This window comes from Eptesicus fuscus, chromosome 1 (assembly GCF_027574615.1).
Source record: "Eptesicus fuscus isolate TK198812 chromosome 1, DD_ASM_mEF_20220401, whole genome shotgun sequence".
NCBI classification, from domain to species: Eukaryota; Metazoa; Chordata; class Mammalia; order Chiroptera; family Vespertilionidae; genus Eptesicus; species Eptesicus fuscus.
In genome coordinates, this window is record NC_072473.1 from 43346227 (window position 1) to 43490405 (window position 144179).

A 144179-nucleotide genomic window follows, 5' to 3' on the forward strand; every position below is an offset into this window, starting at 1 on the left:
AATTCTGCCTTACTTGGTGAAAATAATTTCATAAAGGACAAAAATAGCAACAGACCTCTAGATAAAAGATATTCACAAAGTTACAATTAAAATATTGCGTTCCCTTAATGTTTCATTAAAAATGAGACCCAAAGCAAAAGTACACAAAGTATAATGCTTCTATAAGAAAATTATGATTTATAATTTAAAATATTAGCAAGGAAGAAAGTTTTGACTGAAGTACTTAACAACATATTCCTATAGCACAGCCTAAAGAGATGCATGCACATCAGTGGTTATCATCACAATGTGCATATGAACACATCCACACACACCCCTCACATGAACAAGTCCTGATGTCCATTTCTGAGATAGTTCAATAACTCCATGTCCAAGATGCCTCTTTTCTAACAATTATAACAAAAATATATTTACAAATTGGTTAATTCACTAGCTCTACTTTTTTAAAAAATATATTTTATTGCTTTTTTACAGAGAGGAAGAGAGAGGAATCGAGAGTCAGAAACATCGATGAGAGAGAAACATCGATCAGCTGCCTCCTGCACACCCCCCACTGGGGATGTGCCCGCAACCAAGGTACATGCCCTTGACAGGAATTGAACCTGGGACCCTTCAGTCCGCAGGCTGACGCTCTATCCATTGAGCCAAACCGTTTTCGGCTAGCTCTACTTTTTATCAGACATTGTCACGTCAGGACATCTAAAAAGCTCCAAAGTTGCAAAAATAAAGAGAAGAACCTTGTCCACAATAAACACAGGTACTTTACAAAAATATATATAGACCTACTAGAGGCCCGGTGCACGAAATTTGTGCACTGGGGAGGGTGTCCCTCAGCCCAGCTTGCACCCTCTCTAATATGGGACCCCTCGGGGGATGTCCACAGGAATCAGGCCTAATTCTGCAGTTGGACATCCCTCTCACAATCCGGGACCGCTGGGTCCTAACCGCTCACCTACCTGCCTGATTGCCCCCTAACTGCTTCCTTGCTGGCCTGATTGCCCCCTAACTGCTCCTCTTCGGGCCTGATTGCCCCCAAATACCCTCCCCTGCTGGCCTGATCACCCCCAAGGCTTTTATTAGTATAGATATGACCCTGCACAGAAAATTTTACTAACCCTGCTTTACAATAAGGGCTTGACGATTGAATCATTAGGACCAAACACCAAGATTTCCTTTCTTTGAATGGTGGAGGGAATACTTATCTTGTCTTTAAGTTGTCCGGAAATTAAAATGAGATAATGACTTAGAAAAGTATAAAAGCACCATATAAAGACAACTGTCTTTTTAATGAAGTGGCAAAATGAAAAACACTTTTTATTCTCCCCTTCCTTCCTTTACAGCTTTTATTTAAACTTTGAAATTTATAAAAATTTCACTCCAATTTTCATTTCTTTACATTCAACATTATTTTGTATTGGTTTCAGGTTTTATATTAGTTACAGAATAGTGGTTAGACAATCATATACTTTACAAAGTGTTCCCCGATATTTCTAGTACCCACCTGGCATCGTACCATCATTACAACACTATTGACTATATTCCCTATTTAAGTGACAATGGGTTTACAGGTTCCTTTCAGTCTTTCTTTTGTGTTTCTTGTCCTTCCTTTTCTTTCTCACTTCTTCCCTCATTTTCTTTATATAGTATCTCAATTGGCCATCAAAGCTCAGTGAAGGCACTGGGACACGCTTCATATATTTTACAGACCAGAAAACTGAGGCCAATTCCAGTTGAGCCATGCTCTTTGCGCTTCCTAAGGGGTAGCGGCCCAGCAAACAGAACAAACCTTCCAGTCAGGCTTCCAAGCCTCTTTCTCAAGCACCTCTTCATTGCGGATGCTCCACATTCTTTCCTCTCCCCCCATTCTTTACTGCCCCCCCTTCTCCGAAGCAGGTGGAAGGCTTCCCACTCACTGCCTAGGCATGCTCTGCTTGCTTTCGGGTCAAGGCAGGAGCAGTAGTCACTGCCTCTGAAGTGTGAAGGCCGCCTGAGCGAGGCCCATTAGCACTGGGAGCTTCTCTGAATCATGTCAGTCAGTCCAGTATCCTGCAGTGCAGCACCCCTTCACTGAGGTGGCTCCACCCCTCAACCCCCGCCTCAGGGGTGAGGGTCCTTGCCCCTCTGCCAGGAGTCCTTCCATGCCCCTTGATCCCTGGCTGGGCCCACCCACATCTTGGGGGCACTGCAGAACCTCTGTCTCTCTGCAGATGAGGCAGATCCCTTCCCTAGGTCTCTGCAAAGCTATGAATCTGTGGCCAGAGGCCTGGTCTGGGTCTCAGCAACCACATGCCTGCAATGTTCCCAGAGACCCCCGGGAGCGGCTGGGCGGGCCCTGCCACGCCCCCCCCAGGGTGGCGATCACCCGGGACCCCTGGGAGAGGCTAGCTGGGTCCGGCCACGCCCCCCCCCCAGGGTGGCAATGGCCCCCGGGACCCTTGGAACTAAGAGGATTGGGCACCACCATCTTGGTCTTCTCAATGGCCCGATAGGCCACCCAGAGTCCCGCCCCCAGCCTCTCGCAGGCCCAATCATGGGCATAGCAGAGGTGCGGTCAATTTGCATGTTTCTCTATTATAAGGTAGGATAGTTATAACCTAAAACTTTCTTCTATGTATGGAGATATTAGCAAAGAGCCCTTCCCTTCACCCTTCTTCTTCTCCCTCCTCCACCACTTCAGTGACTAAATACAGAACACCTGGCTCCAAGAGGTGAATTAACAGACACTCCCAGAAGACAGTCCTTCCTAAAAACTAATAAGAGTGCTTTTATAAAGGGACTACTGACCCGGTGCATGAAATTCGTGCAAGGAGGGGGGGTTCCCTCAGGCAGCCTGTACCCTCTCCAATCGGGGACCCCTTGGGGGATGTCCGACTGCCCAATTAGGCCCAATCCAGCAGTCAGACATCCCTCTCGCAATCTGGGACTGCTGATTCTTAACCACTCACCTGCCTGCCTACCTGATTGCCCCTAACTGCCTCTGCCTGCCTGCCTAATTGCCCCTAACTGCCCTCCCCTGCCGGCCTGATCTTGCCCCCAACTGCCCTCCCCTGCAGGCCTGATTGCCCCCAACTGTCCTCCCCTGCCAGCCTGATCTCGCCCCCAACTGTCCTCCTCTGCCAGCCTGATCTCACCCCCAACTGCCCTCCCCTGCCAGCCTGATCTCGCCCCAACTGTCCTCCTCTGCCAGCCTGATCTTGCCCCCAATGACCCTCCCCTACTGGCCTGATTTCGCCCCCAATGGCCCTCCTCTGCTGGCCAATTTGGTTCTGATTGGTCGGTTTCTATGCCAATCAGCGTCAAAAGCTCTGCCTCCTAGGCAGCCACTGGCTCCTCACAGTTGACCCAGATTTGGTCTTGATTGGTCAGTTTCTATGCCAACCAGTGCCTCTGGGACTATCAACGGGGCCTGATCAGAAAAGCAGGGCTGATCAGCAGCCCCAGTGCAGGCCTGGAGAGAAATGGAGGTGCGGCTACTGTCCCAGCCTAGAGAGAAAGAAAGAGGCAAGTGCTGATCAACAGCTACAACACAGGCTATGGATCAGACCCTGCTTCTCTCTTCAGGCTTCTCTCTGGGCCTGATTCGCAGCCCCCTCAACAGTCAGTGCTGGGTCGCCACGGCAACCCAGCGCTGACTGCAGGACTGACTTCCATTGGTCGAGCCTCCGGTTGTGATGGACCCAGGGTTTTTATATATTAGGATTATTTTACTGCCTCTACTTTTAATATACTTTGGGCATTAAAAGACTTGTTTATACTTGAATACATAGCAATATTAACTAATATGCACATATTTAACAATGGTTAGATAATTTAAATTTCTCTAAATACTCATAGGCACAGAACCCCTTTTTTCTATACTTCCTTCCCTCCCCTTCCTTCCCTTGTGAACAGTCAGCATACTCTCCAAGACATCAACCTTAACAATTCCATTCCTCAAATACCACCATTCCTATAAATTAACAGAAAAAATACTTAAAGGGTGTCATTTTAACTCTTTTAACATATGTTGTGCACTTTCAAACATCTAGAAAGACTATCCATCTCAAATAAGGATTTAAGTTTGATTAAACTGCACATAGAGGCTATAATCTGAAAGTGTCTTCTGAATAGGAAGGAACTTTCTATCCTAGAACCATTCCCCTTCTAATCTCCATCAACACAGTGGACAGTACAATAACCATCTGTATGCTTAGAGGGTATTTTTAACAATTTTACTTCTCATGTTTTCAGAACAGCCCTTCTTAGGAATTTAACACAAACTATACACCATGTATTTGTTCACTTACTACTTCTGTCATACATTGGTAACCTCTGTAACATCTAGAAAGACTAGATGTTTTAAAGTAGAACAGTTTGTCCTTTATATACAATATATACACAGTTAAGTAAAACACTGTGCACAGGCACAAGGGAAGATGGTTAATCTTGCCTAACTATAAACATACTAGTATAAAGCCCTTTGCACTTTCTTCTCCTTCATCCCTGAACCAGTAGAAATATAATAACGTGTACTGCTCAGAGAGGTGGTTTGATCATCCCATTTCTAAAACATAGTATTTGAAATGAATTTTAACAAAAGGATATCTACAAAATGTGTTATTTTACTACCTCTACTTTTAACATACTTTGTGCATTTCTAAACATCTAGAAAGACTAGATGTTTCAAATAAGGACTTAAGTTTGTCCACTATATACACAGTAGTGTTGAATAAACTACACACATGTAACAATGGTTATATCTGGAAGTGTCTTCCATATAGGAACAGTGTAGTCTGGAACCCTTCATATTTCTCAATTACTCCTGACCACCATCAACTCAATGGGTTGAATGGGCAGATGTGTCACTTATATTTCACAATTTGATTTCCAAAGTCCTTTTCAGAAGACAGCCTTTCGATGAATTTAACACAAAGTATACAAAATGTGTCAGTTTACTAACTCTACTTTTGTCATACACTGGCAACCTCTTTAATATCTAGAGACTAGATATTATAAAATTAGGACCTATTTGTCCAGTATATTCACAATATATACAGTAAAGTTAAATGACATGCATGTAACATATAGGGTGGCAAAGGATAAGCTAAAATTTTCTATTACACACTAGCAAAACATCTTTTTGCAATTTATTCCCTCCCACCTCCCTCAACCTAGTAGTGAACAACTGCATAGAGTACACTGTTCGGAGAGCTGGTTTAACAATTCCATTTCTAAAGACAATGTTTTCTATAAGGTTTTAAAAGCTATTTACAAGAAGCATTATTCTACTACTTCTACTTTTAAGTACATCAAGCACTTATAAATGTCTAGAAAGACTAGATATTTTATATAAAAACTTGTCATACTAAATTGAAAATAATTATACATACTTTTATATATCTTTTCAGATATTCTAAACATGTGTAAATATACACCCCACAATTTAAAAGCATGTTAAAAAAAAGAACTTGTCTACTATGTGCACAGCACTGTTACAATTGCACATATTAACAATGGTTATAACCTGAGGTATCTTCTAAATAAGACCATGTTGGCCTGAACCATTCCCTCTCACTCCCTTCTCTTCACCACCAATCCAGTGAACAAGTACAGGTGTGTGTAATATTTAGAGGTGGTTGAACAAATTCATATCCAAGTCATTTACACAAGACAAGCTTTCCTATGAATTCCAACATAAAGTATATAAAATATGATAATTTTACTACTTTGTCATATACTGGCAACCTCTTTAACATCTAAAGATCAGCTATTGCAATTTTAGGACTTATTTGTCCATTATATACACAGCAAAACAAAATGCACATAACATATAAAAATGGTTTTATCTGAAAATGTGCAAATATGAACACACTAGCATATTACCTTTGGCAATTCTTTCTCTCCCACCTCCTCCAAACTACTGAACAAGTATAGGCTATAATATATTGCTCACAGAGGTGGTTTAACAATTCCATTCCCAAAAGATATTATTTCCTATGAATTTTAGTAAGAAGATAGTGATATTTTACTACCTCTACATTTAACATACGTTGGGCACTTCTAAACATTAGATAGACTAGATCTTTCAAAAAAGGACTTAATTTTTCCACTATATATATAGCAGTTTTGAATAAATTGCACACATTTAACAGTTATAATCTGAAAGTGTCTTTGAAATATGGACATTGTAGCCTAAGACCATCTTTCCCTTCTCCCCTCCTCCACCAACTATCCTATATAATAAAGAGGTAATATGCAAATTGACCGTCTCGCCCTCGCACAAGATGGCCACCCCCATGTGGTCACAAGATGGCCACCACAAGATGGCCGGCAGGGGAGAGCAGTTGTGGGTGATCAGGCCAGCAGGGGAGGGCACTTAGGGCCAACCAGGCTAGCAGGGGAGGGCAGTTGGGGGCGACCAGGCCAGCAGGGGAGGGCAGTTGGGGGCAATTGGGCCTGCAGGGAGGGCAGTTAGGGGCCATCAGGCTGGTAGGGGAGCAGTTAGGCATCGATCAGGCTGGCAGGAGAGTGGTTAGGGAGTGATCAGGCTGGCAGGCAGAAGCGGTTAGGGGCAATCAGGCAGGCAGGCAGGTGAGTGGTTGAGAGCCAGCAGTCCCAGATTGTGAGAGGGATGTCCAACTGCCAGTTTAGGCCCGATCCCTGTCTGGCAGTCGGACATCCCCCGAGGGGTCCCAGATTGGAGAGAGTGCAGGCTGGGCTGAGGGACACCCCCCTCCAGTGCACAAATTTCATGCACCGGGCCTCTAGTGTAGGCTATAATGCTCAAATATTCAGAAGACAATCTTTCTTAGAAATTTTAACAGAAATGTACAAAATGCATTAGTTTACTAATTGTATTTTTGTCATACACTGGCAACCTCTTTAACATCTAGAAAGACTAGATGTTGTAAATTAAGACTCATTTGTCCATTATATACACTATACACACAGCTAAGTAAAACACAATGCATGAACATAAAGGACAATGGTTAATCTGCCTCTTTTTGAAACACACTGGCATCCAGCTCTTTGCCTTTCCTTCTGCCTTGAACCAGTGCACAAATGTGTACTGTCAAAGAGGTGGTTTGGCCATTCCCAAAATAACAGTATTTGAATTTTAACAAGATGTTGACTAAAATGTCTTTTTTTACTACCTCTACTTTTATGAGGCACTTCAGAACATATAGAAAGATAGATATTTTTAAAAAGTACTTAGCATTGTCAACTATTATACAATAGTGAGGAATCAAATGCACACATAAAACAATGGTTATAATATGAAAATGTCTTCTAAATATGACCTCTTTTCTTCCTCCTTAAGGTCTTCTCCTCCATGACCTCTAACCCACAGGGCAAATGTGGACACGTGTCATTCCTGATGTCACATGCCCTTTCTAGAGGTAGTCTGACAATTCCATCTCAAAGTCATTTCCAGAAGACATTTCTTTTGATGCATATTTTTAAAATGGGCATTTGCAAGACGTGTGATTTCCTAACTCTACTTTATCATATGTCAGCAACCTCTTTACATCTAGAAGGCCTGGATGTAGCAAAGTTCTCCTTTAGAAGGTTAGGGGGAAAGTTGAGAGCAACTTTTTCATATTATATACACAGGCGCTTATAAAAGGCCAGTAAATCTTCACAAAGGGTGGTGGACAGTTCCTATAAGCCAATGTGGCATGTGCTTCTGCCATTTCTCTTTGGAAACCAAGTTTTACAGTAGAATGAAGACCGCCTGCCTGATGGCCTGGCCGTGGATGGGGCTCCGCTCACCTTCAGCCCATTAAGGCCTTGTCCATCGTGGTCAGGACGAGGTGAGGTCTACTCCAACTGGAACAGAAGAGTCACCCATGCACCCATCCCCACAGCTTCAAGCCCTGAGGGTGGGTGCTGTATCCACGCAGACCCGACTCTCAGACCCGACTCTCGGTCTGTGGCTCTCATGGCCTCTCTCTGCACATCCCAGCCCCTACCATTCTTCTCACCCTGCAACGCCTGCCCGTCGCTCAAGGCAGCCGGCCTTGTCCTAGGGCTTGTGGTGGTAGCTTGGCAGGAGCTCCGCTTCGGCCCCAGAGGGTTAGGCCTGGAGACCCTTCAGTCCACAGGATGCTCCTGGGGGAGGCCACCACCATCAGGTAGCAGAGATGGAGGTGAGGTGGGGAGAGAGGTTCACTGCTGCTTCCAAGACTGGGCCTGGCCAGTGGGCAACCGCATGGTAGGCTCTGGGTCTGCAGGACCCCCCAATTCACCCGCCGGCCAGGCAGAAGGGCTCTGGAGGGGCCTGGAGGAGCCCAGAGGAGAAGGCTGCGCTCCACTTCTCACTGCACTCTCTTCAAAAGCTGTGATTAAAACAGATTACTGGGCTCCACCTCCAGAACCTCTGATTCAGTTGGCCAAAGTAGAGCCTGAGAATTTGCCTTTCTAACAAGTTCCCAAGGGCTACTGATGCTTCTGTTCCATTGACCACACTGGGAAAACCACTGCTCTAGAGTATAGAGTAGACCAACACTTTCCTGGTACAGATGGAGTCTCAGAGAAAGAAGGGACTTATCTAAGGTTACACAAGCAGTTAGGCAGATATGGGTCTAGAACTTGCTTCCTGATTTTTCTATGGGCCTTCTCTGCTATCCAGGAGTTGTGCTCCCTTATCTGCTTTCCTATATTCCTTAATTATGAGCACTTAACAGGAAGGACCAGAAGAGATTTCTGGTTTTAATCCTTCCTCCTCATTTAATAGAGTGAGACATTGAGGCCCAAGAATCAAAGGCACTTGTCCACAGTCACAATGGCAGGACTTGACCATGAACTGTTTCCTACCTCTGCCTCAAACCAATACATGGGAGCCTTAACAAGAGAATGAAGACCCGAAGAAGTGACCAGAGCAGAAAGCTGTTTTATATTTTAGATAAAGAAACAATCAATTTGTGAAGAATTGACAAACAAAGGGGTTCAGCTGGGGGTAGTGAATGGTGAGGAAGTAACTAAAAAGATAAGGGTTAGTTTAACAAGGTTTGTTTATACAGATCTCCAGGTCCCAAATTCTCTGTCTCTGGTGATAAGACTGTCTTCTTTCCCTCTGATACAAGGAGGGTACCTTTTGCTTGGGAGTTTTATGACTTGCTTCAGGGAAGAAGAAGGAGGATATCAGAGTGAATTTTCTGCATCTGCCATTAAAAAAAAACCTGTCAGTTTAATATCTCTAATATGCCATGGCACCATATTTAGGGATAGCATGTCTGAACCCCATCAATTCCAACAACTAATATTCTAGGACCAGCTTCAGTTTCACTTTTCTTCAGGAGTTTTCTGCCTGCCCTCCCCTCCTCCCTCCTGTACTATATTGTTTGCTCCTCTCCTGACTCCAGTTCATGACTGATGTTACATTTAGTGGCCCTTGTTTACTGTCTGGAGTAATTTTCTTTCAGCATGGATAACTTTCTTTAGTATTTCTTGTAAGACAAACCCATTTAGTATACGTTTTCTAAGATTTTAATTATAGGAGGATAACTTTATTTCACCTCTTTAAAAATATTTTATTTTTTAGAGCAGTTGTAGCTTTATGACAAAATTGTCAGGAAGGTACAGATATTTCTAATATACCACTGTCCCCACACATGCATAACCTCTCTCATTATCAATATCACTCACCAGAATATTCTATTATTTACCAAGAATAAACATACAGTGACACATCATTATCACCCAAAGTACTTTGTTTACCCTGGAATACACTCGAAATGTTTTACATTCTATGATTTTAGATGAAAGTATAGCAGCATGTATACATTCTTATCATACAGAGCATTTTTCACTGCCTACAAATCTTCTATGGTTTGCCTATTTTTTTAAATTTATTTTCCATTTTTTATTAGGGTATTATATGTGTACATATCTTACCATTGCCCTCTCCCCCCCCATCTTTGATGGTTTAACGTGTATATTTGCTTCTGATTGGCTGGTGGGCGTGGCTGGTGGGCGTGGCTGGTGGGCGTGGCTTATGGGTGTAGCAAAAGTGCGGTCAATTTGCATATTACTGTTTTATTAGGTAAGACTAGAGGCCCAGTGCTCAAAAATTCATGCACTCGGGGGGGTCCCTCAGCCCAGCCTGCACCCTCTCACAATCTGGGACCCCTCAGGTAGGGTCCCTAGGCCTGGCCTGATCCAGGGCCTATCGGGGCTTTCCTTCCCTGGGCTGCAGGCAGCTGGCCCCACCCACGCCGCTGCCACTACTTGCCATCTGTGCAGCACTGCCCCAACCCCTGCCACTGGTGGCCTCCCTCTGCAGGCAACAGGCTGGGGTGCAATGGCTTGGCTAGCCTAGGCCTCCCTCTTTCTTTTCTGAGGGGTGTGGACAGCTCTGTGAGGTGCTGTCTGCCTACCTGATCAACCCTAACCGCTTGCCTACCTATCTGATCACCCCTAACCGCTAGTCTGCCTACCTGATCACTCCTAACCACTCTGCCTGCCTGCCTGATTGCCCCTAACTGCTTGCTTAGGGGCAGATCCAGCCCAGCGATGGGCTGTCTGCCTACCTGATCACCCCTAACCTCTGGCCTGCCTACCTGATCACCCCTAACTGCTGGTCTGCCTACCTGATCAACCCTAACCACTCTGCTTGATTGCCCCTAACTGCTTGCTTGGGGTCAGGGCCAGCCCAGGGAGGGGCCATCAGCCTACCTGATCACCCCTAACCACTGGTCTGCATACCTTATCACCCCTAACCACTGGTCTGCCTACAAGATCACTCCTAACCACTGGTCTGCCTGCCTGATTGCCCCTAATCACTTGCTTGGGGGTGGGGCCAGCCCAGCAAGGGGCCGTTTTGCCTACCTGATCACCCCTAACCACTTGCCTGCCTGATTGCCCCTATCTGTTTGCTTGGGGACGGGGCCAGCCCAGTGAGGGCCCATCTGCCTACCTAATCACCCCTAACCACTCTGTCTGCCTGCCTGATTTCCCCTAATCACTTGCTTGGGGGCGGGGCCAACCCGGCAAGGGGCCGTTTGCCTACTTGATCTACCCTAACCACTTGCCTGCCTACTTGATCACCCCTAACCACTGGCCTGCCTACCTGATCTCCTCTAACTATTTGCCTGCCTGCCTGATCAACCCTAACTGCTGGTCTGCCTATCTGATCACCCCTAACCACTCTGCCTGCTTGCCTGATTGCCCCTATCCTCTTGCTTGGGGGCAGGGCCAGCACTGACTTCCGGTTGGTTGGACAGCCTCCAGTGTTACTGGTCGTTACAACCCAGGGTTTTTATATATTAGGATAATGTGATCCCCTAATAAGCCTAGTACCCCCCTGACAGCATACATAGTTATTACAATGTTAGTTTCTATATTTCCTATGTTGTATTTTACATATCCGTGATTATTTGGTAACTGCTGGTTTGTATTTCTTAATAATTGTTTTTACTCCGCCCCCACACCCATTCCCCTGGCCACCCTCTGTTTGTTATCTATAAATTTGTTTATGATTTTGTTATTTATGTTTCATATATAAGTAAAACCATATGGTATTTGTCTTTCTCTGACTTATTGCACTTAGCTTCATACTTTCTAGGCCCATCCATGTTGTTGCAAATGGTAAGATGTCATCTTTTTTTTATAGCCAAATAATATTCCATTGTATATACACTGAGTGGCCAGATTATTATGATCTCTGAACGCATAATAATCTGGCCACTCTCTCCCTCTCTCTCTATATATATATATCCCAATGCATGAATTCGTGCATGGGTGGGGTCCAGCCAGCCTGGCCAGGAGGAGGGGACATGGGCAGTTGGCCGGCCTGCCTGCTGGTCGAATTCCTGGTCGAGGGGACAATTTGCATATTAGCCTTTTATTATGTAAGATTATATAGGATATACACTGAGTGGCCAGATTATTATGCATTCAGATATCATAATAATCTGGCTACTCAGTGTATATATCATATCTTCTCTATCCAGTCATCTATTGATATCTCTTGAGTCTTGTTTTCTGATCTATTCAACCACCTTATATATTTTTATTGGAGCATTTAATCCATTTAAATTTAAAATAATTATTGATAAGTATATAGTTATTGCTATTTTATAATTATTACTTTACACATGATCACATTTCTTTAATTCTAGACTTAAAGTTAACTTTAACAGTGGTTCCCAGCACCAATTTACCAGAGAAGGCATGGGCATGGACCAAGCACACAAATGACAAGTATGCATGTGCACAGGCCTTCATGCTTGGGCCCAACACCAGGTCCTCAGGGGGCACCAGAGACCGCTTAAGTGTCTGAAGATCCACTAACGACTAGACAGGTATCTGACCTTTGCCCCAATTACATATATAAATAGAAATAAATTGAACCCTACAAAATCTATACTTCATTCTAACAAAGCTCAAAGGTCGGCTAGGCTCCCTCAGCAGATCGGTCATGATTCCAGAACAAAAAGTGTCCCCCTTCTGTGGCCTCTAACCATGGCAGCACATGGAGGCAGTTCCATGTAAATTTACAGAGAGAAGTAGAGATGTGCCCACACAGCTGACTTGGGAAGTGACACTGGTAAGAAAGAACAAACCTTAAAAAGTTAAACACACCAACTGCCAGTGTGCAGGTCATAAAAGTTTCTAATTAGCAATAGAAGATGTTTATAGAAAAAAATATACTTTTAAGGAAATAGCTAAAAAAAATCTAAAGAGATAAAAATATAAAAAGTTTACAAAATATATTTTAAGCCAAAATGTTTCCCCAAACATATAAAGCTTAATTTTTAAAAATTCACCTATTTAAAGTTAAATGAGGCTGATGCAGCTGGTGGCCCACCTCCTCCACGGAGCTGTGTTGGGACTCAGAGTAGATGAGAGCCCAGGGCTTGTGGCATCTGAGGCAGGCCTGGGCAACCAACCAGTAGGAAACTGCCCAGTCCCTGGGGGAAGGAGGGAGGGCGAGCAGTGGGGGAACTGGGTGCTGTTCCTGGACTTCCCTGTAATCACGACAAAGCAGGGCTGACACCATGGTCAGATGGTGCTCTGGGCGTGTTTGTGGCCTGACAAGGGCAAGGCAGACAGGTCTCCACCATGATCTCCACCACATGGTCCAGCTCACCCAGGACCCGCTTGCAGCTGGAGCCAGGGGTAGGGTGCCCGCAGAGGCCAAGGTCTCAACCTGTCTCCAGGGACTGACTTGCTGCCCACCATGCTTATCAGCATGGAGTCCAAGTTGTGGTAGGGACTGTCAATGTCCGCAAATAACCCTTCCACTGAGCTGGGGACTTTACTCACTAGTGTTTCAAATATTTGATCAGCAACTTCTGAAAGCTTCGCCTATTTCCTTGAGGGCTGTCCACTTCCCAAACACAGCTCTGCACGCTCCTCGGAGCCTGCACACTTGGGGCAATGGACAATTTGGAGATCAGGTCTGGTTCAGGGTCACTGGCTGAATCAGGAGAAGGGAACTCCCCCTGCTGCTCTCATGCTGTTTGACACAGGATTTTGGTGGAAATGAGGCAGATCAGAGGCACCCGCCCTGCACTCTGGGACAGATGCCAGCACCTGCCAAGTCGCATCCTGGGTCATCATTTCTTCTTGAATCTGCTGGACAGTGTTGGTTATCAGAATCGAGGGGCAGAGAGTGGGTTCAGCTAGCATGTGGCACAGCTGCAGCTTGTCCAGGGACATATCCAGGAGCCACTGCTGCTGCAGGCTGTAGGAGGGCGTGGCCAGGGCACCCTCAGTGTCCTCCTAGCTGTGGGAAAACTTTCTCTAACCCTCAGGCAAACATCATTTTATTCCTCCTCCTCCTCTTGCTCCTCCTCATCTTCCTCTTCCTCTTCCTTATCAAGAAGTCACTTTTTAAAAATATATTTTTATTGATTTCAGAGAGGGAGAGGAGAGGGAGAGGGAGAGAGAGATAGAAACATCAATGATGAGAGAGAATCATTGATAGGCTGACTCCTGCATGTCCCCTACTGGGGATTGAGCCCCCAACCCAGGCATGTGCCCTTGACTGGAATCAAACCTGGGACCCTTAAGTCTGCAGACTGACACTCTATCCACTGAGCCAAACCAGCCAGGGCAAGAAGTCACTTTAACATTTCTTGAAAAACCAAGATGGCGGCATAGGTTAAACACCTAACCTGCAGCCGGGCACAACAATTTCAAAAATACAACTAGAGGTTAGAACGGACATCGTCCAGAACCACAGGAAAGCTGGCGGACTGAAATGCCCAGAGCTGGGGGGAAGGAGAAGGCCACGGGGATAGTCGGGGGGACCGTAAAAGCCTGAGGTATGGAGAAATGGGCGGAGACACGAGCACACGCGCCTGCGGGGAGGATGGAGCCGGAGAGGAAGGGGCGGCGTTCACTGGCAGGAAGGAGATAAAGGCTCCGGATTGCGCTGAGCACCGGCTCCGACTGCACTGAACGCCAGTTCCGGGCGAAACCCTGGGCAGCCAGGCGCAGGCTGGGGGAATGAATCTGGGCTGTGGGGCGCAGGCACAGAGGAGCGGCGGAAGGCAGAGCTCCAGAGGTGCGCACGGGAAGGGGCGCAAAGGACGGACTGTTGCCTGCGCCACTGAACTGCCCTAGCGGGAAGGAGACAAGGGCTCCGGACCGTGCTGAACCCCAGTTCCGACTGCACTGAACCCCAGTTCCGGGCGAAACCCTGGGAAGCCAGGCGCATGCTGGGGGAATGAATTTGGGTTGTGGGGCGGAGGCACAGAGGAGCGGCGGCTCCAGAGGCGCGCACAGGAAGGCGCGCAGAGGACGGAGTGTTGCCTGCGCCACTGAATGGACCTGCTGGGAAGGAGACAAAGGCGCCAGACTGCGCTGAGACCCAGTTCCAACTACACTGAAACCCAGTTCCAGGCGAGAATCTGGGAATCCAGATTCATTAGGGGAGAGACTGGACTGTTTGGCAGTGGGCGAAACTCCAGGGCGCGTTTCTCTCAGAGGTGTTTGCAAGGAGTACAGAGGGACACAGACACAGGAGCCTCATAGGGCGGGGCTGACGGGAAGACAAGGTTGTAGGCTCCACCCTGTGACCCCACCACATCCAAGCTGAGCACAGAAGCTTTTCCCTGCTGAGTGCCTCAGGCAGTAGCTGACCTACACTCCATCGGAGACCCAGAAACCAGGTCTTGGTTGGTGTGAGATGACACCAGATTTCAACCACTCGCATAAGGGATACATTCGAGAGGCAGACTCAGTGAGCGCCAAAGCATTGCTGCATCAAGACCCGGCCCATAAACATGTCTCCTGCACAGCAACTCTTCCTATATAGTCAAAGAGGGTCCTCACGGCCAATTGGCCTGGAGGACAATTCCTCCCAGTGACACCAACAACAATCAAGACTTAACTATACAAAGGAGGACCAAGATGGAGACATAGAGCGGCAGCCTGATCGTTGCCTACCACAACAATATTGAGACTACGATGGGAGAGCAGAGCAGACACCATCCAGAACCACCGGAGGGCTGGCTGAGCAGATGCTCTACAACTAGAATAAAAGAGAGGGGTACGCGGGATGATGCTGATGCCGGTGACCCAAAGTCCACACTTTAAGAACTACGGCTCAGGCGACACAATGGCGGCCTGGAACGTGCTTGGCGCAGTTCCCCTGGTGGTCTCCGGCTGAGGGGATGGCTCCACTCGCTGCTGAGCACGGACAGATGAGCCCCTGGGAGACATGGGGTGGGAGACTCCGCGCTTGCTGACCTCCGAGTCCTTCAAGAATCTCAACACCCCGGTAGCGGCCAGGTGCGCACGCTCGGCGACCGGCCACCGCTGCAGACCCAAGGGCCGACGCAGTGACACCGGACCAGCCCGCCGCCACGCACCAGGCACACCGGAGCTTTGCCGAGCCCGCCGCCCAATGAGTTCTGCGGCAGCCGTCCTGGAGCTCTGAGAAAATGACCGAAGGAATTGCTGAGAGGGAATTGACCAACAGGAATTGGGATCAAGAAGACGAAATCCCGCTGAGACCCGAGTCCAGACGAGGCTGCGAGCCTCTGGGCTCAGGTATGGTCACACGTCCTTGGGTCCAGGTGAAGCCGGATTCCGGGTTCGGGTGAGGCCATGTGCCCCTGGGTCCGGGTGAAGTTGAATCCTGGGTCTGGGTGAGGCCGTGCGCCCCTGGATCCAGGTGAGACCACGCGACCAGGGATCTGGGAGAGGTCACGCGCCCCTGGGTCCGGGTGAGGCCACGTGCCCCTGGGTCTAGGTGAAGCTAGATCCCGGGTCCGGGTGAGGCCGTGTGCCCCTGGATCCAGGTGAGGCTGGGTCCCGGGCCCGGGTGGGGCCATGTGCCCTGGGTCCGGGTGAGGCCACGCGCCCCAGGGTCTGGGTGAGGCTGGAGCCCGGGTCCGGGTGAAGCCATATGTCCCTGAATCCGGGTGAGGCCTCGTGCACCTAGGTCTGGGTGAGGCCACGTGCCCCTGGGTCTGGGAGAGGCCACGTGCCCCCGGGTCCAAGTGAGGCCATGTGTCCCTGGATCCGGGTGAGGCTGGGTCCCGGGTCCAGGTGAGGCCACGCGCCCCTGGGTCTGGGAGAGGCCATGCGCCCCAGGGTCCAGGTGAGGCCATGTGTCCCTGGATCCGGGTGACGCCTCGCGCATTTAGGTCCGGGTGAGGCCACGTGCCCCTGGGTCTGGGAGAGGCCATGCGCCCCCGGGTCCGGGTGAGGCCATGTGTCCCCGGATCCGGGTGAGGCCTCACGCACCTAGGTCTGGGTGAGGCCACGCTCCCCTGGGTCTGGGAGAGGCCGCGCACCCCTGGGTCTGGGTGAGGCCATGTGTCCCCGGACCCGGGTGAGGCCTCGCCCCTAGGTCCGGGTGAGGCCACGCGCCCCTGGGTCTGGGAGAGGCCATGTGTCCCTAGATCCGGGTGAGGCCTTGAGCACCTAGGTCCGGGTGAGGCCATGCGCCCCTTGGTCTGGGAGAGGCCACGCGCCCCTGGGTCCAGGTGAGGCCACGTGTCCCTGGATCCGGGTGAGGCTGGGTCCCGGGTCTGGGTGAGGCCACGCGCCCCTGGGTCTGGGAGAGCCCACGCGCCCCTGGGTCCGGGTGAGGCCATGTGTCCCCGGATCTGGGTGAGGCCTTGCGCACCTAGGCCCGGGTGAGGCTAAGCGCCCCTGGGTCTGTGAGAGGCCACACGCCCCAGGGTCCGGGTGAGGCCATGTGTCCCTGGATCCGGGTGAGGCCTCGTGCACGTAGGTCCAGGTGAGGCCACGCGCCCCTGGGTCTGGGAGAGGCCACGCGCCCCGGGGTCCGGGTGAGGCCATGTGTCCCTGGATCCGGGTGAGGCCTCGCGCACCTAGGTCCGGGTGAGCCCATGCGCCCCTGGGTCTGGGAGAGGCCATGCGCCCCCGGGGTCCGGGTGAGGCCATGTGTCCCTGGATCCGGGTGAGGCCTCGCACACCTAGGTCCAGATGAGGCCACGCGCCCCTGGGTCTCGGAGAGGCCACGCGCCCCCGGGTCCGGGTGAGGCCATGTGTCCCTGGATCCGGGTGAGGCCTCGAGCACCTAGGTCCGGGTGAGGCCACGCGCCCCTGGGTCTGGGAGAGGCCACGCACCCCTGGGTCCAGGTGAGGCCATGTGTCCCTGGATCCGGGTGAGGCCTCGCGCACCTAGGTCCGGGTGAGCCCACGCGCCCCTGGGTCTGGGAGAGGCCACGCACCCCTGGGTCCAGGTGAGGCCATGTGTCCCTGGATCCGTGTGAGGCTGGGTCCCGGGTCCAGGTGAGGCCACGCGCCCCTGGGTCTGGGAGAGGCCACGCGCCCCTGGGTCCGGGTGAGGCCATGTGTCCCTGGATCCGGGTGAGGCCTCGCGCACCTAGGTCCGGGTGAGCCCACGCGCCCCTGGGTCTGGGAGAGGCCACGCACCCCTGGGTCCAGGTGAGGCCATGTGTCCCTGGATCCGGGTGAGGCTGGGTCCCGGGTCCAGGTGAGGCCACGCGCCCCTGGGTCCGGGTGAGGCCATGTGTCCCTGGATCCGGGTGAGGCCTCGCGCACCTAGGTCCGGGTGAGGCCACATGCCCCTGAGTCCGGGTTAAGCCGTGCCCCTGGGTCCGGCCGAGACCAAACCAGAGGGAGTTGGACCTATGTTACCACCATTTGTCCACCATCCAGAGCTGAGGGGTCAGTGCTGACATGTACACATAAGGAACTGGTGGACATTGAAATTGGGTCTCTAAAGAACTGTTGGTCCAGAAAGAAACTCACTACAGACTGATTCATTTGCCTGTCAGCATAACTATTATTGCTCGTCTCACATTCAGTTCTTATAAGTATATCTCTAGGGACACATGATCTCGCTCATCTAGGGGAAATGATGAACAACATAGACTGATGAACAAGAACAGAACCAGAAACAAGGAGGCATCGATCGGACTAGCGGGCCTCAGAGGGAGGATAGGGGAGGTTGGGGGGAGGGGGGAGGGATCAACCAAAGGACTTGTGTGCATGCATATGAGCCTATCCAATGGTTAAGTTCAACAGGGGGTTGGGGCATCCGTGGGGAGGGGTGTGGGATGGGAATGGGGGGATAAGGACAAATATGTGACACCTTAATCAATAAAGAAATTAAAAAAAAAAAACATTTCTTGTAACACTTGTATGGTGGTAATGAACTCCTTCAGCTTTATCTCGTATGATAAGTTTTTTTTTTTAAATATTTTTATTGAGGTATTATATGTGTACATATCTTACTGTTACCCCCCCCACCCCACATCCACACATGCCCTCCCCCCCCAGAGTTTTGCGTCCATTGTTTATGCTTATATGCATGCATACAAGTCCTTCGTTTGATTTCATAACTCCCCCACCTTTCCCAAACTTTCCCCCTGTACTTTGAAAGTCTGTTTGATGCTTTACTGTCTCTGTATCTATCTTTTTGTTCACCACTTTATAATGTTCTTTACTATTCCTAAATGAGTGAGATCATGTGGTATTTTTCTTTCATTGACTGGCTTATTTCACTTAGCATAATGTTCTCCAATTCCATCCAGGTTGCTGCAAATGATGAGAATTCCTTCTTTTTTATGGCAGCATAGTATTCCATTGTGTAGATGTACCACAGTTTTCCGATCCAGTCATCTACTGATGGGCACCTAGGCTGTTTCCAAATCTTAGCTATTGTAAATTGTGCTGCTATGAACATAGTGGTGCATATATCCTTTCTGATAGGTGTTTCTAGTTTCTTTGGATATATTCCCAGGAGTGGGATTACTGGGTCAAATGGGAGTTCCATTTTCAGTTTTTTGAGGAAACTCCATACTGTTCTCCACAGTGGCTGCACCAGTCTGCATTCCCACCAGCAGTGCACGAGGGTTCCTGTTTCTCCGCATCCTCGCCAACACTTGTTGTTTGTTGATTTGTTGATGATAGCCATTCTGACAGGTGTGAGATGGTACCTCATTGTTGTTTTGATTTGCATCTCTCGGATAATAAGTGACTTTGAACATGTTTTCATGTGTCTCTTGGCCTTCCTTCTGTCTTCTTTTGAAAATATTCTGTTTAGGTCTGTTGCCCATTTTTTTATTGGATCATTTATCTTCCTCTTATTGAGTTGCATAAGCTGGCTGTAGATGTTGGAGATTAAACCTTTATCAGTGATAGCATTTGCAAATATGTTTTCCCATGCAGTGGGCTTTCTTGTTGTTTTGTTGATGGTTTCTTTTGCTGTAAAAAAGCTTTTTATTTTGATGTAGTCCCATTTGTTAATTTTCTCTTTAGCTTCCATTGCCCTAGGGGCAGTGTCAGTGAAGAAGTTCTTGTGGCATATGTCTGAGATTTTGTTGCCTGTGGATTCCTCTAGTATTTTTATGGTTTCCCGTCTTATGTTTAAGTCCTGTATCCATTTTGAGTTTATTTTTGTGTATGGTGTAAGTTGGTGATCTAGTTTCATTTTTTTGCATGTATCTGTCCAGTTTTCCCAACACCATTTATTGAAGAGACTGTCTTGACTCCATTGTATGTTCATGCCTCCTTTGTCAAATATTAATTGAGCATAGTGGTTTGGGTCGATATCTGGGTTCTCTATTCTGTTCCATTGATCAATATGTCTGTTCTTGTGCCAGTACCAGGCTGTTTTGAGAACAGTGGCTTTGTAATACAGCTTGAAATCTGGTATTGAGATCCCACCTACTTTATTCTTCTTTCTGAGGATTGCTGAGGCTAGTCGGGGTCTTTTTTTATTCCAGATGAATTTTTGGAGAGTTCTTTCTAGGTCTGTGAAATATGCTGTTGGTATTTTGATGGGGAGTGCATTGAATCTGTAGATTGCTTTGGGTAGTATGGACATTTTAATGATGTTGATTCTACCAATCCAGGAACATGGTATGTTCTTCCATCTGTTTACGTCTTCCTCTATCTCTTTTTTTCAGTGTCCTGTAGTTTTCCGTGTATAGGTCTTTTACCTCCTTAGTTAAGTTTATTCCTAGGTATCTTAATTTTTTTGGTGTGATTGTAAATGGGATTGCTTTTTTAGTCTCTCTTTCTGTAAGTTCATTATTGGTGTATAGAAAAGCCATAGATTTCTTGGCGTTAATTTTGTATCCCGCTACATTGCCGAATTCATTTATTAAGTCTATTAGTTTTTTGATGGAATCTTTTGGGTTTTTTATGTACAATATCATGTCATCTGCAAATAAGGACAGCTTCACTTCTTCTTTTCCAATTTGGATGCCTCTTATTTCTTCTTCTTGCCTAATTGCGATAGCTAATACTTCCAGTACTATGTCAAACAGGAGTGGTGAGAGTGGGCATCCCTGTCTTGTTCCTGTTCTTAGGGGAAATGGTTTTAGTTTTTGCCCATTGAGTATGATGTTTGCTGTGGGTTTATCATAAATAGCTTTTATTATGTTGAGGTATGAGCCTTCTATTCCCACCTTGTTGAGAGTTTTTATCAAGAAAGGGTGTTGGATTTTGTCAAATGCTTTTTCTGCATCTATTGATATGACTATGTGATTTTTATCTCTCAATTTGTTTATGTGATGTATCACGTTTATTGATTTGCGGATATTGTACCATCCTTGCATTCCTGGAATAAATCCTACTTGGTCATGGTGTATGATCTTTCTGGTGTATTGCTGGAGCCGATTTGCTAGAATTTCGTTGAGGATTTTGGCATCAATGTTCATGAGGGATATTGGCCTGTAATTCTCTTTCATTGAGTTGTCTTTATCTGGTTTTGGTATTAGGGTGATGCTGGCTTCATAGAAGGAGCCTGGAAGTGTTCCTTCCTCTTGAATTTTTTGGAATAGTCTGAGGAGGATAGGTTTTAGTTCTTCCTTGAAAGTTTGATAAAACTCTCCTGTGAAGCCATCTGGCCCCGGGCTTTTGTTTGCCGGAAGCTTTTTGATGACTGCTTCAATTTCTTCCATAGTTACTGGCATGTTGAGCTGTTTAGAATCTTCCTGATTGAGTTTTGGAAGGTTGTATTTTTCTAGGAATATGTCGATTTCCTCTAGGTTGTCCAGTTTGTTGGAATAGAGTTGTTCGTAGTATTTTGTAACAATCCTTTGTATTTCATCGGGGTCTGTTTTTATTTCACCTCTTTCATTTCTGATTTTGTTTATTTGGGTCCTCTCTCTTTGCTTCTTGGTGAGCCTGGCGAGAGGTCCATCAATCTTGTTTATCCTTTCAAAGAACCAGCTCTTGGTTTTGTTGATCTTTTGTATTGTTTCTTTGGTCTCTATGTCGTTTATCTCCGCTCTGATCTTTATTATTTCTTTCCTTCTGCTTACACTGGGCTTATCTTGTTGCTCTCTCTCTAACTCTTTGAGTTGTTGGGTTAGGTAATTTATTACCATTGTTTCTTGTTTTTTGAAGTAGGCTTGTAGAGCTATGAACTTCCCTCTCAGGACTGCTTTCATTGTGTCCCATAGATTTTGGATTGTTGTGTTTTCATTGTTGTTTGTTGCCATGATGTTTTTTATTTCTTCCTTGATGTCTTTGGTAACCCAGTCATGGTTTAATAACATGCTGTTTAGTCTCCAAGTGTTTGATTTCTTTGGGTTGTTTTTATTGTAGTTGATTTCCAGTTTTATGCCACTGTGATCTGAGAAGATACTTGATATGATGTCTATCTTCTTGAATTTGGAGAGACATTGCCTATGTCCTAACATATGGTCTATCTTTGAAAATGACCCATGTGCACTTGAGAAGAATGTATATTCTGTGGCTTTGGGGTAAAATGTTCTGAAGATGTCGATTAATTCCATCTGTTCTAGTGAGTCATTTAGGATTGATGTTTCTTTGCTGATTTTTTGTTTAGAGGATTTGTCCAATGGTGATAGTGGGGTATTGAAGTCTCCTACTATGATTGTATTACTGTCAATCTCTCCTTTGATATCTTCCAGGAGTTTTTTAATGTATCTTGGTGCTCCTGTATTGGGTGCATATATGTTTACCAGAGTTATTTCTTCTTGTTGGATTTCTCCCTTTAGTATTATGAAGTGGCCTTCATTATCTCTTGTTATGTCCTTCACTTTGAGATCTAATTTGTCAGATATAAGTATTGCAACCCCAGCTTTTTTTTCATTTCCATTTGCCTGGAAAACCTTTTTCCATCCCTTTACTCTCAGTCTGTATGCATCCTTTTTTTTGAGGTGGGTTTCCTGTAGACAGCAGATATCTGGGTTTTGTTTTCTTATCCAGTCTGTTACCCTGTGTCTTTTGATTGGGGCATTCAATCCATTTACATTTAAAGTTATTATTGATAGGTACTTATTTGACGCCATTTTTATTCTATACCCCTGTGTACCTTCTTTGCTTCCTATTTCTTTCTTTTTCTTTTTTTTTTTTTTTTACAGCAGACCCTTTAGCATTTCTTTCATTGCTGGTTTGGTGGTGATAAACTCCCTTAGTCCTTTTTTGTCTGTGAAGCTCCTGATTTCACCTTCAATTTTGATTGATAGCCTTGCTGGGTACAGTATTCTTGGATTTAGACCCTTCCTTTGCATGACTTGGTATATTTCATTCCATTCCCTTCTGGCCTGATGAGTTTCTGTTGAGAAATCAGTTGCTAGTCTGATGGGGGTTCCTTTGTATGTAACTGTCTGTCTCTCTCTGGCCGCTTGTAAGATTCTTACTTTGTCGTTGGTGTTTGCCAACTTAACTATAATGTGCCTTGGCGTCGGTCTTTTGGGGTTCATTTTGCTTGGAACTCTGTGAGCTTCTTGGATTTGTGTGGGTTTTTTCTTCCCTATATCAGGGAAGTTTTCTGTTATTATTTCTTCAAACAGGTTTTCTATTCCTTGCTCAGTTTCCTTTCCTTCTGGCACCCCTATTATCCTGATGTTGTTTTGTTTTGTATTGTCCCGAAGTTTCCTTACGCTTTCCTCAATCTTTCTAATTTTTTTTTCTAGAAGCTGTTGTAATTGGGTATTTTTTTCCATCTTGTCTTCTAGCTCACTTATGCGGTCCTCTGCTTCATCTAGTCTACTCTTGATGCTTTCTATTGAGTTCTTTACAGCAGCGATGTCATTTTTCATTTCTTCTTGGTTCTTCTTCATTTCTTCTTTGTTCTTACTCATATTGTCGAATTTGTCTTCCATCCTTTTCAGCCACTTTGTGACCATGTCTCTGAATTCTTTCTCTGATAGGTTGTTTGCCTCTAAATCGTTTACTTCCTTTTCTGGTGATGCCTGCTTCTCTTTCCTGTGGGGGCTGTTTCTTTGTCTCCTCAAGGTCTCTCTTCTCCGGATGTCTGGTTATATAGATTTCTCTCTCTGGCGTTGATTTAAAGGTATAAAATACAACACAACCAGGCACAACAGACAAGGCACTGAACAGAATTGTATTCACGATATTAATAACCTCCAATAAAGGTAACCACCAGAGAAAGACAAATTAGGGAATAGGAGTGGAAGAGGGAGAGTAAAAAGAAAGAACAACAACGAAGAAAAAAAAAAACAACAAAGAGTGTGAATCTGAACTTGGGAAAAGAGCAGAAAGAAAGAAAAGAAATAACAGAAAAGAAAAAGAAAAGAAAAAAAAGTAAGAGAGACAAGAATGATACTAAGAGAGAAAAGGGGAACAAACTATATATATGGGGAGTAAACTCCACTAGAACAACCACTATTCCCAGCAAATTCCAGCAACACGAGCCTGGAGATTAATACAAACTGCAACAGCAGCTAATATCAAGTGAGGCAAGGGAAAACAAAAGTAAAAAACAAACAAAAACAAAGCAAACAAAAGAACCAACCAAACCAACAAAAAGAATAATCAAAACAATCTCATAAAAAAGCATAAAAATTCAATCTAATCAACATTCAAGCAAACAACAACAAAAGGCCCAAGAGAAAAATAATTTTTTAAAGGTAGCGTAGAGAGAGGTTTGTATGGATTTGGAGCAGGGGGTTGGGAATTAGATATATAAGTAGGGTGAAGTTTTAGCAGGGAGTAAACTGAAAAAGTAGGGAAAATCTAAAGCCAGAAAGGGTTAAGATAAACTGGGGACCAAAAGGGGAAAGGTTAGGAGGAGAGTGATGGCATAATGTTAGCTTTGAGATAGGGTAAAGCGATTGTAAGGGAAAGATGCAAATCGAATGTAGGACACTAATCCAAAAATAAAAGAAAGAGAAAATCAAATGACATTTAAAAAAAAAAGTAAAATAATAGTAATAATAATGTTGATTGAAAATAAAAATGTAATAATTAAAAAGGTGAAAATCAAGTGAGGAAAAAGAAAAAAATATTAGTTTCTTAAGTAAAAGATGCAAAAAATGAAAATAAAAAAATATGAGAATAAAAATTTAAAAAATTGAAAAAAGAATTGAAAATTAAAAAATAGGAAGACTAAAATGTGCAGTAGCGGCTGTCATTCACTTCCTCTATTATTCTGTTTGGTACGCCTTTTTCCCAGTCTGGGCGGTATTTCAGTTCAGCTTCATTCCAGGGCTCCTCAGTGTTGGAAGCCAGTCCTGCTTTTTAAGCCAGCCCTGTCTTAATTTCTCGTATTTATTTTTGATTATACCAGAGACAATTAGCGTTTCAGCCCCTGGGTGGCAGTGTTTCTGAATTGACTTCCGGGCCTCTCTAGCTCTTTTTTCTTTTTTTTTTCCCCTTCTATGGCACTCACTACCGGTTTGTGGAGGTGTGCGCCTCAGAGCTGCCTCTCTGATGGTCACACGCAGCTCTGGCCCCAGGTTCCGAAAAAACACCTTCCCCCTGCAGTCTTTCAGGGTTTCCACCTGGGTTTTTCTATGTGTTGGGCTTAGCAATCAGAGTCGGAAAGAGCCCAGGTGTGCGGACCGTGGGTCTGTGCCCCAGACTAAGGAGCCTGCACTCCTTTGAAAATTCTTAGTCTGACCCTCCTCGTCAGATTAAAATGAGTTGCTTTCAAGAGGTCACTTCTGTTAGCAGCTCAGAAGACCCCCCTCCTCATTCACGGATCAAGGCAGTTCCAACTGCCGCCGACTTTTCTAGGCACAGACCTCCCGGCTCCTGCCGGTCCTGCGGCTGCCGCGCTTCCCTCACCCAGCGCTTCCCTCACCCACCACGGGGATTAGAAACCGCAGCTTATTTCAGACAAAATCTGACCTTTCCGTGGTGCAGTGAAGAGTTTCTTTGAATCCAACTGTTTGCGCTGATAGGGGACCGGTGGTCTGGTGCTCCCAGCAGTTCAGTGTTTGCAGTTGTCGCGGAAAGTCAGGTTTCCACTAAAATCCTCCTTTCCTTGCAAGATGGCGAGGCGCCCGGCGAGCCTGCAGCTCCAGGAGGGGACCCAGCCCCTGTGGGTGCTGCGCGGTCAGAGGAACACTGCCCAGCACTCCCCCGCCTTCTCCTGGAGTTTAGCTGTCCCTTGGCTTGCCCACATACACTCCCTCTGCGAGCCTCTGCTGCTCCGACTCTCCGCCCCAGGAACAGACTCCAAACCCGACTCTATTCCGTCGCCATTTTTTGTCCTCTCTGTAAGTTTTTTTTATCTCTCCTTTGTTTCTGAATGATAGCCTTGCTTTAGGGGATTCTCTGAGCTTCCTGGACTTGTGTGTCTATTTTCTTTTAAAAAATATTTTTATTGATTTCAGAGAGGAAGAGAGAGGGAGAGAGACACAGAAACATCAATGATGAGAAAGAGTCATTGATAAGCTGCCTCTTGCACTCCCCACACTGGGGATCAGAGCCCACAACTCCAGAATATACTCCCACCAGAATTATTAAACCATGACCTCCTGGTTCATAGGTCAATGCTCAACCATGGAGCCACGGCCGGCCAGGCTTCTATGTGTATTCTCTTTGCCAGGTTAGGGAAATTTCCAGTCATTATTTCTTCAAATACGTTTTCAACATCTTGCCTCTCTCTTCTCTTTCTGGTACCCCTATGATGCTAATAGTGTTATGATTGAAGTCTCAGAGGTCCCTTAAACTATCCTCATTTTTAAAAAATATTTTTTTTCTCTTCCGATAGTGTGTTTTTCACTACCTTGTCTTTCAAATATCTGATTTGATTCTCTGCTTCATCTAATCTGTTGATTCTATCTAATGTATTCTTCATTTCAGTTCATCTATTCTTCAGTTCTGACTGGTTCTTTTTAATGGTTTCTATGCCCTTTTTTATGTTTACTAGCTCTTTGTTGAAGTTCTTCCTGAGTTAATCTATTCTTCCAGTAAGGTCTTTGCACATCGTGTTTTGAACTCTGCATCTGGTAGATTGCTTCCCTTCATTTTCTTTTGTTCTTTTTCTGAAGTTTCTCCTGTTCTTTCAATTAGGACATGTTTCTTTGTCTACTCATTTGGCTGCCTCCCTGTGTTTGTTTCTATATATTAGATAGATCTGCTATATCTCCCACTCTTGGTAGAGCAATCTTAATTAGTAGGTGTCCTATGGTGCCCAGTGGAGCAGTCTCCCTGGTCATCAAAGCTGGGTGTTCCAGGGGTATCCAGTGTGGGTTGCGTTTGCCTTACTGTCGTAGTTGAGCCTTGATTACTTTTGGCACGTCAGAGGGTAAAATTGACCCTCAGGCTGACTGCCTGTGAGAACTAAAGGTGAATACAGTGGACAAGCTGTTGTGTGGGGGCTAATGCAATGGAGTGGGATTTGCAAGATCAGGGCTCTGGTGTCACCTGAGTCCACCCTATGGGTATGTCATTTTTGGAGCTAATTGAGTGGTCCTCTGGTATGGTTTGAAGCCAATCACTGGGTGCGTTGGTTCTGGGGCCACTTGGCAGGGTCTCTAGAGAAGGTCTAAGTCAGCCCCTGCCTGAACCTGCTCTGGTGCCACCTGATGAGAATTACAAATAATGTGCTGTTGGTAGCTGCCTGTGCTAGATTTGGGGGTGCTTGGGTGAAGCTATGCTCTGAATGGAGGCTGGCTGCCACTAGTGCCAACTGGGGGCTGCTAAGCATTTGGTACAGGGAACACTGAGGCCAGCTGCTATTATATGGGGTTTGAAAATTTTTCACAGATTTTATGGAAATCCACAGCATGGGCTGAGTCCAGCTACTTGTGAGTAGCAGCTGTTGTGTGTGAGCTGGCTAGGAGTAGTTCTCAGGAAATAATATGGGTGGGGCAAGTTTAATGATTCACACTCTTCTGCCCCTGCCAGCTCTGTTTGGGGAGGGCACAACAGAGGAACAAAATGGCTGACAAAGCTTCCCCTCTAATCCTCTCCATGAAACCAGACAGTTTTCTTCTTTCCCATATGTCACTGGTATTACTCAAGCTCAGTGTTGGAATGCAGAGTGAGTGCATCCATTAATGAGTAAGTCTGAGCACAGGCCTTTTAATAGGAATGCCTGGGATTCCAGCAGCCCTCTGTCTCACCTGAATGGACTTCCCATTTTCACATATGTTGTGGGCAATCACCTTCCCAGCAGTGGTGGTCTATGCTGAGAAGCATGGTGTGGGGCTGGGAACATTTACTCCTTAGGGGAGACCTTCTAGGCAAGATATACCTCCTGATTCTTAACTACCTCATGGATGTATGGGACTAACCTGTTTTGCACGTCTACCCCTCCCATTAGTCTTTTTTTTAAATTAATTTATTGGGGTGACATGGGTCGACATGATCATATAGGTTGCAGGTGTGGGTTTCTGAGTTACAAGATATGTATATTCCACCAAGTGCCCACCACCCAAAGTCAAATTTTCTCTTGTCATCATATATTAGACTTCCTTCTCCCCTCACCTCTCCCTCTGTCAACCACCACACTGCTGTTTCTGTTAACAAGTTTCAGCTTTATATCCCAGATATGAGTGAAATCATATGGTTCTTAGCTTTTTCTGACTGACTTATTTCACTTAGCATAATATTCTCAAGATCCATCTATGTTGTTGCAAATAGCACTATTTCATCCTTTCTTATGGCCGAGTAGTATTCCATTGTGTATATGTACCACATCTTCTTTATCCAGTTCTCTATCGCAGGATACTTTAATTGTTTCCAATTCTTGGCCACCATGAATAATGATGCATATATCTTGGGCAGATACATGTTTTTGAGTTTTTCAGGTATATACCAAGGAGAGGGATTGCTGGTTAGTATGGTTGCTCTATTCTTAATTTTTGAGGAATCACCGGACTGCTTTCCACAGTGGTTGTACCAGTCTACATTCCCACCAGCAGTGAATGAGGGTTTCCTTTTTTTCACAACCTCTCTAAAACTTGTTATTGCTTGTCTTGTTGATAATGGCCATTCTAACAGGTATAAGGTGGTATCTTATTGTAGTTTTTATTTGCATTTCCCTAATTGCTAGTGAGGTTGAACATCTTTCCATATATCTATTGGTTGTTCACATCTTCTTGGGAGAGGTATATTTTCAGGTCTGCCTACTTTTTGATTGGGTTGTTTGTTAGGTGTTGATTTTTATGAGTTCTTTATATATTTTGGAAATTAAACTTTTGTCAGAGCTACTGTTTGCAAATATCCCCATCTGGTTGGCTGTCTGTTTGCTTTGTTGTTCATTTCTTTTGCTGTGCAGAAGCTTTTTATTTTGATATAGTCCTATTCATTTATGTTTGCCTTTACTTCTCTTGCCTTTGGGGTCAAGTTCATAAAATGTTCTCTATACCAAGGTCCATAAGTTTGGTGCCTATTTTTTATTTATGTAACTTATTATTTCTGGTCTTAGAGTTAAGTCTTTGATCCATTTTGAATTAATTTTTGTACATGGGGACAAACTGTAATCCAGTTTCATATGACTTCCCAGTTTTCCCAGCAAAGAGGAAACTATCTTTACTCCATTGTGTGTTTCTGGCCCCTTTGTTGAAAATTATCTGTCCATATACATATGGTTTTATGGCTGGGCTTTCAATTCTGTTCCATTGATCTGTGTGTCTGTTTCTCTGCCAATACTATGCTGTTTTTATTATCGTAGCTCTGTAGTATAATTTGAAGTCAGGTAGCATGGTACCTCCAGCTTCATTCTTTGTTCTCAGGATTACTTTGGTTACTAGGGGTCTTTTGTGGCTCCATACAAATCTGATGATTTCTCATTTGATTTATTTTTTAAAAAGACACTGGGATTGCATTAAATTTATATATTGCTTTGGGTAATATGACCATTTGAACTATGCTGATTCTTCCAATCCATGAGCACAGGATATTTTTCCATTTTGTTGTGTCTTTTTCAATCTCTTATAATAATGCTTTATAATTTTTAGTACATAGTTCTTTCACATTGTTTGTTAAGTTCATTCCTAGGTATTATATTCTTTTGGTTGCAATTGCAAAGGGAATTGTGGGTTTTTTTTTCATTTCTTTTTCTGAAGTTTTGTTGTTAGTATATAGAAAGGCAATGTGTTTTGTTCACATTGATTTTGTATCCTCAACTTGACTGTATTTGTTTATTTTTTCTAATAGTTTTTATTTATTTATTTATTTTGCCGAGTCTGTAGGGTGTTCTATATATAGAATCATGTCATCTGCAAAAAGGTACAGTTTTACTTCTCCCTTCCCTATTTGGATGCCTTTCCCCCCCCCCTTGCCTTATTTCTCTGTATAGGATTTCCAACATTATGATGAATAATAGTGGTGTGAGTGGACATCCTTGTCTTATTTATAATCTCAGAAGAAAAGCTTTCAGTTTTTCAACATTGAGTATGATATTATCTGAGGGTTTATCATAGATGGCCTTTATTATGTTTCCTTCTAGTTCTATTTTATTGACTATTTTAACCATAAATGGATATTGTATCATATCAAATGCTTTTCTATATTTACTGATAAGATTTATGATTTTTATTCTTTCTTTTGTTATTATGGTTATTATGTTGATCAATTTCTGTATGTTAAGCCATCCTTGTGTCCCTGGAATGAACCCCACTTGATTGTGACGTATTATATTTTGGATGTACTGTTGTATTCGATTTGCTCATATTTTCTTCAGGATTTTTGCTTCTGTTTTCATCAGAGATATTGGTCTGTAGTTTTCTTTTCTTTTTTAAATTCTTTATTGTTGAAAGTATTACATATGTCTCCTTTTTCCCCCATTGACCTCTCCAAGCTGACTCCCGCCTCCCAACAGAGACCCTCACCCTTCTATTGTCGGTGTACATTTGTTATGCTTATATGTATGCATACAAGTCTTTTGGTTGATCTCTTGCCTGCCCCCCGCTCCCCTGCCTTCCCTCTGAGGTTTAATGGTCTGTTCAATGATTCTATGTCTCTAAATCTATTTCTGTTCATCAGTTTATATTGTTCTTTATATTCCACAAATGGAATCATGTGATACTTATCTTTCTCCAACTGACTTATTTTGCTTAGCATACTGCTCTCCAGGTCCATCCATGCTTTTGCAAATGGTAAGAGTTGTTTCTTTTTTATAGCAGCACTAGAGGCCTGGTGCATGAGATTTGTGTACAGAGGCAGGGGTGGTCCCTCAGCCCAGCCTGCACCCTCTTCAATCCAGGGCACCTCGGGGGATGTCTGACTACAGGTTTAGGGCCTAAACTAGCAGTTGGACATCCCTCTCGCAATCTGGGACGGCTGGCTCTAATCACTCACCTGGCTGCCTGTCTGATCGCCCCTAACCACCTTTGCCTGCTGGCCTGATGCTCCTAACTGCTCCCCTGCTGGCCTGATTGCCCCTAACCATCTCTGCCTGCTGGCCTGATCACCTCTAACCGCCTCTGCTTGCCAGCCTGATTGCCCGCTAACTGCTCTCCCCTGCAGGCCTGATTGCCTCCTAACTGCTCCCCCTGCTGGTCTGATCACTCCCTAACTGCTCCTCCCTGCCAGCCTGATCGCCCCTAACTGCCTCTGCCTCGGCCTCTGCCACCGTGTCTTTGTCCAGAAGGATGTCTGGAAGGATGTCAGAAGATGTCCTGTCTAATTAGCATATTACCCTTTTATTAGTATAGATAGTATTTCATTCTGTAGGCGTGCCACAGTTTTTAATCCACTCATCTGCTGATGGGCACTTAGGCTGTTTCCAAATCTTAACTATTATAAATTGTGCTGTTATGAACATAGAGGTGCATATATTCTTTCTGATTGGTGTTTCTGATTTCTTGGGATATATTCCTAGAAGTGGGATTACTGGGTCAAATTGTAGTTCCATTTTTAATTTTTTGAGGAAACTCTACTGTTTTCCTCAATGGCTGCACCAGTCTGCATTCCTACAAGCAGTGTACAAGGGTTCCTTTTTCTCCACATCCTCACCAGCACTTGTCATTTGTTGATTTGTTGATGATAACCATTTTGACATGGTAACTTATTGCCATTTTGATATGGACTTATGCAGGTTATTAATTTTTTCTTGAGTAAGCTTGGTAGTTTTGTCTCTTAAGAAATTGTTCCATTTCATTTAAGTGCACAAAGTTGTTCATAATATTCTTTTAAAAGTTAATTAATTATTGAGGTTACATTAGTTATTGACATTATATGTTTCAGGTTTACAACATTATAATTTGTTATCTGTATACACCAGCAATTTTCAACCAGTGTTCCAGAGCACACTGGTGTGCCACAGTAATTTTTAAATCATGCAATACCTCACTATTTAGTTAGGGGCACTGATCTCTTTTCCCTTAGATCAGTGATGGCGAACCTATGACATGCGTGTCAGCACTGACACAAGTAGCCATTTCTGATTACAGGCGGCCGCTGAGGTGGCCGCATGCCGAGGATGAAACATTTGCTGCTCCTGAGGATGAAACATTTGTGAAATAATGTTTTTTCCTCAAAGTGACACACTACCCGAGTTATGCTCAGTTTTTTGGTGAAGTTTGACACACCAAGCTCAAAAGGTTGCCCATCACTGCCTTAGATTGTCAAATTTTAAAAAATGCAACAGCCAATACAGTAATAGTTGTCTGGTGTGAATTAATCAAAATTACATGTGTGGGTGTTTTTTTGTTTTTTTTTTGTCATATCGCCAAAAATATATATTTTTTGGTGTGCAGCCGAATTTTAGTAATTAGTTTATGTGTGTCATGAGATGAAAAAGGGTGAAAATCACTGGTACACACTACAGCAAAAGTATTTCTTGTTTCTATCAACATAGAATTGACACATTTTAGCCATTTTCTCTTCCCCCACCCACCTTCCCCTCTGGCAACCATCAAGCTGTTGTCTATATAAGTGTGTTTTTGCTTTGTTTCTTCATTTGTTTATTTTTTAACTAGAGGCCTGGTGCATAAAATTCATGCATGGGGGGGTGTCCCTTAGCCCAGCCTGCACCCTCTCCAACCCGGGACCCTTTGGGGGATGTCTGACTGCTGGTTCAGAGCCTAAACCAGCAATTGGATATCCCTCTCACGATCTGGGACCACTGGCTCCTAACCACTCACCTGTCAGCTGGCCTGATAACCCCTAACTGCTCTCCCCTACCAGCCTTATCACCCTAACTGCTTTCCCCTGCTGGCCTGATCACACTATCTGCTCTCCCCTGCAGGCCTGATCACCCTTAACCACCTCTGCCTCAGCCCCGCCAAAATGACTTTGTCCAGAAGGATGTCCAGAAGGTTGCCCAGAAGATGTCTGGTCTAATTAACATATTACCCTTTTATTAGTATAGATAATCTGTATATGAGTGAAGTCATTCAGTTTTTTGTCTTTTTCTTGGCACCTATTTCAATTAGGATAATCGCCTCAAGTTCCATCCATGTTGTGGCAAATAACAATATTTCATCTTTTTAATGTCTGAATAGTATTTCATTGTATGGAATCCGTAGTGCTATCCTCTCCCTCTTTTTCATTTTTAATATTGGTAAATTGTGTTATCTCTTTCTTTTCTGTGAAACTTACTGTAAGTTCATCAAAGATATTGATGAATTTGTTTTCATTGATTTTATCAATCTTTTGAATATTATTGATTTTTACACTTATGTTTATTATTTTATTGCTTTTGCTTGTTTATTATTTATAGTTGAACCTTGAGCAACACAGGGGTTAAGGGTCAAACCCAGTACAGTTAACAATTCTCTATAACTAGAATCAGCCCACTGCAGCCAATCCACTGATTCCTAAGACTGGATTGAAAACACAGTTGACCCTTGCATTTCTTTCTTTTTTAAGGTGGAAATATATATTATTGATTTGATATTATTTTTCTAATAATTCCACTTAGTGCTAAAAATTACCCTCTAAACACAGGTTTTGCAATATTTCACAACTTCATGTTGTGTTTTTCTTTTATTTCTTTTTATTATGATGTATTGGTTTTGGGTGTGCAGTTTAGTGGTTAGACAATCATATATTTGATGGCAAAGGTTAAAAAGAAAGAGAGAATATTAAAAGGTGCATGAGAAAGACAGTTACCTACAACCGAGCTCATAGAAGGTTGCCAGCTGATTTCTCAACAGAAACACTTCAGCCAAGAAGGGATTGGCATGAAGTATTAAAAGTTATGAAAAACAAGGACCTAATTCAAGACTACTCTATCCATCAAAGCTGTCATTTAAAATTAAAGGAGAAATAGAAACTCTAAGACAAAAAAAAAAGAAGGAAAACAGAAAGAATGGTGAAGGAGTTCATTACCACCAAACCAGTGTTGCAAGAAATGTTAAAGAGTCTTCTTTAAGAAGAAGAAATAAGAAAATAAATAGATAGAAAGGAACATAGGTATAAAGAATACAATGGCAATAAATAAGTACCTATCAATAATAACTTTAAATGCTTTAAACAAAAGACAGGATAGCTGAATGAATAAGGAAACATGACCCATATATATGCTGAATACAAGAGACCCACCTCAGAACAAATGATGCACACAGACTGAAAGTAAGGGGATGGGAAAAATATTCCATGCAAGTGGAAATGACAGAAAAAGCTGGGGTAGCAACACATATATCAGACAAAATAGACTTCAAAACAGAGGCCACAGAAAGAAACTAAGAATAATATTACATCATGCTAAAAGGATTGATACAACAAGAATATGCAACCCAAAGATATATATATATATATCCCAACATAGGAGCACCTAAATATATAAAGAAAATTTTGGTGGATATTAAGGGAGAGATTAACAGCAACATAGTCATACTTGGCGATTTTAACACCCCTGTTGATATCAGTGAATAGATCTTCTAGACAAAAAATCAGCAATGACCTTAACATACCAGACCAGATGAATTTAATTGATATTTGCATTACATTTAATCCCAAAGCAACAGAATATATTCTTTTCAAGTGTACATGGAACATTCTCTAAGATAAACCACATGCTAGGACACAAGATAAGCCTTAATAAATTCAAGAAGTTTGAAAGCATATCAAGCATCTTCTCTGACCACAATGCTATAAACTAGAAATCAATTATAAGAAAAATAAACCAAGAACACTCAAACACATGAAGACTACATCACATGTTATTAAATAATGAATGAGTTAACAATGAGATCAATAAAGAAGTCAAAAGATGCCTTGAAACAAATGAAAATAACAGCAAAAGCAGACATGAGAGGGAAATGCATAGTATTACAAGCCTATCTCAAGAAACAAGAAAACTCTCAAATAAATAATCTAACCTTACAATTTAAAAAAAAAAAAAGAAAAAAGAAAAACAAACAAAGCCCAGAGTAAGTAGAAGGAAAGAAATAATAAAGATAAAAACAGAGCCCTGGCTGGTTTGTCTCAGTGGATAGAGCATTGGCCTGTGGACTGAAGGTTCCCAGGTTCGATTCTGGTCAAGGGCACATGCCTGGGTTCCGGGCTTGGTCCCCAGTGTGGGGCATGCAGGAGGCAGCTGATCAATGATTCTCTCTCATCACTGATGTTTCTCTCTCTCTCTCTCCCTCTCCCTTCCTCTCTGAAATGAATAAAAATACATTTCTTAAAAAGGATAACAGCAACACTGCTGGTGGGAATGCAGACTGGTGCAGCCACTGTGGAGAACAGTATGGAATTTCCTCAAAAAACTGAAAATGGAACTCCTATTTGACCCAGTAATCCCACTCTTAGGAATATATCCTAAGAAACTGGGAACACCAATAAGAAAGGATATATGCACCCCTATGTTCATAGCAGCACAATTTACAATAGCTAAGATCTGGAAACAGCCTAGGTGCCCATCAGCAGATGACTGGATCAGAAAACTATGGTACATCTACACAATGGAATATTATGCTGCCATAAAAAGAAGGGATTCTTACCATTTGCAGCAACCTGGATGGAATTGGAGAACATTATGTTAAGTGAAATAAGCCAGTCAATGAAAGAAAAATACCACATGATCTCACTCATTTATGGATAATAAAGAACATTATAAACTTGAACAAAAAGATAGATACAGAGGCAGTAAAGCATCAAACAATCTGTCAAATTACAGCAGGAAGGTTAGGAGAGGTGGGGAAGATAAGAGATCAATCAAAGGACTTGTATGCATGCATATAAGCATAACCAATGGACGCAAAACTCTGGGGGGTGAAGGCATATATGGGAGTGGGGTGGGGGAGCAATGGTAAGATATGTACACATATAATACCTTAATAAAAAAAATTGAAAATAAAAAAAGGATAACAGCATAAATAAGTGACATAGAGACTAAGAAAATGATACAAAAGATCAGGTTATTTGAAAAGATAAACAAAATTGGCCAACCTTTAACCAGACTCATTAAGAAAAAAATGATAGAAGACCCAAATAAATAAAATCAGAGAAGTAACAACTGACACCACGGAAATACAAAAGATTGTAAGAAAATATAAACAACTATATGTCAACAAAAAGATCACATAATATATTAGATAAAAGACCTACACTTGGAAAATTATAGGATACTAAAGAAAGAAATTGAGAAGGATAAAAATAAGTGTAAGCATAAACTGTGTTCATAGATAGGAAGAATTGACACCATTAAAATGTCCATATTACCCAAAGCAATCTATAGATTCAATACAATTCCTATTAAAATACCAGTGGCATACCTCAAAGAACTAGAACAAATGTTTCAAAAATTTTTATGGTACCATAAAAGACCCTGAATAGCATCAGCAATGTTGAGAAAGAAGAACAGAGTCAGAGTTATCACACTACCACATATTAAACTCCACTACAAGGCCATAGTAATAAAAACAGCATGGTACTGGCAAAGGAACACACAGAGAGATCAATGGGACAGAATAGAGAGCCCAGAAATAAACCCACACCTTTTTGGTCAATTAATATTTGAGAAAGGAGGTAGAGCATATAATGGGGTAAAGACAGTCTCTTCAATAAAAGGTGTGGGGAAATTGGACATATCCATGCAAAAAAAATATGAATCTAGACTACCAACTTACACAATACACAATTATAAACTCAAATGGATTAAAGACTAAATGGAAGTCATGAAACCATAAAAATCCTAGAAGAAAACTTAGGCATTAAAGTCTCAGACATTTCTTGAAATAGTGTTGTTGTTTTTTTAATTGATTAAGGTATTATAGGATGCTAAATTATGGGATACTAAATTTTTGTCCTTTTGCCCACCCCCCTTGCTCATGTCCTTGATCAGATACTCAAACCTCAGAGGGAAGGTAGGGGAGGGTGGGGGTAAGGGGGAGAGATCAACCAAAGGAGTTGTATGCATGCATATAAGCATAACCAATGGACATAGACACCAGAGGGTAAGGGCATGAAGTACTGTTTTTGGTGATATATCTCCTTGGGCAAGAAAAACAAATGAAAACAACAACAACAACAATGCACACACACACACGCACACAAAAATGAGACTATATCAAACTAAAAAGACTTTGCACAGCAATAGAAACCATCAGTGAAATGAAACATACTGAGTGGAAGAATATATTTACCAAAGATACATCTGATAAGGGTTTAATATCCAAAAAAATATAAAGAACTTATGCAACTGAACATGGAGAAAATGAGCAATCCAAGTAAACAATGGGCAAAAGACCTTATTCAAAGAGGACATAAGATAGCCAATAGACACATGAAAAGATGCTCAATGTCACTAATCATCAGAGGGATGCAAATTAAATCCACAATGAGATATCACCTCACACCTATCAGAATAATTATCATCAATAAATCAACTAACAAGTAATAGCAAGGATGTGGAGAAAAGAAAACCCTCATGCACTGTGGTTGGGAATGCAGACTAGTGCAGCCACTGTGGAAAACAGTATGGAATTCCTAAAAAAAATAAAAATGGAACTGCCTGTTGACCCAGATATTCCACTTCTGGGACTATATCTGAAGAATCTCAAAATATGAATTTGAAAGAATATATACACCCCTATGTTTATTGTAGCATTATTTACAATTGCCAAGATCTGGAAACAGATCAATTGCCTGTCAGTAGATGAGTTGATAAAAAAGCAGTGGCACATTTACACAGTGGGATATTACTCAGCTGTAAAATAAAGAAGGAAATCGTACCTTTTGTGACAGCATGGATGGACCTGGAAATTATTATGCTAAGTGAAATAAGCCAGTCAGAAAAAGACAAATACCATATGATCTCACTTACATGTGGAATCTAATGAACAAAATAGTTTAACAAGCAAAATAGAAACCGAAAAATAGATACATAGAACAGACTGACAGCTTCAGAGGGGAGATGGCTTGGGGGCCCAATGAGAAAAAGATGAAGGACTTAAGCAAAAACAAAAAATTATAGATATATATCACATAGAAATAGACAATGGTATGATGATAGCTAGAAGGAAATGAAGGTGGGTAGATGTGGAAGAGGGCAAAGGGGGCATAAATGGGGATGTAAAGATACTTTACTTTGAGTGATGGCCACACGATGCAGTGTTCAGATGATATTTTGTTGATTTGTACACTTGAAACCTGTATGGTTTGTTAACCAATGTCATCCCAGTAAACTCAATAAAAATGAAGAACTTGTGCATATATACAATGGAATATGACTCAGCCATAAAAACGAATGAAATCTTATCATCTTCAACAACATGGATGGGCCTAGAGTGTATTATGCTAGTTGAAATAAGTTAGACAGAGAAGGACAAATACCAAATAATTTCACTTATATGTGGAATCTGAAAAGCAAAACAAGCAAGCAGAACAGAAACAGACTCATAGATACAGAGAAAATTTTGACAGTTGCTTGATGGGGGAGGGGGTGGTGGGTGGGTGAGAATGGTGAAGAGATTTAAAAGTGCAAATTGATAGTTACAGAATAGTCATAGTGATGTTAAGTATAGCATAGGGAATATAATCAATAATATTGTAATAACTATGTATGGTGTCAGAGTGGTACTAGATTTATCAGGTGATCACTTTGTTATATATAAACTAGAGGCCTGGTGCATGAATTCATGCATGCATGGGGTCCGGCTGCCCACCACAATGGGGGCCGGGCTAGTGGGGGGAAGGGGCCATGGGTGGTTGGCTGGCTGGCCCCACCCCTGATCTGGTTGGGGGGTAACTGGGGGTGGGGCCGACTGGGGGGAGGAACCATGGGCGGTTGGCTGGCAGTGGGGAGGGGCCAGGGGTGGTTGGCTGGCCAGCCCCTCCCCTAATCAGGGTGGGGGGGCCAGTCAGGGGCTGGGCTGGCTGGGGGAGGTTCAGCAGGAGGTTGGGGGCGTTGATTGGGGCCCCGATCAGGCCGGTTGGCCACTGCAGTGTGCATCATAGTGACCAGGTCACTTGGCTTTTATATATATAGATGTCTAATCTGGGGTTGTACACCTGTAACTAATATAATAGTATACAACTGCTGTAATTTTAAAAAATTAACAATATATAATTGCATCTAGTGATAGAGAAGACATTTATGATGCCAGTTTCTATAGTGACCACTCCCCATTTAGGCTGGCAAGTCAGACAGCTCTGCATGTCAATTTCAGCTCTTGTACTTACTAGTACTGTGTGATCTTAGATAGATCATTTCATCACACAGAACCTCCATTTCTTCTTCTGTGTCATGAGACCAATAATAATCCTAACCAATAAACTACCCACCATATTGTAAGTATCCAAAAGGCATTATTATTTATCATCTTTGCCCCATTCCCCTTCCCTAAAAACCACAGGATGGTGAAGTTCAATTTGTTTCTAGATGTAGCCAAAGGAGAAAAACAAAACTAGCTAGTGTTCTGAAGCAGGGGTTAGACATCTTTTTCTGAAATCTAGGAAATTTTCATTAAATTAGAAACTGAGAGGTTAAGAAATTTGCCTCAAAGTCACCTAGCATGTTTATGGTCTCTTAGCAGAACTATAAACTAGATCTCCTGCTACTTCCTCCTGTAAAGACTGGAGGCCATTAAAGGCCCACACTTTCCCATTCCCTCTTACACCTGAGTTCTCAAAGTGTGTGAACTCCCTTCACCTTCAATAAGAATTCCAGATTTCCTGAAGCTTATGCAGGCTGTTGGGAGCTAGAGGGCTGAGGATGGTATTCCTCCATCCTTTGGGTGGATTCAATAAAACTTCAAATCTGAAACTACCATTTAAGTTTACTCCATCTTCCCAAGACAGGCACCTAGAGAATGGGATGAAGGGATATGAGGAAGAGTATTGAGACAGGGGCGGAAGGAGGGACTGAGAGGATGGAGAGAGGTGATTGGCTTTTATAGTTCTTCACACAAGACTGCAGAAGTTGCTGTCAGTTAAGGAATAAGGAATTTTAACCAAAAAAATTAAAGGAGAGAGAGAAATGGAAGGAAGGAAGGAAGGAAGGAAGGAAGGAAGGAAGGAAGGAAGAGGGGAAGGAGGGAGGAGAGGGAGGGAGGGAGGGAGGGTGGGCGGGAGGGAGGAGGGAAGGAAAGAGGGAACCTGTTAGGTTGATTGCAAATAGAAGCTGGTTATGATACAGTGTTACATTGCTAGCAACCAAAGAGAGCTGTGATCTTCAGTGTGGAAACGATTGTCTAAGGTCAGACCATTCTCCTGTTGGGAGATAAGATTTAAGCCAGTCAAACCAGCCAGGGAAGAATGGCTTCTGATTACAAAGGCTTTGACTGTTTCTTTTTATCTCCTCCCCTTAATCCACTGCAATGACAGACAACCCTGAGCTACCAGTAAATTCTTCCTTAAGTATGGCTTAAATACTTCTCGCTGCAGGAGCAATTTATTTCTATCCCAATTAAAACCTATGTTTGAACAAGTTGAAAACCAGTGTGACCTCTTTATATCCCACGATATTCTTCACAGTCCAGTAAAATTAGTATCATTGTGCTATATAATAGCTGTGGAAACAGGCCTGCAGAGATTAGGGTCCTACCTTGTCAGAAGTGGCATCAGGGTCAAGGCTGATGCTCTTTTTCTCTTCTTTCCTCTACTCTCTAGTCAGGTATGGATTATTTGCCCATGAGAAAATGTGGTAGATGCTGCCAAGACAGGATGTTAAATCTTTCCTTGTGGGATGATATTTTGCCACTCCTAAGACCTAGAAAAAATAAATCTATCCCTCTTGGGTTGAGAGGTCATATCTTCCTTAAAATAGCATTCCGTCTTCCGATACCCCTCAAGTTCTAAAACATAGCTTCAACATATTAAATCCCACTTGCTATAATATTGATGATGATAATAGCTGATATAATGCATTAGATACCTACTTAGATTAGCACATGTAACCATCTCGTCAATCCAGTGAAGTCATATCATTACTATTTTCATTTTACTGTTAAGGATGCTGAGGAACAGAAGGGTCAAGTAGCTGGGGTGAGGTGTAGGACAACAGGACTGGCCTTGGTGTCAAATTGTTGTGGAAAAGGCCAAGGAAGGGCAATCCTATATAATAAAAGTCTAATATGCTAAGTGTCTGGTCGACCTGTCAGCCATTCAACCAATCAAAGCATAATATGCTAATGATATGCTAAGGCTGCTCAACTGCTTGCTTTGATATGCACTGACCACCAGGGGGCAGACGCTATGACTGGTAGGTTAGCTTGCTGCTGGGATCTGGCTGATCAGGACTGAGCGAGATGGGCCAGACACACCCTGGACCCCTCCTGTAGTCCTTCCTTGGCTAGCCAACCTCCTGCATCACTCCCCAGTCCTGATTGTGCACCAGTGGGGTCCCTCGGCCTGGCCTGTGCCCTCTCGCAATCTGGGACCTCTCAGGGGATGTTGGAGAGCTGGTTTCGGCCTGATCCCGCAGGCCAGGCCAAGGGACCCCACTGGTGCATGAATTTGTGCACTGGGCCTCTAGTAATATTATAATAGCTATGTAAGGTGACAGATGGTTACTAGACTTATTATGTTGATCACATTGTAAGGTATATAAATGAACCACTAGGTTGTATACCTGAAACTAACACAATATTGTATGTTAACCATTTTCAATATAAATTTATCCTGGCTGGAGTGGTTCAGTTGGTTGAACATGATGCTGTGCACTGAAGGGTTGGCTGTTCGATTCCCAGTCAGTGCACATACCTAGGTTGTAGGTTTGATTTCCTGTCAGGGAGTGTGCAAAAGGCAACCAATCAATGTATGCTTATTCCAAAAAATATAAAAGTAAGAATTATTAAGTACCAATGCTTAAACACAATCACTATTTATATGTTGTTGAATTACCTGATCAGTGTATATATTGTTGAATTCCCTGTCCAGAATTTTCTTTTTTATACATAGGTCTTTGTTTTATAGGTCAATCTTACCTTTCCTTACTCCGAAAATCCCATGATGCAATAAAACTGAAACATGCATTTCTTCAGTGTGTCTTGTATTTTCCAGCTCTGTCCTTTTGCCTATGGGATTCCTTCAATCTATTACACTTCTGCCTGTCTTTATCTGCCTATCTTTTAAGACCTGTCTTTAATGCTGAATTTTCCATGACACAGTTTGATTTTTTTCTTTAAAAATATGTTCTTATTGATTTTTTAGAGAGAGGAAGGGAGAGGGAGAGAGATAAACATTAATGAGAGAGAAATGTGATCATCTGCCTTCTTCGTGCCCCTTACTAGGCATTGAACCCGCAACCCGGGCATGTGTCCTGACCAGGAATCAAACTGGTGACCTCTTGGTATATGGGACAACGCTCAACCAACTGAGTTACACTGGCCAGGTTTATTTTTTCTTATGATATTGATTAATTACATTTTGTTTTATACTCTGTAATGCCCTACCCCACAAAGTGTGAGCTATTTAAAGGTTAGTCTTATGGCCTGGCTGGTGTGGCTCAGTGATTGAGGGTCAACTTATGAACCAGGAGGTCATGGTTCAATTCCCTGTTAGGGCACATGCTCAGGTTGTGGGCTTGATCCCCAGTGGGGGGAGTGCAGGAGGCAGCCGATCAATAATTCTCATCATTGATGTTTCTAGTTCTCTCTCCTTCTCCCTTCCTCTCTGAAATCAATGAAAATATATTTAAAAAAATAAAGTTTAGTTCCATGTCTGAATTTTTCTTTCCTGACAGTATACCCTATCACTGTGGCTGGCATAGTGTAAGTGCTCTATAAAGGCTGCATTGGCTAAGTTATGGTTTAAATGATCTTTACAACCAAGATTACCCTATCCAGCAAAGTTATCATTTAGAATTGAAGGGCAGATAAAAGAGCTTCCCAGACAAGAAAAAGCTGAAATAGTTCATTATCACCAAAACAGTATTACTAGAAATGTTAAAGGGTCTTCTTTAAGAAGAAGGAAAACAAAGATAAAAATATGAAATTTAAAATGGCAATAAATACATATCTATCAATACTTGCGTTAAATACAAATGGATTAAATACTCCAATCAAAAGATATCTGGTAGAGAAACCAAGATGGCGGCAAACACCTGAACTGCAGCCTCTCACAACAATTTCAAAACTAGAACTAAAAGACAAAATGGACATCATCTAGAACCATAGGAAGGCTGGCTGAGTGGAAATTCTACAACTACAAAGAAAGAGAAAAGCACACTGAGACTCACAGGAGCTGCGGAATGCAGAGGTACAGAGGCGCGCGCGTGGAGAGGGCTGGCAACTGAGTATGCGGCTGGCTTTCTCGATCAGGAGGGAGACAAAAGCTCCCGACTGCTCTGAACTTCAGTTCTGGGTGAGACTCTGGGGACCCAAACTCCTACGGGGAGAAACTGGACTGTCAGGAAAGACAAAAGCACACTGAGACTCAGAGGAACTGCGGAAGGCAGAGGCATGGAGGCACGCACGCAGAGAGGGCTGACAACTGAGTACACGGCTGGCTTTCTCAATAGGGAGGGAGACAAATGCTCCTGACTGCTCTGAACTCCAGTTCCAGGCGAGACTCTGGGGACCCAGACTCATTCGGGGAGAAACTGGACTGTCTGGCAGTGGGTGAAACTCGAGGGCGGCTTTCTCTCAGAAGTGCTTGCAGTGATTACCGCAGGACACTGAGACCCAGGGACCTCTTAGGGCAGTGCTGACGGGAAGTCATTGCTGTCTGCTCTGCCCTGAGACTCCACCCCATCCAAGCTGAGCACAGAGGCTTTTGCAAGTCTTGTCTCATAAGGGTGTCTCTAGCACAGAAGTTCTCCCAGCATAGACACAGCTGATCCTCACAGCCAATTGACCTGGAGGTCAATTCCTCCCAGTGATACCAACTACAATCAAGGCTTAACTACAACAAGACTGTGCACACAGCCCACAAAGGGGTGCACCAAGAATGTCCACCTCAGGTAACTGGGGAGGCTGAGCAACTGGGCCCTATAGGACACCTAACACACAAAGCCACTCTATCAACTCAGGGAAGCAGCCAAAATGTGGAGACAAAGAAACAGGTCACAAATGAAAGAAATGGAGGAAAGCAAACGACTGGATATAGAGTTCAAAACCACGGTTATAAGGTTTTCAAGAATTTTCTAGAAAAGGCCGATAAATTTAGTGAGATCCTCAAGGATATGAAAAAGGACCAACTAGAAATTAAGCATACACTGACTGAAATAAAAAATAATATACAGAGATCCAACAGCAGACTAGGGGATCGCAAGAATCAAGTCAAAGATTTGAAATACAAAGAAGCAAAAAAATACCCAACCGGAAAAGCGAAAAGAAAAAAGAATCCAAAAATATGAAGATAGTGTAAGGAGCCTCTGGGACAATTTCAAGCGTACCAACATCCAAATTATGGGGGTGCCAGAAGAAGAGAGAGAGCAAGATACTGAAAACCTATTTGAAGAAATAATGACAGAAAACTTCCCCAACCTCGTGAAAAAAAATAGACTTACAAGTCCAGGAAACACAGACAACCCCAAACAAAAGGAATCCAAAGAGGAACACACCAAGACACATCATAATTAAAATGCCAAGAGCAAAAGACAAAGAGATAATATTAAAAGCAGCAAGAGAAAAACAGTTAGTTACCTACAAGGAGCACCCATAGGATTGTCAGCTGATTTCTCAACAGAAACTATGCAGGCCAGACGGGAGTGGCAAGAAATATTCAAAGTGGTGAATAACAAGAACCTACAACCAAGATTACTCTACCCAGCAAAGCTATCATTCAGAATTGAAGGTCAGATAAAGAGCTTCACAGTTAAGAAAAAGCTAAAGGAGTTCATCACTGCCAAACCAGTATTATATGAAATGCTGAAAGGTATTCTTTAAGAAGTGGAAGAAGAAGAAAAAGGTAAAGATAAAAATTATGAACAACAAATACATATCTATCAACAAGTGAATCTAAAAATCAAGTGAATAAAAAATCTGATGAACAGAATAAACTGGTGAATATAATAGAATCAGGGGCATAGAAAGGGAGTGGACTGACAATTCTCAGGGGGAAAAGGGTGTGGGAGTGCAGGAAGAGACTGAACAAAAATCGTAAACTTATGGATGAGGACAGTCAGAGGGGGGTAAGGGTAGAGGGTGGCGTGGGAACCAGGTGGAGAGTAGCTATGGGGGGAAAAAAAGAGGAACAATTGTAATAATCTGAAAATAAAGATTTATTAAAAAAAGATATCTGGTGACTAAATGGATAACAATACAATACCCTTACACATGCTATCTACAAGAACCTCACTTCATATTGAAACACACACAGACTGAAAGTAAAGATATGGAAAAATATATTTCATAAAATTTGAAACAAAACAAAACAAAAATGGTGGGGTAGCAATACTTATATCAGACAAAATAGACTTTAAAACAAAGGCTATAACAAGAGACAAGGACTCAGCAACTCTACTTCTGGGTATTTATCTGAAGAAACCTAAAACACTAAATTGAAAAGACATATGCATTCATATATTTATTGCAGCATTATTTACAAAAGCCAAGATATGGAAGCAACCTCAGTGTCCATCAATAGATAGATAATAAAGAGGTAATATGCAAATTGACTGCCACACCCTTTCACAAGATGACCGCCCCCCTGTAGTCACAAGATGGCCTCTACAAGATGGCCAGCAGGGGAGGGCACTTGGGGGCGACTGGGTCTGAAGGGGAGAGAGGGCAGTTGTGGGGGACCAGGCCTGCAGGGGAAGGCAGTTAGGGGCAAGCAGGCTTGCAGGGGAGGGAAGTTGGGGGCAATTGGGCTGGCAGGGGAGCAGTTAGGTATCAATCAGGCTGGCAGGGGCATGGTTAGGGGGTGATCAGGCTGGAAGGCAGAAGCAGTTAGGGGCAATCAGGCAGGCAGACACACGAGTGGTTGGGAGCCAGCAGTCTTGGATTGTGAGAGGGATGTCCGACTACTGGTTTAGGCCCAATTCCTAAACCGGCAGTGGGACATCCCCCGAGGGGTCCCAGATTGGAGAGGGAGCAGGCTGGGCTGAGGGACACCCCCCACCCCACAGTGCACAAATTTTGTGCACCGGGCATCTAGTGGATAGATAAAGAAGTGATGCATATATACAATGGAATATGATTCAGCCATAAAAACGAATGAAATCTTGCCATCTGCAATAACATGGATGGACTAAGAGGGTATTATGTTGGGTGAAATAGGTCATACAGAGAAGAACAAATGCCAGATGATTTCACTTATACTTGGAATCTAAAAAAACAAAATAAGTACCTCGCTGGCATGGCTCAATGGTTGAGCATCAACCTATGAACCTGGAAGTTACTGGTTTGATTCCTCGTCAGGGCACATGCCCCAGTTGCAGGCCTGATCCCCAGTGTGGGGCATGCAGGAGGCAGCTGATCAGTGATTTTCTCTTATTATTGACTAGAGGCCCGGTGCACAGCCTGTACCCTCTCCAATCTGGGACCCCTCAGGGGATGTCCAACTGCCCGTTTAGGCCCAATCCCTGGGATAAACGGGCCTAAACGGGCAGTCAGACATCCCTCTCAAAATCCAGGACTGCTGGCTCCCAACTGCTTGCCTGCCTGCCTTCCTGATTGCCCCTAACCGCTTCTGCCTGCCAGCCTGATCAGCCCCTAACCACTCTGCTGCCAGCCTGTTTGCCACCAACTTCCCTCCTCTGCCAGCCTGGTCACCCCTAACTGCCCTCTCCCGCAGGGTTGATCACCTCCAACTGCCCTCCCTTGCAGGCTTGGTCCCTCTCAACTGCCCTCCCTTGCAGGCCAGGTGCCTCCCAACTGCCCTCTCCTGCTGGCCATCTTGTGGTGGCCATATTGTGTCCACATGGGGGCAGGATCTTTGACCACATGGGGGAAGCTATATTGTGTGTTGCAGTGATGATCAATCGGCATAGTACTCTTTTATTAGATAGGATAGAGGCCTGGTACAGGGGTGGGGGCCAGCTGGTTTTCCTTGAAGGGTGTCCCTGATCAGGGTGGGGTTCCCTTGGGGTGTGGGGCGGCCTGAGCGAGGGGCCTGTGGTGGTTTGCAGGCCGGCCATGCCCCCTGGCAATGCAAGTGGAGGCCCTGGTATCTGGAATTTATTTTCCTTCTACAATTGAAACTTTGTAGCCTGGAGTGGAGCCAAGCATGGGGCTCCCTCTGAGGCTGGAAGCCATTTGTGTTGGGGTTATAATTGAATCTTTGTTGCCTTAAGCGGGTGGGCCTGGCCAGGGTGTGTGGAAAGCTTTGCTTCCCCTGTTGCTGGCGGCAACCCTGGCCTGCTCTCTCAAGCTCCATTCTGCCGCCATTTGTTTGAATTTGTTTACCTTCTATAATTAAAACTTTGTAGCTTGAGTGGAGGCTTAGACCTGCAACGGCTGGCAGAAAGCTTGGCTTCCTCTGTTACCTAGGAAACCTTGCTCTCTGTGGCTGTAGCCATCTTGGTTTGGGTTAATTTGCATACTCGCTCTGATTGGATGGTGGGCGTGGCTTGTGGGCGTGTCTTGTGGGTGTGTCGGAGGTATGGTCAATTTGCATATTTGTCTATTATAAAATAGGATGTTTCTCTCTCTTCCTCTCCCTTCTTCAAAATTAATGAAAAAATACATATTTAAAAAACAAAATAAGCAAATAAGCAGAATAGAGAGAGACTCAGATACATAGAACATTTTGATGGCTGTTGGATAGGAGAGTGGTTAGGGAGATGGGTGAGAAAGGTGAAGGGATTTAGCAGTACAAATTGGTACTTACAGAAGAGCCACAGTATTTAAAGTACAACATAGGGAATATAGTCAATAATATTGTAGTAACTGTGTATGGTGTCAGAAAGGTACTAGATTTATTGAGGTGATCACTTCATAAGTTATATAAATGTTTTATCTTTGGGTTGTACATCTAAAACTAATATAATATACATTGACTGAAATTTTAAAATAGTAAAATATTTATTAGGCACATATTATGTGCCAAGCACTGTGTTAAACACTTTATATGCACTAGCTCATTGGTTTCTTACAATGGTCTTATGTGATAGGTACTATTATTAGTTCTGTTTTATAAATGAGAAAACATAATGAGAAATGGTAATTAATTTTCCCAAGGTCGTATTATATTTATAGTATTATAGTATTCAAATTCAGACTCTTTGACATCAGGACTCACACTATTAACCATTGTGCTCAGCTGCCCAGGAAATAATTGTCATATTGGGATATATCTATATCTATATCTATATCTATATCTATATCTATATCTATATCTATATCTATATCTATCTATATCTATATCTATATCTATATCTATATCTATACCTAAACCATGTATATATATATATATATCTAATCTATACAAGATGTCCTAAAAATGTATATACATTTTAACAGCTGATAACTCAATTTTGAAAATTAAATGTATTTTAATAAACACTGCCTTTATATATATCAAGGAAAATGGTCAGGTGCTAAAGGATGTACAAATTGGCAGGATAAACACCTAATGTCTTCATGAGACACATTTTAGTTATATATTTGGAGAGAATAAAATAAACAATTTAAAATAGCAATGCTTTTATCTTAAAACATGGCTTTTTGAGAGAAAACAAAAATTGCATGAATATTTAATACACAACAAAATTTCAAATAAATTTTGGCTTGTTTTGGGTTGCACCCCCAGGAACGCCTAGAAGAACAGAACATTTCCCTTAGCCTCTTGGGATATTAGAGAAACACTGGTTTAGAGAGCTATGGCAAGAGGGACAGTGGGTGTCAATGGTGAAGGGCATGAGTGATGTAATGGTTTATTGGAACAGTGGCAATTAGGGTGACACCTCATGGAACAATGACAGTCCTGACATCTGTGATAATGCCAGCATTGATTGTGTTGGTGACAGGTGAGTTGAGAATGGTGAGGTTGAACAGTGCTAATCACAGAGGCTATGATGATTAATCATGGTTCAGCTTTTGCCAAACTCTGATTCACCTTCAAATCAAACTGAATTGTGAATGATTATTTGCTCCTCCATCCAAATTGTGGGTTCCCATTTAGCCCATTTAGGCAGCCTTAGTCATTTTGCAAACTTCTGCCATTTCTCATGAATGCATAGTCAGGACCCATGAAGTTCCCTCTCTCTGGACTGCCTTCCACCTTTACATCAACTCCTTCAACTTCACTAATTTTTGAAGCTCCTTTATTTTTCAATACTAAGCATTATTTTTATTTTAGTTTATTTTTTATTCATGTACTGTAGAGGGCCGCCTGGGAGGCACCTGGGCATTTCCTTAATTTCATCAGCTGAACCCAGGGTGTAGGCAGAACGCCCTGGGAACATGCTTCCCAATAAGGCTGGACATGTTAATCAGTTCTGACTTCATAGCAGCAGGGGCGGGTCTAGATATGTAAATCCAGTAATACTAGGGCCTAGTTAAGAATGCAAATAAGCTCCTTTGATCCTAAGTTTTGGTGTTACTTCCTGGATTTTGGGGATATAAAATAAACCTGCTAGGTGGCTCAGGGTCGTGTCGTCATGCTGCCTTTCCATCAGAGAGGAAAGATGGCGTCCCACCCAGCCCCAGCTTCATGAATCTATTTTTGCGTCTTGTTTTCTTTATTTCTATTATTTCTCAATCCCTGTCCGCCTCCACTTAGAACCGGTTCGTTCATCTCTCTTTCCACCCGGGACGTGGAAAAGGGAGATCCCCGCCATGTCTGGCCCCCGCCACTTCAGGCCTCCGCATAATGGCGACCAACGTGGGCCATGAAAGAGGCAACAAGAGGTATGAGGCAAGGGATCGCTCCCAAGAATTGCGTGCGCCACAGATTTAAGAAATGTAAGGTATTGGAGAGTGTATTGTATTGAACTGAATTGAAATAGCCGAGTGTAAAACGTGGGTAATCCTCAAAAATGCTTTAACTATGCTCAGATCTCAAAGATTTTCTGTTAAGCATAGTCAAATTCTTGATTTCTTTCTTAATTTTTGTTGTTAAAATGTGGGAAAAGGTCAGAAAGCAGTTGCATGCTTGATTCAGCACAGGAGAGTTTAAGAATGTCTAAGTGGGGTGCAGCCATGGCCTTACAGCCTGCAGTGGAAGGGTGCAAGACTCTAAGACCATCTGCACCTCCTCCGCCTCCACGTGTAAACTACTTGTAACCAAGTAGAAAAAGGTTAAAGGAATTTCTCAGCAACTGCCAATCTTTTTCTTTCCTTAAAAATAAATAATAAATAAATAAATAAATAAATAAATAAATAAATAAAAAAAATAAAAATTGAAAAAAAAAATAAAATAAAAACAACAGATGCCAGACCATTACTGAATCTTCCCCCTTAAAAACAGGGAGGTGGGGGAAGGGAGACTCGTGGCGTCCAATATGGATGTCACTCCCCAAGAAAGCCACTTTGAAAGGCCTCATCTTCGCCATCTTTATTTATTTTCCAGCTAATGACTTAAAGCTTTTACAAATTCATAAATGCATCCGGGATTTCTGTGCACAAGTAAAGGGAAAAGGCCAGTTTAAAAACGAGTGCGCATAGTTTTGAGCTGAACTTAACTCTTTGCTGTGTACAGAATAAAAACCCGAGACTGTTTTGGCCTTAAAAATGGCGGAGATGAACTGGAGAAAGAAATACAGACTTGTTCCCCAAGGCGATCTAAGGTAGGCTCTTTTGAAATTTCCCGCCCAGAGCCAGGTAACCACCAGCAAGTAAACAGTCAAGTTTACATATGAATGGCTGAGAGTTTCCTTCTTGACTTCCCCAGCAGGAAAATTGTGACCTTTTGAAATTTAGTGGCTGGGCCAAGCCTATCGGCTGGAAATTTAAAAGAACTTGGAAGTTTACTAAAGCAAATGATAAATTTAAATTATCTAAATGTATTGAAATTGATAATACTGAAATGTTGATTTAAGTATGCCTAGTATGAAGTTTAGATGTTATAAGTTAATCTATTAATTGAATATGCCTTATATTTTATTTGAAATGTATCCTTAAAAATGTAAAAGTATTATTGATTTGAGAAATGCTAAGTATTTGATTTGCTACCTGAAAAATTGAAGCTCTGAAAGTTTAAGTCTCTTTTCTCATCATGAAAAGGCTACAAAAATGAAAAACCCAGAACCTTTTTTCCTAAGAAAAATGGCGGATTTGACCAATAGGAAAAAACAGGCTAGTTCCAGCAGCAGATTGGCATTTCCATAATAAAGAGTAGTTTTTAAAATGCTAATAAAAGTGTTAAAAATTTAACCTTAAGGTCTTCAAGACAAAATGTATCCAAAGTAAATGCCTTAAAACAATTGGAATTGGATTTGAAACTCAAAAATTGTTAAAAAACATATAAAAATAAAGTAGCCCAGATAAAGACTGGCTATGCCCCTTGTTAATGCAGGAAGGCTTAGTCGCCCTTCCCCCAGCATTCTGGGAGGCAAGTTCCCACCAATAGCCATTTTTAAGAATGTCATTTACATTTGAATAGACCAAACCTGTTTCGCCATATTTAAATAGGTTTGGCTTTGGCGCTTAAAAATCTTAAAAGTTCGCTTAATTATATAAATAATAAAAGTTTATTAAATATCTAGATATTTTGGAATGGAAAAATGCTAAAATATTAATCTAAATTTGCTTCATGAAAGATTTAGAAGACAATTGAATCTATTTGATTATGTCTTGTGTTTTAGAAATTTATTATTAAGAATATAAAAGAGTTGTTAATCAAAGAACTACTAATATTTGACTTGCAAGCTCTGAAAAATTTAGAGTGCAAATTGAATTGAAAAAAAAATTATATAAATGTGGTATAATACCTAAAATATAAAAACGTGTTTTGAGAAAATGAAATGTTTTCTCCTGAATAATTAGAAATTCAAAATATGTTACTTCTTGGTCTGTTTTTAAAAGAGAATTCTGTGATACAGTTTAAATTTAATTGATATTCTTTAAGATAATTTAAGTATATAATCTTTAAATCATATATGTTATATGTTTGATCTTTCCAAGTGTATTTCAAGGTTTTGAGAGTAGCTTTTGGATATTTCATTGGGCCCTTGAAATGTATTTTAAAAGTCTATTCTCTATTTTTTATTTATTTATTTATTTATTTATTATTTATTTATTTATTTATTTTTTATTTCTTTATTGATTAAGGTGTCACATATTTGTCCTCATCCCCCCATTCCCATCCCACACCCCTCCCCACGGATGCCCCAACCCCCTGTTGAACTTAACCATTGGATAGGCTCATATGCATGCACACAAGTCCTTTGGTTGATCTCTCCCCCCTCCTCCCAACCTCCCCTATCCTCCCTCTGAGGCCCCATAGTCCGATCGATGCCTCCTTGTTTCTGGTTCTGTTCTTGTTCCTCAGTCTATGTTGTTCATCATTTCCCCTAGATGAGTGCGATCATATGTCACTAGATATATACTTATAAGAACTGAATGTGAGACGAGCAATATTGTTATGCTGACAGGCAAATGAATCAGTCTGTAGTGAGTTTCTTTCTGGACCAACAGTTCTTTTTTTTTTTTTTTAATATTTTTTTATTGAGGTATTATATGTGTACATATCTTACCATTACCCCCCCACCCCACACCCACACATGCCCTCCCCCCCCAGAGTTTTGCGTCCATTGTTTATGCTTATATGCATGCATACAAGTCCTTCGTTTGATTTCATAACTCCCCCACCTCTCCCTAACTTTCCCCCTGTAACTTGAAAGTCTGTTTGATGCTTTACTGTCTCTGTATCTATCTTTTTGTTCACCACTTTATAATGTTCTTTACTATCCCTAAATGAGTGAGATCATGTGGTATTTTTCTTTCATTGACTGGCTTATTTCACTTAGCATAATGTTCTCCAATTCCATCCAGGTTGCTGCAAATGATGAGAATTCCTTCTTTTTTATGGCAGCATAGTATTCCATTGTGTAGATGTACCACAGTTTTTCGATCCAATCATCTGCTGATGGGCACCTAGGCTGTTTCCAAATCTTTGCTATTGTAAATTGTGCTGCTATGAACATAGTGGTGCATATGTCCTTTCTGATTGGTGTTTCTAGTTTCTTCGGATATATTCCCAGGAGTGGGATTACTGGGTCAAATGGGAGTTCCATTTTCAGTTTTTTAAGGAAACTCCATACTGTTCTCCACAGTGGCTGCACCAGTCTGCATTCCCACCAGCAGTGCACGAGGGTTCCTTTTTCTCCGCATCCTCGCCAACACTTGTCGTTTGTTGATTTGTTGATGATAGCCATTCTGACAGGTGTGAGATGGTACCTCATTGTTGTTTTGATTTGCATCTCTCGGATAATAAGTGACTTTGAACATGTTTTCATGTGTCTCTTGGCCTTCCTTCTGTCTTCTTTTGAAAATATTCTGTTTAGGTCTGTTGCCCATTTTTTTATTGGATCATTTATCTTTCTTTTATTAAGTTGCATAAGCTGGCTGTAGATGTTGGAGATTAAACCTTTATCAGTGATAGCATTTGCAAATATGTTTTCCCATGCAGTGGGCTTTCTTGTTGTTTTGTTGATGGTTTCTTTTGCTGTAAAAAAGCTTTTTATTTTGATGTAGTCCCATTTGTTAATTTTCTCTTTAGCTTCCATTGCCCTAGGGGCAGTGTCAGTGAAGAAGTTCTTGTGGCATATGTCTGAGATTTTGTTGCCTGTGGATTCCTCTAGTATTTTTATGGTTTCCCGTCTTATGTTTAAGTCCTGTATCCATTTTGAGTTTATTTTTGTGTATGGTGTAAGTTGGTGATCTAGTTTCATTTTTTTGCATGTGTCTGTCCAGTTTTCCCAACACCATTTATTGAAGAGACTGTCTTGACTCCATTGTATGTTCATGCCTCCTTTGTCAAATATTAATTGAGCATAGTGGTTTGGGTCGATATCTGGGTTCTCTATTCTGTTCCATTGATCAATATGTCTGTTCTTGTGCCAGTACCAGGCTGTTTTGAGAACAGTGGCTTTGTAATACAGCTTGAAATCTGGTATTGAGATCCCACCTACTTTATTCTTCTTTCTCAGGATTGCTGTGGCTTTTCAGGGTCTTTTTTTATTCCAGATGAATTTTTGGAGAGTTCTCTCTAGGTCTGTGAAATATGCTGTTGGTATTTTGATGGGGAGTGCATTGAATCTGTAGATTGCTTTGGGTAGTATGGACATTTTAATGATGTTGATTCTACCAATCCATGAACAAGGTATGTTCTTCCATCTGTTTACGTCTTCCTCTATCTCTTTATTCAGTGTCCTGTAGTTTTCTGCATATAGGTCTTTTACCTCCTTAGTTAAGTTTATTCCTAGGTATCTTAATTTTTTTGGTGCGATGGTAAATGGGATTGCTTTTTTAGTCTCTCTTTCTGTAAGTTCATTATTGGTGTATAGAAAAGCTATAGATTTCTTGGCGTTAATTTTGTATCCCGCTACATTGCCGAATTCATTTATTAAGTCTATTAGTTTTTTTATGGAATCTTTTGGGTTTTTTATGTACAATATCATGTAATCTGCAAATAAGGACAGCTTCACTTCTTTTCCAATTTGCATGCCTCTTATTTCTTCTTCTTGCCTAATTGCGATAGCTAATACTTCCAGTACTATGTCAAACAGGAGTGGTGAGAGTGGGCATCCCTGTCCTGTTCCTGTTCTTAGAGGAAATGGTTTTAGTTTTTGCCCATTGAGTCTGATGTTTGCTGTGGGTTTATCATATATAGCTTTTATTATGTTGAGGTATGATCCTTCTATTCCCACCTTGTTGAGAGTTTTTATCAAGAAAGGGTGTTGGATTTTGTCAAATGCTTTTTCTGCATCTATTGATATGACTATGTGATTTTTATCTCTCAGCTTGTTTATGTGATGTATCACGTTTATTGATTTGCGGATATTGTACCATCCTTGCATTCCTGGGATAAATCCTACTTGGTCATGGTGTATGATCTTTCTGATGTGCTGCTGGAGCCGATTTGCTAGAATTTTGTTGAGGATTTTGGCATCTATGTTCATGAGGGATATTGGCCTGTAATTCTCTTTCATTGAGTTGTCTTTATCTGGTTTTGGTATTAGGGTGATGCTGGCTTCATAGAAGGAGCCTGGAAGTGTTCCTTCCTCTTGAATTTTTTGGAATAGTCTGAGGAGGATAGGTTTTAGTTCTTCCTTGAAAGTTTGGTAAAACTCTCCTGTGAAGCCGTCTGGCCCCAGGCTTTTGTTTGCCGGAAGCTTTTTGATGACTGCTTCAATTTCTTCCATAGTTACTGGCATGTTGAGCTGTTTAGATTCTTCCTGATTGAGTTTTGGAAGGTTGTATTTTTCTAGGAATATGTCGATTTCCTCTAGGTTGTCCAGTTTGTTGGAATAGAGTTGTTCGTAGTATTTTGTAACAATCCTTTGTATTTCGTCGGGGTCTGTTGTTATATCTCCTCTTTCATTTCTGATTTTGTTTATTTGGGTCCTCTCTCTTTGCTTCTTGGTGAGCCTGGCTAGAGGTCCATCAATCTTGTTTATCCTTTCAAAGAACCAGCTCTTGGTTTTGTTGATCTTTTGTATTGTTTCTTTGGTCTCTATGTCGTTTATCTCCGCTCTGATCTTTATTATTTCTTTCCTTCTGCTTACACTGGGCTTATCTTGTTGCTCTCTCTCTAACTCTTTGAGTTGTTGGGTTAGGTAATTTATTACCATTGTTTCTTGTTTTTTGCAGTAGGCTTGTAGAGCTATGAACTTCCCTCTCAGGACTGCTTTCGCTGTGTCCCATAGATTTTGGATTGTTGTGTTTTCATTGTCATTTGTTGCCATGATGTTTTTTATTTCTTCCTTGATGTCTTTGGTAGCCCAGTCATGGTTTAATAGCATGCTGTTTAGTCTCCAAGTGTTTGATTTCTTTGGGTTGTTTTTATTGTAGTTGATTTCCAGTTTTATGCCACTGTGATCTGAGAAGATACTTGATATGATTTCTATCTTCTTGAATTTGGAGAGACTTTGCCTATGTCCTAACATATGGTCTATCTTTGAAAATGACCCATGTGCACTTGAGAAGAATGTATATTCTGTGGCTTTGGGGTGAAATGTTCTGAAGATGTCGATGAATTCCATCTGTTCTAGTGAGTCATTTAGGATTGATGTTTCTTTGCTGATTTTTTGTTTAGAGGATTTGTCCAATGGTGATAGTGGGGTATTGAAGTCTCCTACTATGATTGTATTGCTGTCAATCTCTCCTTTGATATCTTCCAGGAGTTTTTTAATGTATCTTGGTGCTCCTGTATTGGGTGCATATATGTTTACCAGAGTTATTTCTTCTTGTTGGATTTCTCCCTTTAGTATTATGAAGTGGCCTTCATTATCTCTTGTTATGTCCTTCACTTTGAGATCTAATTTGTCAGATATAAGTATTGCTACCCCAGCTTTTTTTTCATTTCCATTCGCCTGGAAAACCTTTTTCCATCCCTTTACTCTCAGTCTGTATGCATCCTTTTTTTTGAGGTGGGTTTCCTGTAGACAGCAGATATCTGGGTTTTGTTTTCTTATCCAGTCTGTTACCCTGTGTCTTTTGATTGGGGCATTCAATCCATTTACATTTAAAGTTATTATTGATAGGTACTTATTTGATGCCATTTTTATTCTATACCCCTGTGTTCCTTCTTTGCTTCCTATTTCTTTCTTTTTTTCTTTTTTTTTTTTTACAGCAGACCCTTTAGCATTTCTTTCATTGCTGGTTTGGTGGTGATAAACTCCCTTAGTCCTTTTTTGTCTGTGAAGCTCCTGATTTCACCTTCAATTTTGATTGATAGCCTTGCTGGGTACAGTATTCTTGGATTTAGACCCTTCCTTTGCATGACTTTATATATTTCATTCCATTCCCTTCTGGCCTGATGAGTTTCTGTTGAGAAATCAGTTGCTAGTCTGATGGGGGTTCCTTTGTATGTAACTGTCTGTCTCTCTCTGGCCGCTTGTAAGATTCTTACTTTGTCGTTGGTGTTTGCCAACTTAACTATAATGTGCCTTGGCGTCGGTCTTTTGGGGTTCATTTTGCTTGGAACTCTGTGAGCTTCTTGGATTTGTGTGGGTTTTTTCTTCCCTATATCAGGGAAGTTTTCTGTTATTATTTCTTCAAACAGGTTTTCTATTCCTTGCTCAGTTTCCTTTCCTTCTGGCACCCCTATTATCCTGATGTTGTTTTGTTTTGTATTGTCCCGAAGTTCCCTTAGGCTCTCCTCAATCTTTCTAATTTTTGATTCTAGAAGCTGTTGTAATTGGGTATTTTTTTCCATCTTGTCTTCTAGCTCACTTATGCAGTCCTCTGCTTCGTCTAGTCTACTCTTGATGCTTTCTATTGAGTTCTTTACAGCAGCGATGTCATTTTTCATTTCTTCTTGGTTCTTCTTCATTTCTTCTTGGTTCTTACTCATATTGTCGAATTTGTCTTCCATCCTTTTCAGCCACTTTATGACCATTTCTCTGAATTCTCTGATAGGTTGTTTGCCTCTAAATCATTTACTTCCTTTTCTGGTGATGCCTGCTTCTCTTTGCTGTGGGGGCTATTTCTTTGTCTCCTCATGGTCTCTCTTCTCTGGATGTCTGGTTATATAGATTTCTCTCTCTGGCGTTGATTTAAAGGTATAAAATAGAACACAACCAGGCACAACAGACAAGGCACTGAACAGAATTGTATTCAGGATATTAATAACCTCCAATAAAGGTAACCACCAGAGAAAGACAAATTAGGGAAGAGGGAAAGTAAAAAGAAAGAACAACAACAACAACAAAAAAAACACCAAAGAGTGTGAATCTGAACTTGGGAAAAGAGCAGAAAGAAAGAAAAGAAAGAGAAAAAAAAAGAAAAGAAAAAGAAAAAAAAAGTAAGAGAGACAAAAACGATACTAAGAGAGAAAAGGGGAACAAACTATATATATGGGGAGTAAACTCCACTAGAACAACCACTATTCCCAGCAAATTCCAGCAACACGAGCCTGGAGATTAATACAAACTGCAACACCTGCTAATATCAAGTGAGGCAAGGGAAAACAAAAGTAAAAAACAAACAAAACAAAGCAAACAAAAGAACCAACCAAACCAACAAAAAGAATAATCAAAACAATCTCATAAAAAAGCATAAAAATTCAATCTAATCAACATTCAAGCAAACAACAGCAAAAGGCCAGAGAGAAAAATAATTTTTTTAAGGTAGCGTAGAGAGAGGTTTGTATGGATTTGGAGCAGGGGGTTGGGAATTAGATATATATGTAGGGTGAAGTTTTAGCAGAGAGTAAACTGAAAAAGTAGGGAAAATCTAAAGCCAGAAAGGGTTAAGATAAACTGGGGACCAAAAGGGGAAAGGTTAGGAGGAGAGTGATGGCATAATGTTAGCTTTGAGGTAGGGTAAAACGATTGTAAGGGAAAGATGCAAATCGAATGTAGGACACTAATCCAAAAATAAAAGAAAGAGAAAATCAAATGACATTAAAAAAAAAAGTAAAATAATAGTAATAATAATGTTGATTGAAAATAAAAATGTAATAATTAAAAAGGTGAAAATCGAGTGAGGAAAAAGAAAAAAATTTAGTTTCTTAAGTAAAAGATGCAAAAAATGAAAATAAAAAATATGAGAATAAAAAATTTAAAAAGTTGAAAAAAGAATTGAAAATTAAAAAATAGGAAGACTAAAATGTGCAGTAGCGGCTGTCATTCACTTCATCTATTATTCTGTTTGGTACGCCTGATTCCCAGTCTGTGCGGTATTTCAGTTCAGCTTCATTCCAGGGCTCCTCAGTGTTGGAAGCCAGTCCTGCTTTTTACGCCGGCCGTTTCTTAATTTCTTGTATTTATTTTTGATTACACCAGAGACAATTAGCGTTTCAGATCCTGGGTTGCAGTGTTTCTGAATTGACTTCCGGGCCTCTCTAGCTCTTTTTTTTTTTTTCCCCCCTCTATGGCACTCACTACCGGTTTGTGGAGGTGTGTGCCTCAGAGCTTGTGGAGGTTTGCGCCTCAGAGCTGCCTCTCTGATGGTCACACGCAGCTCTGGTCCCCAGGTTCCGAAAAAACACCTTCCCCCTGCAGTCTTTCAGGGCCCCTCCACCTGGGTTTTTCTATGTATTGGGCTTAGCAATCAGAGTCGGAAAGAGCCCAAGTGTGCGGACAGTGGGTCTGTGCGCCAGACTGAGGATACTGCACTCCTTTGAAAATTCTTAGTCTGACCCTCCTCGTCAGATTAAAATGAGTTGCTTTCAAGAGGTCACTTCTGTTAGCAGCTCAGAAGACCCCCCTCCACATTCACGGATCACGGCAGTTCCTACTGCCGCTGATTTTTCTAGGCACAGACCTCCCGGTTTCTGCCGGTCCTGCGGCTGCCGCGCTTCCCTCGCCCAGCGCTTCCCTCACCCACCGCGGGGATTAGAAACCGCACCCTATTTCAGGCGAAATCTGACCTTTCCGTGGTGCAGTGAAGAGTTCCTTTGAATCCGAATGTTTGCGCTGATAGGGGACAGGTGGTCTGGTGATCGCAGCAGTTCAGTGTTTGCAGTTGTCGCAGAAAGTCAGGTTTCCAATAAAATCCTCCTTTCCTTGCAAGATGGCGAGGCGCCCGGTGAGCCCGCAGCTCCGGGATGGGACCCCCCAACAGTTCTTTTGAGACCCAATTTCAATGTCCACCAGTTCCTTATGTGTACATGTCAGCACTGACCCCTCAGCTCTGGTATTCTCTCTTAAAAGAAATATTTTTTAATTACACTGATTAATACTTGAAATCTCATGGAAAGCTTTATCAAATAAAAATTAATTAATATATTTTACTTATATACATATATATTAAATGTTATGGAGGTTTTCACCTGTAAGAAAGGCAAAAACAATATATTTCTTAAATATAGCCAAAATTTTCAAAAGCAGTAGAATTTCAAGAAAGACAAAAGCCTCAAGCAGCCTGTATTTTTTAATCGGCTGGAGGTGGGACACTGTTTATGCTTTTGGATCAGACCAATAAAGTATCAAACCTATAAGTTTTACTGAATAGGTTTCTTTGCTTTTTAAATTAAAGATACCTACTTAAGTTACCTTATAAATTGGATTTTTAAAATATAATCAAGGTCTCATATAAATTAAGTTACATGAGAAGCCAATGTTTTTATAAGTAATTGAATCCTGACTCCTAGCCGCCTGCATTCTTAATTAAGCTAGAGGCGGGCAACATTTGCCGATTGTGAGACAGCCGCCATCTTGCCTGCCCCTCTGGCCACGTGGTTACTGCCCGCCATCTTGAAATAACAAAGGCCAACCCCTTTCTTTAAATAAGCCAATGTCTTTGTAAGCAATTTAAATAAATCTTCTAAGAAAGTTACTGAAGCCTTCCCATGATCCCTCTGTATATGCAAATAAGCCTAAGAGGATACTTTAAAAATATAATTATAAATTTAATAAAAAGGAGAAATTTAAAATGTTAAATTCTCTTTCACTAATATTTACAGTGTAAACTAAGATTATTGTTAAAATGATAAATCTGAAAGTAAATTAGTAGTCAGCCTTACTGTAAAAGTACTTGTAATATAGCTAGCTAGTCGCCTGAGGCTTGCCTTTCAAGCTGTAACTATACAGATTGCTTGTTATAAAAAGAAAGATAAAGAATCTTAAATGAAACTCTCTGTAACCTGAAAATTATTTTGAAAGGAAGTAAAGAGAGGCCTCCTTCAAATATCATAGAGATTGTAATTGATAACCAATGTATTAGGCCTCAGAAGGTGTAGATAAGAAAAGGTTAAATGACTTTTAGAAATTATTAGGAGACTTTAACTGGTTAAAACCTTTTCTATACAAAAAGAAATTGATAGCCAGTTTGAGATTGAATTGCCATGGCCTAGAACAAAGAATATTCTTACATGATATTCTACAATTTCATTATAATTTTTGATATTTTACAACAGCATATTGTACAATTATCCCAAACTTACAAATTAATTCTTTGAATGTTTGGCAGCAATTTATAAGGATATGAAAGGATTTAATCCCTTCCACTCTGTGGAAGGCCCCCTGGGAAGGCAGTTGAGCATTCTATATTGGCCTCTCTTGCCCTTTTTGCCAAGAGGACCCTCTTCTCACAATCCAATTGCCCACAGCTGTTGCCTGAGGTTTCAGTTCATGCTGAGGTTGAAGCCTCATAGTGGCTGGTACCATGGATCTGTCTCTTGCACAATGGCATGAGCTGGGTCCTCCCTGGAGAAGAAACCTGCGTACCCCAAGATCTGTGATCAATGCCGGGGCCCCGCCAGCAGGCGAGGGGATCCCAAGGCAGGTGCTGGGCATGGAGGCCATAGGGGGCATAGGCTACCAAGGAGACAGAACTGAACCTCACATCACCCTGCTTGGCCCCGGAGGATGGCTGGTTAGTCAAAGACGGGTAAGATTCCTCAAGGGAGGAACAACCTAAGACAGGCACAGTCGCAGAGGGGCCATCAGGAGAGAACTTGGGGGTCAACAGAGGTGGAGCACAGAACCTCACCCCCCAACATTGCAGGGGCTTGAACACTCGCCCCTTCTGTGGGAGGTCTCCTGCCCCATGGCTGCTTCGCGCTTCCCATGCCCAGCTCAGATCGGGACCCAGGCAACATACAGAGACTTGGCCCAGATCAGATCAGGAAGAGACCCAGATAACAGAAAGAGACTTGGCCCGGCAAGATTGGGACCCAGGCAACAGAGAGTTGGCCAATGGCAGCTGCCCTATGTCTAAATCTAGCCTAGCACCAGGAATGATCAGGGCTTTCTCAAGGATGCAAAATAATCCTTTCCATTAATATTTACAGAGTAAACTAAGATGGTTGTTAGAGTATTAAATTTGCCAGTAAAATAGTCAAGTTTTCAGATTAATTTAATTAGCTAAATGAAATAAGTAAATATTCAAGAAAATTTAATTGTACAAAAGCTGTTCCTAAAGTATTAACCAAAATTTTCTATTGATAGTTCATTTCATGGTAAAATTACTTAACATGCAATGACCCTAAAGCAGTCACATTTTTGTGCAAAAAAATTAAAATTTAAAGTTATCAAGACTGCATTATAAAATTTTTCCAAAAGCCTCCTAATAATTAAATAAAAATAAGGGGGGATAGTGGAGTAATATTCTGTAAGGAAAAATATCCTGAAAGTAAATTACATCTAGAAATTTTTTACTTTGAAAATTAATTTTTATTTGTAATGCAAACAGCAAAGACACCCATGAAAAACACATGGTGTCAAAATAAACCAAAGGAAAATTGCTTGGGCAAAAATCAAAAGGATTGCAAGTCTAATTTATAGAAAAGAATTCTTTATTAACCTTTGGTCGAGAATATGTTTATATTTCCAGAAAACTCCATGGATTCCTGCAACAACGATCCCAGAGAGGACCTGATAGGACTACTGCAGCCGCAGAATAAGCAGTGGCCCCCGAAAACAGGAGAAATAGTCCAGAAATAAAAATAGTGAAGATGCCTTGCCATGCTAGCAGTCAGCACCTGTGCATTGCTGCAGGTTGACCAAGGGCAAGGAAGGTCGGTGTGCGTGCTTACAGACCATGTGTGCACACCCTTCTGCATAGAAGTCAATGTTTGATGTTTTGTGTTTTTACCAGGACCCCTGACTTGGGCTCTTGCCTTATTTCTAACTCAGGGAATGGTATTAACTGCCACATTAAAAGAAATGTTATACCTCAGGCATTAACCATGTTTACAGATGGATCCAGTTCTGAAAGGCTGGGTCTACTGCAGCTGGAGAGCAAAGATCCTTCAAACATTTTATATTTCAGTAGAAATACAAGCTCTTATTTGTGCCTTAACAGATTTTGCTACAGAGCCCATCAACCTATAGTAATAGTGCTTATGTGGTAAGTATGGCCAAAATTATTGTAACAGCTACTACAGGGCACACAATTCAGAGGAAACTTTTCATTTAATTTTCAGCCTTTAAAATGTTATTAGAGAAGGATAATTTCCATGTTTTATTGGAAGCAATGTCCTCAGTGTGTTATCCACCTCTCTGCCAACTTTAGGAGGTAAATCCCCGAGGACTTAAACCTAATCAAATTGACAAAATAGATGTTACTCAATTGTGGAAAGAGCCAATCGTACTCTTAAAATCATTTATTAAAACAAAAAGGGGGAGATAGGTGTTATGTGTCACCTCTAAAGAGGCTCAGTCAAGCCTTTTATACTTTAAACATTTTTTAATTGTAATACAAAGGATTGTAAAGCAGGTGAAAGGCATCAGGCTTCCTGTACAATAGCCTCCACTGAGTCAGCTAGGTGAAAGGAAGCATAAACCAGATAAGAGTTTTATCAGATTCAGTAATAATGTGGGGAAGAGGTTGTGTTTTATATCTTTCCAGAAGGAGCAATGCAGCCAATTTGGGTGCCATAGCGTTACATCCGTCACCACAATAGACCCAGAGAAGCTCCTGTGTCCTTCACTCAAAAGGACTGAAAGCTGCCCTGATGACAGCAAAGCGGAGGAAGAAGAAAACTGAAAGCTACACTAGGGACTGAGGTGCCAACATGGAGTCATCTGAAGAAAATGACTGAAGCACAGCAGATTGTGGAAAAGCAAGAAGTTGAGGCTACTTCTTCAACCATGTTCCTGCTCATGCTAGCATCTGTTAGCTGCCAGTCTAATGCAAAGTCTTCTGCAGCCAAGTCCAAGGACTCTGAGTAAATATACACCAGCGGCAAGAGAGACTTTCTTTCATTTAGTAGCAAAAAATGTTAACATGTCCATGGTTCTGATTTCTCTTATTGTTGTTTTGTTATTATTTAATAGCCAGATATTTGCTCTTGACATTCAAGTTTTGAAAATGATAACATGTATGTAGTTTAGTTTTGCATTAGCATTGTTTGCAATTGTGTTGATGTTAGAGCTTTATTCTTAATGTTTAAATTTTACTTTTCTTATAAGTAGCTTAAAAACAAAAGAAAGGGTGAGATGTAGAGGGCCGCCTGGGAGGCACCTGGGCATTTCCTTAATTTCATCAGCTGAACTCAGGGTGTAGGCAGAATGCCCTGGGAACATGCTTCCCAATAAGGCTGGACATGTTAATCAGTTCTGACTTCATAGCAGCAGGGGCGGGTCTAGATATGTAAATCCAGTAATGCTAGGGCCTAGTTAAGAATGCAAATAAGCTCCTTTGATCCTAAGTTTTGGTGTTACTTCCTGGATTTTGGGGATATAAAATAAACCTGCTAGGTGGCTCAGGGTCGTCATCATCGTCATGCTGCCTCTCCATCAGAGAGGAAAGATGGCGTCCCATCCAGCTCCCAGGTTCATGAATCTATTTTTGCTTCTTGTTTTCTTTATTTCTATTATTTCTCAATCCCTGTCCGCCTCCACTTAGAACCGGTTCGTTCATCTCTCTTTCCGCGTGGGACGTGGAAAAGGGAGATCCCCGCCATGTCTGGCCCCCGCCACTTCAGGCCCCCGCAATGTACTAACTTTATTTTTTGCAATAACCATTAAAATTTCAAGAAAAACAATTTTAAATATATTACAAGCAATAAACATTAATATTTCAAGAAAAATATTTTAAATCCTACCTAATAAAATAGTAATATGCAAATTGACCCTAACTCTGCCACGCCCACAAGGTAATCAGGAGAAAATATGCAAACAAACCCAACCAAGATGGCTACAGAAACAGAGAGCAGGAGGGAGGCTTGGGTTTCCCCGGCAATGGAAGAAGCCAAGCTTTCCGCCTGCCATTGCCTGGCTTAAGCCTCCACTCAAGGCTACAAAGTTTCAATTATAGAAGGTAAAGAAATCCAAACAAATGGTGGCAGCCACGGAGCTGGAAAGAGGCTAGGGTTGCCCCAGGCAATGGAGGAAGCAAAGCTTCTGCAGCCCTGGCTGGCCTAGGCCTCTGCTCCAGGCTGCAAAGTTTCAATTATAGAAGGTAAATAAATCCTAAACAGAAATGTCTGCTGCCTCAGAGCAAGCAGGAGACTTGGCTCTGCTCCAGGCTACAAAGTTTCAATTGTAGAAGATATATAAATCCCAGATACCAGGGCCTCTGCTTGGGTCATCAGGGGGCGTGGCCGGCCTGCAAACCACCACAGGCCCTTCACCCAGGCTGCCCCACACCCTAAGGAACCCCCCACTCTGATCTGGGATACCCTTCAGAGCAAACCAGCTGGCCCCCACACATGCACCAGGCCTCTATCCTATCTAATAAAAGAGTAATATGCAGATTGACCATCACTCCAACACACAAGATGGCTGCCCCCATGTGGTCAAAGATCCTGCCTCCATGTGGACACAAGATGGCCGGCACAAGATGGCCACCAGGGGAGGGCAGTTGGGAGGGACCAGGCCTGCAAGGGAGGCAGTTGGGGGCAATCAAGCCTGCAGGGGAGGGCAGTTAGGGGTGACCAGGACAGCAGAGGAGGGAATTTGGGGGTGATTGGGCCTGCAGGGAAGGGCAGTAGGGTGGGACCCAGGCCTGCAGGGGAGAGCAGTTAGGGGTGACCAGGCCTAAAGGGGAGAGCAGTTAGGGGCAAACACGCTGGCAGGGGAGTAGTTAGGCATCAATCAAGCTGGCAGGGATCAGGCTGGCAGGCAGAAGCAGTTAGGGGCAATCAGGAAGGCAGGCAGGCGAGCAGTTGGGAGCCAGCAGTCCTGGATTGTGAGAGGGATGTCTGACTGCCCATTTAAACCCGATCCTGGTGGGATCGGGTCTAAACGGGCAGTTGTACATCCCTTGAGGGGTCCCAGATTGGAGAGGGTGCAGGCTGGCCTGAGGGACACCCCCTACCCCACCCCCATGCACGAATTTCATGCACCGGGCCTCTAGTATAATAATATTATAAAAACTGTACTAACATAGTATAATATCACAAAAGTTGTAGGAAATATTAAAAATCTGCAAATAACAGGATTACTTCTATTATATTCTAAAATAGATTGTTCCTCCAGCTCTATTTTTGTTCATCAGTTTATTTTGTTCATTATATTACACAAATGAGTGAGATAATGTGATATTTATCTTTCTCTGACTGGCTTATTTCGCTTAGCATAATGCTCTCCAGGTCCATCCATGCTGTTGCAATTGGTAAGAGTTCCTTCTTTTTTACAGCAGTGTAGTATTCCATTGTGTAGATATGCCACAATTTTAAATTCCACTCATCTGCTGATGGGCACTTAGGCTGTTTCCAAATCTTAGCTATTGTAATTTGTGCTGCTATGAACATAGGGGTGTATATATCCTTTCTGATTGTTGTTTCTGGTTTCTTGGGTTATATTCCTAGAAGTGGGATTACTGGGTCAATGGGTGTTCCATTTTTAACTTTTTGAGGATACTCCATTCTGTTTTTCACAGTGGTTGCACCAGTCTGCATTCCCACCAGCAGTGCAAGAGGGTTCCTTTTTCTCTACATCCTTGCCAGCATTTGTCATTTGTTGATGATAGCCATTCTGGCAAGTGTGAGATGGTACCTCATTGTTGTTTTGATTTACATCTCTCAAATGACATCCCTCATGTAATCCTGGACCCCTTGCTCCTAACCACCTGCCTGCTTGCTCCTTACCACTTGGCTCACTGCTCCTTAGTGCTGCCACAGAGGCGGGGGAGGCACCCACCAACGCTGCTGCGCTTGCCAGCCATGCGCTTGGCGTCTGGCTGAGCGGCATTCCCTCTGTGGGAGCACACTGAACACCAGGGGGCAACTCCTGCGTTAACCATCTGTCCCCTGTTGGTCGGTGTGTGTCATAGCAACCAGTTATTCTGGTCTTCCGGTCATTCTGCCATAATGGTCACTGGGCTTTTATTATAAAGATGGGTGTTGGATTTTGTCAAATGCCTTCTCTGCATCTATTGATATGATCATGTGATTTTTGTCTTTCAATTTGTTTATGTGATGTATCACGTTTATTTATTTGAGAATATTATACCAGCTTGGCATCCCTGGAATGAATTCCACTTGATCATTGTGCGTGATCTTTGTAATATATTGCTGGATGCAATATGCTAATATTTTGTTGAATATTTTAGCATCTATATTCATCAGGGATATTGGTCTGTAATTCTCTTTCTTTGTAATCTCTTTATCTGATTTTGAAATTAGGATAAAGCTGGCCTCAAAGAAAGAGTTTGGAAGTATTCCTCCTTCTTGGATTTTCTGAAATAGTTTTGAGGAGTATAGGTGTTAGTTCTTATTTGAATATTTGATAAAACTTCCCTGTGAAGCCATCCAGACCTGAGTGTTTTTTTATTATTATTGTTGCTGCTTCCATTTCATCAGTTATTATTGGCCTATTCAGGTGTTTTGACTCTTCTTAATTCAGTTTTGGGAGAGTGTATTTTTCTAGGAATTTGTCCATTTCATCCACATTGTCCAGCTTGTTGGCATATAGTTGTTCATAGTATTTTCTTACAATCCTTTCTATTTCTGTGGTGTCAGTGGTTACTTATCCACTTTTGATTGTGATTTTATTTATATGGGTCCTCTCTCTTTTTTTTTTAATTTCTTTATTGATTAAGGTGTCACATATTTGTCCTCATCCCCCCATTCCCATCCCACCCCCCTCCCCACGCATGCCCCAACCCCCTGTTGAACTTAACCGTTGGATAGGCTCATATGCATGCACACAAGTCCTTTGGTTGAACTCTCCCCCTCCCCTTACCCTCCCCTATCCTCCCTCTGAGGACCGATAGTCCGATCGATGCCTTCTTGTTTCTGGTTCTGTTCTTGTTCCTCAGTCTATGTTGTTCATCATTTCCCCTAGATGAGCGAGATCATATGTCACTAGATATATACTTATAAGAACTGAATGTGAGACGAGCAATAATAGTTATGCTGACAGGCAAATGAATCAGTCTGTAGTGAGTTTCTTTCTGGACCAACAGTTCTTTTGAGACCCAATTTCAGTGTCCACCAGTTCCTTATGTGTACATGTGAGCACTGACCCCTCAGCTCTGGATGGTGGACAAATGGTGGTAATGGAGGTCCGACTCCCTTTGGTTTGGTCTCGGCCGGACCCAGGGGCACGGCTTCACCCGGACTAAGGGGCACGTGGCCTCACCCAGACCCAAGGGGCGCGTGGCCTCACCCGGGCCCGGGACCCAGCCTCACCCAGATGGATCCAGGGGCACACGGCCTCACCCGGACCCAGGATCCGGCTTCACCCGTACCCAGGGGCGCAAGGCCTCACCCGGACCGAGGGGCACATGGCCTCACCCGGGCCCAGGGACCCAGCCTCATCCGGGTCCAGTAGCGCGTGGGCTCACCCAGACCCAGGGGCGCGTGACCTCACCCGGGCCCAGGGACCCAGCCACACCCGGGTCCAGGGGCGCGTGGCCTCTCCCAGACCCAGGGGAGCGGGCCTCACCCGGATCCTGGGACGCGTGGCCTCACCTGGACCCAGGGGCGCGTGGCCTCACCCGGACCCAGGGGCGCGTGGCCTCTCCCAGACCCAGGGGAGCGGGCCTCACCCGGATCCAGGGACGCGTGGCCTCACCTGAACCCAGGGACGTGTGGCCTCACCCAGGCCTAGGCACACGAGGCCTCACCCGGATCCAGGGACACATGGCCTCACCCAGACCCAGGGGTGCGTGGCCTCTCCCAGACCCAGGGGCACATGGCCTCACCCGGACCCGGAATCCGGCTTCACTTGGACTCAGGGGCACGTGGCCTCACCCAGACCCAGGGACGTGAGGCCTCACCTAGACCCAGAGGCGTGTGACCACACCCGAGCCCAGAGGCGCGCAACCTCGCCCGTACCCGGGTCCCAGTGGGGTTTCGTCTTCTTGATCCCAATTCCTGTTGGTCAATTACCTCTCAGAAATTCCTTCGGCCATTTTCCCAGAGCTCCAGGATGGCCGCTGCAGAACTCGTTGGGCGGCGGCTTGGCGAAGCTCCGGTGTGCCTGGTGCACGGCGGCGGGCTGGTCTGGTGTCGCTGCGTCGGCCCTTGGGTCTGCAGCGGTGGCTGGTTGCCGAGCATGCGCACCTGGCCACTTCCGGGGCATTGAGATTCTTGAAGGACTCGGAGGTCAGCAAGCGCGGAGTCTCCCACCCCATGTCTCATAGGGGCTCGTCTGTCCGTGCTCGGCAGCCATTCGAGCCGTTCCCTCAGCCGGAGACCGCCGGGGGAACTGAGCCGAGCACGTTCCAGGCCGCCATTGTGTCGCCTGAGCCGTAGTTCTTAAAGTGTGGTCTTTGGGTCACCGGCATCAGCATCATCCCGCATACCCCTCTTTTATTCTAGTTGTAGAGCATCCACTCAGTCAGCCCTCTGGTGGTTCTGGATGGTGTCTGCTCTGCTCTCCTGTTGTAGTCTCAAAGTTGTTGTGGTAGGCAACAATCAGGCTTCTGCCCTATGCCTCCATCTTGGTCCTCTTTTGTATAGTTAAGTCTTGATTGTTGTTGGTGTCACTGGGAGGGCCCTCTTTGTCTATAAAGGAAGAGTTGCTTTGCAGAAGACACGTTTATGGGCCGGGTCTTGGTGCAGCAAGGCTTTGGCGCTCACTGAATCTGCCTGTTGAATGTGTCCCTTATGCACGTGGTTGAAATCTGGTGTCATCTCCCACAGACCACTAGATGCCCTCGTTTCTGGGTCTCCAATGGGGTGTAGATCAGCTACTGCCTTAGGCACTCAGCAGGGATTACAGCAAAAACTGTAGTTTCCTCCTCCTGTCTGAGTGGCCCTGGAGCAGTCCGACTAGAACCGCAGTTCATCTGGTCAAGCTGGCAGAGTGCAGGCCACCCACATGCACAAGCCGTTGCTTGGAGCGCAGGTGCGCCTGCAAGACTTGCGGGGCGGGTCTTCAAAACGTGCGGGGTGGGTCCCAGGGCGGGGCGGGGTCTCTGGGCGCCAACAGGCCATGGCGCGGCGAACCGCAATGGCTGCGAGTCTGCTCCTTCTGCCTTCCACGTTTCTAAGCCCCCTCGTTCTGCACTCCAGTGCAGCAAACACTGATTGCTGGGCGTACCTCCGCAAGAGTCCCGCCTCTCCCCGCAGGCGTCTGGGTCTCCCGCGCGTCCCCAGAAGCTGGATTTCAGGGTGATGGGGAGCTAATCTCCCCTAGGTTTGGAACAAAAGCCCCCTTCCCCTGCCACCAGCCCAACCCACGCGCCTCCGCACCTCATCCCCTCTGATTTTGCTGGTTTCCTCTTCCCTCTTAGCTGTAAATCTACCATTCAGCCATCTCTCCTGTAGTTCTGGGTGGCAGAGGCTCTGTCCTCCAGTCGTGCCCCTGAAATTGCTGTGGGCGGCGCAGTTCGCAGTTCCTTTGTTTAACTTTGCCGCCTTCTTGGTTCTCCTCTGTCAAAATGGCTAAAGGACTTGAGTGTAAGATGGGAAATCCTAAGAATCCTCCAAATTGGTGTTGGCGGCCTCTGGGGCCCCGAGGATCTCCCTGGGTAGCTCGGCCAGGTCGGTGACGCGGATGAGCCCCTCCTGCAGAAAGATGGTCTCTTCCTTCACCGAGAGCCGCTGCGCCGAGTCCGCGGCCGCTGCCACAGCAGCGGCCACGGCGCCCACGAGCCCATGGCCCTGGCTGTGGTGCTGACTGAGAGGAGCAGCCGCCTGGTCTGGGGAGACGCGAGCAGCAGTCGCCACCCTCACCAGTCCATGTTTCAGTTTTATTTCTGAAACTGCCATGCGAGGCAACAGATCAGCCTTTTACCTCCGCCGCCATCTTTCTCTATTTACTTTATTGGGTCCTCTCTCTTTGTTTCTTGATGAGTCTGGCTAATGATTTATCAATTTTGTTTATCCTTTCAAAGAACCAACTCTTGGTTTCATTGATTTTTTTTTATATGTTCTTTTAGTCTCTATGTTATTTATTTCTGCTGTAATCTTTATTATTTCCTTCCTTCTACTTACTCTGGGCTTTTAAAAAAAGTTTTGAAAGAATTTTTATTATTATTTATTAAACATATTTAAAATTGCAAGAGAAAACACCTTAATATATCTGCCAAAACTACATTTCAACATTCCTGTGGGTATTGTAAGTAATGCTGCAATGAACATAGGGGTACATATATTCTTTCAAATTAATGTTTCAGGTTTTTTGGATAATTCCCAGAAGAGGAATCACAGAGTCATAAGGCAATTTATTTTTATTTTTTTGAGGTAACTCTATACCTTTCCACAGTGGCTATACCAATCTGTATTCCCACCAACAATTCAGGAGGTTTCCATTTTCTCCACATTCTTACAAACACTGTTGTTTGTTGATTTATTGATGACAGCCATTCTGACAGGTGTGAAGTGATATCTCATTGTCATTTTAATTTCCATTTCTCTGATGATTAGTGATGTTGAACATCTTTTCATATGTCTGTTGGCCATCTGTATGTCCTTTTTGGAAAAGTGTCTATTCAAGTTTTTTGCCCATTTTTTAATTGGATTGTTTGCTTTTTTGGTGTTGAGTTTATAAGTCCTTTATAACTTGTAGGTATTAACCCGTTATCAGATGTGTGATTGGCAAAAATGTTCTCCCATTCAGTGGGTTCTCTTTTTATTTTGTTGATATTTTCCTTTGATGTACAAAAACTCTCTAGTATGGGTTAGTTGCATTTGTTTATTTTTTTCTTTTGTTTCTCTTGCACAAGAAGATATATCAGAAAAATATTGCTATGAGAAATGTTTGAAATTTTACTGCCTATGTTATTTTCTATGAGTTTAATCCATTTTGAGTTTATTCTTGTGTATGGTATAAGAAGGTGGTCTAGTTTAATTTTTTTGCACTTATCTGTCCAATTTTCCCAACTTGAATGGTCTAGCTATAGTTCATCATATGTTTTTGCCTGATTTGTCAAATATTAATTGACTATAAAGGCATAGATTTATTTCTGGGCTCTTTATTCTTTTCCATTGATCTATGTGTCTGTTTTATGCCAGTACCATGATATTTTGATTACTATGGCCTTGTAGTATAGATTGACATCAGGTAGGGTGATTCCTCCAACTTTGTTCTTCTTTCTCAAGATTGCTGTTGCTATTCAGGGTCTTTTGTGGTTCCGTAGAATTTTTTGAAACATTTATTCTAGTTCTATGAAATACTCCATTGGTATCTTGATAGGAATTGTGTGAAACTGTAGATTGCTTTGGGTAGTATAGATATTTTAATGATGTTAATTCTTGCTATCCATGAATACAGTATATGCTTCTATTTATTTGTATCTTGCTCAAGTTCTTTCCTCAATGTCTTACAATTTTATGAGTACAGGTTGTTTACATCCTTGGTTAATATTTGATATGTTTACATCCTAGGTATATGATATTTTTTGAAGAAATTATGAATGGGATTGTTTTTTTAGTTTCCCTTTCTGATATTTCATTATTTGTGTATAAAAATACAATTGATTTCTGAATATTTATTTTTTACTCTGCTAGTTTGTGAAATTCATTTATCAGTTCTAGTTGTTTTTGTGTGTGGAATATTTAAAGTTCTCTATACAAAGTATCATGTAATCTGCAAATAATGACAGTTTTACTTCTTCCTTTCCAATTTGGATGCCTTTTATTTCTTTTTCTTGTCTGATTGCTTTGGGTAGGACTTCCATTACTATGTTGAAGAGTGGTGAGTTTACATCAGTAGATGAGTGGATAATAAAACTGTGGTACATTTACACAATGGAATACTATTCTGCTGGAGTCCAGTAGGAGGGGTGAGATCGAGAGAGGAGCTGACCCAGTTCCCAGGGGTGTAAGGCTGGCATGTCGAGACAGGAAGGAGTGATGGGCTATGAGAGGGTCTGTTCCCTCAGAAGATAGAGGCCTGGAATCCAGGCTGGGCTCTCCAAGCCCAGAGCACCAGAGCCAAGACCTTGGCCCTTGAAACATCCAACTGTGAAAGGCTGTAGGGTTGCTGGCTGCAGCAGAGTCTGGAGCTGAGACCTACAACCCACGTAACATCCAGCCAAGGCAGGAGGCAGGGCTGCTGACTGCAGGGGAGTTGGAAGCTCAAGTATTAGGGGCAGGGAGGATATTCTGACTCAAGGTGCCTAAGGAGAGCCTGAGGTAGGAAGCATTGTGAGGAGACTTAGAAAAACAGCAGCCAGGAACATTTGCTCATAGGCCCCCAAACCAAAACAGCCATTTTTCCTGAGAGGAGCTAACCACTCTGGGCTTTTCTTATTGTTCTCTTTCTAGTTCTTTAAGTTGTAGGGTTAAATAGTTTATTGCTGATTTTTTTTTTTTTTTTTGAGATATGCCTATAAGGCTATGAACTTCCCTCTCAGGACTGCTTTTGCTGTGTACCAGAGATTTGGGGTTGTCGTGTATTCATTTTCCAATGTTTCCAGGAAGTTCTTTATTTCTTTCTTGATCTCCTTGGTAACCCATTCATTGTTTAATAACATGCTATTTAGCCTCTGTGTGTTTAAATGTTTTAGGCTGTTTTTACTGTAGTTGATTTCTAATTTCATTCCACTATGACCTGAGAAGATGCTTGATATGATTTCAATCTTCTTGAACTTGTAGAGACTTGTCTTGTGTCCTAACGTGTGGTCTATCTTTGTGAATGATCCATGTGCACTTGAGAAGAATGTATATTCTGCTGCATTGGGGTGAAATGTTCTATCAATGTCAATAAAATCCATCTTATCCAGTGTGTCCTGTAGTAGACTCTGTTTCCTTGTTATGTTTTTGTCTGAAAGATCTATCCAGTGAAGTCAGAAGGCTGTTAAAATACCCTAATATGACTGTATTGTTGTCAATCTCTCTGTTAAAGTCCTCTAGAAATATATATATATATATTGGGTGCATATATGTTTACCAGGGTAATACCCTCTTGTTGGATCAATCCCTTGAGTATTATGTAGTGACCTTTCTTGTCTCTTGTGATGGCCTTCATTTTAAAGTCTATTTTGTCAGATATGAGTTTTCCTACTCCAGCTTTTTTTTCTTTTCCAATTGCATGGAAATTTTTTTCCCATCCCTTCACTCTCATCCTGTGTGTATCTTTTGTTTTGAGGTGGGTCTCTTGTAGACAGCATATAGTTGTGTCATGTTTTTGTATCCATTCAGCTACCCTATGCCTTTTGATTGGAGCATTTAATCCATTTACATTTAGGGTTATTAGTGACAGGCACTTATTGCCATTTTAATTCTGTTGGCTGGGTTTCTCTCTGTTTCTTCTTCTCCTTACAGAAATCCCTTTAGCATTTCTTGTAATGATGGCTTGGTGGTGATGTACTCCTTTAGTGTTTTTTTTTTTTTTGGTCTGGGAAACTCTTTATTTGACCATCTATATTGAATGATAGCCTTCCTGGATATAGTAATCTTGGTATCAGATCCTTGCTTTCCATTACCTTGAGTACTTCATGCCATTCTCTTTTGGCCTGTAGAGTTTTTGATGAAAAATCAGGTGTCAGCCTTATGGGAACTCCTTTGTAGGTAACAGTTTTCTTTTCTTTTTATTTTATTTTATTGATTGATTGATTGATTGATTAAAGTATTACATATATCTCATTTTTTCCCCATTGACGTTCCCCCAGCCTCCCCTAACCCCTGTTGCATGCCCTCATCCCATTCTCCCAGTGTCTTGTGTCCATTGGTTGTGCTTATATGCATGCATACAAATCCTTTGGTTGATCTCTTTCCCCCAGCATTCCCGCTCTAATTTGACAGTCTGTTCGGTGCTTGACTGCCTCTTTATCTATCTTTTTGTTCATCAGGTTATAATGTTCTTTATTTTCTATAAATGAGTGAGATCATGTGGTATTTTTCTTTCATTGCATGGCTTATTTCACTTAACATAATGCTCTCCAGGTCCATCCATGCTGCTGCAAATGGTAAGAATTCCTTCTTTTTTATAGCAGTGTAGTATTCCATTGTGTAGATGTACCACAGTTTTCTAATCCACTCATCTGCTGATGGACATTTAGGCTGTTTCCAAATCGTAGATATGGTGTATTGTGCTGCTATGAACATAGGGGTGCATATATACTTTCTGATTGGTGTTTCTAGTTTCATGAGATATATTCCTAGAAGTGGGATTACTGGGTCAAATGGCAGTTCCATTTTTAGTTTTTTGAAGAAACTCCATACTGTTCTTCACAGTGGGTGCACCAGTCTGCATTCCCACCAGCAGTGCAAAGGGTGCCTTTTTCTCCGCATACTCGCCAGCACTTGTTTCTTGATTTGTTGATGATTTCTATTCTGACAGGTGTGAGATGGTACCATATTGTCATTTTGATTTGTATCTCTCAGATAATTAGTGACTTTGAGCATGTTTTCATATGTCTCTTGGCCTTCCTTCGATCTTCTTTTGAAAAGATTCTATTTAGGTCCATTGCCCATTTTTTTATTGGATCATTTATCTTTCTTTTATTAAGTTGTAAAAGCTCCTTGTAGATGTTGTTAAAACTTTATCAGTGATAACATTTGAAAATATGTTCTCCCATACAGTGGGCTTTCTTTTGTTTTGTTGATGGTTTCTTTTGCTGTGCAAAAGCTTTTTATTTTGATGTAGTCCCATTTGTTTATTTTCTCTTTAGTTTCCATTGCCAAAGGAGCGGTATCGGTGAAGAAATTGCTTTGGCATATGTCTGAGATTTCTCTGCCTGTGTATTCCTCTAATATTTTTATGGATTCCCATCTTATGTTTAAGTCCTGTATCCATTTTGAGTTTATTTTTCTGTATGGTGTAAGTTGGTGATCTAGTTTCATTTTTTTTGCATGTATCTGTCCAATTTTCCCAACACCATTTATTAAAGAGACTGTCTTGACTCCATTTGTCAAATATTGAGAGTCATGCCTCCTTTGTCAAATATTAATTGATCATAGTGGTTTGGGTCAATATCTGGGTTCTCTGTTCCATTCCATTGGTCTATATGTCTGTTCTTGTGCCAGTACCAGGCTGTTTTGAGAACAGTGGCCTTGTAATATAGCTTGAAATCTGGTATTGAGATTCCCTCCAACTTTGTATTTCTTTCTTAGGATTGCAGTGGCTATTCAGGGTCTTTTTTTATTCCAGATGAATTTTTGGAGAGTTCTTTCTAGGTCTGTGAAATATGCCATTGATATTTTAATGGGGAGTGCATTAAATCTATAAATTGCTTTCGGTAGTATGGACATTTTACTGATGTTGATTCTACCAATCCATGAACATGGTATGTTCTTCCAACTGTTTACGTCTTCCTCTATCTCTTTTTTCAGTGTCCTGTAGTTTTCCGCATATAGGTCTTTTACCTCCTTAGTTAAGTTTATTTCTAGGTATCCTAAATTTTTTTTGATGAGATAGTAAATGCCATTGCTTTTTTAGTGTGTCTTTCTGTAAGTTCACTATTAGTGTATAGAAATGACATAGATTTCTTGGCATTAATTTTGTATACTGCTACATTGGCGAATTCATTTATTAAGTCTAATAGTTTTTTGATAGAGTCTTGCGGGATTTTTATGTACAGTATCATGTCATCTGCAAATAGGGACAGATTTACTTCTTCTTTTCCAACTTGGAAGCCTTTTATTTCTTCTTCTTGTCTAATTGAAATGGCTAATAATTACAGTACTATGTCAAATAGGAGTGGTGAAAGTGGGCATCTGTGTCTTGTTCCTGTTCTTAGGTGAAATGGTTTTAGTTTTTTCCCATTAAATATGATGTTGGCTGTGGGTTTATTATATATAGCTTTTATTATGTTGAGGTATGATCCTTCTATTCCTACCTTGTTGAGAGTTTTTATCAAGAAAGGGTGTTGGATTTTGTTTAATGCTTTTTCTGCATCAATTGATATGACTATGTGATTTTTATCTCTCAATTTGTTTATGTGATATATCACGTTTATTGATTTCCGGATATTGTACCATCATTGCATCCCTGGGATAAATACTACTTGGTCATGGTTTATGATCTCTCTGATGTACTGCTGGATCTGATTTGCTAGAATTTTGTTGAGGATTTTGGCATCTATGTTCATGAGGGATATTGGCCTGTAATTCTCTTTCATTGAGTTGTCTTTATCTTGTTTTGGTATTAGGGTTATGCTGGCTTCATAGAAGGAGCTTGGAAGTGTTCCTTCCTCTTGAAATTTTTGGAATTGTCTGAGGAGGATAGGTTTTAGTTCTTCCTTGAATGTTTGGTAAAACTCTCCTGTGAAGCCATCTGGCCCCGGGCTTTTGTTTGCCGGAAGCTTTTTGATGACTGCTTCAATTTCTTCCATTGTTATTGGCCTATTGAGATGTTTAGATTCTTTCTGATTGAGTTTTGAAAGGTTGTATTTTTCTAGGAATATGTCCATTTTCTCCAAGTTGTCCAGTTTGTTGGAATAGAATTATTCATAGTATTTTTTAACAATCCTTTGTATTTCTGTGGGGTCTGTTGTTATATCTCCTCTTTCATTTCTGATTTTGTTTATTTGGGTCCTCTCTCTTTGCTTTTTGGTGAGCCTGGCAGGAGGTTCATCAATCTTGTTTATCCTTTCAAAGAACCAGCTCTTGGTTTTGTTGATTTTTTGTAGTGTTTTTTTTTGTTGTTGTTGTTGTTGTTGTTTTGTTTCTATGTCGTTTATCTCTGCTCTGATCTTTATTATTTCCTTCCTTCTGCTTACACTGGGCTTTTCTTGTTTCTCTCTTTCTAACTCTTTGAGTGGTCGGGTTAGTTAATTTATTACCATTGTTTCATGTTTTTTTGCAGTAGGCTTGTAGAGCTATGAATTTCCCTCTTAAGACTACTTTCGGTGTGTGTCATAGATTTTGGATTGTTGTATTTTCATTCTCATTTGTTGCCATGATGTTTTTTATTTCTTCATTGATCTCTCTGGTAACTCAGTCATTGTTTAATAGCATGCTATTTAGTCTCCATGTGTTTGCTTTTTTTGGATTGTTTTTATTGTAGTTGATTTCCAATTTTATGTCAATGTGATCTGGGATGCTTGATATGATTTCTATCTTCTTGATTTTGAAGAAACTTTGCCTGTGAACCAATATATGGTCTATCTTTGAAAATGACCTATTTGCATTTGAGAAGAATGTATATTCTGTGGCTTTGGGGTGAAATATTCTGTAGATGTCAATTAATTCCATCTGGTCTAGTAAGTCATTTAGGATTGATGTTTCTTTGCTGAATTTTTGTTTAGAGGATTTGTCCAATGGTGATAGTGGGGTATTAAAGTCTCCTACTATGATTGTATTGCTGTCAATCTCTCCCTTGATATATTTCAGGAGTGTTTTTTTTTTTTTTTTATGTATTTGGGTTCTCCTGTATTGGGTGAGTATATATTTACCAGAGTTATTTCTTCTTGTTGGATTGCTCACTTTCGTATTATGAAGTGGCCTTCCTTATCTCTTGTTATATCCTTCACTTTGAGATTTAATTTGTCAGATATAAGTATTGCTACCCCTGCTTTTTTTTCATTTCCATTTGCCTAAAAATCTTTTTCCATCCCTTCACCCTCAGTCTGGGTGCATCTTTTTTTCTGAGGTGGGTTTCTTGTAGACAGCAGATATATGGGTCATGTTTTCTTATCCAATCCGTTACCCTATGTCTTTTGATTGGGGCACTTAATCCATTTACATTTAAAGTTATTATTGATAGGTACTTATTGTCACCATTTTTATTCTTTACCCCTGTGTTCCTTCTTCGCTTCCTTTTTTTTTTTTTTTTACAGCAGACCCTTTAACATTTCTTGCATTGATGGTTTGGTGGTAATAAACTCCCTTAGTCCTTTTTTTGTCTGTGAAGCTCCTGCTTTCACCTTCTGTTTTGATTGATAGCCTTGCTGGGTACAGTATTCTTGGATTCAGACCCTTCCTTTGCATGGCTTTGTAAATTTCATTCCATTCCCTTCTGGCCTTATGTGTTTCTGTTGAGAAATCAGTTGCCACTCTGATGAGGCATCCTTTGTAGGTAACTTTCCGTCTCTCTCTGGCCACTTTTAATATTCTTACTTTGTTGTTGGCATTTGCCAATTTAATTATAATGTGCCTCGTTGTTGGTCTTTTGGGGTTCATTTTGCTTAGGACTCTGTGAGCTTCTTGGATTTGTGTGGGTTTTTCCTCCCCTATATCAGGGAAGTTTTTTGTCATTGTTTCTTCAAACAGGCTTTTTATTCCTTGCTGTTTCCTCTCCTTCTTGCACCCCTATAATGTGGATGTTGTTTTGTTTCATGTTGTCCCAAAGTTCCTTAAGGCTCTCCTCCTGCTTTTTATTTTATTTTTCTAGAAGATGCTCTACTTGGGTATTTTTCCTACCTTCTCTGCTAGCTCATTGATGTGATCCTCTTCTTCTTTTAGTCTACTCTTGATGCTTTCTATTGAGTTCTTTACAGTAGTGATGTCATTTTTCATTTCTTCTTGAATCTTCTTCATTTTCCTCTTGGTTCTTGCATATATTGTCAAATTTGTCTTCCATTCTTTTCAGCCGCCTTATGACCATTTCTCTGAATTCTTTCTCTGACCGGTTTCTTGCCTCCATTTCCTTTACTTCCTTTTGTGGTGATGCCTGCTTTTCTTTCATATGCGGGCTGTTTCTTTATCTCCCCATGTTCTCTCTTCTCCACATGTCTGGTTATGTAGTTCTCTCTCTTCTGTATTGGTTTAAAGGCACAAAATACAACACAACAAGGCACAATGCAGAAGGCACTGAACACAAATGTATTCACAATATTAATTACCCCAAATAAAAGTGACCACCAGAGAAAGGCTAATTAGATGATAAGAAAGAAATAAGAAGAGAAAAAAAAAGTTGTGCAAAAATGAAATTGGGAAAAGGTAAAAAAGAAAAGAGAGCAAAGAGAGAATAAGAAAGAAGAGGGGAAAAAACTATATATATGGGGAGAAAACTCCAATAGAACAGCCACTAATCCCAACACATGCCAGGAACAAGTACCTGGAGATGAATGCAAACTAGAAATAACAATTAATATCAAGTGAGGTGAGGAAAAACGGAAGCAAAAAACAAACAAAAACAAAAACAAGGTGAAACAATCTCACAATCATAAAAAAACCGATATAATCAATAAACAAGGAAACAACAACAAAAGGACACAGGAAAAAAATTTGAATAGTGAAGAAAGAAAAGAGAGAGGTGTGTATGGACTTGGAACAAGGGATTGGAAATTAGATATATAAGTAGAGTGAAATTTTAACAGGGGGTAAAAAGAAGGAATAGGGAAAATATAAAGCAGGAATAGGGTAACAGAACAGGACAACAAAAGGGGAAAAGTGAGGAAGAGAGTGATTGCTTAAAGGTAAAGTTGAGACAGAGTAAAATGATGCTAAAGGAAAGATGAAAATAGAATGTAGAACACTAATCCCAAAGTAAAATCAAGAGAAAATAAAATGACACCTTTAAACAAAAAGGTAAAATAGTAGTAGTAATAATACTGATTGAAAATAAAAATGTAATATTTAAAAAGGTAAAATTAATTGAGGAAAAAAGAAAAATAATTTAGTTTCATAAGTAAAAGATGAAAAAAAAAGTAAAAATAAAAATGTGCTGTAGTGAAGGTCATTCACTTCCTTTACTCTTTTGTTTGGCACGCCTGTTTCCTAGTCAGGAAAGTATTGAAGTTCCCTGTGTTCCACTGCTTCTCAGTGTTGTAAGCCAGTCCTGATTTTTAAGCAGGCAGTTTATTTGTGTTTACACAAGAGTCAATTTGTGATTCAACCCCTGGGTGGCAGTGTTTCTGGGTTGACCTCCGGGTCTATAGGTCCTCTTTAGCTAGTGTTTAGATTTTGTTTTCCCTGTGGTATTTAATACTGGTTTGGGGAGTGGGTTGCCCTAGAGCTGGTTCTCTGATGGTCATTCCCCACTCTGATCCCTAGGTTCCAGAAAAACAACTTTCCCTTTCAGTCTCTTAGAGTGTCCCCAATTGGGTGATTCTATGTATTGGGCTTAGTAATCAGGATTTAAAGAGTAAAAAAAAGAGCTAGAATTAAGTGTGAGAACTCTGGGGCTGCGCGCAAGTCTGTGCAGTCTTTCTTCCCCTTGGGGCTAAGCAGCAGGCACACTTTAAATTTTAGGCTGTCCTTTTGCACCCAGATCAAAATAGGTTGCTTTTTAGAGTTCCCTTCTGTTAGCAGCTCTTTGGAAACCCTTCCACATTCATGGATCACGCCAGCCCCAACAGCTGCGGATTTTTCTAGGTTCAGACTTCCCCAGGTCTCCAGCTCCCATGTGCGCATTTCTCTCTCCTGCTGGGACCACAGACCTCACCTTATCCCAGGAGAAATCTGTCCTTTCCATGGTGGAGTGTAGAGCTCAGGTTTGCAACTGAATATGCATGCTTGCCCCACTTGGGAACCAGTGTTCTCGGGTTTGCAGCTGTTCGGTGGGTGCCGTAGTTGTAGATTCCTCTGGCTCTTCAGGCTCCCAATAACATCTACTTTTCCTTCAAGATGGCGCAGTCTCAGAGTCTGAGCTGGTCGCTCCAGGAGGGAACCCAGCAGCAGTGGGGGCTGCCCGGTCAGGGGAGCCCATCCAACAGTCCCCCACAGTCTCCTAGAGTATAGCTGTCCCTCAACTCACCAACAAACACTCCCCATTCGACCACACACTCTCCCTTTGTTTTCTCACTCACACACTATCTTGCAGTATGCCTTCTGTTCAGCAGCCATCTTCGATTCCCAGTTTTCTTTTCTCTGGATGCCTTTATGATTCTCTCTTTGTGTTTAATTTTTGGCATTTTAATTATGATATGTCTTGGCATGGGCCTGTTGGGGTTCTTCTTGCTTGGAGATCTCTGTGCCTCCTGAACTTTTGTGACTCTTTCCTTTACCAGGTTAGTGAAGTTTTCTGCCATTATTTCTTCAAACACTTTCTCTATTCCTTTCTCTCTTTCTGCCTCTTGTGGCACACCTGCTATTCTAATATTGTTACATTTCATGTTGTCCCACAGCTCCCTTAAGCTGTTCTCCTGTTTTCATTTTTATTTTTTTAATAAATCTTTATTGTTCAGATTATTACAGATGTTCCTCTTTTCCCCCCCCCCATAGTTCCCCTCCACCTAGTTCCCCACCCCACCCCATGCCCTTACCCCCACCCCTCCCCGCCACTGGCTTTATCCATAGGTGTAAGACCTTTGTCCAATCTCTTCCCACATCCTTCAGATCCCCTTCCCCCTGAGAATTGTCAGTCCACTCCCTTTCTATATCCCTGATTCCATTATATTCACCAGTCCCTTCTATTCTTCAGACTTTTTATTCACTTGATTTTTAGATTCACTCATTGGTAGGAATGTATTTGATGTCGTTTTGTTGTTCATAATTTTTATCTTTACCTTTTTCTTCTTCTTCCTATTCTTAAAGAATACCATTCAGCATTTCATGTAATCCTGGTTTGGTGGTGATGAACTCCTTTAGCTTTTTCTTGTCTGTGAAGCTCTTTATCTGGCCTTCAATTCTGAATGATAGCTTTGCTGGATAGAGTAGTCTTGGTTGTAGGTTCTTGCTGTTCATCACTTTGAATATTTCTTGCCACTCCCTTCTGGCCTGCATAGTTTATGTTGAAAAATCAGTTGACAGTCATATGGGTACTCCCTTGTAGGTAACTAACTGTTTTTCTCTTGCTGCTTTCAAGAGTCTCTCTTTGTCTTTTGCCCTTGGCATTTTGATTATGATGTGTGTTGGTGTGGTCCTCTTTGGATTCCTCTTGTTTGGGGTTCTGTGTGCTTCCTGGACTTGTAAGTCTGTTTCTTTCACCAGGTGGGGAAAGTTTTCTGTCATTATGTCTTCTAATAGGTTATCAATATTTTGCTCTCTCTCTTCTTCTGGCACCCCAAAAATTCGGATGTTGGTATGCTTAAAGTTGTCCCAGAGGATCCTTACATTATTTTCATATTTCTGGATCCTTTTTTCTTTTTGGTTGGGTGTTTTTTGTTTCCTCATATTTTTTGTTTTCTCTGGTTGGGTGTTTTCTGTTTCCTCATATATCAGATCCTTGGTTTATTCTTGGGGTATGTTGATCTATAGTTGGGTTTCTGTATATTCTTTATTTCAGACAGTGTATGCTTAATTTCTGACTGGTCCTTTTCCATTTTTTTTGACATTCTCATTGAGGTCCTTGAAGTTCTCATCAAGTTTCTCCACAGTTTTTAGAAAATTCTTGAGTAATCTTGTAAGTGTGGTTTTGAATTCTATATCATCCCATAGTTTACTTTCCTCCCTTTCTTTCATTGGGATATGTTTCTGTGCCTCCGCATTTTGGTTGCTTCCCTGTGTTGATGGAGTGGCTTTGTTTGGTAGGTGACCTATAGGGCCAGTAGCTCAGCCTCCCCAATCACCTGAGGTGGACGGTCTTGGTGCACCCCTTTATGAGCTGAGTGCAAAGTCTTGGTTTAGTTAAGCCTTGATTGCTGTTGGTACACTGGGAGGAATTGTCCTCCAGGCCAATTGGCTGTGGGGACCCACTGTGTTTATAACTGCTGTGCTGGAGACACGCTTCAGGTGCAGGACTTGTTTCAGTGGGGCTTTGGTGCTCTCTGAGTCCACCTCCTGAATGTGTCACTTATTATGTGAGGAGTTGAAATCTGTGTCTCACACTGACCACTAGGTACACTGGCTTCTGGATCTCCAACGGGGTGCAGGTCAGCTACTGTCTGAGTCCACCCTGCCGGGGCTACAGGAGAATTCCAGTCCTCTCCTCCCTGCTTGGGATTTGGAGATTTTGGAGCTGTCTGAACTGGTTGCTAGGTTAAGTGGCGATCCATTCATATGCAAAAGCCACTGCTTGGAGCTTGGGTGGGTTTATAGGTTGTTCAGGGCGAGGTCTCAGGGCATCACTAAGCTAGGGCATGGCAAACAGCAATGGCTGGCAGCCAGACTTCCCATGTCTCTGACCATGTCCCTGCACCCCCGCATCTCACGCCCCAGTGCTGCAAACAATTATTCCTCCGTGCAGCTCTGCAAGCAAACCACCCTCACTTTCTGACCCAATGGCAAACAGTCCAGAGACAGAGAAGCATCGAGGGTGCTTCTCCCCGTAGGAGTTTGGGTCCCACGCGTTTCCCCTTCGGGTTGAAGAAAACAACGCCTGCTGCCAGCTGGGATCCGCTGCCAGCCCGTATCGCGCGCATGCACGTCGTACCTCAGCTTTTCAGCGTTTGTGTCCTGAACATTCCTCTCTCGGTCTAGTTGTATATTTTCCACTCAGCCAGCCCTCCCGTGGCTCTGGGTGATAGGGGTTTTGTCTTTTAGTTGTAGATGTTTACCTACGCCACCATCTTGGGTTCTCCCTGTTCTCCTGTTTTTAAATTATTTTTTCTTTTTGGTTCTCTGAATGAATGATAGTTTCAACCATGTCATCAAATTCACTGATCTGATCCTCAGCTTCCCCTAATCTGCTGTGTATACCTTCCAGTATGTTCTTTATTTGTATTATGTCATTCTTTATTTACAACTGTTCTTTTTTCATAGTTACTATATTTTTTTCATTTTTTTCATGCTGTTGATGATCTTTATCATCATTACTCTGAACTCTGTTTCAGATAAATTTCTTATCTCTGCTTCATTTATCTCTTCTTCTGGAGAATTCTCTTCTTCTTTCATTTGGAGGTTGTTTCTTTGCCTCTTCATTTTGGCTGTCTCTTTGGGTTTGTGACTATGCATTAGGTAGATCCTCTATATCTTTCAATCTCTAGTGCAGGACAGTGTAAAACACTATTTCTGACTAATTAGATTAGGCAAAGACTTAAAGCCTCCAGAGACCACTTATGCCTACTGACTGATAAGATTCTGACTTGAATTGCCCCCAGGCAATCATTCTCAGGTGTGGTGAGAGATTTTTTTTTAAACAGGGTGGTGCAGTTGCTTCTGCTTGAAGGCTACCTGTTATTTTCAGTCTCTTATGTAGCCTCAGGGCAAGGTGTTTTACAATAGGATGGGTCAACTATCTTTCCCCCAGGCAAGGTCTCCTATATAGCAAATGACTGTGTGGGAAAGATGTCCTCCTCTTTGTGAGGGAATGACTCTGAACAGGAAACTGGGGTGTCTGCCTTCTGAACTCTAACCATAGAACCCCTGATCCTGCCTCCTGCTTTCATAGCTCAAGTCCACTCTGCCCTCCCTCTGCCAGAGCACAAGGTGGTGGCTCCACAGGAATCTTGTGCATTGGCCCTTTAAGAGGGTGTCTGAATTTCCAGTTGTCTCTCCCTGGCTGACAGCAATTCTGCTGCTTCTCACAGCCAGATGTTATGTGGGTACACTTCTCAGTTCTGGTGCTCTCTTCTGGGGGATTAGCTGGGGAGTAGACCATAGAGTTCTCAGTGGCAAACCCCCACAGCTGACATATCTCTCTGGTATTTCAGTTGCTGTCTGTGCATGCCTGGCCAGCCCTTTCACGCCTCTTCCCCTCCTACTAGTCTCTATGCGGTCTCCACTTTCAGTCCATTGATTACTCAGGAAGTATTTCTGTATTTTAGTTGTAATTCCAGTTTGTTCCTGGGAGCATGTCCATGCAGCATCCACTTACTCTGCCACCATTTTTAAAATCAGAGACCTGCGTTTATAAAGTCCAATACTAAACTTTAGAATCTTTTCCTACAGCCCCTCCCAAACAAGTGAACTCAAATACTCCTGCTTCTGTGCTCCCATAGCAGCCTCTATTTGAACATTTGTCAAACATTGCATTTAAGTTTTAACTTCTAACCTTGGCCATTCTCATTGTATTTTTCCTTCTATCAGCCTTGGGATGTAGAAGAGAATGAGGATGGATCAATAGGAGATGATTCTTCTCATTTTAGGATTGCAATTTGGCCCAAAAGTCACTGAACAAACATGTGGTTACAATGAAGACTCAGAATACTATGGGGTGGCTTAGAGTTTCTTGAGAGATAGATCGATAGACTGAGATGATCTCTAAGGGACTGTTTTAGCCCAAGAGCTTGCAGTAGTCACCCCTACTCTGGGATGGTCATTCATTTACTCAACACATACTTATTGAGTCTTCAGTAAATCTAAGGTTGTGCTGATTGGTTACTGCAAATACAAAAGGAGAATAGTCTACTCCTCCCTAGCATCTGCCAATATATCATTCAATAGACACTTATTAAATGCTCACTTGGTGTCAAGCAAAGCATTATTTAGGTCCTTTGCCCATTTTTTATTGGATTGTTTATCTTCCTTTTGTTAAGTTGTATGAGTTCCCTGTAAATGTTGGAGATTAAACCCTTATCAAAGATAACATTGGCAAATATGTTCTCCCATGCAGTGGGTTTTCTTGTTTTGTGGATGGTTTCTTTTGTTGTGCAGAAGCTTTTTATTTTGATGTAGTCCCATTTGTTTATTTTCTCCTTAGTCTCTCTTGCCCTAGGATCTTTGTCTGTAAAGATATCGCTTACAACGTATATCTGCAATTTTGCTTCCCATGGAGTCTTGTAGGATTTTTATGTTTTCCCATCTTATATTCAAGTCCTTTAGCCATTTTGAGTTTGTTTTTGTGTATAGTGTAAGTTGGTGATCTAGTTTCATTTTTTTGCATGTATCTGACCAAATTTCCAAGTACCATTTATTAAAGAGACTGTTTTGACTACATTGTATGCTCTTGCCTCCTTTGTCAAATATTAATTGAGTATAATGGCTTGGGTCAATTTCTGGGTTCTCTGTTTTGTTCCATTGGTCTATATGTCTGTTCTTGTGCCAGTAAAAGGCAGTTTTGAAAACGGTGGCTTGGGAATATAGCTTGATATCTGGTATTGTGATCCTTCCAACTTTGTTCTTCTTTCTAAGGATAGCTGTGGCTATTCAGGGCCTTTTTTTATACTAGATGAATTTTTGGAGAGTTTGTCCTAGATCTTTGAAATATGCCATTTGTATTTTAATAAGTATTGCATTGAATCTATAGATTGCTTTAGGTAGTATGGACATTTTAATGATGTTGATTCTACCAATCCATGAACATGGTGTGTTCTTCCATTTGTTTATGTCTTCCTCTATCTCTTCTCTCAATGTCCTATAGTTTTCCGAGTACAGGTATTTTACGTCCTTAGTTCAGTTTATTCCTAGGCATCTTAACTTTTTTGGTGCAGTGGTAAATGGGATTGTTTTATTCATTTCTCTTCCTGTGAGTTCATTATTGGCGTATAAAACAGCCATAGATTTCTGGGTGTTAATTTTGTATCTTGCTTTGTTGTTGGTGTTTGCCAATTTAATTATAATGTGCTTTGGCATCAGTCTCTTGGGGTTCATTTTGTTTGGGACTCTGTGAATTTCTTGGTCTTGTGTGAGTTTTTTCTTACATATATCAGGTAAGTTTTCTGTCATTATTTCTTCAAACAGGTTTTCTATTCCTTGCTCAGTTTCCTCTCCTTCTGGCACTCCTATTTTGCAAATGTTGTTTTGTTTCGTGTTGTCCCAAAGTTCCCTTAGGCTCTCCTCCTATTTTTTAATATTTTTTTCTATATCCTGTTCTGCTTGGGTATTTTTTCCTACCTTGTCTTCTAGCTCACTGATGTGATCTTCCACTTTTTCTAGTTTACTCTTGATGCTTTCTATTGTTGTTTATTCCAGCAATGCCATTTTTCATTTCTTCTTGGTTCTTCTTCATTTCTTCTTGTTTCTTACACATATTGTTGAATTTGTCTTCCATCCTTTTCAGTGAACTTTTGACCACGTCTCTGTATTATTTCTCTGACATATTGCTTGCCTCCATTTCTTTTACTTCCTTTTCTGGTGATGCCTCCTTTTCTTTTGTTTGTAGGATGTTTCTTTGTCTCCCCATGATCACTCCTCTATGACTGTCTGGTTATGTAGCTCTCTCTCTCCTACATTTACTTAGAGGCACAAAATACAACACAACAAGGCACAATGCTCAAGGCACTGAACAAAATGTGCGCGTGATACTAATAAGCCCAAATAAAGGTGACCACCAGAGAAAAGAGAATTAGGTGATTAAAAAAAAGAGTGCAAGAATGATATTGAGAAAAGGAAAACAAGTAAGAGAGAGAAGAAAGAGAATAAAAAAGAAGGGGGGAAACTATTTATATGGGGAGAAAACTCTAATAGAACAACAACTAATCCAAAAAATGCAAACAACAAACAACCAGAGATGAATGCAAACTACAAACAATAACTAATAACAAGCGAGGAGAGGAAAAACAGAAGCCAAAAAAAGAGAAACAATTACACAAACAAAATCAAACTAATCAACAGTCAAACAAATAATAATAGGACAGAGAGAAAGAAGGGTAAAACAAATAAAAATAAAACAAAAAGCCTAAAACAAACAAAGGAAAAAAGGCAAGAGAGAATAAAATTGGATAGTGCATAAATAGAAGAGAGAAGTGTGTATATACTTGGAGCAGGGGAGCAGAAATTAGATATATAAGTAGGATGAATTTTTAACAAGTGGTAAAAAGAAATAATAGGGAAAATCTAAAGCAGGAATAGGGTAAGAGAAGCAGAACAAAAGGGGAAAAGTGAGGAAGAGAGTGTTAGCATAAAGGTAAAGTTAAGATAGAGTAAAATGACGCTAAAGGAAAAATGAGAATAGAATGTAGGACACTAATCCCAAGATAAAATAAAATAAAGAAAAAATAAAATTAAATTTTTAAAAAAGGTAAAATAATTGTAATAATACTAATTAAAAGTAAAAATATAATAATTAAAACGTAAAATCAAGTGAGAAAAAAGAAAAAAAATAGTTTCTTAAGTAAAAGATAAAAAATAAAAATGTGTAGTATTGAAGGTCATTCACTTCCTCTACTCTTCTGTTTGGCACACCTTTTCCCTGTCAGGTAGTAAGGACAGTATTGAAGTTCCCTGAATTCCACTGCTCCTCTGTGTCATTAGCCACAATCCCGTTTTCAAGCAGGTGGTATTTCTTTGTTTCTCAGGCTGCCTTTAGTTGTATTTACACAAGAGTCAATTTGTGATTCAACCCCTGGGTGGCAGTGTTTCTGTATTGACATGTGGGGCTAAAAGTCCTCTCTACCCAGTATTTAGATTTTGTTTTCCCTGCTGCACTTAATACTGGGTTGGGGGAATGGACTGCCCCAGAGCTGGTTTTCTGATCATTTCTCCTCACTCTGATCCCCAGGTTCCATAAAAACAACTTTCCCTGCAGTCTCTGAGAGTGTTTTTAATTGGGAGATCCTATGTACTGGGCTTAGTAATCAAAAGCAAGGCTTTAAAGAGAAAAAAAGCCAGAGTAAGTGCGGACTGGCCACCACCCATTCCCAGCACTGCATGCATCTCTGCGCACGTCTTTTTCCTCTGTCAGTGTGCCCCTGGTATACTGGTAGAACTTCAGGCTTTCTTTCTGTGCCCCATCTAGCTAAGGGTTGATTTCTAGAGTTCTCTTCTGCCAGCAGCCCTGTAGACCCCCTTCCACATTTGTGGGCTAAGCTGACCCCAACAGCCACAGATTTTGTGGGGCACAGACTTTGAAACTCTAGATCCTGCTACGTGCTTTTCTCCCTCCAGCCTGGATCGCAGACCTCACCTTTCTCTAGGCCAGTGATGGGCAACCTTTTGAGCTTGGTGTGTCAAACTTCGCCAAAAAACTGAGCATAACTCGGGTAGTGTGTCACTTTGAGGAAAAAAACATTATTTCGCGATATTTATAGTTTAAATAACATAAATGTATAATTGTTATATATAATTGTATTTAATAAACCTCAGCGGCCACATGTCATCAGAAATGGCTACGCGTGCCAGTGCTGACACGCGTGTCATAGGTTCGCCATAACTGCTCTAGGCAATACTTGACTTTTCCATGAGAAGGTGCAGGGCTCGTCCACACCTATGTATTCATGCTGCTTGAGACTCGGTGTTCATGTGTTCGCAGCTGGTCCCTGGGTGTTTTGGTTGTAGGGTCCTGGGTCGTATCCGAGTTCTTCCGGTTGAAGATAAGGCTAGGCTTCTGATCACAGCCACTCTCCCCTTCAAGACGGCACAATCTCTGTGGCAGAGCAGGCCACGCTGGGAGAGATTTCAGCAGCAGTAGAGGCTTTCTGGTTGGGGGAGCCTGGTCTGGCAGTCCTCAACAGTTCCTTGGAATATAGCTGTCCCTCACTTACAAATAGACATTCCCTGCTCATTCACACTCTCTACTTTCGTTCTTCCACTCACACACTATCTTGCAGCCTGCCTTCCCATTGGCAGCCATCTTCCTTTTCCCTCCTCCTGTTTTTAAATTGTTTTTTACTTCTTGATTCTTTGATTGAGTCATTTTTTCTACTGTGTCTTCTAATTCACTGATCTGATCCTTGGATTCCCCTAATGTTCTGTGTATTCCTCCCACTGTGTTAATAGTGCTGTGTCATTCTTCATAGTTACTATATCTTTCCTAAATCTGTTGAGCATCTTTGCCATCAATATTTTGAACTCTATGTCTGATAAATTTCTTATCTCTATTTCATTTAGCTCTTCTTCTGGGGAATTCTCTTGTTCTTTCATTTGGGGCTTGTTTTTTTTATCTACCATTTGGGCTGCCTGTTTGGGTTTGTGTCTGTGTATTAGGTAGATCTGCTGCGAATCCCAATCTCTAGTGCCAGACAGCGTCAGATGCTCTTTTTGACTGGCCCAGAGAACACTCTTTGGAGATATCAGTAATTCACAGCTTGTGGTTCCCTCTGCTGGGGCTGAGTGCCTTTGGAAAGGACCAAGATATGCACCAGGGTCTGCTTTTCCTAGCCTCGGGCCCCATATTAGATCAGGCAAAGATTCAAAGCCTCCAGAAATCTACCTTTGCCTGCAGTCCCATTGATACTCAGTTTTGATTAGCCTCAGGCTATGGACCACAGGGTTGGGTGAGAGGTCTTCCAACAAGGTAGGGCAACTGCCTTCCCCCCAGGCAATAGCTGTCTGGTTAGCAAAGCTTCACTGGAGAAAGATGTCCTCCACAGTGTGAGGGAATAACTAAGCACAGAAAATTAGTGTGACTTCTCTCAAAGCTCCTATCCCACAGCCCCCAAAACAGGCTTCTGCTCACACAGCTCCAATCCACTCTGCCCTACTTCTGCCTTTATTGCTTTACAAGGTGAGCCCAAGGTGAGTGGCTGCACAGGAAAATTTGTGTGTTGGTCCTTTAAGAGGGTGCCTGCATTTCCAGCTGTTTCTTGCTGGCAGACAGCATCCCTGCTGCTTTTCGCAGCCATTTGTCACGTGTGCACCTTTTTCAGTTCTGATGCTCTGGGCTGGGAAGCCCACCTTGGGATTTAGACCCTAGAGTTCTCAGTGAGACCCCCTGCCCCACAGCTGAGATATCCCTCCAAATATTCAGAGACTGTCTATGGGGAGCCTGGCCAGCCCTTTCATGCCTCTGCACTTCCTACCAGTCTCTATGCTGTTTCCATTTTCAGTCCTTGGTGTTCAGAGTTATCTCCAGCTAGTCTTTAGTTGATTTTTCAGGGTGTTTTTTCTGTATTTTAGTTGTATTTCCAGTTTTGTCCTGGGAGAGTGTCAGTGTAGCTTCCATTTACTCTGCCACCATTTTGGAATCTCCCTGGCCTATGATTTTTTGGTTTACAAAGACCATGCTTTGTCTCATTTGATCCTCATGAGACCTTGTAAAGCAATCAAGGTGGGAATGATCCACTCCATTTTGCAAATTAATAAAGTAAGGCAAAAAGAAACAATTTGCCTAAGGGTATAACCATGCCCAGTCCTCCCCTAATAAAGTTGTTCTCACTGAAATGTTTAGGACTTAAAAGATTAAGATAGGAACAGCATCCAGGAGAATAATATTTAGGTCACAAAACCTTACTTGGCACCCCTGAAACTGCAAAGAGGCAGTAACCACTTCATCCCCATGGAGAACTGGCCTTGCCATTTGCCCTTTGGTCTTTCCAGTGGGGGGAAAAAAAACTTTTAAAAAATATTAAACAGACTAATGTATATGGCTGGAAGAAGATGGAGGGAGCAGAAGCTCTGAGGTGGTGGTCCAGAAGGAGGGCCTTACCACCACAAGGAAGCAAGTAGAAAGGTATAATACTACTCAATATGTATTTGGGCAGAGGTCTAAGTGCAAATGGGCTGATGCCAATTCTTACTGCTCTGGATTTGCTGGAGATAGGGCTTTTCAGGCTCAGAGTGATTTTCCCAACCAGTCTACCTACTTACCACTCACCATGGTCATTTGGACAAGAGCTGCCCTGAGACCAGGGAAGAAGTTGGACAGGGGACATGAAGACAAGTAGAAGGCATAGTCCTTGCCCTCCACAGAACAAGTGCTATATACTGAGCTCTTACTGTGTCAGCTTTTGTGCTGGATATTTTGTCTCCCCATCTCCCAAACTGAAAAAAGTAAGACTATGGTTATTAGCCAAAGTTTATAGGTGGGGAAAAAAATGTGGAGAGTTGAAGAGATATGCCAAAACACACACAGTAAGTTGGTCTAAGAGCCAAAACAAATTTCCTAAGCATCCAGTTGGCTTCATGCATTTTCAAGGATCTAGTCTTTAATATTAGAATTTATTTCTACTTCAAGGGCCACCATGTCAAGGAAATAGTTGTAGTGTCCCTACAATTATATCCTTTCTAGTGCTGCTGCTGCTGCTGCTGGTGGTGGTGGTGGTGGTGTGTGTAAGACTAATAAGACCAATATGCACACAGACATCTTCTATAGTATTTAGGGACATTAGAATAAATTAATATTGTTTTATATCATTTTAGTCCTTGGAAGTCTGCTTTCATTCATGTCCATGTTAACCAGCAATGTAAACTATATGAGTTTTAGCTGAAATATAAACACACAAACTCGTACAATTGACCTGTGAAACATACCACACTCATAGTTATATTCATGACACACACACACTGCCACTCACTTACATAATCTGTATGGAAGTCACACTATAGCAATAAAAGTAAGTATTTGCCTCCTTATTCCTGTTTCTGGGATAAAGGATTGCCATAATGACACGCACAATGGACCAAAACTCAGGGCCTAGAGGTGATTCTGAAAAATTAGTATTTATAAATAGATCCCCTATTCACATACAACCCCCCTTCCCCTAAAAACAAAACAAAACAAACAAAAACACCCAGAAATTTCAAAGCTTTATTACTTATTTCTTTGTCTACCTTCTAGGCCTTAAGAGGAAGGCTACATGGGCAGTCCACAGTACCATAACCCTAAAGAAAAAGTAACTGTTTTCCAGGAAGAAAATGCAGTCCAGAGGCCAAGGAAAGTGATAAAATAGAAACTTGTTGAAAACCCCAGCTTCCATAGTAAAAGCATCAGATAACCTAGGGTGGTCTGGGCCTCCTAAGTGGTAGGTGAGGAATAAAATAGTATGAATATTTACCTTAGCTTTTTATTGTTTTACTCCTGTCTGAGGTAGGTGTCTTAGGACTGGCTTCAAGAGGAGGGGTTTGCTGGGAGTGGTGGTGGTGGTGGGGGGTGATATACAGTTAGTTGCCTGTGAAGGGCAGGGATCATACCCTAGCTAGAAGGGATTTATTAATCTAAGTCAAAATTAAAACCTTGTCTATGTTCTTTTTTCTTTGGGCCTCCTCCCACCCTTCTCCACTCCATTCCCCCAACTCAAATCTCTCAGCCTATTATTGATACCAAATACCATATACCCTGGACAATATATGGTAGGTTCATTATTTTGGTTAAGGCAAACCCTTAACCTGAGGTTCTCTTTTCATGGGTAATCCACCTGGAATGAATTGGTCCAACACTGTAGATGCTTCAGAGTTGTGTAGAGGAGTGGGTAGGAGGGGTATTGCTGAGAGGGAAAGAAATGGTAATACTGGTTCTACACCTTAATATGCCATTAACAGTGTAAAAATCTCTTCTTTCTGAGTCTCAGTTTCCCACCTCTAAAATGAGGAGGACAATCTAGTTCCCTTTCAGCCTTGACATCAATGAAGACATTGTGTTTGGACTCATTCTAACTAAACACAGAGTGGGTAGGGGAATAAAGTAGGGGGAAGTTAAAGACTAAATATTAATCATTCTCTCTAGTTAGGAAGTCTGGGTGGGCTCTACTTTACCCTGGTGGTGTTTTCCTTGGGAGGAAAAGATGGGGAGAGGGATGGTTTACTACCACCCTGGCCCATGAACCTTTGGGTAGAGCAGGTGCCACTCATTTCAGCTGAGGGTGTGGGAAGGAGAAAGATACCTGAGACACAGGGGGTTTACTATTTTTGGCCTTGATTGGAGCTTAGAAGACATAGGGGACATGTTCATGGGCAGTATGTGGGAACTTCATTATTAGTGGCTAAAGAGGTTGCCTAGGGGGTAGTCAAGCTAATAATGTCCATAACTTACACAGGGTACCTACTATAAACTAAATAGCAGTGCTAGTTTTAAAATGTTACCCACATAATTCCTAGATTTTTAGGACCCAAATAAAATCCATCAACAAATTCTAGTTCTGTGTCTCTGTCCCTGGGTTTGTGTCAGCAACAGTAATACAGTCTCTCACAGGGCCTCCTACTCCTTGGCTGCTACCACCAAATGCAGAGATTCTGGGTAAGGAGAAAGAACAAGGGGAGATGGAATTTACCCAGTATCTTTTGGAAACAATTATGGCTGAGTTGACCAATTTAAAAATTTAGGATTCCTGTGGGATTAGAGTGATTGAGAGGTCATTGTACTCTGTGGGAGCAGTCTAATCCTTCAGAGACCTTTGCTTGGCATACTGACTGAAGATCCTGGGGGTTCTCTTGGTGCCCTACCTAAAGGCACTACACTGTATGCTTAGGACTAAAGATAATGGGGTGCCAAGGACCCCAGAGACTGCCACTCTGAGTGGTGAACAGCAGGCATAAGCAATCAGTCACTTGTCTCACTCATTGACTTAATACAGGGTGCAGGCATCAGTGACTGTCAGACCACCAAGCCCAATGAGAAAGCAGAATTTTCTTCCATCTGCACCAAACCTTGGATTCCCAGGAGTTCCTCATGGTCTAGCCAGGACTGCTAGTTAGATTTGAGAATGAGACTGACTACCTGGAGAGCTCTTGGGACTCTACTGTGGGGAATAGCTACCCTGAGTGGGAGCAATTGCCTTGACTCTTCTAATTTACACCCTGAGGTGGATGAGTAAATGTGCTGTTCAGAAATTGGTTTATAGAATCACAGAATGACAGAATATTTCAAATGAAGAAACTGAGGCCCAGATGGGAAAAGTGAATTATTCCAGCACACCTAAGTTCAACACAGAACTGGATAATATGCCATTTTTAGCTTTGTCTTATTGCATAATGTCACTTTTCTTGGTAAATTTTTATTTTCGGTAGTGTGCTTACAACAGCGATTGTAATCCTATATAATAAAAGGGTAATATGCAAATCAACTGAAAGGCAGAACAACTGGTCACTATGATGCTCACTGACCACAAGGGGGCAGATGTCCAATGCAGCGGCTGCCCCAAGCCCACAAGCCCCAATCGCCTAATTGGGGCCTGCTGGCCAACCTCTCGGTCCCTCCCCCCGGCTGGCAGGCTCCGATGGCCAGATGGCCAATGGGGAACTGGGGGTGGGTGGTGGCAGGGGGCAGAGCCAGCTGCTGGCAGTCTGGGAAGATGGCCCTGATCACAGGCCAGGCTTAGGGACCGTACCCAGTACCCATACACAAATTTCGTGTGCCGGGCCTCTAGTGATAATAATAATGATACATTAATGAGATAGTGAAAACAGAAATAAAAGGAGCCTTAAATGAAAAGTGATTAAAAATCACACACACCTCACCCTCAACCTCACTCTCACCCTCACCCTGGCCATGATTAGAACACAATTAGCAATCCTGTTCCTTCCTTGCTATCTCAATTACTTACTTTCCTTGTTCTGATCCTTGCTGCAGGCACCCAGGCAGGGAGGACAAAGGGCTAACCAAGACTGGATGGGTCTAGCACATGGGTGGCCAGCAGCAGGAGCATACAGGGGCTTATCTTTCACTGCCCTTCCTTGAGGACTGGAGGAGGCATGGGCCCTGGGGTTGTAGTCCTAGCCTGTGAGAACCCCATCACTGGCCTGGGCAGTGAGGGTGATGAATAGGATGCTGCAGTAGCAAAGCTGTTCTTGGCAATACTCTGCCCCCTCTTCCAGCTGACCCCGAAGGGTAGGGGTGCACAAAGGAGTGAGGAGAGGAGAAGAGAGAGAGAGAGAGAGAGAGAGAGAGAGAGAGAGAGAGAGATTGGAGAGACGAGAAAGATCATACAGGGATGGAGTATGGCCCCTCTGTGTGGTCTTCCTGCTGGCTGTGCTGGAGGGTTTTGAACCTCCTAATAGCCTGCTAGCCAGCTACCCATCTATACACTTCATTGCCTGCTAAATAAGGGCATTAGTCACAAGGGTGTACCTTACTGGAATGAATTGGACAGGGTTGGTTTAAAGAGAACCTATGGCCCTAAGACTTCCCTGGAAGGGGCTTCAGGAGACTTTCAAAGGGGAGGGGAAAAGCAGACTATAGATCTAACAACTCAATGACTGGGGTGTGGTGGAGATGGGGGCTTCAGAAAAAGCTCTACAGAATTGAGCTTCAAAGTAAGGATTAGGGGGACAGTTAGGCAAGAGGGAGTGTGAGGTTAGGGCCACTGTAGAGACAGAGAAAGGTCTGGGTTAGTGCACCTCAGGGAAGACAGATAGAAGCCAGAGATCCTGATCAGAGAGGAGAGGCCAAGGCAAGAAAAGACCTCTAGCTGAGTGATTGTGAAAGGATTGGCGAATGAAGGGAAGAGTCATTGAAAGATAAAGGCATGGGTTGGCAAGTTTGGGGAGAATTTCTGGCCAATTTTCAGTGACAAGAATTATGATCAAGAGACATGGGGAAGGGCAAGAAGCAATGATTTGGATTTAGAACTTAGTGTCATTCTCATTCAGTGACAAGCATCACTGTATCTTTCCAAGCTTTAAGACCTTGCACTGATTGCTGTGGGGAATCCACAAGTGGACAAAGCACAGACAGTCCCTGTTCTGAAGCAGTTAGTGGAAATATCATAGTGTGTACATGTGCGCGTGCATGCGCACGCGCACACACACACACACACACACACACACACACACACACCTTACTGAATAGTATGGGCCAGAAAAGCTGAGTACTTTAGCTGAGGGAGAGTACTTTGGGATGAGAGAGCAAAAGTGAAGCATTCAGGGTGTTCCAGATCAATACCCTGCCAAATGCTGATAAGGCCTGGAAAAGAATTTGTAAGGGCCAGATGTTCCCTCAAGAAAATCACAGACAGGTCATGAGAAGCACTTGGTAGGAATGAAGAGGTTCTGGAGATGCTGATGGAAAGGTAAGCAGAGGTAGCTGATAGTCCAGCTTTGCAGGAAGATGACAGGAGTCAATCCCAACTGTGCTCCTGGGGGAAAGAGCAAGGCACAATGAGCTAGTCTCACTATTCAAATGGGGCCAGAAGGAGTTGGCTGCTGAATGATAGTCCTGCTCTGCCAAATACCTGGACATACTTTTTAGCCTTCATTCTGTTGCCAAGAAACAAGTCCACATTTGGACAGCCCCCGAGCCCTAATACTGTCTAAGGTAGCTGTGTAGTCTTGTCCCCATTCCCACTACCTCCAAAAGGGGTTTTGGTTTCTGCCTCCTCTGGCTGAGCTCTATCCTCTGCCTTACTGGCAAGGCCTCTATATTTAGACCACTCAGGCTTCTCATAGTCCTGGTCTTACCACCACATATCATCACACATGCCTTTGACTCAGTGTACAATGCTTTTCTCCCCCTTCTCCACCAGGTCAACTCTTTTACCTTTAAGATCCTACTCAAGTCCTGGCCAGGCATTGCTCAGTGGTCCTGTGCACCATAGGGTCATGGGTTCAAATCCTACTCAAGGGCATGTGGGGCATGTGCAGGAGGCAGCCAATCAATGCATCTCTCTCACATCAATGTTTTTTTTCTCTCTCACCCTCTCCCCTCCCTTTCACTCTCTTAAAAAAAAAAATCCATGGAGTGCCAGAGGCTAAAGCAAACAGCAGTTAGCATACTAATGCAAAAAGAATCATTGGAAGACCAATGGACTTTGATATTCAGCAGGGCTGAAAATCAGCATAATATTGCCCTACTGTGGGCTCAATAGCTCAAGGCAATTCCCTAACCTGATAATCTTTTTACTGTTTACCAAACTTTACCTTTGATATGCCTGTATGCATTGCTAAAGGGCAAATGTGTATTCTAGTAAATAGTGGACCAGGCCAGAGGTCAGTGTGTCTCTTCAAGAAAGAGGATCCACCTGGCCCCCAATGACTTCTAAATTCATATTTCTTTTTTTAAAAATAATTTATTGATTTTTTACAGAGAGGAAGGGAGAGAGATAGAGGGTTAGAAACATTGATGAGAGAGAAACATTGATCAGCTGCCTTCTGCACACCCCCTACTGGGGATGTGCCCACAACCAAGGTACATTTCCCTTGACCAGAATCGAACCTGGAACCTTTCAGTCCGCAGGCCGACACTCTATCCACTGAGCCAAACTGGTTAGGGCTAAATTCATATTTCTTGTATAGTATTTTCATTTGTGCGTCTGCCCCTCCTTCAGACCCTGAACCCTGCTGCAAAGGTTGCAGCAGTGGAGAAAATATCCTCACTCATTGGGTGAGGATTTAAAAAAAAGATCCTGTTACCTCCTTTGTGAAGCCTTCCTTTAGAATATTTTTTCCTCAATAACCACAACAAAAATACTACATTTAGCCTGGCCGGTGTTGCTCAGTGGTTGAGCATCAACCTATGAACCAGGAGATCATGGTTTGATTCCCTGTCAGGGCACAGCCTGGTTGGAGGCTTGATCCCCAGTAGGGGGCATGCAAGAGGCAGCCAACAAATGATTTTCTTTCACCACTGATGTTTCTTTCTCTCCCTCTCCTTTCCACTCCGAAACCAATAAAAATCCTAATATATAAAAAACCAGGGGCCATCATGACAGAAACAAATGGATGGATGACCAAAAAGCAGGCTGCATGGGTCGACCAGGCTGGCAGGGGAGGTTAGTGAGGGATGACCAAATGACTGAACAGCAGGCTTCATGGGGTGACCAGGCCTGCAGGGGGGCATTTGGGGGTGACCAGGCCAGCAGGGGGGCAGTTAGGAGTGATCAGGTTGGCAGGCAGAGGCAGTTAGGGGTGATCAGGCTGGCAGGAAGGTGAGCAGTTAGGAGCCAGTGGTCCCAGATTGTGAGAAGGATGTCTGACTGCCAGTTTAGTCCTGATCCCTGGGATCGGGCCTCAACCGGCAGTCGGACATCCCCCGAGGGGTCCTGGTTTGAAGAGGGTGCAGGCTGGGCTGAGGGGACCCCCCTGTGCATGAATTTTGTGCACCGGGACTATAGAATATATATCCTACCTAATAAAATGGTAATATGCAAATTGACTGCACCTTTGCTACGCCCAAGCCATGCCCACCAGCCAATCAGGAGTGAGTATGCAAATTAACCCAACCAAGATGGCTATAGCCACAGAGAGCAAGATTTCCCAGGCAACAGAGGAAGCCAAGCTTTCCGCATGCCCTTGCCAGGCCTAAGCCTCCACTCAAGCTACAAAGTTTCAATTATAGAAGGTAAACAAATTCAAACAGAATGGCGGCACCCACGGAGCTGGAGAGACCAGGCCAGGGTTGCCCGCGGAAATGGAGAAATCAAAGCTTTCCACATACCCTGGCCGGGCCCAGGCCTCCGCTTAAGGCTACAAAGTTTCAATTGTAGAATGTAAATAAATTCCAGATACCAGGGCCTCCTCTTGGGTTGCCAGGGGGCATGGCCAGCCTGCAAACCAACACAGGCCCCTTGCTCAGGCTGCCCCATGCCCCAAGGGAACCCCACCCTGATCCGGGACACCCTTCAGGGCAAACCAGCTGGCCCCCACTCCTGCTCCAGGCCTCTATCCTATCTAATAAAAGAGTAATATGCAGACTGGCCATCACTCCAACACACAATATGGCTTCTTCCCATGTGGTCAAAGATCCTGTCCCCATGTGGACACAAGATGGCCACCACAAGATGGCCAGCAGGGGAGGGAAGTTGGGAGGCACCCGGCCTGCAAGGGAGGGCAGTTGGAGGCAATCAACCCTGCAGGGGAGGGCAGTTAGGGGTGACCAGACCGGCAGAGGAGGGAAGTTGGGGGCAAACAGGCTGGCAGGGGAGCAGTTAGGCATCAATCAGGCTGGCAGCGGAGTGGTTAGGGGGTGATCAGGCTGGCAGGCAGAAGCAGTTAGGGGCAATCAGGAAGGCAGGCAGGCGAGCAGTTGGGAGCCAGCAGTCCTGGATTGTGAGAGGGATGTCCGACTGCCCAATGGGATTGGGCCTAAACGGGCAGTCGGACATCCCTCGAGTTATTTATTTATGTGTGTGTGATTTTATAAAGGTAAATATCTATACTAATAAAAGGGTAATATGCTAATTAGACTAGACAACCTTCCAGATGTTCTTCTGGACAAAGCCACAGTGTTGGGGCTGAGGCAGAGGTGGTTAGGGGTGATCAGGCAGGCAGGGGAGAGCGGTTTGGGGGATCAGGCTGGCAGGGGAGAGCAGTTAGGGGGGTGAGGCTGGCAGGGGAGAGCTGTTAGTGGGATCAGGTCGGCAGGGGAGAGCAGTTAGGGGGGTCAGGCTGGCAGGGGAGAGCCATTAGGGGGTCAGGCTGGCAGGGAAGAGCAGTTAGGGTGATCAGGTGGGCAGGGGAGATCAGTTAGGGGGATCAGGCTAGCAGGAGAGCAGTTAGGGGCATCAAGCAGGGATGCACAGTGGTTAGGGGTGATCAGGCAGGCAGGCAGAGTGGTTAGCGGTGATCAGGCAGGCAGGCAGAGGGGTTAGGGACGATCAGGCAGGCAGGCAGGTGAGCAGTTAGGACCCAGCGGTCCCAGCTTGCCTGAGGGACCCTCCTTCCCCCATGAATGAATTTCATGCACCAGGCCTCTAGTTTATATATAAAAAAGGACAGGGCTTTGTTTCTAGGCATAGACAAAGTGGAGAGGGCCCAAGGCCAAAGAGCACAAGGAACAAGGACAGATAGTAGACCTGTCAGGTTTCATAGAGTTGTGGAATGTTCTATCAAAAGAACCTTTATAGACCAGATAATCCAAAGCCCAAAGGTTGCAGTCATGAAAGGCACAGATTAGAGAGCAACAAAGATTTTTCTAAGGTTAAACCATCAGTGGAAATTTTGAGCCCTAAAAGACCTAGGAGGTTTCTCAGTAGCCTCTGGCTTAAGAGGTATTGCAGGCTAGCTTGAGTACCTTGCTGCTGGTCAGAGCTTAGGAAATTAAGCCTGGTAGAGGCCCTAGCTTTTCTTGTTCTTCATACTTGACAAAAAAGAACCACAGAAAAGAGTCCTTGCCAGACTCCACGGTGGTATCCCACTTCTTCTCATAACCCCATTAGCTTCTACTACACTGTTTCCTGACTTCAAGCCTACTGGATAACCTCCTTATCTGTGCCACTATATGACTCCCTTCAAACCTCACAATTTCCATTTATGCCATTTAACTACCCAGTATCAATATTATCTCACTTTATATTTCTTCATAACCTTTTACTCTATTTGAAATATACATTTATGGTTTATTGTTTGTTTTTCCCCATGTATGCACCACAAAAATATAGTGATGAACAAAATAGATAGGACCTTGATAACATGGTCCTTATGTTTTCATTGGAGTAGCATACAAAGAAAAGGTAAACAAATTATTAAATAAAATAATTACAGATTATAAATTTTATGGAAAATCTAAACAGGCATGTCTTCTCTGATGAGGTGTCAATTAAGGCAATTATGAGATGAGCAGGACGACTTCATTTATTTTTTAAAATTATATTTTTAATGTTTCTCAATTACAGTTTATATTGAATATTATTTTGTATTAGTTTCAGATATACAGCAGAGTGGTTAAATAATCATAGACTTTACAAAGTGTTCCCCTTGATATTTCTAGTACTCAACTGGATGAACCTAGAGGGTATTATGCTCATTGAAATAAGTCAGTCAGAGAAAGGTGAACACCATATGGTTCCACTCATATTTGGAATGTAAAGAACAATATAAATTAACAAACAAAAAAGAAACAGACTCATAAATACCTGCTGATGGTTGGGGAGTGGGGGTGAGGGGTCAGGGGACTGGGTGAGAAATAAAGATTGGTAGCTACAGAATAGTCATAGGGATGCAAAGTATAGCATAGAAAATACAGTCAAGAAGGCTTTATTAATGTGGGTAAATTTGTAAATATTTCTGCCTAGAAGAAAAGGGATGGTTTAGATCACCTTTCCAATTTAAGGTGTCTACTCAATATTTTCTGAGTATTTACTATGCATTAGGCTATTTGCTGTGTGCTGGGGATAAGATAATGAATAAGAAGGTTAAAGAAGTTCAAAGTGTTCTGCCCTCAAACAGCTCAAAGTTTAGTGAGAGATGTAATCACAAGCAAATGTATAATTTGTGATAATTGCTGTGAAAGAAAAACAAGGTGTTAAAAGAAACCACAATAATCCAGATTTTAATGATGGCAATTTTTTTAAAATGTATCTAACAATTGATAAAATACAGTACACTTCCTTCATAATTTGCTGTTGTGAGGATTCAATGAGTTAACATATGCAAAGCTTAGAGAACATCCAGAATCATAGTAAGTACTCAGTGAGCATTCGCTATTATTACCTTCATTCTCTAGGGTTTCTTAGAGGAGTTAATGCAATAAAATTACTTAGTGTACCTGATATAAGATTTAGAACCAGGTGGAAAGCCCATGAATATGGAAGATAGTAGTATTAGGTTGTGTAGGTGTAAATTTATGGATCCACTTTGTGTCAGTGGAGGCTTTATGGCTTATGTCAGATGATTTGGCCAGAACCAGAGGAAAAAAATTGCTGAGGGCTCTGTTGCCATGAGTTTACTTTATTGTGGGGGGGAAAAAAAAGCAGTTTAGTGTTTGCCACCTTACTGGGCTATTTCCACTCCTTCCTTTACTCTCTGTTGTGGGTAAGTTCATAAAGCTGAGATACCACTGGGGATAAGCCCAGACCCAGGGTTTTATCTAATGGCGTGTAGGCAGACTTGGGTCTCCAGGGAATGTCTTATCAGTTTTGAGGCTTTCCTTCTTCTCCAAGGAGCAGTTGGCAAATTCCAGGGAAGATAAGATTTTTAAAAAATAATTATTTATTGTTGAAAGTATTACACATGTCCCCCTTTTTCCCCCACTGACCCTCTCAAGCCCACCCCTGTACCCCCACGCCTTGGAATCTACCTGCTTCATAAGAAGGTGTAATTCATTATCTGGTCTCAATAATCTGTGTCCTACTCCTAAACCAAACTGTATGCCTCAGAAAATATTTGTGGAATTAATGGCCAGCTGCTGCAGAAATTAGAGACTGGCTAAGTAGTGAGATAGGTTGATGTTATCCATACCTCTAAATGTATTTAAGATCAGTTTGTGAAAAAAGAAATACCACAGACCCCAAATACAGAAAGTTCTATCATTTCATTATTGGTAGGTTCTGTTGCTTTATTAATTCAAAATTAATGTTATAGCTGTGTAAAAATCTGAATTTATAGAAGTTTGTAGTGAGAATGTAACTGAAGAGCTTTGTCCACTTCTGGGACTTACTCTTTTAGAAGGATATTACTGCCATGGCCAGTTTGGCTTAGTTGGTTGAGTGTTGTCTTATGTAACAAAAGGTCACTGGTGCAATTCTGGTCAGGGTACATACCCAGGTCATTTGGGGTCAATCCAAAGTTGGGCTTTGTACAGGAGGCAACCAATCAATGTTTCTCACATCAATGTTTCTCTCTCCCTCTCCTTTCATCTCTTTCTAAAAAAAAAATCAATACAAAATAAAAAAGAAGCATATTACTAAATTAGAACTTGTTCAGAAGACAAAATTCAAATTATGAAGGAGAAGGATACCATAAGAGTGAAGAAATGGAGAGTGCTAGAATCATGGCTGTTTGGTGAGAAGTGATAGCTCAGATAATTACAAATTGATATCCTTATCCTGGGCCCCTCCCTCCCTCTCTCTAATGCCCTACATCCAGGCACCAGTCATGTGGTTCTAACTTTGAATATCTCTCAAAATATAATAGGAAAATGGAAACTTGTAGAATAAAATAACTCACAAAAATACAAGCCTGAATAGCTTATTAAAAGATTACTTATTATTTGATTACTCCGGTAAAGAGATAAAATATTGAACCACTACTTTATACACATAAATGTGACAAAAATGAGTAAGCAAGAAAACATCAAATATTGATGAGCTTATGTGTACATAGGAATACTAAGGCACTACTGGTGGGAGTGAAAACTGGAGAACAATTTATCATTACTTCAAGAAATTATTGTGCATGCTATTACTTCATTCTACTTTCCTTGGGTTTATTCTACTTTTCCTTTTTAACCTCTTCTTTTTTCATATTTTGACTTTGTTATTATAGTATTATTACTATTATTTTTAAATTTTATTTTTATTGTTGAGAGTATTACAGATGTCCTCCCTTTGCTCCCCTCCACCCAGCTCCTGCCCCACCTGAGGCCTTCAGCACATTATTGTCTGTGTCCATGGGCTATGCATATATGCATACTATAAGTTCTTTGGTTAATCTCTTTCCACCTCACTATACCTTTCCTTGTCAGTCTGTCCCATGCTTCCATGTCTATGGACCTATTTTGTTCATGAGTTTATTTTGTTTGATAGATTCCACATATAAGTGATATCATGTGATATTTGTCTTTCTCTGACTGGCTTATTCTGCGTAACATAATAATCTCCAGGTCCTTCCATGCTGTCACAAAGGGTAAGAGATCCTTTTTTACGGCTGCATAGTATTCCAGTCTGTAAATGTACCACTGCTTTTTAAACCACTCATATACTGATAGGCACTTAGGCTCTTTCCAAATTTTAACTATCTATACCAGTGATGGCGAACCTATGACACGTGTGTCAGCACTGAACACGTGTAGCCATTTCTGATGACATGCAGCTGCTGAGGATGAAACATTTGAGAAATAATGTTTTTTCCTCAAAGTGACACACTACCCGAGTTATGCTCAGTTTTTTGGGGTGTTTGACACACCAAGCTCAAAAGGTTGCCCATCACTGATCTATATTGATAAAGGGTAATATGCTAATTAGACTGGGTCAACTGGACATCTTCTGGATGTCTGATTCCCTTCCAGACAGTTAGGGGGTGATCAGGCCAGTAGGGGGGTAGTTAGGGGGCGACCAATCCAGCAGGGAGGTAGTTAAGGGGGGACCAGGCCAGTAGGGGGCAGTTAGAGGGTGACCAGTCCAACAGGGGGTTAGTTAGGGGGCATCTAGGCCAGCCGGGAGTATTTAGGGGGGACCAGGCTGGCAGGGGGACAGTTAGGGGGGGACCAGGCCGGCAAGCAGAGGCAGTTAGGGGCGATCAGGCAGGCAGGTAGAGTGGTTTGGGGTGATCAGGCAGGCCGGCAGGGGAGCAGTTAGAGGGTGACCAGGCAGGCAAGCAGAGGCAGTTAGGGGCAATCAGGCAGGCAAGCAGAGGTGTTTGGGGACAATCAGGCAGGCAGGCAAGCAAGCGGTTAGGAGCCAGTGGTCCCGGATTGTGAGAGGGATGTCCAACTGCCGGTTTAGGCTCTTTCTGCAGGCACATCCCCTGAGGGGTCCTGGATTTGGAGAGGGTGCAGGCCAGGCTGAGGGACCCCCCCCCCCCCCACGTGCATGAATTTCGTGCACTGGGTCTCTAGTTGTAAATAATGCTGCTATGAACATAGGGGTGCATATATTCTTTCTTTTCGGTGTTTTGGGATTCTTAGAATATATTTCCAGAAGTGGGATTGCTGGGTCAAATGGAAGTTCCATTTTTAATTTTTTTTAGGAGGCTGCATACTGTTTTCCACAGTGGCTGTACCAGTCTGCATTTCCACCAGTAGTATACTAGGGTTCCCTTTCCCCCCACATCCTCACCAGCACTTATTCTTTGTTGATGTATTGATGGCAGCCATTCTGGCAGGTATAAGGTGATACTTAATTGTTAATTTAATTTGCATCTCTCTGATGACTAGTGATGTTAAGCATTTTTTCATATGTGTATTGGCCATCTGTATATCCTCTTTGGAGACGTGTCTATTGAGGTCTTTAGCTCAGCTTTTAATTGGATTGTTTGTCTTTCTTTTGTTAAGCTGTGAGTACTTTATATATGTTGGAAATTAACTCCTTATTAGATGTATCATTGGTAAATATGTTCTCCCATACAGTGGGCTCCCTTTTCATTTTTGTTGATGATTATATTCTAAGTATCCCGAAGCAAAATCCTAAGATTTTGCTGTGCAGTTTTTAGTTTGATGTAGTCACATTTGTTTATTTTTTTCCTTTGTTTCTCTTGCCCTAGGAGATGTATTGGCAAAAATTCTGCTATGTGACATTTCTGAGATTTTATTGCCTATGTTTTCTTCTAGAATTTTTATGGCTTTGTGATTTACATTTAAGTCTTTTATCCATTTAGATTATATTCTTGTGTATAGTGTAAGTTGGTGGTCTAGATAATTTTTTGCATGTATTTGTCCAGTTTTCCCAGAACCATTTATTGAAGAGACTGTCTTTAGTCCACTGTATGTTCTCATCTTCTTTGTCAAATATTTATTGATCATATAAGTATGGGTCACTTTCTGGGCTCTCTATTCTGTCCTATTGATCTATATGACTGTTCTTATACCAGTACCAGGATGTTTTGGTTACAATGGCCTTGTAGTTTAGTTCAATATTTGGTATTGTGATACATCCAACTTTGCTCTTCTTTCTCAAGATTGCTGTGGCTACTTGGGTTCCTTTTTGGGTCCATATAAATTTTTGGAATATTTGTTCTAGATCTGTGAAATATGCTGGTGGTATCTTAATAGGAATTGTGTCAAATGTATAGATTGTTTTGGGTAGTATGGACATTTCAATGATGTTAATTCTTCCAATCCATGAACACAGTATATGCTTCCATTTGTTTGCATCTTCCTCCATTTCTTTTTTCAATGTCCTATAGTTTTCTGAGTACAGGTCTTTTACTTCATTAATTAAGTTTATTCATAGGTATCCTTTTTGTTGTTGTTGTTGGAATGGTAAATGGGATAGTTTGGTTGTTTTTTAATTTTTCTTTCTGAGAGTTCATTATTGGTGTATAAAAATGCTATTGATTCCTGGATGTTAATTTTGTATCCTGCTACTTTGATGAATTTATTTATCAAATATAGTAGGTTTTTTTTTGTTGGAGTCTTTAGGGTTTTCTATGTACAATATCATATCATCTGTGAATAATGACAGTTTTATTTCCTCCTTTCCAATTTGGATGCCTTTTATGTTTTCTTCTTGTCTGATTACCATGGTGAGGACTTCCAGTACTATGTTGAATAAGAGTAGTGAAAGCAGACAACCCTGTCTTGTTCCTCTTCTTAAGGAAAACACATTTAGTTTTGGCCCATTGGGATGTTGGCTGTAGGTTTGTCAGATATGGCCTTTATTATGTTGGGGTATGGTCCCTCTATTCCCACTTTGCTGAGAGTTTTTATGAAAAACTAGGGACCCAGTGTATGAATTCATGCACCTTGATAGGAACTATGGGCTCTGATGCTGTGGTAGGCACAGGGTTGGGTCTTGGCCCATCCTCCACACCCCTGCCCAATCCCTCCCATCATGGCCCCTGGTCCCCTATCTGCTGGCAGCCCCACTACCTCTGCTGCTGCTCCCACACGCTGATGGCACCTGGAGTGATTGAAGCCAGTGCCAGCAGTGGGTGTGAGCGGGGCCGGTGCCAACAGCAGTGCAAGCAGCAGCTGCTGCCCCGATCACCCATCAGGAGCAGGGGGAGGTGCAGAAGCCCTCAGGGGCAATTGGGCCAGCAGTCGCTGCTTGCACCCACTAATGGTACCAAGTGATTGGGACTGGCGCCTGGCACCAGCAGTGGGTACAAGCGGTGGCTGCTGTCCCCTATCTCCCCTCAGGAGCAGGGGGAAGTGGAGAAGCCCTGGGGGTGATTGGGACCAGCAGCCACCACTCGCACCAGCTGATGGTGCCAAGTGATTGGGGCCAGCACCAGGCGCTGGCAGCGGGTGCAAGCAGGGCCAGCACCACCAGCGGGTGAGAGCACCAGGTGGGACCGTGGCACTCGGGAGCAAAGAATTTTCGGTAACCACCAGAGGCTCGCCCTGATGACTGGTACCCCGCCTTGGTCTGGCACCCCCACTCACCTGCTCCACCATCCCGCAGCAGCTGACGCCCACCACGTTTCATGCACATCCCCTGGTGGTTAGCAAAAGTCATAACGACTGGTTGTTCGGTTGTTTGGTTGTTCCGCTGTTTGGTCTATTTGCATATTAGCCTTTTATTATATAGGATGGGTGCTGGATTTTGTCAAATGCTTTTTCTGTATCTATTGATATGATCATGTGATTTTTATCCTTCATTTTGTTTATGTGGTGTATCATGTTTATTGATTTGTGAATATTATACCAATTTTGCATCTATGGGATAAATCCCACTAGGTCATAGTGTATCATCTTTTTACTGTATTGCTGAATCAGATTTGCTAATATTTTGTTGAGGATTTTAGCATCTATTTTCATGAGGGATTTTGGTCTGTAACTTCCCTTTTTGTTTGTAGTGTCTTTATCTGGTTTTGGAATTAGAACAATAATGGCCTCTTTAAAAGAGCTTGGAATTCTTCCCTCCTCTTGAATTTTTTGGAATAGTTTGAGGAAGATAGGTATTAATTTCTCTTTGAATGTTTTGTAAAACACTCCTTTAAATCCATTTAGTTTATGACTTTTGTTTGTTGGGAGTGTTTTGGTTTGTTTGTTTTTATTAATTTTATTTTTTTAAATCTTTATTGTTGAGATTTATTTTTACAGATGTTCCTCTTTTTCCCCCTATTGCCCCCTCCACCTTGTTCCTGCCCTGCCACAGGCCTTTGCCACCCTATTGTCTGTGTCCATAGGTAATGCAAATCCTATATAATAAAACCCTAATATGCAAATAGACCAAATGGGGGAACAACTGGTCACTGTGACGTACACTGACCACCAGGGGGCAGACGCTCAATGAAGGAGCTGCCCCCTGGTGGTCAGTGCACTCCCACAGGGGGAGTGCCACTCAGCCAAAAACCAGGCTCATGGCTGGCGAGCACACCAGCAGTGGCGGGAGCCTCTCCTGCCTCCACTGCAGCACTAAGGACCTCTCAGGTGATGTCCGCTTGGTGGCTTAGGCCCGCTCCCCATGGACATCCCCCAAGGGGTCCCAGTCTGTGAGAGGGCACAGGCCAGGCTGAGGTTGCCCTCACCCCTCCCCCCCCCCGTTGCATGAATGTTGTGTGCCAGGCCTCTAGTATGCATATAAGATCTTTGTTTAATCTCTTCCTGCCCACACTCCCTTTACTCTGAGAATCATCAGTCTATTCCATTTCTATGCCTCTGATTCTATTTTATTCACCAGTTTATTCTGTTCATTAGATTTCTTATTTGTTTATTTTGATGTTTCGATTCAATTGTTGATAGGTATGTATTTGTTGCCATTTTATTGTTCATGTTTTTTATCTTTTTCTTTTTCTTCCTCTTCTTAAATAATACCCTTCAACATTTCATATAATCCTGGTTTGATGGTGATGAATTCCTTTAACTTTTTCTTGTCTGTGAAGCTCTTTATCTGACCTTCAATTCTAAATGATAAATTTGTTGGATAGAGTAATCTTGGTTGTAGGTCCTTGCTATTCAGCACTTTGAATATTTCTTGCTACTCTCTTCTAGCCTGCATAATTTCTGTTGAGAAGTCAGCTGACAGTCATATGGGAATTCCCTTGTAGGTAACTAACTGCTTTTCTCTTCCTGCTTTTGAGATTCTCTCTTTGTCTTTAACCCTTGACATTTTAATTATGATGTGTCTTGGTGTGGTCCTCTTTGGGTTCCTCTTGTTTGGGACTCTCTGTGTTTCCTGCACTTGTAAGTATATTTCTTTCACCAGGTAGGGGAAGTTTTCTGTCATTATTTATTCAAATAGGTTTTCAAGATCTTGCTCTCTCTCTTCTTCTGGAACTCCCCATAATGTGATTGTTGGTACACTTGAAGTTGTCCCAGAGGCTCCTTACACTATCTTCATATTTTTTGGATTCTTATTTCTTTTCACTTTTCTGGTTGGGTGTTTTTTGCTTCCTCATATCTCAAATCAAATCATTGATTTGGTTCTTGAAATCATCTACTCTACTGTTGAATCCCTATATATTATTATTTATTTAAGTCAGTGTATGCTTAATTTATGACTGGTCCTTTTCCTTTTTTTTTTTTCTTTTTTTTTTTGGCATTCTCAATAAGATCCTTGAAAGTCTCACTAAGCTCCTTGGAGGTTCCTAGAAGATTCTTGAGTAACCTTATAACCGTGGTTTTGAGCTCCATATCCAGTAATTTGCTTTCTTCCATCTCTTTAATTTGTGACATGTTTCTTTGTCTCCACATTTTGGCTGCTTCCCTGTGTTTGTTTCTATGTATCAGGTAGAGCTGCTATGTCTCTTTGAGTTGGTAGAATGGTCTTGTGTAGTAGGTGTCCTATAGGGCCCAGTGGCTCAGCCTCCCCAGTCACCAGAGCTAGGAACTAGACCTGGAAACAACACCAGCCTGCCTTTCTTCATAACTGGGCCTCATCTGGGCACTTCCAAATATGATACAAAGAGGAGGAATCTGAAGATCTCTCTGTAGCTCCTGCTGGGTGGCCCCAGGCAGTGGCTGACTTTGCACCTACCTGGAGACCCAAGAACCAGTTTACCCAGTGGTCAGTGTCAGACCATACCAGATTTCAACTCTACACATACATAAGTGAAATACTCAAGGGGCAGACTCAGTGAACACCAAAGCCCTACTGAAGTAAGTTCTGCTCCATAGGGGTGTCTCCTGCATAGCAGCTCTCCCACTGCATTCACAGATGGTCCTCAGAGCCAATTGGCCTGGAGATCAATTCCTCCCAGTGACACGAACAGCAATCAAGTCTCAACTATAACAAGACTGCTCACAACCCACAAAGGGGTGTGCCTAGATTACCCAGCCCAGGTGACTGGGGATGCTGAGCCACTGGGCCCTATAGGACACCTACTATACAAGACCATTCTACCAACTCAAGGAGACATAGCAGCTCTACCCATTACATATAAACAAACATAGGGAAGCAGCCAAAATGCAGAGACAAAGAAACATGTCACAAATGAAAGAAATGGAAGAAAGCAAACTACTGTATATAGAGTTCAAAATCATGGTTATAAGGTTACTCAAGAATTTCTAGAAACCTCCAAGGGACTTAGTGAGACTTTTAAAGATCTTAGTGAGAATGCCAAAAATAAAATAAAATAAAATAAAATAAAAATGGAAAAGGACCAGTCATAAATTAAGCATACACTGACTGAAATAAAAAATAATATACAGGAATTCAACAGTAGATTAGAGGATCCCAAGAATCAAGTCAAATATTTGAAATACAAGGCAGCAAAAAACACCCAACCAGAAAAGAAAAAAGAATCCAAAAATATGAAGATAGTGTAAGGAGCCTCTGGGACAACTTCAAGTGTACCAGCATTCATATTATGAGGGTGCCAGAAGGAGAAGAGAGAGAACAAGATATTGAAACTTCCCCTACCTGGTGAAAGAAATAGACTCAAAGTCCAGTAAGAGCAAAGGGTCCAAAACAAGATGAATCCAAAGAGAAGCACACCAAGACACATCATAATTAAAATGCCAAGAGCTAAAGACAAAGAGAGAATCTTAAAAGCAGCAATAGAAAAGCAGTTAGTTACCTACAAGGGAGTGCACATATGAAAATGCTATGCAAGAAATATGAATTTGGAAGGCATGGGGTCCAGGTGGACCCTCTTTCTTGAAGAGACACACCAAGATCTGGCCTAGTCCGCTTTTTATTCAGTTTTAAATATACATCTTGCCCTCAGTAAAGCACGGCAAGCACATAGCAGACAGTCTCAAAGGTCAGTAAAGATCACTAAGGTCCAGTAAACATTTACTTGGAGGCTATCAAGTCAGGAGATTGCTTCGAGCCACCACTATCTCAACATGAACAATCGGTGCCCTGCTAATGCTTAAGGTTCAGAGGCCTCCTGCGTTCCTTGTTGCATGCTCATGACAGTGTTGGCAAGTGGTGGTTTCCCACATCTTTGCAGCTTAGATATGTCTCTTGAAGACAGCATATGGATGGGTTTTTATTTTATTTTATATATACAATCTTCTACTCTGTGCCTCTTTATTGATGAATTCAGTCCATTTACATTTAGGGTAATTATTGGTGTATGAGGATTTCCTATGGCCATTTTATCTTTTGTTTTCTGGTAGCTCTGTGCCTCCATTGTTTCTTTTCCTTTGTGTTTCTGTCTGTTGTCTTTGTTTAGTGTTATCCCATACTTCTTTCCTCTGTTTCTTCTTTTTATAAGCTACATGTTTTAATTTGGGGATTTTTATGTGTGTTTAGCATTAGTTTTATGGAAAATAAAGCTGCAAGATACAGTAGTTTTTCTTTTGAGTGCATCTGATCTCCATCCTTCTTTGCCAGTTCAGACATTTATCGCTGATACCCACCCACCCCTTTTCTATTTTTGTTGTCACAAATTATCCCTGTTTTTGCTTTAAGTTTTTTGGTGATATTACTTGTAATGTTGTGACCTTATGTATTTTGTTTCAGATAGAATAAGTCCATTGAATGTTTCTGGCTATGGAGGTTTTTTCGTGATGAATTCCCTCAACTTCTGTATGCCTGCGAAAGTTGTTATTTCTCTTTCATATTTAAAGGAAAACATTTCTGGATAGATTATTCATGGCTGGTAATTTCTCTCTTTCATTCATTTGAATATATCATTCCACTCTCTTCTGGTTTGTAGATTTTCTGCAAAGTAGTCTTGTGATAGTCTGATGGGTTTTCCTTTGTAGGCCACTTCCTTCTTTTCCCTAGATGCTTTGAGATTTTTTTGTCATTAATTTTTGACAGTTTTAATACAATGTGCATTGGAAAGGGCCTCTTTGGAGTGAGTTAACTAGGTGTTCTGTTTGCTTCTTGGATTCTAGGATCTAGTTCTTTACATAGGTTTGGGAAGTTCTCATCCACTCTTTGTTTGAATAGGCTCTGCAGTCCTTTCTCCCTCTCTTCTTCTTATATGCTTATTATTCTTTTTTTTTTTTTAGTTGGAAAAGGGAGGAGTCTTTTAATAGGGTTTTAAACTAATTGTGGATATTCTTATTTTATTTATTTATTTTTTTAATTTTTATAATCTTTATTGTTGAAAACATTACATAGGTCTTCATTTCACCCCATTAACCTTCTCCAGCCCACTCCCATTCTCCCCCCTTGCCAAGGCCTTCACCACCCCATTGTTTGTGTCCACAGGTTATGAATATATGCATACAAGTTCATTGGTTGATCTCTTCTCCCTGCTCTCCCCTGCTTGCCCTTTAAGATTCAACAGTCTGTTCATGCTTCTATATCTCTGGGTCTTTTTTTTTTTATCAGTTTATTTGGTTCATTAGATTCCACATATGAGTTAGTTCATGTGATATTTATCTCTCTCTGACTGGCTTATTTTGCATAGCATAATACTCTCTGGTTCCATCGATGGTGTTGCAAATGATAAGAGTTCTTTCATTTTTATTGCCGCATAGAATTCCATTGTGTAAATATACCACGGTATTTTTATCCACTCCTCTGGTGATGGGCTCTTAGGCTGTTTCCAAATCTTAGCTATTGTAAATTATGGTGCTATGAACACAGGGGTGCATAGATTTTTTTTCTGATAAAAAATCTATGGATATATTCCTAGAAGTTTCTTAGGATATATTCCTAGAAGTAGGATCACTGGGGCAGGTCTAAGATGGTGGTCAACAGGACAGCAGGCTGAAAGACAGTGTGTGAGTGAGAGAGTGAAAGGAGAGTGTGTGGACATGTGGGGAGCGTCTGTATTTGTGAGTGAGGGACAGTTATATTCCACAGGACTGTTGGGGACTGGCAGACCAGGCTCCCATGGCCAGGCAGCCTCTACTACTGCTGAAATCTCCCCAGGAGCAGCCAGCTCTGCCACAGAACTGCGCCATCTTGAAGGGGAGATCAGCTGTGATTGGAAGCCCAGCCTTACCTTCAACCAAGGAGACCTCCGATACCTCCCAGGACCCTATAGCCACAACATCCAGGGACCAGCTGCCTCAGCTGCATACCCATGAACATCGAAACTCCAGCCTCCCTGGCCATGGGTGCCTAAAAAGTTTGTCCAGGGGAGAAAAGGTGGTGGCTGAGTATGTGGACAGTTCCTGTGCCTTCTCACCCAGCATATAGAAGGAACAGCTGAATCAAATAACATCCACTTGGAATTGGTGAATTAAACACAGCTGGTGAGGCAGTCTGTGGACAGAAAGGTCAGAGATCACCTAGAGAGAGGTGAGATCTAGGATATAGGCTGGAGGGAGAAATGCACACAGCAGGGTCTAGAGCAGTGGTTCTCAAACTTTTTAATGCCACGACCCTTTAATACAGTACCTCATGTTGTGGTTACCCCCAACCATAAAATTATTTTCATTGCTACTTCAGAACTGTAATTTTGCTACTGTTGTGAATCATAATGTAAATATCTGTGTTTTCCGATGGTCTTAGGTGACCCTGATAGCCGTTCTCAACCTGTGGGTCGCAACCCACAGGTTGAGAACCGCTGCTGTAGAGCCTAAGACCATCGGAAAACACAGATATTTACATTAAGATTCATTAACAGTAACAAAATTACAGTTATGAAGTAGCAACGAAAATAATTTTGTGGTTGGGGGTCACCACAACATGAGGAACTGTATTAAAGGGTCACGGCATTAAAAAGGTTGAGAACCACTGGTCTAGAGTCTCAGAGGGAGACTTGTGCTACACCAAATCCATGGCCCTTGGGTTCAGGGTAGCCCTCGAATATGGAAGGGGTCCACAGGGCTGCTGTCAGAGTGGGCCTCTAGTTCTAAGCCCACAGCCGTGGGAGACTGTGCCCAGAAAGGCAGCCTGAAGTGCTATACCAGCCACACAGTGACGGGGGTGGAGGGGAGGAGAAAGATGTGAGTTGGCGTGGTTCCTTTGTCTTTCTTCCTTGCTTTTGCTTGCTAAGCACAGTACATAAGATTTTCCAATTAAAAACACTCACTGAGACTGCAGGGGAAAGTTATTTTTGTGGAAACTGGTGATCAGAATAGGGAGAGATGAGCAGGAAACCAGCTCTGGGACAGTCCTTCCCTCCAACTCAATCTTAAGTGCGGCAAGGAAAGAAGAGTCTAAACACTGGGTTGAGGGGCCATTTCATTCCAGAAACTAATACAGAAACACTGCCACTCAAGGGATGTGTCAGAAATAGACACTTGTATAAATACAACTGAAGGCAGGCAGAGAAACAAAGTGAGCATAGAGATCCCACCTGCTTGAAAACAAGGTTGTGGCTTATGAAACAGAGGAGCAGTGGATCATGGGGAACTTCAACACTATGTTGACTACCTGACAAGAAACAGATATGTCAGGCAGAACAGTAGAGAGGGGTCTTAAACAAGCCCCCATGGGTCATTGAAGCTCCACTGAAGTGAATGACCTTCACTACTTCACTTTTTAATTTTTATCTTTTACTTAAGAGACTATTTTCTCACTTCATTTTACTTTTTTATTATTATACTAGAGGCCCGGTGCATGAATTTGTGCACGGGTGGGGTCTCTCAGGCTGAAACCTGCCGTCCAATGTTGCCTGCAGTTCCTACATGCCATTCCCACTCATCCAGGCTCCACTGTGCCTGCCGTGGGCTCAAGCCCAATCAGTTCCAATCAGGAGAGACTCGTGCTGCCACAGCAGCACTCTCCACTCCAAGGGGAATGGCCTGAAGTATCAGGCTGAAACCGGCTCTCTGACATCCCCTGAGGGGTCCCAGATTACGAGAGAGTGCAGGCCAGGCTGAGGGACCCCACCAGTGCACAATCAGGCCGGGGAGGGAGGGCTCCAGGGTGTGTCTGGCCCATCTTGCTCAGTCTCGATTACCCGGACCCTAGCAGCAAGCTAACCTACTGGTCAGAGCATCTGCCCCCTGGTGGTCAGTGCACATCATAGCAAGCAGTTTAGCAGCCTTAGCATGTCATTAGCATATTAAGCTTTGATTGGTTGTTTGGTTGTTCTGCCATTGGTCTATTTGCATATTACCTTATTATTATATAGGATTTTTATTTTTAACGATTAATATTATTACTATTATTTTACCCTTTTTGAAGTTTTATTTTATTTTTTCTTTATTTTATTTTATTTTTGGGTTAGTGTTCTACATTCTGTTTTTATTTTTATTTTAGCATTATTTTACTCTATCTCAATTTTTCCTTTATGCCAACACTCTCTTCCTCACTTTTCCTCTTTTTCATCCTGTTTCTCTTACCCTATTCTTACTTTAGTTTTTCCTCTATCCTTTCCTTTTATTCCCCATTAAAATTTGATCTTACTCATATTTCTAATTTCCACTCCCCTGCTCCAAGTCCATGCACACTTCTCTTTTCTCTTTCTTCACTAGCCATTTTTTATCTTTCTTTCTGTCTTGTTGTTGTTTGTTTCATTGTTTGTTAGTTTTTTTCCTGTTTTTTTTTTCTTCTGTTTTTCTTCTCCTTGCTTGATCTCTTCTACTAATAGCTTAATTAGTTTCAATTACCAACTCAGGCTTATCTCTCTCTATTCCCATTTTCCAAAAATAGATGAATACATAGATATAGTGATTAAAGAAAAGGAAAATTTATATATATACTAGAGGCCCGGTGCACGAAATTCGTGCACTGGGGGGGGGGTCCCCTCGCCCAGCCTGCACCCTCTCCAATCTGGGACCTCTTGGGGGATGTCTGATGGCCGGTTTAGGCCTGATCCCACAGGCAGTCGGACATCCCTCTCACAATCCAGAACTGCTGGCTCCTAACTGCTTAACTGCCTGCCTGCCTGATTGCCTCTAACGGCTCCCCTGCAAGCCTGATCTCACCCCCAAATGCACGCCTCTACTGGCCTGGTCCCCCACAACTGCCCACCTCTGCTGGCCTGCTTACCCCAACTGCCCTCCCCTGCTGGCCTGATATCACCCCTAATGGCCCTCCACTGCTGGCCTGATCTCACCCCCAACTGCCCTTAACTGCTGGCCCCTAACTGCCTCTGACTGCCTGATCACCCCTAACTGCCTTCCCCTGCCGGCTTGATCTCACCTCCAACTGCCCTCCCCTGCAGGCCTGGTCTCACCCCCAACTTCCCTCCTCTGCTGGCCAATTTGGTCCTGATTGGTCAGTTTCTAGGCCAATCAGACTCAAACTCCACCTCCTAGGAAGCCATTGGCTCCTCACACTTCACCCAGATTTGGTTCTAACTGGTCGGTTTCTATGCCAGTCTGTGTCTCTGAGCCTATCAATGGGGCCTGATCAGAAAGGCAGGGCTCATCAGCAGCCCTGGTGGAGGCCTGGAGAGAAATGGAGGCACAGCTACTGGCCTAGCCCAGAGAGAAAGAGAGAGGCAAGTGCTGAACAAAAGCTGCCACACAGGCTATGGATAAGAACCTACTTCTCTCTTCAGGCCTCTCTCTGGGCCTGATTTACAGTCCTCTCAGTAGTCAGTGCTGGGTCACCACCCCTGCAGCTGCAGCAGTTAGTGCTGGGTCGCTATGGCAACCCAGCTCTGACTGCAAGACTGACTTCCAGTTGGTTGAGCCTCCAGTCATGACAGACCCAGGGTTTTTAAATATTAGGATATATATATATATAAAATTTTTATACATACATACATATATATATATGTGTGTGTGTATATATATATACACATATTTTTCCTTTTTTAGTATTTTGTTTTTTACTTTTCTTCTTATACACTCATTCTCTTTCTACCTCCTTTATACTGAATCCTGGCCATTTCCCCATCCATTCACTTCCTTGACCTTACCGACTGGAATTAAGCTCTGCCTCTTCAGATTCAGCTTCCCTCCTTCTTTTCTGGCTGTTTGTTGTTTGCATTTTTTTTTGATTAGTTGTTGTGTTGTTGTTTTTTTTCGAGTTTTCTCCCCATATATGTATATATTTTCCCCTTCTTTTTTCTTCTATTTCTTTTCTCTCTTATATTTTTTCATTTTCTCAATATCATTATTGCACTCTTTTCTCTCCCCTAATTTTCTTTTCTCTGGTGGTGACCTTTATTTAGTGTTATTGGTATCATGAATACATTTGTGATTGGTGCCCTCTCTGCTGTGTCTTGTTGTGTTGTATTTTGTGGCTTTAAGTCAATGTGGTAGAGAGAGAACTACATAACCAAACACCCTGAGAGGAGCAAACATGGGGAGACAAAGAAAAGAGCCTCCATATAAAAGAAAAGGAGGAATCACTGGAAAATGAAGTAAACCAAATGGAGCATAGCAATTTGTCAGAGAAAGAATTCAGACCAATGGTCATAAGGATGCTGAAAAGGATGGAAGACAAATTCAACAACATGTGTAAGAACCAAGAGGAAATGAAGAAGAACCAAGAAGAAATCAAGAATGACATTGCTGCTATAAAGAACTCAGTAAAAAGCATCAACAGTAGGCTAGAAGAAGCAGAGGACCACATCAGTGAGCTAGAAGACAAGGTAGGAAAAAATACACAAGCAGAGCAGAAACTAGAAAAAAAAACCTTAAAAAACAGCAGAAGAGACTAAGAGAACTTTGGGACAACACACAATGAAACAGCATCCACATAATAGGGGTGCCAGTAGGAGAGGAAACTGAGCAAGGAATAGTAAACTTGTTTGAAGAAATAATGACAGAAAACTTCCCTGATATTGGGAAGAAAAAATTCACACAAGTCCAAGAAGCTCAGAGTCCTAAACAAGATGAACTCCAAAAGACTGACACCAACACACATTATAATTATATTGGCAAACACCAACGACAAAAGTAAGAATCTTAAACGCTACCAGAGAGAGACAGAAAGTTACCTATAAGGGATCTCCCATCAGACTATTGGACTGTTTTCTCAACAAAAACACATCAGGCCAAAAAAACAAACAAACAACAACAAAAAAACAACAATACACATCAGGCCAGAAGGTAATAGAATGAAATATGAAAAGTCATGCAAAGCAAGGGACTGAATCCGAGAATACTGTACCCAGCAAGGCTATCAATCAAAGTTAAGGGTGAAATTAGGAGCTTCACAGATAAAAAGGACTAAGGGAGTTTATTACCACCAAAACAGCATTGCAAGAAATGGTAAAGGATCTGCTATAAAAAGAAGAAATAGGAAGGGAAGAAGGAACAGAGGCATAAAAAATAAAAATGGTGACAAACAAATATCTATGAATAATAATGTTAAATGTAAATGGATTAAATGCCCCAATCAACAGATATAGGGTAGATGAATGGATAAGAAAACATGACCCATATATCTGCTGACTACAGGAGACCCACCTCAAAAGAAGGGACTCACCCACACTGATAGTGAAGGCATGGAAAAAAATTTTGAGGTGAATGGAAATTAAAAAAAAAAAGCTCGGGTAGAAATAACTTATATCTGACAAATTGGGCCACAAAGTGAAGGCTATAACAAGAGCTAAGGAAGGACATTTCATAATAGTAAAGGGAGCAATTCAACAAGAGGATATAACTGGGGTAAACATATACTCACCCAATACAGGAGCACCTAAATTCATACAAAAATTTCTGGAATATATCAAGTGAGAGAATGACAGCAATACAGTCATAGTAGGGGACTTTAATACCTCATTAACACCACTTGATAAATCCTCTAGACAAAATATCAGCAAAGAAAGATCAATCCTAAGTGACTCACTAGGTCAAATGAAATTAATTGACATGTTCAGAACACTTCATCCCCAAACCACCAACTATACTTTCTTCTCAAGTGCACACAGGTCTTTTTCAAAGACAGACCACATACTGGGCACAGGCAAAGTCTCTTCAAATTCAAGAAGATAGAAATCATATCAAGCATCTTCTCAAATCACAAGGGCATAAAATTAGAAATCACCTACAATAAAAACAATGAAAGAAAATCAAACACTCGGAGGCTTAATAGCATGCCAATAAACAATGATTAGGTTACCAAAGAGATCAAAGAATAAATAAAAAGCATCCTGGCAACAAATGATAATGAAAACACAACAATCCAAAATCTATGGGATACAGTGAAAGAAATCTTGAGAGGGAAGTTCAGAGCTCTACAGACCTACCTCAAAAATAAGAAAAATTGTTAATAAATTATCTAACCCTACAACTCAAAGAGTTAGAAAGAGAGCAACAAGAAAAGTCCAGGATAAGCAGAAGGAATGAAATAATAAAGATCAGAGCAGAAATAAATGACATAGAGACCAAAAAAATAAACAAACAAACAAAAATAATACAAAAGATCAATAAAACCAAGAGCTAGTTGTATGAAAGGATAAAAAAGATTGATAACCCTCTAGCCAGGATCACCAAGAAGAAAAGATAGAGGACCCAAATAAACAAAATCAGAAATGAAAGAAGTGAAGGAAAAACTGATCCCACAGGAATACAAAGGATTATGAAAAAATACTATGACCAACTCTATTCCATGAAATGGACAACCTAGATGAAATGCACATATTCTAAGAAAAATACAACATTCCAAAACTCAATCAGGAAGAATGAAAAAACCTGAATAGGCTGATAACTACTGAAGAAATTGAAGCAGCGATAAAAAATCTTCCAGCAAATAAAAGCCCTGGTCTGGATAGCTATACAGGGGAGTTCTATCAAGCATTCCAAGAAGAAATAAAACCTATCCTCCTCAGAATATTTCAAAAAATTCAAGAGGAAGGTATGTTTACAAGCTCTTTCTATGAAGCCAGCATTACCCTAATTCCAAAACCAGATAAAGACACCACACAAAAAGAGAACTACAGGCCAATATTCTTGATGAACATAGATGCCAAAATCCTCAACAAACTTCTAGCAAATTGGACTCAGCATTACATTAGAAAGATCATACACCATGACCAAGTGAGATTTATTCCAGGGATGCAAGGATGGTACAATATCTGCAAATCAACAAATGTGATACACCATATAAACAAACTGAGAGAAAAAAATCACATAATCATATCAATCAATGCAGAAAAAGCATTTGACAAAATCCAACACCCTTTCTTGATAAAAACTCTCAGCAAAGTGGGAATAGAGGGATCATACCTCAACATAATAAAAGCCCTATATGACAAACCTACAGCCAACATCATACTCAATGGGCAAAAACTAAACTCATTTCCCCTAAGAATGTGAACAAGACAGGGATGCACACTTTCACAACTCCTGTTCGATATAGTACTGGAAGTGCTAGCCATAGTGATCACACAAGAAGAAGAAGTAAAAGGCATCCAAATTGGAAAAAGAAGTAGTAAAACTGTCCTTATTCACAGATGACATGTTGTTGTACACAGAAAACCCCAAAGACACCATAAAAAAACTACTGAACATAATAAATGAATTTGGAAAAGTAGCAGGATGCAAAATTAACACCCAGAAATCTATGGCCGTTTTATACACTAATAATGAACTCACAGAAAGAGAAGAGAAAAAACCAATCCCATTTACCATTGCACACAAAAAAATTAACATACCTAGGAATAAACTTAACTAAGGATGTAATACCTGTACTCGGAAAACTACTGGACATTGAAAAAAGAGACAGAGGAAGACATGAACAAATGGAAGTATATACCCATGTTCATGGATTGGTAGAATCAACATAATTAAAATGTCCATACTTCCCAAAGCAATCTATAAATTCAACACAACCCTCATTAAAATACCAATGGCATACTTCAAAGACATAGAACAATCTCTCCAACAATTTATCTGAAATAAAAAAAAGAACAAATAGCTGCAGCAATCTTGAGAAAGAAGAACAATGTAGGAGGAATCACAATACCAGATATCAAGCTATATTACAAAGCCATTGTTCTCAAAACTGCCTGGTACTGGCTCAAGAACAGACATATAGACCAATGGGACAGAAGAGAACCCAGAAATCAACATAAGCCAGTATGCTCAGTTAAAATTAGACAAAGGAGGCAAGAGCATAAAATTGAACACAAGACAGTATCTTCAATAAATGGTGTTGGGAAAACTGGACAGATATTGCAAAAAAAAAAATGAAACTAGACTGTCAACTTACACCATACACAAAAATAAACTAAAAATGGATAAAGGACTTAAATGTAAGATGGAAAACTATAAAAATCTTAGAAGAAGCCATAGGCAGCAAAATAGCAGACATTTGTCATAGCAATATATTTAATGATACAGCTCCTAGGGCAATGGAAACTAAAGAGAAAATAAACAAATTGTACTACATTAAAATAAAAAGCTTCTGCACAGCAAAAGAAACCATCAACAAAACAAAAAGAAAGCTCACTGCATGGGAGAACATATTTGCCAATGTTATCTCTGATAAGGGATTAATCTCCAACATTTACAGGGAACTCATATAACTTAAGAAAAGGAAGATAAACAATCCAATAAAAAAAATGGGCAAAGGACCTAAATAGACACTTTTCAAAAGAGGACATTCAGAAAACCAAGAGACATATGAAAACATGCTCAAAGTCACTAATCATCTGAGAGATGAAAATCAGAACAACATTGAGGTACCATCTCACACCTGTCAGGATGGCTATCATAAACAAATCAACAAACGCCAAGTGCTGGAGAGGATGCAGAGAAAAAGGAACCCTTATGTACTGCTGGTGGGAATGCAGACTGGTGCAGCCACTGTGGAGAACAGTATGGAGTTTCCTCAAAAAATTAAAAATGGAACTGCCATTTGACCCAGTAATCCCATTTCTAGGAATATATCCCAAGAAACCAGAAACACCAATCAGAAACGATATATGCACCCCTATGTTCATAGCAGCACAATTTACCATAGCTAAGATTTGGAAACAGCCTAATGTTCATCAGCAGATGAGTGGATTAGAAAACTGTGGTATATCTACACAATGGAATATTATGCTGTTATAAAAAAGAAGGAATTCTTACCATTTGCAACAGCATGGATGGAACTGGAGAGCATTATGCTAAGTGAAATAAGCCAGTCAATGAAAGAAAAATACCACATGATCTCACTCATTTATGGATAATAAAGAACATTATAAACTGATGAATAAAAAGATAGATACAGAGACAGTAAAGCATCAAACAGACTGTCAAATTACAGGGGGTAAGTTAGGGAGAAGTGGGGGATATAAGAGATCAACTGAAGGACTTGTATGCATGAATATAAGCATAACCAATGGACGCAAAACTCTGGGGTTGAGGGCATGTATGGGTGTGGGGTGGGGTGACAATGGTAACATATGTACACATATAATACCTTAATAAAAATAAAATAAAACTGTGGTACATCTACACAGTGGAATACTATGCCACTATAAAAAAGAAGGAACTGAATTGGGGAGGAACCAAGATGGCGGCATAGTTAAACAACTAATCTGCTGCCTCACACAACAATTTCAAAAATACAACTAAAAGACAAAACGTCTACCACCCAGAACCACGGGAAAGCTGGCTGAGTGGAAGATTTACAACTAAGAAGAGAAAGGAGCACAAACGCTGAAAAGCTGAGGTACGGAGGCGCGCAAATCGGGCTGGTGGCAGGCGACTGGGTGCGCGGTTTTTCTTCAACCCGCAGTGAGACAAGCTCCCGATCTCTCTGAAATCCAGTTTCTGGGGACACTCGGGGGACCCAGACACATACGGGGAGAAGCTGGACTCTTGGCCATCGGGTCGGAAAGTGAGAGTGACTTTTTTGCAGTGGTGCGCCCAGCAATCATTGTTTACTGCGCTGGAGAGCGGGGTGCAGGGACTTGGAAAAGTGGAAAGGCAGAGACGGCTGACGCCAGCCATCGCCGTTTGCCACGCCCTAGCCTAGTGACGGCCTGAGACCACGCCCAGCCCTGAGGCCCCGCCCCGCACATTCTACAAACCCGCCCAGGCTCCACACAGTGGCTTTTGCATATAAATGGCCTGTTCTGTGGCAGCTCAACCAAATTAACTGCAGCTACTGTCAGACTGCTCCAAACCGCCCAAGCAAAGGAGGAGAAAACTAGTTCTTGCTGTAGCTCCTGCTGGGGGACACACAGTACACAAGGGTACACCAAGAGTATCCACCTCAGGTAACTGGGAGGCTGACCCGTTGAACCAATAGGACATCTAGTACACAAAGCTACCCAACCAACTCAGGGAAGCAGAGAATATGAGGAGGCAAGGAAACAGATCACAAACCAAAGAAATGGAGGAGAACAAGCGACTGGACATAAGAGTTCAAAACCACGGTTATAAGGTTTTTCAAGAATTTCATGGAAAAAGCCGATAAATTCAATGAGACCCTCGAGGATATGAAAAAGGACCAACTAGAAATTAAACATACACTGACTGAGATAAAAAAATATTATACAGAGACCCAAAAGCAGACTAGAGGATTGCAAGAATCAACTCAAAGATTTGGAATACAAAGAGGCCAAGGACACTCCTCCAGAGAAGCATGAAGAGAAGAGAATTCAGAAAGTTGAAGATAGTGTAAGAAGCCTCTGGGACAACTTCAAGCATACCAACATCAGAATTATGGGGGTCCCAGAAGAAGAGAGAGAGCAAGACGCTAAAAACCTATTTGAAGAAATAATGAACGAAAACTTCCCCCACCTGATGAAAGAAATAGACTTACAAGTCCAGGAAGCGCACAGAACCCCAAACAAAAGGAATCCAAAGAGGACCACACCAAGACACATCATAATTAAAATGCCAAGAGCAAAAGACAAAGAGAGAATCTTACAAGCAGCAAGAGAAAAACAGTCCGTTACCTACAAGGGAGCTCCCATACGATTATCAGCTAATTTCTCAATAGAAACCATGCAGGCCAGATGGGAGTGGCAAGAAATATTCAAAGTGATGAATAGCAGGAACCTACAACCAAGACTACTCTACCTAGCAAAGTTATCATTCAGAATTGAAGGGCAGATAAAGAGCTTCACAGATAAGAAAAAGCTAAAGGAGTTCATCACCACCAAACCAGTATTATATGAAATGGTGAAAGGTATTCTTTAAAAAGAGGAAAAAGAAGAAGAAAGATAAAAATTATGAACAACAAATACATATCTATCAACAAGTGAATCTAAAAGTCAAGTGAATTAAAAATCTGAGGAACAGAATAAACTGGTGAACTTAATAGAATCAGAGGCATAGAATGGAAGTGGATTGATAATTCTCAGGGGGAAAGGGGTGTCTGTGTGGAGAGTATGAGAAGAGACTGGACAAAAATCATACACCTATGGATAAGGACAGCGTGGGGGGAGGTAGGGGCAGAGGGGGGGTGGGAACTGGGTGGTGGGGAGATACATGGGGAAAAAGTTGAAACAATTGTAATCTGAACAATAAAGATTCATTAAAAATAATAATAATAATAAGAAGAAGGAACTTTTTATCATTTGCAACACCATGGATGGAACTGGAGAGTATTATGCTAAGCAAAATAAGCCAGTCAGAGAAAGATAACCCAGCAGAAAAAATGTGGCAATTTACATTTAAATAGATGAGGCTAGTTCAAACCTGTTTCACCAGCCAAAAACATGGTTTTCTGGAGCTTCTGGCAACTTAAAACTTTGGAAGTTTACTGAATTAAAATATAAAACTTATTGAATGTCTAGGTATTTTGAAATAACAAAATACTGAAACATTAATGTAAATTTGCCTTGTAAGAAAAATCTAGAGGACATAATTAATCTATTAATTAAATATGTCTTATATTCTTGAAATTTATTCTTAAAAATGTGAAGTTATTATTAATCTGAGAAATGTTAAGTATTTAACTTACCAGCTACAATTTAAGGCTTCTAAAAGCTTAAAGTTCAAATTAAGTTAAGAGAAATCGTATAGTTGTGGTAACAAAATACAGAAAGTATATAAATTTATTTTTGAAAAAATAATTCTTGTATTTTCTCTGGAAATAATTAGTAGTTCAAAATATGTTGTTTATTGGTCTAATTAAAAAAGAGGATTAATTCTGTGGTCTCAAACAAATTTTTAATATAAAAAAAGTTTAAATTTAATTGATGTCTTTTAAAATAATTATAAAAGTATATAATATAATCTTTGGGTTAGATATATATATTTGATGATCTTTCCAAGTTAAATTTCAAGACTCTAATTAAGAGGTAGCTTTTGGAAAACTCCAAGGGCCTGGATTGATTCAAAGAAATTGTTCTCTCTTCTTAAAAGAAATATTTTAAAACTAAATTAGGCTGATATAATATACTTGAAATCACATGGAAAGCTTTATCAAATAAAAATTAATAAATATATTTTATTTATATACATATATTTTAAATATTATAATGTTTAACCTCTAAAGAAGGACAGGCAAAGTTACTAAAGTATTTTGTAAGCAAAGCCGAATTTTTCAGCAATGCTATTTTAAAGACAAAAAGCCCTCTTAACAGCCTGCATTTTATTTTATTTTTATTATTATTTTTAAAAATATATATTTTATTGATTTTTTTACAGAGAGTAAGGGAGAGGGATAGACAGTTAGAAACATCGATGAGAGAGAAACATCGATCAGCTGCCTCCTTCACACCCCCTACCAGGGATATGCCCACAACCAAGGTACATGCCCTTGACCGGAATAGAACCCATGACTTTTCAGTTTGCAGGCTGACGCTCTATCCACTGAGCCAAACCGGTTTTGGCATAGCAGCCTGCATTTTAAATGTGCTGGGGGTGGGGCGGCATTTGTGCCTCATGGATGAGACATATAAATTTGCTTGCTTTGCCTTTTCTATAAAGGTACATACTTTAATTACTTAATAAACTAGCTTTTCGAAATATAATCAAGGTCTCATATAATTTCATCTAAATGAGAAGCCAATATTTTATAAGCAATTGGATTCTACTAAAGTCCTCTAAAAAGTTACTAAGACCTCCCATAATCCCTCTATATATGCAAATGAGCAAAAAAGAATGCTATTTAAAAGCAAATTTTAAGCTTAATAAAAAGGAGAAGTTAAAAATTTTTTGAAATCTCTTCCACTAATATTTACAGGATATTATTCAAACATTAAACCTGATCATCAATAGTAGTCACCATATAGTGTAAAGAGAGTCAAATTAATTATAAGCATGGTCACATTAGCCAGCATCTCAAAAGCAGCCATGTAGGTTGCTTGGTGTAAAAGAAAGAACTCTCTAAAGGTGAACTAGAAGTTAATCTAAAAATAAATAAAGAGAGGTTTCCTTCAAATGTCTGGAAAACTGTAATTAAAAATCAATGTATTAGGCCTCAAAAATAAAAGTAATTAATTTGTGTTTTTGCCTCCCTAAACAAAGCTTATGTAAAAATACTCAAAGACTGATAGCAGAAATTAAATTAGTATCATTTACTGTCCAAGGCCAAGGACAAGTAAAGTTAAAAAATAAGCCTTATTTTAGACTAATTTAAATTGGCAAATTAAAATAAGTGAATATACATGGGAACTTGTTGTAAACTAATCTTGAAGCATTAACTAATTTTTCCTGATAATTCATCTCATAGTAAAACTACGTAACATACAATGAATCCAGAGCAGTCATATTTCTGTGCAAAAAATTGAAATTAAAACTATCAAGGCTGTGAGGAAGGGAATATGGCTGCTGATGGGAAGGCAGACTGCAAGATACTGTGTGAGTGAGAGAACAAATGGAGAATGTGTGGTCACATCATTTTACTCTATCTCAACTTTACCTTTATGCAATCACTCTCTTCCTCACTTTTCCCCTTTTGTTGTCCTCTTTCTCCTACCCTATTCCTGCTTTAGATTTTCCCTATTCTTTTTACCCCCTGTTAAAATTTTATCCTTATATATCTAATTTCCAATCCCCTGCTCCAAGTCCATACACACCTCTCTTTTCTCTTTCTTCACTATCCAAAATTTTTTTCTCTCTGTTCTTTTGCTCTTGTTTGCTTGATTGTTGATTATATTGGTTTTTTATGCTTGTTTGTGAGATTGTTTAGCTTTTTCTTTTTTTGTTTTGTTTTTGTTTGTTTTTTGCTTCTGTTTTCCTTTGCCTCGCTTGATATTAGTTTTTGTTTGTAGTTTGCATTCATCTCTAGGTATTTGTTGCTGGCATTTGTTGGAATTAGTGGCTGTTCCATTGGAGTTTTCTCCCTATATAAATAGATTTTCCCCCTCTTCTTTCATGTTCTCTTTCTTTTCTCTCTTACTTTTTTTTCCTTTTCCCAAATTCATGTTTGCACTATTTTTACTTTTTTGTTTTCTTTTTTCTTTCTTATACTCTAATTCGCCTTTCTCTGGTGGTCACTTTTATTTGGGGTTATTAATATCGTGAATACATTTGTGTTCAGAGCCTTGTGTGTTGTGCCTTGTTGTATTGTATTTTGTGCCTTTAAATCAATAAAGGAGAAAGAGTACTACATAACCAGACACTTGTAGAAGAGAGATCATGGGGAGACAAAGAAACAGCCCGCATATGAAAGAAAAGCAGGCATCACCAGAAAAGGAAGTAAACGAAATATAGGTAAGCAACCTGTCAGAGAAAGAATTCAGAGAAATGGTTATAAGGTGGATGAAAAGAATGGAAGACAAATTCAACAATATCTGTAAGAACCAAGAGGAAATGGAGAAGAACCAAGAAGAAATGAAAAATGACATCACTGCTATAAAGAACTCAATAGAAAGCATCAACAGGAGACTAGAAGAAACAGAGGACCACATCAGTGAGCGAGAAGACAAGGTATGAAAAAATACCCAAGTAGAGCAGCTTCTAGAAAAAAAATTAAAAAGCAGGAGGAGAGCATATGAGAACTTTGGGAAACCATGAAATGAAACAACATCCACATAATAGGGGTGCCAGAAGGAGAGGAAACTGAGCAAGGAATAGAAAACCTGTCTGAAGAAATAATGACAGAAAACTCCCCTCATATAGGGAAGAAAAAACTCACACAAATCCAAGAAGCTCACAGACTCCCAAACAAAACAAACCCAAAAAACTGATGACAAGGCACATTATAATTAAATTGGCAAACACCAATGACTAAGTAAAAATCTTAAAAGTGGACTGAGAGAGACAGAAAGTTACCTGCAAGGGATCTCCCATCACACTAGCGACTGACTTCTCAATAGAAACACATCAGGTCAGAAGGGAATGGAATGAAATATACAAAGTCATGCAAAGGAAGGGTGTGAATCCAAAAATACTGTACACAGCAAGGTTATCAATGAAAATTGATGGTGAAATCAGAAGTTTTACAGACAAAAAAGGACTAAGGGCCAGGCTGTGTGCCCCTGGGTCCAGGTGAAGCTGGATCCTGGGTCCAGGTGAGGCCGTGCGCCCCTGGATCAGGGTGAGGCTGGGTCCCAGGTCCAGGTGAGGCCGCACCCCAGGGTCTGGGATAGGCCACGTGCTCCTGGGTCTGGCTGCAGTTGAATCCTGGGTCCGGGTGAGGCCATGCGACCCTGGATCTGGGTGAGGCTGGGTCCCGGGTCCGGGTGAAGTTGGATCCCAGGTCTGGGTGAAGCCGTGTGCCACTGGATCCGGGTGAGGCTGGGTCCTGGGTCCGGGTGAGGCTGCGCCCCTGGGTCCGTGAGAGGCCACGCACCCTTGGGTCTGGGTGTAGCTGGATCCCGGATCCGAGTGAGGCCATGCACCCCTGTATCCAGGTGAGGCTGGATCCCGGGTCTGGGTGAGGCTGCGCCCCTGGGTCCAGGCGAGGCCACGCGCCCCTGGGTCCGGGTGGAGCTGGATCCCGGGTCCGGGTGAGGCCGTGCGCCCCTGGATCCGGGTGAGGCTGGGTCACGGGTCTGGGTGAGGCCGCTCCTCAGGGTCCTGGAGAGGCCACACGCTCCTGGGTCTGGCTGTAGCTGAATCCTGGGTCCAGGTGAGGCCGTGCGCCCCTGGATCCGGGTGAGGCTGGGTCCCAGGTCCGGGTGAGGCTGCTCCTCAGGGTCTGGGAGAAGCCACACGCTCCTGGGTCTGGCTGTAGCTGAATCCCAGATCCGAGTGAGGCCGTGCGCCCCTGTATCCAGGTGAGGCTGGGTCCCAGGTCTGGGTGAGGCCGCGCCCCTGGGTCCAGGCGAGGCCACGCGCCCCTGGGTCTGGGTGGAGCTGGATCCTGGGTCCGGGTGAGGCCGTGCACACCTGGGTCCGGGTGAGGCCATGCACCCTGGGTCCTGGGTAATGCTGGGTCCCAGGTCCGGGTGAGGCCGCGTACCCCTGAGTCCGGGTGAAGCCGCACCCCTGCGTCATGGCGAGACCAAACCGGAGGGAGTCGAACCTGCATTACCACCATTTGTCCACCATCCAGAACTGAAAAGTCAGTGCCAACATGTACACATAAGGAACTGGTGGACATTGAAATTGGGTCTCAGAAGAACTGTTGGTCCAGAAAGAAACTTACTACAAACTGATTCATTTGCCTGTCAGCATAACTAATATTGCTCATCTCACATTCGGTTCTTATAAGTATATTTCTATTAACACATGATCTCACTCATCTAGGGGAAATGATGAACAACATAGATTGATGAACAAGAACGGACCCAGAAACAAGGAGGCATCAATCGGACTATCGGGCCTCAGAGGGAGGGTAGGGGAGGGTGGGGGTAGGGGGGAGAGATCAACCAAGGACTTACGTGCGTGCATACGAGCCTAACCAATGGTTAAGGACAACAGGGGGGCGGGGGCATGTGTGGGGAGGGGTGTGGGATGGGAATGGGGGGATGAGGACAAATATGTGACACCTTAATCAATAAAGAAATTAAAAAAAAAAAACAATGACTGGGTTACCAGAGAGATCAAAGAAGAAATAAAAACATCATGGCAGCAAACAACAACCCAAAATTTATGGGACACAGCAAAAACAGTCTTGAGAGGGAAGTTCATAGCTCTACCAGCCTACTGCAAAAATCTAGAAACAATGGTAATAAATTACCTAACACTACAACTCAAAGAGTTAGAAAGAGAGCAACAAGAAAAGCCCAGTGTAAGCAGAACAAAGGAAATAATAAAGATCAGAGCAGAGATAAACGACATAGAGACCAAAGAAACAATACAAAAGATCAACAAAACCAAGAGCTGATTCTTTGAAAGGATCAACAACATTGATGACGCTCTAGATAGGCTCACCAAGAAGCAAAGAGAGAGGATCCAAATAAACAATATCAGAAATGAAAGAGGAGAAATAACAACAGACCCAACAGAAATAAAAAGGATTGTTAAAAAATACTATGAACAACTCTATTCCAACAAACTGGACAACCTGGAGGAAATGGACATGTTCCTAGAAAAATACAACCTTTCAAAACTCAATTAGGAAGAATCTAAACGTCTCAATAGGCCAATAACTATGGAAGAAATTGAAGCAGTCATCAAAAAGCTTCCAGGAAACAAAAGCCCGAGGCCAGATGGATTCACCGGGGAGTTTTACCAAACATTCAAGGAAGAACTAAAACCTATTCTCCTCGGACTATTCAAAAAAATTCAAGAGGAAGGAACACTTCCAAGCTCATTCTATGAAGCCAGCATCACCCTAATACCAAAACCAGATAAAGACAACACAATGAAAGAGAATTACAGGCCAATATCCCTCATGAACATTGATGACAAAATCCTCAACAAAATTCTAGCAAATCGGATCCAGCAGTACATTACAGAGATCATATACCATGACCAAGTAGGGTTTTTTCCAGGGATGCAAGGATGGTACAATATCCTCAAATCAATAAACATGATACATCACATGAACAAATTGAGAGATAATAGTCACATAGTCATATCAATTGATGCAGAAAAAGCATTTGCCAAAACCAAAACCCTTTCTTGATAAAAACTCTCAGCAAGGTGGTAAAGAAGGATCATACCTCAACATAATAAAATCCACATATGATAAACCCACAGCCAACCTCATACTCAATGGGCAAAAACTAAAACCATTACCCCTAAGAACAGGAACAAGACAGGGATGCCCACTCTCACCACTCCTGTTCGACATAGTACTAGAAGTATTACCCATTGTGATTAGACAAAAAGAAGAAATAAAAGGCATCCAAAGTGGAAAAGAAGAAGTAAAACTGTCATTTGCAAATGACATGATACTGTACATAAAAAACCCTAAGAGTCCATCAAAAAATTATTAGACTTTCCCTAGCAGGTTTGGCTCAGTGGATAGAGCATCAGCCTGCGGACTGAAGGGTCCCAGGTTCAATTCTGGTCAAGGGCATGTACCTTGGTTGCAGGAACATCCCCAGTAGGAGGTGTGCAGGAGGCAGCTGATCAGTGTTTCTCTCTCATAGGTGTTTCTAACTATCCCTCTCCCATCCTCTCTGTAAAAAATCAATAAAATATATTTCTAAAAAACCCTATTGGACTTAATAAATGAATTCAGCAATGTAGCAGGATACAAAATTAACGCCAAGAAATCTATGGCATTTTTATAGACCAATAGTGAACTTACAGATAGAGTAAAAAAGCAATCCCATTTACCATTGCAACAAAAAAATTAAGATACCTAGGAATAAACTTAACTAAGGAGGTAAAAGACCTATACGCAGAAAACTACAAGACATTGAAAAAAGAGATAGAGGAAGACGTAAACAGATGGAAGAACATCCCATTTTCATGGATTGGTGGAATCAACATCAGTAAAATGTCCATACTACCCAAAGCAATCTACAGATTCAATGCACTCCCCATTAAAATATGAACGTCATATTTCACAGACCTAGAACAAACATTCCAAAAATTCATCTGTAATAAAAAAAAAAGACCTTGAATAGCCACAGCAATCCTGAGAAGGAAGAAAAAATAGGTGGAATCTCAATACCGGATTTCAAGCTGTAATATAAAACCACTGTTCTCAAAACAGCCTGGTACTGGCACTAAAACAGACATATAGACCAATGGAATAGAATAGAGAATCCAGATATCGACTCAAACCACTATGCTCAATTAATATTTGACAAAGGAGGCACAAACATACAATGGAGTCAAGACAGTCTCTTCAATAAATGATGTTGGGAAAATTGGACAGATACATAAAAAAAAAATGAAATTAGAACACCAACTTACACCATACACAAAAATAAACTCAAAATGGATAAAGGACTTAAACATAAGACGGGAAACCATATAAATACTTGTGGAATCCACAGGATGCAGAATCTCAGACATATGCCAAAGCAATTTCTTTACCGATACAGCTTTTAGGGCAATGGAAACTAGGGAGAAAATAAACAAATGGGACTACATAAAAATAAGCTTTTACACAGCAAAAGAAACCATCAACAAAACAACATGAAAGCCCACTATATGGGAGAACATATTTGCAAATGTTATCACCGATAAAGGTTTAATCTCCAACACTTACAGGGAACTCATACAACTTAATGAAAGGAAGATAAATGATCCAATAAAAAAATGGGCAATGTACCTAAATAGAAAGTTTTTGAAAGAAGACAGAAGGAAGACCAATATACATATGAAAACATGCTCAAAGTCACTGATTATCCCAGAGATGCAAATCAAAACGACAACGCGGTATTATCTCACACCTGTCAGAATGGCTATCATCAACAAATCAACAAACGACAAGTGCTGGAGAGGATGCAGAGAAAAAGGAACCCTCGTGCACTGCTGGTGGGAATGTAGACTGGTGCAGACACTGTGGAGAACAGTATGGAGTTTCCTCAAAAAACTAAAAGTGGAACTGCCATTTGACCCAGTAATCCCATTCCTAGGAATATATCCTAAGAAACTAGAAATACCAATCAGAAAGGATATATGCACCCCTATGTTCATAGCAGCAAAATTCACCATAGCTAAGATTTGGAAACAGCGTAAATGCCCATCAGCAGATTAGCGAATTAGAAAACTGTGGTACCTCTACACAATGGAATAGTGTTCTGCTATAAAAAAGAAGGAATTCTTACCATTTGCAGCAGCATGGATGGATCTGGAGAGCATTATGTTAAGTTAAATAAGCCAGGCAATGAAAGAAAAATACCACATGATCTCACTCATTTATGGAAAATAAGGAACATTATAATCTGATGAACAAAAAGATAGATACAGAGGCTGTAAAGCATTGAACAGACTGGCAAATTATAGCGGGAAGGCTTAGGAGTACTGGGGAGGGGGAGAAAGAGATCAACCAAAGGACTTGTATGCATGAATATAAGCACAACCAATGGACACAAGACACTGGGGGGTGAGGCGGTCAAACAAAATTCTAGCAAATCGGATTCAGAGGAAGGTCAATGGGGAAAAAAAGGAGATAAATGTACTACTATATGTAATACTTTAAGCAAAAAAAAAATCACAAAACAAACAAACAAAAAACTATTAAGGCTGCATTGCAAGATTTACAAAAGCCTCTTAATAATATTTAAAACAAAAAAAGGGGGCGATAGCGGAGAAATATTCTGTTAGTAAATTACATCAAGCCTTAATTACTTAAATTTTTTACTTTAAAATTATTTTTCACTTTTAATGTTGATGGCAAAACACACATGGTGTCAGAATAAGCCAAAGGAAAATGGTTTAAGCAAATGAAAAGATCCCGAGTCTAGTTTATAGAAAGATTCCTTTATTAATCTCTGGTCAAAATATGCTTATATATTCCCAGAAAACTCCTCCAAGCTCATGTGGATTCCTGCAACAATGGACCCAAGAGAGGAACTAACCAGACTACTCCAGCCACCGATAGCGGTGGCCCCAAGCAACACACTGAGGAGAAAGGACAAACAGTCCAGGGATGGAGATGGTGAATACGCCTTGCCATGCTAGCAGTCAACAGTTGTGCATTGCTGCAGGTTGCCCAGGACCAGGCCAAAGAAGGTCAGACCTGCATTGACATTGCTCACCGTTCGTCTACCATCCAGAACTAGAGTATCATTGCTGTCATGTCACAGGGAGCCCATGGAAAAACTGTTGGACAGTGATTGGGAATAGAACCCATAGAAAACTGTTGGACATTGGAAAGGGGAATCAAAGAACTGTTGGCCCAGAAAGGAGCTTACTGCAGACTGATTCCTTTGATGCCTGGCAGCAATTTAAAAGGACATGAATGTGATTGATTTTTAAATTTATTAAATAAAAAAGCGGGATATGCTGGAGGCTAGGAACAGCAGTTAGCATAATAAATGCAGGAGGTCCATCAAAAGGTTGATGGACAGCTTCAGCAGGGCTGAAGATTTGGATTAATATTGCCTGCTGCTAGACAGCTGAGGGCAGTTCCCCCAATCTGCAATCTGGTTGTCCTTTATTGTTTACCAGGATTTACCTTTGATATGTATATCTGCTTTGCTTTAGGGCAATTTGTGTTAATAAAAAGCTAGGGGTCCAGAGATTCAGAGAACTTAGCCACTAGAACTAAGTTTCTGTCTGGCCCTCCAATATGCCTTCCAAATTTATATTTCATGTCTAGTCTCTATTCATTTACGTGAAACCCCTTTTCCAGATTTTTTGAATCCTTCTAGATGCTGAAAAACACTCTGGCAGATAGTCTTGGCAGAACCCCTGCACTATGTCCTTGCCCCAGTCTTTCAGCTGACTAAGCTGCTGTTCACACTGCTCACCCTGCTGGAGTGTTCACCAAGACTCTCTGTTCTTCCTGGCCAACGGAAGTACCTGATACCACTGACTTCCTCCCCTTTCTGGGCTCAGCTGGCCACCAGATCTTGGCCACAGTGCTGTATCTGTGGTCAGCTGTCTAAACTTTCCTTTCTTCTTGCCTCCCCATTAATTCCTGTTTGTCCACCTTTAGGTGTTTCAATGTGTGGGTCTCTCAGGTGTGCCTCTGTATTGAGCAGGGAATCTTGTCTTGAGTTTTAGTTGATCAACTTGTTAAAGTTTTATGGGGAGAGATCAAGGGGATGTCTTAAGCTACCATTCCCCTGACATGGGTAAAGTATTCTTGATTGTGTTTTGTTCCTTTCATCACTTCTAATATATTGTGCCATACCCTTGTGGCCTACAAATTTTCAGCTCAAAAATCAGCTGACAGTTCTATGGGGGAATCATTTGTACATAACTAGCTGCTTTTCTCTTGCTGCTTTTCAAAAAATCTTTATTGTTGAGAGTAGTAGTGATGTCCTACTCCCCCCCGCCCAGTGGCCCCCTCCACCAGGTTCCCATCCTGCCTCAGGCCTTAACCATCCTATTGTCTGTGTCTATAGGTAATGCATATATGCATATAAGATCTTTGGTTAATCTCCTCCTGCCCCCCCTTTCCTCTGAGACCATCAGTTTGTTCCTTGTTTCTATGCTTCTAATTCTATTTTATTCATCAGTTTATTTTTTCCGTTAGATTTCTTGTTTATTTTGATTTTTAGATTCAATTGTTGATAGATATGTATTTATTGCCATTTTATTGTTCATATATTCTTCTTCTTCTTCTTCTTCTTCTTCTTCTTCTTCTTCTTCTTCTTCTTCTTCTTCCTTTTCTCAAACAATATCCTTCAACATTTCATATTTCATGTAATATTGGTTTGGTGGTGATGAACCCTTTTAGTTTTTTGTTGTCTGTGATCTGTTGAGAAATCAACCGAAAGTCCTATGGGACCTCTGTTGTAGGTAACTAACTGCTTTTCTCTTGCTGCTTTTAAGATTCTCTTTTTTACTTTAACCTTTGGCATTTTAATTCTGTTATACCTAGGTGTGGGTCTCTTTGGGTTCCTCTTGTTTGGGACTCTCTGTGCTTCCTGGATTTGTAAGTCTATTTCTTTTGCCAGATAGGGAAAGTACTATGTTATTATTTATTCAGCTAGGTTTTCAATATCTTGCTCTCTTTTCCTCCTGGCACTCTCATAATTCCAATATTGGTATGCTTGAAGTTGTCCCAGAGGCTCCTTACACTATCTTCATATTTTTGGATTATTTTTTGTTTGTTTTTGCTCTTCTGATTGGGTGTTTTTTGCTTCCTCATATTTCAAATTATTGATTTGATTCTCGGAATCCTCTACTCTACTGTTGAATCCCTGTAAATTATTCACTTCAGTTGGTGTATGCTTAATTTTTGACTGGTCCTTTTTCATGTCTTTGAAATTATCACTAAGATCCTTGAAAGTCTCACTAAGTCCCTTGAAGCTCTCATTAAGATCCTTGAGCAACCTTATAGCCATTGGTTTGAACTCTGTACATAGTAGTTTGCTTGCTTCCATTTCTTTCATTTGTGACATGCTTCTTTGTCTCCACATTTTGGCTGTTTCCAGTGATAGTTTCTATGCATTAGGTAGAGCTGCTATGTCTCCTGGAATTTGGTAGAGTGGCCTTGTGTAGTAGGTTTCCTGTAGGGCCCAGTGGCTTAGCCTTCTCAGTTGCTTTAGCTTGGCATTCTTGGTGCACCTCTGTGTGGACTGTGTGCACAGTCTTGTTGTAGTTGAGCCTGGATTGCTGTTGGTGTCATTGGGAGTTGACCTCCAGGCCAATTGACTGTGAGGACCAGCTGTGACTACACTGGAAGAGCCAATGTTCAGGAGATACCTCTATTGAAAAATACTTGCTTCATTGGGGCTTTGGTATTCAGTGAGTCTGCTGCTTGAATGTGTCACTTATGGATGTGTAAAGTTGTAATCTAGTGTGGTCTGAATCTGTCCACCTGTTGCACTGACTCTGGGAACCCCTAGGAAGTGCAAAGTGAGCCACTGCTCTGGGACACCCTGCAGGAGCTTCAGAGAGATCTGGAGATGGCTGCTACTTGTATTGAGCTTGGAAGTGCCCAGGTCAGGCCGAGCTGTGAAGACCCACTGGTGCTATTGTGGGGTCTTGGGCCTCTTATTGATAGGTATGATGCATTAGTATGTCAGCTGATGCTTGTTTAAGAGATTTTAGAAAATTCTGAAGCCTAAACCAAGACAAGCCATTCATATGGAAAAGCCACTACAAACAACTTGAGTGGGGCTGCAAAATGGATGGGATAGTATATCAGGGAATAACCAGGTGGAGTCAACAGTATGAGCCAGGCTGATAGAGACTCAGATATGGCTACTCAGCCCTGTGATGGCAGAGGTCCCAGCACATGTAACAATGACCCCTGTGAGCACCCACGTCTGGGGAAAAGCTGCCTCCAAGTTCCTGTCCCCATGCCAGATAATCCAGGTCGTTCCTGAATGTCCCAGTTTCCTTTCAAGCCACTGCACCAGAATTGGAGTCCAGAGGTATTGAGTCCAAGTAAGTCAATATACCAGCCCTTTACAAGGAATTTCCTGGGACTCGAGCAGCCGCCTTGTCACTCGGCCACAATCCTCACTGTTTTATACAGCCCAAAGTTAAGGGGACTTCCCTTCCCAGAACTGGAACCCTGGGCTCGGAGTGTGGTGTGGGACTGTGACCCCTTGATCCTCATGGGAGGCCTCCTCAGCTATGATATATCTCCCAATATAAAAAAATGCCACACGTGAGTGTCAGACTGGCCTGATCTATGCCTCTACCTCTTTTATCATTTTCAGTGTGCTTTCTTCTTTACTTTTCTAGTTATAGGACTTCCATTTATCCAGATTTCAGGCAGTTATGAATGATGGTTGTTTTGTATTTTAGTTGTAATTTTGATGTGGTTGTGGGAGGCAGTGAGTACCAGCATTTACATACACCATCATCTTGGTTCACCTCACTCTTTTGCTGCTTTTAAGGTTATTTATGTACCTTTAACTTTTGGCAGTTTAATTATGATGTGTCTTGGTGTGGGCCACTTTGTGTTCATTTTCTTTGGGACTCTTTGTGCTTCTGTATATCTTGGAAAGTCTTGGATGTTTGTTCACTTCTCCTGGATAGGGACATTTTCAGCATTCATTTCTTCAAATAGGTTTTCTGTCTCTCTATCCCTCTTTTCTACTTCAGAGATCCTATGTTTCAAGTATAGATATGATTGATGTTGTCACCAAGGTTCCTTATATTATCCTCATTTAAAAAAAATTCTTTATTGATTAAGATATCACATATTTGTCCTCATGTCCCCATTCCCATCCCACACCCCTCCCCACACATGCCCCTACACCCCTGTTGTCCTTAACCGCTGGTTAGGCTCATATGCTTGCACTCAAGTCCTTTGGTTGATCTCTCCCCTTTACCCCCACCTTTCCCTACCCCCCTCTGTGGCCCGACAGTCTTATTCATGCCTCCTTGTTTCTGGGTCTGTTCTTGCTCATCAGTCTATGTTGTTCATTATTTCCCCTAGATGAATGAGATCATGTGCTATTAGAAATACACTTATAAGAACCGAAAATGAGACAAGCAATAATGGTTATGGTGACAGGCAAATGAATCAGTCTGTAGTGAGTTTCTTTCTGGGCCAACAGTTCTTTCGAGACCCAATTTCAATGTCCAACAATTCCTTATGTGTACATGTCAACACTGACATTACAGTTCTGGATGGTGGACAAATGGTGGTAATGCAGGTCCGACTTTCTCTGGTTTGGTCCTGGGCAACCTGCAGTGATGCACAGCTGCTAACTGCTAGTATGGGAAGGCCACATCAGCGTCTTCCATCTCTGGACTGCTTCTCTTCTGTCTTCATGGCTGGAGTAGTCCTGTCGATTCCTCTCTGTTGCTGGAATCCACATGGTCTCGGAGTTGTTTTCTGAAAATATACAAACATATTCTCGACCAAAAGTTAATAAAGGAATATTTTCTATAAATTTGACTTGGGATCCTATTTCATTTTTTGCCCAAATGATTTTCCTCTGGCTTGTTTTGACACCTTGTGTGTTTATCCTCATTTTTTAATTCTTTTTTTTTCTTTTCTCTGTTCCAATTGGGTAATTTCTACTACCTTATCTTTCAGCTAGGTGACTTTTTCTTCTGAATCATCTAATCTGCTCTTGATCACTCTAGCATATTTTTTCATTTCAGTTATTGTATTAATCAGGTATCACTTGTTCTTTGCTGAATGGCTCATTGAGTTAATCTGTTTTTTCTCTGGAATTTATTGGGTAACTTTATAACCATTTTTTTAAACTATCTAGTAGATTGCTGGTTTTCATTTAATTTAGTTCTTTTTATGGTGTTTTGTTCTGTTCCTTCATTAGAAACATATTTCTGTCTCCTTGTTTTGGCCCTCTCTCTGTCTTTGTTTCTATGTAATAAACCAAACAGCAATCTCCCGTTGGTTTGAAGGAGAGGCCTGTGTAGGCGCTTTCTCTTTGTAGACTGTGTGTGCAAGTATGTTAGGCAGAAGGGCTAAAGCTGATGTTATAGTGGGCTTGGGCTGAAGAGGGACTGAGGGACTGGAGGGTGAGCCACACAGGGGCCACCTTGGCACGCTGGTTTGAGCTAAAATTTGAACAGGTACAGGCCATGGGGACATATTTTGCTGGGGCCTCTTTGGTGGGTAGTCTGGAGCTATAGTTGGAGCTGGCTCAGAAACTGGAGTATCCTGAGTCAAGTACTAATGGAGTCACCTTTTCAAGCTTTAATTAGAACAGGCTCAGACCATGGGTAGTCCCTGGGGGTAAGCTGTTTTGAGTCCCAGAGCTGTAGCTGGAATGGGCAGGGGCCACAATAAATGCTGAAAGCAAGCCTATGCTGGGCCCATCTTTCTAGGCTGGCTGAACATGTAGCTCTAGCAGACACAGACAGCAGGGAATTTCAAGGAAAAACCACACCAAAGCTGATTTGGCAGTCAAGTTGGAGCTGTAGTTGGAGTTCACTGAGGGCATGGGAATTCCCAGAATCAACCCCATGCTAGGGCCTGAAGCTTTATCTGAAGCAGGTGTGAGCAGCAGTGAGTCCAAGGGGTGGGGGAGTAGGCCACTTATACAGCTGCTGCTCCTTGGACAGGGGCAGGCCATGTGAGGCTGCTGCTCTTAGGCCTGGGGTGGGCTGCTCGTGGGGCTGCTGCTCCTTGGACAGGAGCAGGCTGCTCACATGTCTGCTGATCACATGGTTGCCAAGCCCAGGGCTAAAGCGGGCCTGTCAGAGGGGAGAGTGTTTCAGAACTCACAGGAACCTGTGCCCAGGGTGTCTGGAGACTCATTGACTATGGGACCACAGCCGTGGTAGCAGGTACCTGGCAGGGGTGGTTGTAGATTCCCAGGTATTCTCTGAGGGCACCCTGGTTGGAGGTGAGGCTGGGCTCCCAGTTACAGCAGCTTTCCCCTTCAAAAAGGCTAGTCCTCTGAGGACAAGCCAACCTCCTGGTACTGTTTGCAATGGTAGCAAAGGCTGCCTAGTTAGGAAAACCCACTTAGCCTGCCCCCAAAGGTCCTGCAGGATCTAACTGTGCCTTACTCACATACACACACACACACCACATAACCACACACTCCTCTTTTGCTCCCTCCATCACTCATGCTCTCTCCCTCACTGCCACCTTCTTCCTGCTTCTGTAGTTGCATCTGGGGTGTTATTGACCCTTTCGTGGATGGAGTTTCCTCTCCAGGTGTCTGGTTAATGTGGCTCGCTCTCTAGCTCCTGGCCAGATACGATAAAATTCACCTCGACATGACACAACACAAAGGGAACTAAGCACAAATATACTCATGACACCTATGACCCCGCTGTAAGTAACCATCTGAGAAAAAAGATTAGGGGGAGAAAAAAGCACAAAATACAAGAGAGAAAAGAAAAAGAAAGAAAAAGGAGAATATATATATAGATATATATAGATATAGATATAGATATAGATATAGATATAGATATAGATACACACACACACACACACTAGAGGCCCGGTGCACGAAATTCATGCACGGAGGGGGGTTGTCCCTCAGCCCAGCCTGTACCCTGTACAATCTGGGACCCCTTGAGGGATGTCCGACTGCCCGTTTAGGCCTGATCCCAGTTGGAAATCCCTCTCACAATCCAGGACTGCTGGCTCCCAACTGCTTGCTTGCCTGCCTTCCTGATTTCCCCTAACCGCTTCTGCCTGCCAGCCTGATCACCCCCTAACCACTCTGCTGCCAGCCTGTTTGCCCCCAATTTCCCTCCTCTGCCAGCCTGGTCACCCCTAACTGCCCTCTCCTGCAGGGTTGATCAACTCCAACTGCCCTCCCTTGCAAGCCTGGTCCTTCTCAACTGCCCTCCCTTGCAGGCCTGGTGCCTCCCAACTGCCCTCTCCTGCTGGCCATCTTGTGGTGGCCATATTGTGTCCACATGGGGGCAGGATCTTTGACCACATGGGGGCAGCTATATTGTGTGTTGCAGTGATGATCAATCTGCATATTACTCTTTTATTAGATAGGATAGAGGCCTGGTACAGGGGTGGGGGCCAGCTGGTTTGCCCTGAAGGGTGTCCCTGATCAGGGTGGGGTTCCCTTGGGGTGTGGGGCAGCCTGAGCGAGGGGTCTGTGGTGGTTTGCAGGCTGGCCACGCCCTCTGGCAACACAAGTGGAGGTCCTGGTATCTGGAATTTATTCTCTTTCTACAATTGAAACTTTGTAGCCTGGAGTGGAGCCAAGCCTGGGGCTCCCTCCGTGGCTGGCACCCATTTCTGTTGGGGTTATAATTGAAACTTTGTAGCCTTAAGCGGGTGAGCCCAGCCAGGGTGTGCGGAAAGCTTTGCTTCCCCTGTTGCTGGGGACAACCCTGGCCTGCTCTCTCAAGCTCCATTCTGCTGCCATTTGTTTGAATTTGTTTACCTTCTATAATTGAAACTTTGTAGCTTGAGTGGAGGCTTAGGCCTGGCAAGGGCAGGCAGAAAGCTTGGCTTCCTCTGTTACCTAGGAAACCTTACTCTCTGTGGCTGTAACCATCTTGGTTGGGTTAATTTGCATACTCACTCTGATTGGATGGTGGGCGTGACTTGTGGGTGTGTCGGAGGTATGGTAAATTTGCATATTTGTCTATTATTAGGTAGGATATATATATCACAGAACCAATAGATAAACCAAAAAAATTGAAACACCAAACACCCAGCAAAGAGGGTGGGGGCAGAATCTGTAGAGGCTGAGCATATATACAGAAAATAAGGTTAAGAATTGGATGAATATGGGGAGGTACTCAGTTCAGTGTAGAGGAAGTAGAAAGGGGATGGGTGGATAAGAAGAAAGAGAAAGAGAAGAAAATAATTCTATCTAATAAAAGAGAAATATGAAAGTTGACTGTACCTCCTCTATGCCCACAAGCCATGCCCACCAGCCAATCAGGAGCAAGTATGCAAATTAACCCAACCAAGATGGCAGTGGCCACATAGCTGGAGCAAGCAGGAGGCTTGGGTTGCCCCTGGTGATGGAGGAATCCAAGCTTCCCACCTGCCCTAGCCTGCCCTGGCCTCTGCTCAAGGCTACAAAGTTTCAATTATAGAAGATAAATAAATCCCAGATACCTGCTTCTAACCTTGGGTCACCAGGGGGGGCGGGGCGTGGCTGGCCTGCAAACCATCACAGGCCCCTCGCCCAGGCCACCCCACACCCCAAGGGAACCCCCACCCTGATCTGGGACACCCTTCAGGGAAAACCAGCCAGCCCCCACCCATGCATCAGGCCTCTAGCCTATCTAATAAAAGAGTAATATGCAAATTGACTGTCACATCAACCCAAGATGGCTGCCCCATGTGGTCAAATATGGCTGCCCCCATGTGGATACAAGATGACTAGCAGGGGAGGGCAGTTGTGAGGGACCAGGCCTGCAAGGGAGGGCAGTTGGGGGCGATCAAGCCTGTAGGGAAGGGCAGTTGGGGGGGACCAGGCCTGCAGGGGATGGCAGTTGTGGGTGACCAGGCCTGCAGGAGAGGGAAGTTGGGGGGACCAGGCCTGCAGGGGAGGGCAGTTTGGGGGGACCCAGGCCTGCAGGAGAGGGCAGTGGGGGGGGGGGAACCATACCAGCAGGGGAAAGCAGTTAGGGGTGACCAGGCCAGGAGGGGATGGCAGTTAGGGGCAATTGAGCTGGCAGGGGAGCAGTTAGGCATCAATCAGGCTTACAGGGGAGTGGTTAGGGGATGATCAGGCTGGCTGGCAGAAGTGGTTAGGGGCAATCAGGAAGGCAGGCAAGCAAGCAGTTGGGAGCCAGCAGTCCTGGATTATGAGACAGATGTCCGACTGCCCGTTTAGGCCCGAAGTAGGATCGGGCCTAAACGAGCAGTCAGACATCCCGTGAGAGGTCCCAGATTGGAGAGGGTGCAGGCTGGGCTGAGGGACACACACCCCCGTGCATGAATTTCATGCACCCGGCATCTAGTAATAATAATAATAAATTTACAAAAAAATTGATTTCAAAATTGGTATAAAAAATAAAAAATAGCAAATAAAAATAAAATAGAGTGATAGAAAAAATAATGCAAAGAGAAATAGAAAATAAAGCAACAAATAAAAACAGGGAAACAAAGAAAAAAGAAGGAAAAAGGAGATAAAATAATAATAATAAACAAAAAGAAAAAATTGAAAAAGTGAAGTGTCATTCCATTGACTGGCTTATGATCCTAGTCTTCTGTACTGTCTTTAGGCCACTCCCTTTGGACTCT

At 42.2% G+C, this 144179-nt stretch overlaps 1 pseudogene; it reads right to left on the reverse strand.

Annotated features, from left to right (window-relative positions):
* Positions 1 to 12956: 12956 nt before the first annotated feature.
* LOC129149767 (cell division cycle-associated protein 4-like) lies at positions 12957 to 107953 on the reverse strand (annotated as a pseudogene).
* Between the last annotated feature and the right edge of the window lie 36226 nt (positions 107954 to 144179).